General features: G+C 39.2%; 15 protein-coding genes and 1 long non-coding RNA gene across 19 annotated transcripts; 11 read left to right on the top strand and 5 right to left on the bottom strand.

The window, feature by feature from the left end:
- The first annotated feature begins 2,518 nt into the window (after positions 1-2,518).
- Positions 2,519-8,015, top strand: sqor (sulfide quinone oxidoreductase). The gene is made up of 10 exons (XM_018666327.2): positions 2,519-2,699; positions 3,375-3,579; positions 3,760-3,930; positions 4,076-4,129; positions 4,242-4,436; positions 4,536-4,745; positions 5,010-5,193; positions 6,338-6,405; positions 6,486-6,664; positions 6,755-8,015. Exons 2-10 carry the CDS (start codon positions 3,382-3,384, stop codon positions 6,810-6,812), a joined length of 1,317 nt encoding a protein of 438 aa, XP_018521843.1. The 5' UTR covers positions 2,519-2,699; positions 3,375-3,381; the 3' UTR covers positions 6,813-8,015.
- A 994-nt stretch (positions 8,016-9,009) lies between these two features.
- Positions 9,010-17,831, top strand: ctdspl2a (CTD (carboxy-terminal domain, RNA polymerase II, polypeptide A) small phosphatase like 2a). The gene is made up of 13 exons (XM_018666324.2): positions 9,010-9,294; positions 11,530-11,740; positions 12,030-12,165; positions 12,302-12,448; positions 12,573-12,800; positions 13,266-13,359; positions 13,902-14,013; positions 14,114-14,200; positions 14,297-14,359; positions 14,469-14,548; positions 15,256-15,382; positions 15,479-15,574; positions 16,580-17,831. The coding sequence occupies exons 2-13, from the start codon at positions 11,552-11,554 to the stop codon at positions 16,643-16,645; spliced, it is 1,425 nt and encodes a 474-aa protein (XP_018521840.1). The 5' UTR covers positions 9,010-9,294; positions 11,530-11,551; the 3' UTR covers positions 16,646-17,831.
- Positions 17,832-19,582: 1,751 nt separating this feature from the next.
- On the top strand, positions 19,583-21,558 carry si:ch73-330k17.3 (IGFBP domain-containing protein). The gene is made up of 4 exons (XM_018666303.2): positions 19,583-19,959; positions 20,830-20,917; positions 21,009-21,204; positions 21,316-21,558. Exons 1-4 carry the CDS (start codon positions 19,626-19,628, stop codon positions 21,373-21,375), a joined length of 678 nt encoding a protein of 225 aa, XP_018521819.1. The 5' UTR covers positions 19,583-19,625; the 3' UTR covers positions 21,376-21,558.
- A 1,921-nt stretch (positions 21,559-23,479) lies between these two features.
- Positions 23,480-27,757, bottom strand: parp16 (poly (ADP-ribose) polymerase family, member 16). Its single transcript, XM_018666384.2, has 7 exons — positions 27,642-27,757; positions 26,633-26,829; positions 25,613-25,750; positions 25,317-25,523; positions 25,040-25,211; positions 24,804-24,948; positions 23,480-24,448 (listed from the first exon to the last, which is right to left on the bottom strand). Exons 2-7 carry the CDS (start codon positions 26,819-26,821, stop codon positions 24,313-24,315), a joined length of 987 nt encoding a protein of 328 aa, XP_018521900.1. The 5' UTR covers positions 26,822-26,829; positions 27,642-27,757; the 3' UTR covers positions 23,480-24,312.
- scamp5a (secretory carrier membrane protein 5a) lies at positions 27,440-36,677 on the top strand. The gene is made up of 8 exons (XM_018666385.2): positions 27,440-27,572; positions 29,250-29,593; positions 30,436-30,516; positions 30,702-30,821; positions 31,788-31,944; positions 32,026-32,127; positions 32,954-33,071; positions 33,441-36,677. The coding sequence occupies exons 3-8, from the start codon at positions 30,510-30,512 to the stop codon at positions 33,627-33,629; spliced, it is 693 nt and encodes a 230-aa protein (XP_018521901.1). The 5' UTR covers positions 27,440-27,572; positions 29,250-29,593; positions 30,436-30,509; the 3' UTR covers positions 33,630-36,677.
- A 1,145-nt stretch (positions 36,678-37,822) lies between these two features.
- LOC108876703 (ubiquitin-conjugating enzyme E2 Q2) lies at positions 37,823-48,509 on the bottom strand. Of its 2 annotated transcripts, none has more exons than XM_018666382.2 (13): positions 48,243-48,509; positions 45,395-45,499; positions 43,935-44,057; positions 43,787-43,843; positions 43,529-43,681; positions 42,208-42,292; positions 42,046-42,106; positions 41,864-41,954; positions 41,711-41,769; positions 41,013-41,061; positions 40,799-40,894; positions 40,436-40,502; positions 37,823-40,344 (listed from the first exon to the last, which is right to left on the bottom strand). In XM_018666382.2, exons 1-13 carry the CDS (start codon positions 48,399-48,401, stop codon positions 40,313-40,315), a joined length of 1,137 nt encoding a protein of 378 aa, XP_018521898.1. In that variant the 5' UTR covers positions 48,402-48,509; the 3' UTR covers positions 37,823-40,312. The 2 variants fall into 2 exon arrangements, with proteins under 2 accessions (XP_018521898.1, XP_018521899.1); XM_018666383.2 differs by having other exon boundaries at positions 43,529-43,678.
- Positions 48,510-50,129: 1,620 nt separating this feature from the next.
- LOC108876738 (UDP-glucuronosyltransferase 2C1) lies at positions 50,130-54,374 on the top strand. Its single transcript, XM_051073286.1, has 2 exons — positions 50,130-50,296; positions 50,728-54,374. Exon 2 carries the CDS (start codon positions 50,747-50,749, stop codon positions 52,346-52,348), a length of 1,602 nt encoding a protein of 533 aa, XP_050929243.1. The 5' UTR covers positions 50,130-50,296; positions 50,728-50,746; the 3' UTR covers positions 52,349-54,374.
- A 5,790-nt stretch (positions 54,375-60,164) lies between these two features.
- Positions 60,165-75,052, top strand: nptna (neuroplastin a). Of its 2 annotated transcripts, none has more exons than XM_018666414.2 (8): positions 60,165-60,545; positions 68,536-68,704; positions 68,826-68,920; positions 69,905-70,038; positions 70,710-70,983; positions 72,771-72,780; positions 73,834-73,910; positions 74,058-75,052. In XM_018666414.2, exons 1-7 carry the CDS (start codon positions 60,455-60,457, stop codon positions 73,892-73,894), a joined length of 834 nt encoding a protein of 277 aa, XP_018521930.1. In that variant the 5' UTR covers positions 60,165-60,454; the 3' UTR covers positions 73,895-73,910; positions 74,058-75,052. The 2 variants fall into 2 exon arrangements, with proteins under 2 accessions (XP_018521930.1, XP_018521929.1); XM_018666413.2 differs by having other exon boundaries at positions 72,759-72,780.
- Positions 75,053-78,864: 3,812 nt separating this feature from the next.
- Positions 78,865-95,400, top strand: LOC108876720 (potassium/sodium hyperpolarization-activated cyclic nucleotide-gated channel 3). The gene is given in 9 exon segments (XM_018666411.2): positions 78,865-79,997; positions 83,833-84,256; positions 84,975-85,136; positions 86,057-86,275; positions 87,329-87,475; positions 88,080-88,320; positions 89,478-89,642; positions 90,558-92,068; positions 92,071-95,400. Coding segments are annotated over 9 exon segments (3,585 nt in total). The 5' UTR covers positions 78,865-79,338; the 3' UTR covers positions 92,128-95,400.
- On the bottom strand, positions 95,165-102,151 carry LOC108876721 (pyruvate kinase PKM-like). The gene is given in 12 exon segments (XM_018666412.2): positions 95,165-95,735; positions 95,863-96,044; positions 96,786-96,952; positions 97,653-97,736; positions 97,738-97,806; positions 97,914-98,064; positions 98,156-98,426; positions 98,521-98,707; positions 98,819-98,950; positions 100,311-100,402; positions 100,534-100,712; positions 102,042-102,151. Coding segments are annotated over 11 exon segments (1,593 nt in total). The 5' UTR covers positions 100,685-100,712; positions 102,042-102,151; the 3' UTR covers positions 95,165-95,628.
- Positions 102,152-106,704: 4,553 nt separating this feature from the next.
- On the top strand, positions 106,705-113,544 carry LOC108876651 (protein mono-ADP-ribosyltransferase PARP6). Its single transcript, XM_018666296.2, has 23 exons — positions 106,705-106,868; positions 106,973-107,051; positions 107,531-107,608; positions 107,997-108,097; positions 108,198-108,258; positions 109,040-109,130; positions 109,212-109,278; positions 109,398-109,547; positions 109,632-109,773; positions 109,971-110,102; positions 110,733-110,828; positions 110,921-111,013; positions 111,103-111,228; positions 111,332-111,397; positions 111,521-111,588; positions 111,705-111,753; positions 111,936-112,048; positions 112,142-112,214; positions 112,345-112,414; positions 112,549-112,628; positions 112,730-112,793; positions 112,882-112,966; positions 113,088-113,544. Exons 2-23 carry the CDS (start codon positions 107,022-107,024, stop codon positions 113,182-113,184), a joined length of 1,932 nt encoding a protein of 643 aa, XP_018521812.1. The 5' UTR covers positions 106,705-106,868; positions 106,973-107,021; the 3' UTR covers positions 113,185-113,544.
- A 1,206-nt stretch (positions 113,545-114,750) lies between these two features.
- Positions 114,751-116,320, top strand: LOC108876658 (ribonuclease P protein subunit p25-like protein). Its single transcript, XM_018666305.2, has one exon. It carries the CDS (start codon positions 115,169-115,171, stop codon positions 115,838-115,840), a length of 672 nt encoding a protein of 223 aa, XP_018521821.1. The 5' UTR covers positions 114,751-115,168; the 3' UTR covers positions 115,841-116,320.
- An 844-nt stretch (positions 116,321-117,164) lies between these two features.
- On the top strand, positions 117,165-120,553 carry LOC108876744 (cytochrome c oxidase subunit 5A, mitochondrial). Of its 2 annotated transcripts, none has more exons than XM_018666450.2 (5): positions 117,165-117,333; positions 118,167-118,283; positions 119,675-119,796; positions 119,915-120,024; positions 120,130-120,553. In XM_018666450.2, exons 1-5 carry the CDS (start codon positions 117,261-117,263, stop codon positions 120,173-120,175), a joined length of 468 nt encoding a protein of 155 aa, XP_018521966.1. In that variant the 5' UTR covers positions 117,165-117,260; the 3' UTR covers positions 120,176-120,553. The 2 variants fall into 2 exon arrangements, with proteins under 2 accessions (XP_018521966.1, XP_018521967.1); XM_018666451.2 differs by having other exon boundaries at positions 119,915-120,032.
- A 995-nt stretch (positions 120,554-121,548) lies between these two features.
- Positions 121,549-132,342, top strand: LOC108876748 (AT-rich interactive domain-containing protein 3B). Its single transcript, XM_018666459.2, has 9 exons — positions 121,549-121,823; positions 122,551-123,159; positions 127,387-127,461; positions 127,575-127,647; positions 128,961-129,144; positions 129,342-129,592; positions 129,821-130,090; positions 130,180-130,269; positions 130,780-132,342. The coding sequence occupies exons 1-9, from the start codon at positions 121,797-121,799 to the stop codon at positions 130,917-130,919; spliced, it is 1,719 nt and encodes a 572-aa protein (XP_018521975.1). The 5' UTR covers positions 121,549-121,796; the 3' UTR covers positions 130,920-132,342.
- Positions 132,343-136,515: 4,173 nt separating this feature from the next.
- LOC108876652 (uncharacterized) lies at positions 136,516-139,657 on the bottom strand. The gene is made up of 4 exons (XM_018666297.2): positions 139,476-139,657; positions 139,210-139,362; positions 138,276-138,336; positions 136,516-137,938 (listed from the first exon to the last, which is right to left on the bottom strand). Exons 2-4 carry the CDS (start codon positions 139,318-139,320, stop codon positions 137,715-137,717), a joined length of 396 nt encoding a protein of 131 aa, XP_018521813.2. The 5' UTR covers positions 139,321-139,362; positions 139,476-139,657; the 3' UTR covers positions 136,516-137,714.
- A 720-nt stretch (positions 139,658-140,377) lies between these two features.
- Positions 140,378-140,851, bottom strand: LOC127142862 (uncharacterized). Its single transcript, XR_007813948.1, has 3 exons — positions 140,776-140,851; positions 140,589-140,673; positions 140,378-140,459 (listed from the first exon to the last, which is right to left on the bottom strand). It is a non-coding gene; the product is annotated as an uncharacterized LOC127142862 (long non-coding RNA).
- Positions 140,852-141,269: the final 418 nt, after the last annotated feature.

The raw sequence follows: 141,269 nt of genomic DNA, 5'->3' as shown, positions 1-141,269 counted from the left end.
ACAAATCCAAATTTCACAAAAAGCTCTTAAGATCAGATGAAATACATTTGCATACTGGAAGTATCAATAACTAGGCACATTAATGATAAATATTATTGATTTATAATCATCAACTTGGATGCAACTTTGAAGCACTGCCTCAGTAACTATAACAGCTTTTGTCTACTATAATAACATATTAATCACTACATTGTGTATACAAGATTAGACTGGACATAAAGGGGCAAATACACTTTGTTGCTAATTTATCAGGTATTTGACAGAGAAAAAAATCCTGGAGATACTTTGTTAAGAGAACTGAGGCAATAAATAGATCTCTCTTAGTGTTATCTATTGGTGTTAATGATTAATCCTCCATAATGAGAAAATAATGTGCTGATATACAGTACTGTGCAGAAGTTTTAGGCACTCTAGATGTTTATACCCTTATCCTTCATCAGTACCATCAGGGAGGTGTCTAATCAGTCTCAGATCAATTCTGGAGTCAGTCTGAGATTACATGAAGAGACAGAGGACACTGAGACAGCCTGAGTCCACAGAAGAACTGAGGCAACTTCTCCAAGATGCTGGAAAAAAAACTAGCTAAGTACAGGTGTACTGGGGGTCATAAGAAATACTGATCTGATTTAGGTTTTTTTCTGTTTACTGCACTTCACATGAGGTTAATTGATAAATAAAAATGAATCATGGGATTATTTTTGACAGCATCCTCACTTTACCAGTAGTGCCTAAAACTGCCTAAAACATTTGCACAGTACTGTATTTTTTAATATATTCAAACATGTTAATGGATCTATTCCTGCACCAGAAGAAAATGTGCTGGTGTATGATTTATTCACAAATGCACACAGGTACAATTCAATATATTAGATGAATGTTGTTTAATGCAAATCTAATCTCCTGCTCTTCACACTTTACCCAGTACCATGCTGTGATTTGCCCTTGTCTGTATTTAAAAATATACATACGAACTGTTATGCAAACTTTGTAAGTTGATCCCCTGGCAACCACTCATTGAATTGCATATCTAAGATGGGGAAATAACAAAGGTCAGTACATTATACAGCACAACACAGTGCCAGTGCTGCTTGGAGTCTAGATATATGCTGATTCATTACAGGAAATTACAACAAATGCGTAATGGATTTTGAAGGCTTGACTGGGCTGGCTAGGTAGCATTAAAGGGACCTCTCTCTTTGTGTCAACTCATTCCCCCCAGTTAACACACAAACACATTAATCTCATACAAAGAGAAAAGATGTCATAATTAGCTGTCTCTCATAATTTCCTTCATGGAGCCTTGAATAATATAAAAAGTTGGCTGTAATGGTAATGGCCCTTTGTCCTCAGTCTCTGTCCATTCAGCTGAACGTGACCACAGCCTCTACCCTTGAAAGAGAGAAAAAAAAAAATGATGCCATGCCTGTTCCCAAAGCACCAATTGAAACTTGTCTGCACAACACATCTAGGTCTGGTGTTTCTTTACTGTGTCATACATAAACAGGTGTGCAGAGGGTGAGGATGAGCCTGTAGGGAATATAAACCCACCTGATGTCCTCATTACAAAGAGATTAAACTGGTTCCAAAGGACATGACTATTTATTCTTTATGGCACAGCTGCTCATTCTCCAATAACATTGCATTATGTGTGGGGAAACTGTAACACAAAGTAACACTTCTGTTTTACACCACAGGCCTATCTTAATGGAATTATCAAGACATTAGGCAACATATGGAAAACAAACTATAGGCCTCTTTGAACCAGTAAAACCAGTTTGATGAGAACAGTTTAGCAAAGTCATTATGATGAGAATATATTTTGTTGTTATTTATGTTAAGTTTTCTATATATGGAATGGGTAGGTGTGCAAACTCAAACGTCCAGCTTACAAGTTTTATCTTGGCTATGTAGGAATGTCTAGTAGGCACCATTTTTGTAACATAAATCTGTCATTTGTCACAAGTCATAAACATATATTGCACCCGTAGATAGTTGATGGTTTCAGTACAACCTACAACTTTCCTCGAAGATAAAACATCTGCTTTTGACGGACTTGCACTGATTTGTTATTTACATTAAGTGCTTCAAGTGCTGCATTCATGTAAGACTCGAGACTCGGAAAAAATCCTGATTGCCAATACTGCCTCAGCTCGTGTCACTACTGGCTAAGCTTGGAGATAAAGGGAAGCTACTACAAGTATTGAAGTATACTGTGTAAACATGCCTGGCAGTGCATTTCAGGACGTGTACGTGCTGACCTACAGAACACCCGACAGGGGGGACTCACATCCAAACATACCCACTCTAAAGTTCAAAGGTCACATGTCACACGTGGCTTGTCAACTTTCCAACAACCCAGCAGAACAGCCAATTCACCGTTATTACGTGAATTTTGCTATATGAAGTTTAAGGTAAAGCTGGAATGTCAGTAGGAAAGTGTCAGTTAAGGGCGAAGGCTTTTGATTGGTCGAAAATTTGAGGGGGGCGGGGCGAAGGTTCTAGAGAACAAGTAGGATCTGATACCAACTCCCTCGGCCGTCCATTGTAGGGTGCAACTGTAAGTTCGCGTCGGGTAGACGTTTCTTGGAGGCTGTTGCAGGTCTGCCTTCTCTTCCGACAGCAGGCAGATTGGATTTATTAGCCTGGGCCACCTCAGGATTTTATCTTAAAACGGACAGTTAAGAACAGCGCTGGTCCAGGTGAGTATCACATAGGTCTGTCTCTTTGGACGTTACAGTGCTAAACTGTACGTGATTATCGGGTCTGCGTCTGTACGGGAATGATTTTTGTGGAGGCGCAGTCAGTTTGTTACGCAGCATGCAGCAGAAATGGTTCAGCTCACATTAGGCTTCACAAAATCAGATGTTAACACCACAAATTAAAGTAACCCGTGCCATTGCGTGTTGGTTATAAAGCCTCCGTTAAACTAGGGATATAGACTGAGAAGTACATGTCAAAGTCCGAATCTCTCACTCAACTTAAAACAGGTAAAGGCATTTGTGATAAATGTTCATTAAACAACTTATTTAAAAATGAATTTGCTCCCGCAAATATGCTGTTGTATTTTTGTTAAGTCATATTATACGGGGTGGTCCCTTATTACAATAGCTGTGGTTGGCAAAACCACTATAAAACTCATGACCTCATTGTTTTTATTACAGAAAGGTAACTACATGTTAAAGTGGATGCGAAATTTTTTACATCTAATAGGCTGCCTCTTCAAAAAGTGATCTGACTTAGTTTGTCTATAATAGCGCGAAAAGGGAAAACTGGTTATTTCCTATTTTTCAAAATGTATATGTGGAGCAGCAACATGGGGAGTGCGGTTTGTTGACCGTTTCAATCCACAGACTGATTTGTTCTTTTTTGTTCAGAAACAGAATGGCTGCACTGCGTCGTCTGAGGCAGTGCCACTCCACAGGCATTGCTATCACTAATTTTCACACGAGCAGCCGTGCCTCTGCCAAGCAGCATTACAAAATGCTGGTGCTCGGAGGAGGAAGTGGGGGCATTTCAATGAGTGCACGAATGAAAAGGATGATGGGAGCTGAGAATGTCGCTGTTGTGGAGCCCAGTGAGGCAAGGATCCACTAGTTTATGATTATTATTTGCAATGCCTCCTTTTGTGTGTTCACACTGATGACCCAGACGAGACAATACTAACTGTAATTGATGAAAAGTGGTGGCTTTAATTCATTAATAGTACATAATAGTATTTCCTGTCATGTAAAGCTGGTGTTTCTTTTATATCTTTTTCAGATGCATTACTATCAGCCAATATGGACCCTAGTTGGTGCTGGTGCAAAAACTGTAGCCTCATCGGGTCGCCCCACTGCAAGTGTAATGCCCTCTGGAGTGAAGTGGGTGAAATCTAAAGTTCAGGAAATAAACCCAGACAAAAATACTGTTTGCACAGATGATGGGACCGAGGTATGTTTGCTTTAGGAAACAATTATCTGACCGTGTGTATTGAAGTTATAAAATAATGATTATCTACTGGCTTGTGCAGTGAATGGTAGTTTGTATATGAAACTGAAGCTGTGCATCTACTGTAGCCCTTTCTCTCTCACTACAGATCTCCTATGAGTACTTGATCGTGGCTCTTGGATTACAACTCCATTATGAGAGGGTGAATAATGCTTTGTTCTTTCAGCTCTACCTCTATCTAGAAAACTTTTGCAGTTGTATATTATTACAACAGCAGTTACATCCCAGGAAACATGCCCTCTTCTTGTATGTAGATCAAGGGACTGCCAGAGGGGTTTGAGCATCCAAAGATTGGGTCAAACTACTCAGTCCAAACCGTGGAGAAAACATGGAAAGCACTGCAGAACTTTAAAGAGGGTAACGCTGTGTTCACTTTCCCAAATACTCCTGTGAAATGTGCTGGAGCACCACAGAAGATCATGTACCTATCAGATGCCTTTCTCAGAAAGGTATTCAAACTTTGGGATGTAATGATAATTTAGTACATTTGAAGTTACAAAGGATGGTTTTCAGAATTTAACAAAGGTATGTTTATGTTTATACCCAAGACAGGAAAAAGGGCTAAAGCCAATGTAATATACAACACATCACTACCAGTGCTCTTTGGGATCAAGAAATATGCTGACACATTGTGGGATATTGTGAAACACCGTGACCTTCAAGTGAACCTGAGGCAGAACCTGATTGAAGTGCGGGCAGACAAGCAAGAGGCTGTGTTTGAAAATCTTGACAAACCAGGCGAAACCAAAGTGATCGAGGTAACTGTATTTATGTACAGCAGTGTGTTTTACATGTAGTATAGTAGTGCTCTCTACAATGGACAGGCTATGCTTTGTAATTTCCTTCCTGTTCATATCATGAAATAATGAGAGTGATAAGTTTTTTGTCTGTAGTGCCTGTATGGTATGAACAACCTAGTTTATCTACACATTTTTGTATCCATTTGCACCTAAATATATGACAAATTAGGAATGGAGACCAGAGTGAGTAGCCTTTCAACTTCTGCTGTTTTTCTTCATCAGTATGAGATGCTTCATGTCACACCACCAATGGGACCCAATTTGGTAATTAAAGGCAGTCCACTGGCCGATGAGGCTGGCTGGTTGGATGTCAACAAAGACAATCTCCAACATAAGAGGTATCCAAATGTGTTTGGGATTGGAGACTGTACCAACCTCCCCACAGCTAAAACGGGTGCTGCTGTTGGTAAGTGATTATTGTGTCATTAGTTTGAACATTGCGTCAGCACAATACTGGAAAGCACACTATTGCTTCAAACTATTCACTCAGTTTTATCTACTGTTAAGTGCTTGTTCTTTTTGTAATTTGAAAGGCAGTTTGTCCAGTATGTGTATTGCACAATAACCTGATTTCACAAGATAATAAAAACATACACCACGCCTTATAAAGCCTGTAATGTAGAGACGCTTCTCAGTAGTATCTGACAGGTTCTACCATTACCTCTGTTTACCTTTGTGTTTGGTTTGGATTATGCCATTACAGTTGACAAAGATCATTTAACCTCATCTGTTTGGCTAGTTTAAATTTCCTGTGTCAGTGCCATTTCCCCTCTCCAAACTGGAGTAAATGATGGGAGGTTCCTGGTGATTTGGCCTCAGTGATGATGTCAGGGGGTTGTAGAGCAATACTTATCACTTCCTGTACAACTGCAATCTGACTGCAGTAAAGACTTTAGCCTTATTACGCTTAGCATGTTTTCATTCAGTGTACTGTATGTATGGCAAGGTATGTCATGCTAAATGTGGCGATGACTACTGTTTTTTGTTGGTGATTTTAGCCTCATTAATTAGGGTAATAACTGAATTCCTGTCAGTCTCTCTGTACTTGAAGCATAAAGCTAACACAGTGGTTTAACATCTTAGTATGTTTAGATACTAACCATATGCATGTTACATTTTAACGGAAGCAAAAACATTTGACAGTACATCTGGTTCTGTGTAAGCACATTACCTTCCCTTGTTGTACTCCTTGAGTGAGCCCCTTAGAGATGTGATTTCTAATGTGCATCAGTATTATATATACATTTTTGCCTTCTCCTGAGGTCTGACTACACATTGTACAAATAGATTTGTTTTTAAGCATAACCCTCACTTATGTAGGTAACTTGGATAGATGCTAAAATCTGACTTTTTTCTAGCTCCACTAGAGAACATCAAACTTTGCATTATTTCCTACACTAGTGGTACCATTTCACAGGATTTCTTTCTGGTGTTGAACTTTCTTTCTTTCTGGTGCTGCTACCATGTCTGCCGATTTATATTTGTGTCAATTCCTTGAAAGAGAATGCAAACATTTATTGAAAAACTAAGCATTTGTTTTCTCATTTCAGCTGCACAGACTGCTATCTTGAACAGAACCATCAGCAAAGTACTGAAAAATGAGAAGCCAGATAAGATTGTAAGTGGCACATAAAACGTACCAATGTACCTCTGTTGCAAAATGTGCAAATACGTCACCAGTAAAATCCTTGTTTACAGTATGATGGCTACACTTCATGTCCGTTGGTCACAAGCTACAACACAGTCATTCTGGCAGAGTTTGACTACAACGGACAACCACTGGAAACGTTCCCCATCAACCAAGCCAAAGAAAGAAGGTTAATGTACCACATGAAAGCTGATGTAATGCCTCATCTCTATTGGCATGGGCTGCTCAGGTATGTATTTGCAGTAGTTAATTAAGAGCATGCTGATAGTTTGTAGTAATCATTCCACAACATTTACCACATCTGTTTCTTTTACTTCAGGGGCCTGTGGGGTGGACCAGGACCATACAGGAAACTCCTTCATCTTGGGATGAAATGAGACCTCACTATCAGTTTGCTTGTTAAGAGTTACATTTCCTACACTTTTAGGGAAAAAAGCACATGAAATGAATCATTCATAATTCATAATCACACATGTGGCGAGAGCAGTAATACCTATGGCCTGGACATCATGATTAAATTACAAGCTGGATCAAGTTTCAGTTAATATTTAAATATCAAGGTTATAGTAGCATGAAGTGCTGCATTTGATATTATAGTGGAATAAAATGACTCCTTGTAAAGAGAGTAAGTTATAGTAGTAAAAACTGAGAATTATTGCTAAACTTTTTGGTTCTTTTGGTGCATATTGAAAGTAATGTCTTGCTACTTACTCCAATCCTATAATCCAACCAGTAATTATATTTTATGGAAGCTGAACAAAATTTTGTTGAATATTCTTATTCCACACTGATTTGCAACCCCAGGTGTATCACTGCACTTTTGGAAGTCAGCACTTAGCCAAGCTGAAGTTTGCTGGACTCAGACTTGCTTTACTTTGCTTCTCTCAATAGAGCATACACTCCATGTGGCCCAGGCTCATCCAATGAACTGACCCTAAATGATTCTTCCTCTTTATGTTTATATATTCCCTGCATTAAATTGCAGCGTAAATGAGCAAAGCAAAATATTAATATTGATGTAGCAGAATATTGTAGGGATGCCCAACTCATTGTCTACCATAATGTTGTGAATATTGCGATGACAGTAGTCTCTACGTATGCAGATAATCTTGTTTCCAGATTGTGAAACCTGCTATCATGTGAGTAGTTTCTTGTCCTTTTATGATTTTAATAATCTTGAAGTCTGTTTCCAGCTTAAAAACCAAAAGCATCTAATCTGTGAAAACATCTTTTAAACAACCATTTGTGCTACTAAGCATTTTTAAGAGATGTTGTCTTTGGGAAAGTTTGACCATTAACTACCACAAGTGCTTTTTCTTACTTTGAAACATCAATGTCAGAAATAGTGTTTTGTAAACTTGTGATTATTTTTCTATAAGTGCTAAAGTGAATTATAAGCATTGGTGCTTATGCAGTCAGTGCTAATTTCATATATTTCATATATGTATCAAAAAAGATTCATTACACTTTAATCATTGAAATGAATGTGTACACTTATAAACCTGCTATAATAATGGTATTAAAGTAAAAACTGATATTGTTGATGAAAAATCATAAATATATGCTCATTATAGTTTCAACCTTGTTGGACTTGATGGTATTTTACAACAACAACCACATGTTGTTGAATGTTACATAAAGCTTTGCTTTGCTGTGATTTGTATGTAGTATTAGGGCTTTAGGGCACAATTAGCCATTTGTGTTCAACTCCATTTCTGCACAACTAAAGCAGAAAAGTGCTTGGGAAGTGAATGTCTTTGCATGTTCGAGGCCATTAACTACAGTTCTTTCAGTTTACATTACAGCTGGTTTTCTCATAGTTTTACCATTGTTTTTAAATTGACCTAATGCGTCTGCCCTGCCTTTGAGGGACCAAAATTCATCTGCAAAACAAAGTTCAAATTAAGTTACTCAGTATGGTATTTGCATGTTGTTTGTGAACAAACTGAACATTTAACCAGAGTGTCAGTATTTAGTATTCAGTACCTATGTTTACATGAGAGATGATTCATTATAGTACATTCCAAGCAGCTAGCTCATATTGATGTGTTATGAAAGTCACCTTGCAGAGCCTAAAACTTTTCCCCATGTTACTACTAATATATGACAGCAGACATGAACTCAAACTTTGCTTTATACAGCATGAAATAACCAAGTTCAGATTGTTCATGTCACTCTTATGTTGTTTGTACTGCCAGTTTGATTTACAAAAGTCCATGGTCACAGTGCTGTTCAGCTTAATGTCTAATCTAGAACTTTCCATGAGGGCTCACATCTCTTTCATCTGCCTCTGACCAGTAACTAAGCTGACTCAACATTTATAGTGATGCATTGTTGTTTGAAAGTTCTATGCAGGTGCATCCCACAGTGTAATGTTGTTAAAACCATGGCTGCAATATCCATTTACGTTGTAATTTAAAAAAGAACTTGTGATATTCTGTACACAGACTGGCATAAATTCAATGAAATGTAAAAAGGAATATAAGATCATGCACACAATTTGACAAAAATTTGCATCTTCTGTAGAGCTATCATGTAGTCACACAACAGTACCAGCAGGGATAAAGTGCGGTAGTGAGCCTCCAGCTGCACACACACATACACACACTAAAGCCATTTTCCTGTTGACTCCGCCACGTTGTTTCCCCTACGTGTGTCGCAGTCTCCTGCGCACCACCAACGTTATGTTTGTGATGAGGCGGGAAATGGCGTCCGTAGACATGGTTGATCTGTGACTACCGAGCGACAGACACCGCTGGCAGCAACAACCACGGCCCCACTTCTATCGGTGGGCCGCCACGGTCGCGGCCGAGAGCTGACAACGGTGCGGCAAGTTTTGAAGAGCTCCCTAGATCATCGGTAGGTAGCAAACAACGTCAACATGTAAACAACAAAAAGGTTTGTCCCTCTGCTGCTAGCTAGCGGCTAACGTTAGCCAGCGAAGGGGGCGTAGTCTAATGGCTGAAAATAGTTATGGAAGCGAACAAAATAGCCACAGCACAGCTAGCTGTTATGTATCCATATTCTTACCGAGGAATTAGTGGGTAGTTTGGTATGTTAACCACATGTATGTTAGCTGGGGACACATGCGAGACGTGCTGTGGGAAGTTAAATAAATAATGTCACAGCTTTGCTTTTGCTGCCATTGGCGTTTTTTGTTAGCCTGAAAGCTAACTGTAGCCGCTTGTGCTAACGTTAGCGCCTGAATACACTGACACCATCTGGTTTACGATTCGATTAATTCCAATTGACAGCAGATATAAGGGCCAGCTGTGGCCTCACAAACGCAGTCTTGTTCTAACACATGTGGGGCACCAGCCTCAGACCGGTGGTAGTTTTACGCTGGGGTTTTGACGCTAAATACCAGCAGCTGGCTAATGCTAGCGCTAGCTGACGTCGTTGGTGTTAATGCAGCCTGTCCGATGTTACATAACGATAGTCAGCGGTGCTGTGAGACTATCACATCCGAATTAACAACAGTTAGCCAGTAAATCCTCAGCATTATTGGCCAAGAATGAATACAGGGAGCGTTTGTTGTGAACACCAGCTCAGTTTGAACATAAGAAGGGCTTCAGATTTCTGATCAACACTAATGTTTATCACGTACACCGCCCACTACACTTACCGGTCTGTCTGACATTCATTTAATTTTGATGACAACTTATGCTTTCAACTTTATTATGATCCGGTTAAATGGCTGTGACAATCCAAGGGGAAACATTAGTTGATTATAACTGATTTGTCGATTCTCATATTCAGACTGTCTCCATTCACCAGTCTAACTGCGTTTATTGACAGTGTAGACATCACTGTGGTTACATATAGTAGATTGATTGTTGTCATCAATGTAATTAATATTTAAAGTCTTACACCAGACTAAAAAACATCATAAATTATGTGCTCCAATACAGTAACACACAGTGAAACACACATATACAGTGTAAAGTACTGTTCTTGGCCTATAAAGTGGCTGACAACATCAATAAGTATTATTTTTACCTAAAGAAGTAGAAACAGGAACTGAAAAGTTGCAAACATAAATAGATGATGACATGTTAAAACAGTACTGGTTTGGGAACATCTCTCTTTGCATACTTGAGCTCAAGAGCAGAACCCAAACTACACACTGACTCACTTACACTGTAAATGCTATCAAGAAACTGGTGTACAGTCTTGTCACAGATATTGTATGTTGGAGGTTATTTAGAAATGTAAGTTCCCTCACATAGTTCATCTGCCAGAGAGAAAGTCCATTTTTAAACTCTAAAATGCCCTGCTCAGTTCCTATCTTGGTTGCTATTTTTCATAACAAAATGTCAGGGACTGTTATCAAAAATGTATGTTAAAAAATTTATTCAGTCTGTATATTTCCATCAAAGTTTATAAACATCACTGTATCAGTATCAGTAAAAAATTAGTATCTCTCTGGCTGTACCTAAGAGCTATTTAGCTCCTAATGTAATCGCTTAAGTAAATTCTGTACACATGTAGGTGGAGTGGCTTTGTGTGAGCCTTTGAAGAAAAGTGTTTTCCGCTAAATTGCAAAAGACGTGTAGATTATAATGATAACCTTTGAAAGATTACACTGCAACAATGAAGCTTGCAGTGAGCACTTGATTGAGCAATGCTTGGCATAAAACCAATTAAATGACAGTTTCTTTTCATGCGTGCAGTAACTTGCATTTGTGACTCCTTTTACCCATCTGTAACTAATGAAATATGGAAAGATGGTCACATTTATTGACTTGATCTTTATTTTATAAGTGAATTTGACTTGAACTTGCGTGAAGTCTGCTGTCAAGTCTTACCTAACCCCTGTCACATTTTTCACTGTATCAATAATACAAACATACGCTCACTTTATTAGGTACACATGTACAGTCTGTTGCAACTCAGCCATACATTCTATTTTTACAATCTTTATAATGCTCAGTTTTTGTTGTTGTTAGAGCATCAAAAACTGTCATAAACCATTGAATGTCTCGTTACATTGGGAAAAACAAATTATTTTCTTTAATTATTAAATCAAAATTTCTCTTTCTCTCTCTCCCTCTCTCCCTCTCTGTATTTCTCTCTATTTTTTCCCCTTGTCAGATTTTCTATGTGACGGTGGAGCATGATGAGGCTGAGAGTGCGTAAAGCTCCTCAGCAGCCAAACTTAGGCCGTCGAACCCACCCATCCCAGGCCAAACGAAAACACTGTGAAGTGGAGCCAACCTCAGTGAGAGGTCGAGGCAGAATGCAGAAGAACGAAACCGGCCTGTTGTCCACGATAAAGAAATTTATCCGTGGAAATGCTGTCAAGGTAGGTGTAGATCAGGATTCACAGGTGCAGCTGTGCAGGTGGAAACACACATATATTTTTTTTGTAGAAAAAGGTGAGAGCGCCAGTTGCATTTTGTGCTGATAAAGTGAAACCGTGACTGTGTAATAGTGTTTTCAGACCCTTAACAGAAAGCCTCAACACAACCAACGTAATTTCCCACTCACCTTTATTTAAGTTAAGTTTCCCTGAATTCCCTCATTCAAGAGGTGAAATTAAATGAGAAAAGTTGTAACCCTGATTTTTCCTCTATCCTTTTTTCCCTCCACAGGTGGAGCAGGACATCCCTGCAAAGAGGAGTCGAATTGATTGTAATTCTGATAGTGATCTAATTACTTCAACACCACAGACTAGAGGCCTTTCCAACAAATCAGTCTCCAGAGTTTGCCGGAAAAGTCCAAACAAAGGTACTTAAGTCCATTTAAGAAGTGGGAGCAGCATAACAAGCATTACAAGTTGCATAGTTACAAAGGAAAAATTGAGAAAACTATACAAACATTTTGTTTTTAGAGTTGTTTTTAAAGATCTGTTTTCCTTTTTTAGACACCGTAAACTGCAACAGTAAGCCTATGAAACCAAACGGTAAACTAGACGCCCCTGTTGAGGCAGCGAGCAGCCCACCACGCACTACCCTGCTGGGGACCATCTTCTCTCCAGTCTTCAACTTTTTCTCACCAGCAACTAAAACTGGTAAAACAAAAGAACTCTTAGATACATATGTCTGAAAATATCTAACATTTAGGATTGATTCTAGGAAGTGACTAAAAGTCCACACTGTACTGACTACTCTCGTCCTTTTACTCTCTCTTTGAAGCCACTCCTGGTTCGGACTCTCCTGGCCAAGCGATGGAGGCAGAGGAAATCATGAAACAGCTGGACATTGAGCAGGCAGAAGAAATGCCAAGCAGCACTCTCACATCCACAGAGGGCATCACTCCGTGTCACACTGACCCAATGCTGCCACCAAGGCTCCAGATTACCTCCGATACAACCATAGAAGAAGGGGAGATTGTGACTGAAACAGACATGCCCCCATTAACAGGTATGAACACCCTCACGTTAAAGCATTATTTTATTATTTTAATTTTGTTAACATTGACATTTGGAACAGAGCCTTTATGAACACTATGTTGTCTGGTTCATTCCATGTGTTTAGATGAGGGCGGTAGTTAAAAATAAAAGATCTCTTATCAGCGTATTTACTCAGTATTTCAGTCAAGCAACCTTCAACAAACAACATTTCCCATAAGCGCTTGACGATTACAGATAATGAGAGACAGAGAAGAGTCTATGGGTGAGTTAGGTCTTGTAGATGTCTGTGTCTGAGAAAGTAGGAATGAAGCCTGAGGAAAGATAGATGGAATGAAAAGCTGAATGAGAGATTTCATTGAGTTACAGGAGCTAGTGTACCAGAGGTTAGCCTACATGTCGTCATGACTTTGGCTCTCCATTTCTTACTCAAGAACGTAATATTTTAATTAATTTCCCATCTTTCTGTCTTGACCAGCTCCTGGTTGTATGCCAGATGGCAGTTACCCACACGCATTACCCTCAGCTCCTGCAGAAACCTCATATGATGAGGACTGGGAAGTTTTTGATCCGTAAGTAGAGCAATGTTTTTCCGCAGCTTATGACAATGAAAGCCATTTATGCATGAAAAATAATAAAAATGGGCTATGAAGTAGGAATAACACATTCTGAATGGAGACATACGTGAGTCATTGTTATTCTGATCTTTGGGTTTAAGTTTAAACTGTGTGCTTCCTGACAACACACTGTGATCAGATGTACTGCCTGATTCCGCTTGAAATCACATCCAAGGTGACATTGCATATCAGTAAATGTGAGCAGTCTAGTGTCATGTGAAAGTTTCAACCACTAGATGGCAGCAAAAAGCAGTATTTTTAGCCCATGATCACTCAGTGACACTGAAACATATGTGAGAGGATAATATTACTTCTTCAGATCTATTCAGACCCCTGTAGAATTAAAATTGGATTAGACATTTTATTTCTCAATAGGTGACAAAAAGATGGTGTCCTTATTGTTTACACTTGTGCTAGATGACCAACTTTCTTCATTCTCAGAGTGTCTCTCCTCCTTGCTTAAACAAGGGGTCTTTTCATGTTTTCTCTGCCTCAAGGTACTTCTTCATCAAGCACGTGCCTCCACTGACAGAAGAGCAGTTAACGCGCAAACCAGCGTTACCTTTGAAAACACGCAGCACTCCAGAGTTTTCTCTCGTCTTAGATCTGGTATGCAGTGAATGGTTTCTTGTGCTGTATTGTATTTAAAAGCAAATTGACTTTGATGTGTGTCTCATACTGATTTTTTTTTCTCTTTTTCTGCTGTCAGGATGAAACACTGGTTCACTGTAGTTTGAATGAGCTAGAAGATGCAGCCCTGACATTCCCTGTGCTCTTTCAAGATGTTATATACCAGGTACTAACTGTTAAAGGTCATTCTTCACTTAAACGTTCTCTATTTTTTCTGCTGTTCTGATCAAATTTCTTTTGTTTGTCCTTTTCTAATCTGAAGGTGTATGTTCGCCTGAGGCCCTTTTTCCGTGAATTTCTTGAGCGCATGTCTCAAATGTATGAGGTGAGTTGTATCTCCATAATGAAAAAAACTGTAGACAGTATTTATTTAATCTGATCTGCTCTGAGTTCATCTATTACTCACTTATTATTGCTTTCCATTCAAATTTCAGATTATTCTCTTCACGGCTTCAAAGAAAGTCTATGCTGACAAGTTGCTCAACATCCTGGATCCGAAAAAACAGTTGGTCAGGTGAGTGAATACACAAAACTGAAGCAGCTCGTGTAGCAAATGATTTTGATGTATACTCTGGAAGTATTTATTTCATTTTAAGGTAAACATATGATGTTTGTCAGAAGAATAAAGAAGACTTTAATTTCCTTGTTTTCTTTTCCACCACCTTAAAATGCTTTGCTACCTGACACTAAAAAAAGACTTCCTTGTGGTGGTGTTCTGTAATGGATGCCAAGCATCAGTGAAACAAGCATCAACATATGTATTGATGTTTCTGTTTATCCTCCATACACACCCATTTCTCTTTCTGATCTGGTCTTCCACACATCTGATGTACATGTTGTTGAGATCTCTATCCATAAATATATTATGCAAAATAGTTTGGTTGGATGAAGAGTTCACTTCCTCTTCCTGCTGTGACACAAACACAAGAGCAGATTCATTAATCACCTGACTGGTAAATGCTTGCATTGTGACACTTAACTCACAGCCTGCTCTTGTTTCAACAAAATGTAGAATGTTTACATATTGTTTGTTTTTATTAAATATGTCATTTTGAAATCCCATACCCCACTACTTGCAAAGCTTATTACTTTCACCATAGGGGTTACATATAGTTCCCTAGTTTTTGTTTGTTAGGGGGTATGTTGTATCTTAGTAACTTAAAAAGATGGAAACACTGTATGTTTTAACTGAAAAATGTTCTCTCATCCTGTATTTTGCAGACATAGGCTATTTCGTGAGCACTGTGTGTGTGTTCAAGGAAACTATATTAAAGATCTAAACATTCTCGGACGGGATCTTTCCAAGACGATAATAATCGACAACTCACCACAAGCCTTTGCTTACCAGGTAAACACCGACAAGTAAATGAGTGTTAAGCAAAGGTTAGCAAACGTTAAGCAAACTGTCACAGTGATACTACAGCATAGATGTTGTCTTTTTCAGCTTTCCAATGGAATCCCTATAGAGAGCTGGTTTGTGGATAGAAATGACAATGAGCTTCTAAAGCTTGTTCCTTTCCTCGAGAAGCTCGTGGAGCTGGTATGTATTTTGTCCTGTGTCTTTTTAGATTTGCAGTAACGGCTTAACGTTGCCTGTGGTGTGTCATGACAATTCCACCTACTCCTCCCTGTAGAGAGTCTCAAGTTTGGATGCAGAGAGGCGCAGTTGCTCTGAATATTACAGATTCTCTAGCTGATAGGAGAGAAAAATATCATCAATGTTGAGCAGCTGTACTAGAATCTGTGTTACTCAATGACAATCTAAAAGATTAATGTGGATAAAGTCACAAGGTATAACTGTAGTACTGATGAAAGACATCATAGGAAAATGTTAAAATAATCCAAACAAAAAAAGATCATTGTAAAGTATTGAACCCTATCAGATATGTTGGAAGTTACAATAAGGATTTACAGGAGTAGTAGTATGATTTCAGGTCAAGTCAATCTGTGTTTCTTTTCTCTTTCTTCTTGATGAATGCCACAAATTCTCTTAAATCATTTGTACGTGCCACTTCTTTGATGAGACCTATTACCTGCTGCCTTTATGAAATATGTTTGGCACAATTCAGTTTCACATTCAACTATTTTTGTGAGCACACTGAATTGGAACAAGTCACTTAATAGCCACTTAATGAGCCTCTTCATGAAATGAGATCCTAATACATCACAGTGAACACATTTCCTTTTAGATTTCCTTTTAGGCTTGTGGGTTTCTTCTCAGGTTTCTGTTGGGAACTGTTGGTAAATACATTCAGTTTTATTGCAGGACTGTTGTTATGAGAGATCATTAGTTTAAGCTCCATGTCCCTGTCAGCTGAGTGTATCTAGTGGGTGGATTTCAGTGAGCAGAGACTTGACAGATAAAGTTCTGTTGAACTGATGAGATTAATGATATCAGTAGCTAATGTGTCACTGTAGGGACAGTCCACGCAGCTCACTTTTCACAGCCGGCTGTGCCTGTATGGCTGTCAAACTAGAGCATTGACACTGGATTATAAAGTCTGCTTGTTTTTGTATGATTTCATCTGTTCTCTCTCCATCGCAGAATGAAGATGTCAGACCGCACATCCGAGAACGGTTTCGTTTGCACGACCTCCTTCCTCCAGACTGAGGACCTCATGTTCGTCTTTCAATTCAAGATGGTATCAGCGCTGGGGGAGGGGGGGCCTCTTAGAAGGATATATTCAGTTATTCAGTGGATTTCTGTTTGCAAACAAAACATTGCCATTATTATCATTATTATTTTTTAAATCATGCAAAAAAATTGAAAGCTATGTTTGAGTCAAAAAGCCCTGGATGTTTTTATGCATACACACTCAAATCCGCCTCAGAACAAACAGACCTGCTCGCTGCAACAGGTTCTACTTTTACTTTTTGCTCGCTTCTTTTTAGCGCGACCTTGAAGACGGCCTCCTGGAAGGTATTTTGTCTCTTAGGAACCATTTTGGATTGACAAAACTGAATGTCATGCAGTGTTGGATTATATGGACCTTGTTGGCTTCAGCCTGACCTTGAACGGCCAGTCAAACCTGTATAATATTCACTCTATTTACTTGTAAATATATGTACATATTTTTTTTTTCTTCAAGGTTTTTAAGTCGTTTTATTTTCATTTCAGATTTTAGTACATATTCTTTGATTCGGTTTCTTTTATAAACCAACAAAATGTTAGTGTGTTTTTGTTTGAAGTTGTTGATAAACTGCTGCTTTTCTGTTGTATGCCTGCATTATTCCTGTGATGCTTTACTCCATTACATGCAGTTGTCTGTAATAAGGTGCAGTTTTAAAAATGTATCTTTGGGAGGAAAATGTTTCTGAAATAATATTTTAAAGATATGTAATGTAAGCTAGAATAGGGTCTCAACTGAATACAAAGCCATAATGGCGGAACAATAATTTTGGAGATTTGTATTTGAGAGTCCATTTCTGATTTCGATACCTTGATCGTCCTCTTTGATGATGGGTGGTGGGGGAGGTGGGGTGAAGGGGAGGGGTGGGTGGGTTCAGGCATCTTGCACTTTGACATCCAGCCCTTTGTAAGTTGATGTAAAATCTTGTCACTTTTTCTACACAGGTGTGTATCACCTCAATTTGTTATGTGGGGGAGAAAAAAAATGAAATTGTAGCACCAGCAAATTGCCAACATGTTTGCTTTTGAATCTTGTTTTCCAAGACGTCTTGTATGTGGGATCTTTATGATGTAGGAGTCACGAGTTTTATTGACTATTGAATGATCACTCCTGTTGTATTCAGTGTTACTCAATGGTTTCCTTGAAAATAAATACATTTTTATACGACTCAGAGCTTCCTCTTGGTGATTAAAATACGTAAACCTGGGTTTCCAATGCAGTGCTCTACTGGGTAACCTTGGGTCCAGACATTCATCTGGCACATACTACCCACTTATACATTGCTACAGACCAAGCACACACACCCCACCCTGCTCAGAAATGGATGGTCACACAAATTAATTTAAATGTTAGTCCAATCAAATTGTTTTAGAATGTGACAGTAATTGCTTGTGTAAATCCTCTGTGAGCAGGCCTCTCCTCACAGGAGCCTAATGGGCTGAGTTCAGTCATCAGGCAGATTCAGCTCACCTGGTCTGGCTGCACTATATAAACTGGCAGCCAGCCTGGAGCTGGATTGTTACAAATTGGAGGGTCATTTGGGATCAAAGCAACCATTCTGGGGTAAGATGAAGTCTAGTCTTTGTGGTAATTTGACCTGGTTTGGGTTTTTGCAATAGAGGTTCATTAACTAGTAAGCAGGCATTTGGTCTTTAGGTATGTAAAACTTGCAGATTGCCTAATTGTTTAAATGCATTTGGCAAGTATCATACATGAATTTAGTGTTTTAGTGTTATTATTTTGGCGAGAGCAATATCCTAGTCTTTTTGTCTGTCTCTTAGTTGAAATTTGGCATTGTGTTACTCAGTTATGTATTTTGGTATCCAGGTATCCGTATTTATTTATTTATGTATTTATTTATTTATTTTTTGCTCCAGAGTTTGTGTTGGAATCATGCATGAGGAGGTGGGTGTGTGACGAAAGAGCACCACACTTCTTAGGGGCTCCCTCGTCGGCCACCTTCATCTTCATCTGACTGCACCTCAGTGAGGAGGTTGCCTCTGGGCTCTCGCTCCTGCTGCTGCCTGGTCCCCCTTTTTGGGTTGGAAAGGCTCTCTATGAGTGACAGTGTTGGGCCTGAACATTGTTGTTGTTTCTGCGCTTACCATCCCTTCCTCCAGGAACAGTCTAAAGGGTTTGGGTTCTGTTGGCTTCAGCATCTTTTCAGGGAAGACTGCAGTGTCAGACTATTCCAGATGCACAGCTCTGCAGTCTCAGATTGACACTTCAACTTTTCAAATTCGACTGCATGCACTCTCAGCAGAGATCATAAATCACATCACATTTAGTGCACCATTTCTCTGTTATCATTCAAACTAATGAGCAGCTTTGTAGTTTTACATTTCCTAATACTGTAATGACAAAATAGGTGCTGTTCCTTAATGTGACCATGGGCCTAGTTTTATTAAATAAACTGAAATACAAATGAATGCTTTGTCTTGTCTGTTTGTTTTTAGAACGAAGCCAGATTTTTAAAAAGCATTTAAACTTTCAGTGTAACTTTGATCGATTGTGGCCATCTTATGTACACAACCTGCCAGTTTTATCCAGAGATATGAAACTAACGGGATGTCCTGATAACCTGTTGACGTCTTAATCCTTTTGTTCTTTCAAGAAATAGGTCATTACCTGATTGTAAGTGTGCACTGAATTACCCCCTTTCAGAAATCATGTGACTCTAAATACAAAGGGGGCCAGTCTTCATCAGACTTATCTAACAGTGTTCAGACAGAATTATTTCAAAACAAAATTACACTGATAGTGTGCTAGATAAGACATGGGGGATAATTAACTGTGTATTTAGACCAAATCCTCCCAATAACCCCCCCGTCCTCATCTATTGGCTGCTGGTGGGGGGTGGAGGTTGTGGCTCATAAACTACGAAGCTTTCCCGGGTGCTGACGAATATAAAAGGAGCTGACCAGTGCTCTCACTTCAGGATAACATTAGCTCTATCAAAGGATGTGGATACTCTTCTTTTTGAGTGCCTTGCTGGGGGTGTTGGGGTCAGAGGAAGCGCCCTCTGGAGCCGCTCAGCAGCAGCAACTTCAGGCCCTCCACTGCCCGCCCTGTGAGAGGATACACTGCTCCTCCCAACGGACGCTGAAGCTCCAGTGTAAAGGTGGTGTCACGACGGGTGTCTGTGGCTGCTGCCCTGTTTGCGCCAGGGCAGAGGGGGAGACCTGTGGAGGAACCTGGGACTATCTGGGCAAGTGTGATGAGGGACTGGTGTGTGTTTACCAGGACGCAGCAGCTGACAAACCAGACGAAGAGCGCAAAGGGATCTGTAAAGCTGGTGAGTGTATTAATTATGACCTGAATCAGTATCAAGCAGGTGCCATGAATGACTTTATATCATTAGTTTCACAGTGAGGCTTATCACATTTTTTTTAAAAAGATGTAGGCATGTCTGAATTTTGCATCACTAAAAGTCAATACACAACTAAGATACGTGTTGTGTATATAAATGATATAAATAATGTTACTTCAGTAACAGTACAGAAATATCAGAAATACACTCAAGAGTATCAAAGTAAAAGTATTAATCATGCAGCAGGCTTTCCTGTCAGTGTTATATATTTTTTTTTTTCCAAGAGTATTGTATTATTATTACTGATCAATTAAAAGATAATTTGCTTTTATTGTTGCAGCTAATCCAGGGGAAGTTTATTTTGCTGTGTAATCACATTAAATTTAAAAGTTTTGAGCTTTAAAGTAACTTGTAACCATTGCTGTGAAATAAATGTAGTGAAGTAAAAAGTACAATATTTCAAGTATAAAATGTCAGAAAATGGAAATATTCAAACATACCTTAAGTAGAGCACTTGAGTAAATAAACTTTGTTACATTTCACCACTGTAAGTCAGCGTGGTGTGAATGGCCAGTGTAGTAAATCTTGTTTATGAGCTGTGAAGACTGATAGTGTGGTCAAGGCTTCCTTTGAATCAAAGGTTTCTGCTAACAGTTGAGCCGTAATTACACCTCTTATCTCTCCATGATGAAAAGAGTTGTCACAGATATAGATACGGTATCAGACGTAGTATGAGATTAGAGATTTTCACACTTTGTTGCTGTTCAGGAACAGACGTAAATATTAAATTTAATGGACTGCAAGTTCTATGTCTCCTGTTTCTCGTTCAGTGTTAAAAATGTGTTTTTTGCGCAGTGATTGAACCACTGGATCCAGAGACCTGTCACCCAGACTGCACCCGTGAATACTGCCAGGCCAACCCCTCTGCAATCTGCTCTGCCAGGTGACTGAAAAAAACTTCACTCAACAAATCCTTCCTTTCTCTTCCCGTAATGTTTCATTTTTAACAGAAATGTGACTGACCTGCTCTGTAGGTTTGTGTCTCTGGAGAAAAAGGCATGCCAGGGCTCCTGCCACCACACCTCCTGTTTAAGCTGTCTGCTGCTCAAACCCCCATCATGTCCTCAGGCCTGCGCCTCCTCTGATTCTTCCTGTCTACTCCGCTTTGGGAGGTGTGTGCACAACCATCTGACGGCAGCCCACAGTCCTGTATGCCACAACAACCTGCAGGTAGGTGGCAGAAAAACACCTGAAAGCTACATCAAATAAAGATCTTATATTTCTTCAGCATAAAAAACGTCATCCATTAATCTGTCTGTGTGTGGTGTTTTTTCTCTGTAGAATAATCCTGAGGGGCATTTTGTGTGTTTGGTCCCAGCCTGTCAAAGCACACTGAAGTAATTCCTTATGTAAGGAGAAGAAATCCAGAGGAAATCTTCACTAGCTCGATGTAGCAAAATGGAAAAAGGCAGCTATCTCTGAACTTTGTGTGTCATGTTTTATATGCCATGTAAACCTGAATATAATGCTGTGAAATCAAATGTATGTTAAATCATGAGAAATAAAATCCTGTGTCATCTTGTAGTTGATTATATTTTTTTTTTTGGTGTGGATTCTCGTGATATTGTTTCTATCACCGATGGCTGGGCTGGATGAGGATGGGTGTATTCCAGGTTTTATGTTATGCTGTCATTTTATGTACATGGGTGAGGTGGGTTTTTCCAAATGTTTTCACATAATACTTAATGTTATGTGGCTGCGCTCCGCGTTTTACAAATTTGTCTGGGACAGAGAAGTTGAAGTTCAATAAAATCCAAGTGATCAGTACAAAAGCACCTTCTTTGAAAAACCAGTAAATATTTGAGAAGGAAAATTCTCCCTGTCATCAGGGATAAGTGACAAAAACACTCAAAAACAATCTGAAATTTATGAAATGTTTAAATTCATTAGTATAAATCATTACTCTGCATCTTAATCTCACAATGACCAACAGACATCAGTTAACAGGTGGTGGTAATTAATGAAACGCTAACACTTTGCACATGATATGTGTAGTGTCATATACAGTTTTTAGCTTCGTGGCCTTAGAGATGACAATGTTGGTCTGTCCATCATAGACTGTTCATAGACACTCATACCCCCTTTAGGATAAATCTGTTAATGACCAAATACTGTAGCTGCAAACCTGACTCAGCAAAGAATCACAGAGCCACTCACACAGCTTGTTTTTATTCTCTAGTCTTCTACAAAAACTCCCTTTATAGTGACTGTTGAACCATAGATGGGTGGACCCATTTGGACACCTACTCTGGAATAAGTAGAAACAATACAGAAGGTTTTCAAACTAACCTTGAGTCAGTAAAGTGGAATAATGCAGATACAACAATATAACACTGCCAGATCACTCTAACTCTGTCTCTTCTGTCTGAGCTGTTTCCATTCTCAGGAGGTTTTCTGGTTCACAGGAGAAGTGAGACTTCTCGAGTCCCCTCTCCCATCGCTGCCCCCCTGACAGTTGATGGTTATTGAATAACAGACAGTTTATGAGGCAGCAATAATGAAGTGTGTACAGAAAGGGAATAAAGTATGGACCAACAATGGGCAGTTTGTTCTGTGTCCTTCAAATGTGAGACATTTCTGTCGAAGAGAGGTCGTTTTATCTGAGGGATTTCGCAAGATAGAATCAGTTTTTATACTAAAACAAAGGCCTGCGTTTTCTTTCATCTTTTTTTTTTTTTACCTGTGACTCAGCTGCATCAGTCACTTAGTGCTACATCTAAATAATATCCGGTGTTTAATCAGACTAAAAAGGAGACTCTGCAGTTCCTTGTTCATCTAAATGAACAGGAGAGTGCCATGGGCGGTAAACATGAGCAAATAGATAAGAAACTGACTGTGCCGACAGTATTACACAAGCAGTTATTGGTAAAAAATGAAATCATTGGTCAATATATGGTTTACAAATAGTTTTCAAACCTGTCTAAAATATGCACTTTGGTTATATATGCCAGGGAATTTCTTTATAATGCTACAACTACTATAAAGTAACTTCAGAAATATCCAAATTTTCTTCCTTTTTTACATTTCTCATGCCTGCAACTGTGGATACACATCAGGTGTCTATTAGAACGACAAGATCTGTCACCAAAGAGGGCCGCCTCTGTTATCAATCCCATATATCCGTCTCTCTCTTTTTTTTCTTTACTGATAAAAAGAAAGGATAACAAAGCACTGTTTGTGTGCCAGCTGTAATAAATGTGCCCCTGTCAGACACAGCCAGTCCATGTTACAATCTGAATACAACACAAAACCCTGGAACAATAGAAAAGTACAAGAGATTATTATATAAGAGTGACCTTATTCCCAATATGTCTGAACAAACAGTACAGATGTTACAGGTGTGATGTGTAAAACAAGCTTTACAATCCTTTAAACCGCTACACTTTTTTAAAGATTTTTAAGTCAATTTTAGATCAAACTGACCTCAGTCACATCCCTGAAACACTTCAAACAAAAGTAATTTTATTAGTGTCAAAAATTGTAATAAACTTTAAGAACCTGCTGCCTTTAACATAATATACATCTTGATTCATTTACTGCTTTAAGATAAAAAAAACATATCTGAAATTATGAATAAGGTTATCAGTAGTTTCTCTGTGATCAATCATCATAATTGTCAGCAAAACCAAAATGGCCAGCGAACATTTTCCCTTCAGTGTGTTCAATACCTTAAAGTTACATTTAAGTGAGGTGCTATAAATGGTCCATATTTGTGTAATACAAAGTCATGCCATTAAAAATAAACATTTAAAGTGGAACAATATTGTTTCTGCCTAATCAACAGACTGTTAATTAGGGATATCAGTGAGTCAGTACAGTCAGTTAATGTGGACACTACAGACACTACATCGTCAGCAGTTATTTAATCAAGACGACTTCTGAATCTGCATCTTTTTCTTTTCCCATCTTTGGTTAATAAAACTGTCCGCACAGGACTAAAACCACACAGCAGCAGAGCTTATCTACAAAACTTAATCTTTACTAAACAGATTACAAATTACAGATGAAACATTGCATAACATTCTTAAAATGCAGAATGGTCTTATTACACATTTTATCAGAATTAAAACACAACAGCAGCAATGGGAATAGCTGCTGTTTGAAAATATATGTTATGTTGGACTAACAGTAATTAGAACTACTTATATAAATAAAGAAAAGAATGATTGTAGAGAGAAAACAGTATAAAGGTGCATCTTTGCTCAGGCCTCCAGTCAGTCTCTGATCAGGAAGGCACAGCGGATAATGAACATCCAGCCCGTCTGTCCCATTGTCTCGTCACCTGAATAGTCTGTTGCAAAAGGATACGAAGGTGGTGGAGTTAAAGGCACCGATGAATATGAGCAGCAGCAAGTAGAGACTCATCATGATGGCAAAATGGTGTCGGAGGAACCAAGAGGAGCTGCGGGAATGCCTGAGAAAGGGAAACACAAAAACAGCCTGGTTTTACAACTGCAGAAAAAATTACCTAAACAATATACTTATTTACTTTATGAAACCATTTTCAGAACAACAACAGGCCTTTTGATTATTGAACAATCATTTAAACCATCATTAAGCAAAAATACAAAAAAAATATTGATGCTTTTCTTCTCATACTTGATGCTAAACTGAATACTTTGGGGTTTTTAAATGTCACCTTGGGATGTGGGAAATTTTAACAGCCGTACACACACACGCGCGCACACACACACACACACACACACACACACACACACACACACACACACACACACACACACACACACACCATATATACTAATTCTGACCTGGACAGGTGCCTCCTCTGAGAGTAAACAAGCAGGTATTTGACTCGCAACAGTTGATTGTTGGTGACTACAAAGTACTTCTGTGGTACATCCCCTCCTTCACTGTTCTTTGCCCTTGAACGCTGTCGGTCAATGATTTCAGAATCTGAAATAGGAGGGTGGTTTTAACACACAGCAATCTAAACATATGGGATTCACATTCAGTGTATATCAAATACAGCACATGGGGTACACACCTTTTCTCTTGACCTGACACTTAACATCTGGGTGATCAATGACTTCACACAAGGCAACACAGCTGAGCAGTGGACCCAGCAGACTTTCTCTCCAGCTGCTGCTGTGTGGACTATACAGGACAGCCATGCTGAGGTCACTGGTGAGGTAGGTCCCCTCCCCAAACACTGAGTTCTGCACATGAAAAAAGATATAGATGGAAGTTTACAAGTCAGTCAGAAACAAGCATCTGATTTCCACTCAGTCTTTGAGCACATAGTTGAAGACGGCTGAATTGACCTTATTGAGGTGACAGTGCAGCCCGTTGTGAATGATTGAGTGAAAGTTCTCCAGGCGGCTCCCATGGAATGCATAGAAGATGTCACGTCCAGCCTTCGTCTTCTCAAACCTAGCGTTCATCTGGTCACAGTACTCCAGCTCAAAGAGGAAGTCTGGCACAGGTGCAGAAATCCCTTCATTTTCTGTCAGGCTACAGAGTTTGGCATACTGGTGGAGATTGAAGAAATGCACTGTAAACAAAACAGTAAGCACTTAAAGAAACTGTGGTTTATGTATTCATACGTGTAATGATGTACCTCATCTTTCTGCAGCGTCTTCACAGCAAAACTGTTTGAAGAGAGAATCCAGTGGGTGAGAGCCAGATGATGATCTCCCTCTCCAGGCCGCAGTCTCACCAGCTCTCTAACACCAGGCAAAGACTTCACATCTGCCAACTACAGAAAAAAATAACTGTTTTGTTGCTGGTGCCATTTTAGCCAAATCTTGCAAATGTAGATGTTATTATTGAGGTCATAGTTGAAGGTGTTATATACAAGTTGTCTCTAATTTCTGTCCTTCCTATTTACATACACAACAGCTCAGAATATTTGAAACATTTCTGAATATGATGTAGCCCATGACCTGAATGCTCAAGCACAAAACTGAATTGATGATGGTGTCAAAAAAACAAACATTATAGGCATTACAAAACTAGACTTTATGGGGGAACAGTTGTGTTGTCGCATAGGATGTTCCTAACAAACTGAACACTGAGTATATGTGAGTATAGGTGGCAGATTCACTTTCATTCCTCAGAAAAATTACAGCTTTGTTTTGATGAGCCTGATGCCTGCTTCTTATGACAACTGGTGAGTCCTTAAAGTGTCCTATCAAAGACATAAATTGTTGTTAAGTATTTGCCAAGACAAGATTACAAACCTTTATATGACTTCTAATCTGTGCTTAAAGTGTGTGTAGAGTTTTTTTTTTTTAAATTGCAAATAAACAGTTCTGTTTAATGTACTTTCAGTATTTCTCACCAATGTACATTGTTTATGTCTTTGACCCATTTACTTTCCTACTTAATCTACCCTTAAATCATTTGCAAATCCATTGTAATGTTTGGAATCAGCCTTTTAACACTGTCTTGGGTTTACTGACACACTGCCACCATTAACAGCACATTACTGCCACCAAGCGTATGTGTATCATGCCACCACCATGCACACAATTTTCACTTAGTATGGTTACTGCATTCTTATATCTAAAATTGTGGTGTTTAAAATGATGCATGCTCTTAAAAGTTAAGGAGAAATATCTGTCTCTATATCTCTTACCAGCTCCTCAAAGTCCTTATTGTCACCACTTATGTATCTAGGAGGGAAGGGTCTGAGCAAAGAGTCCCTCTTGTAGTTCTGTGCAGCAGCAACAAACAGACTGCAGCGGAGGTCTGCTGCTACTGGGTCTCTGTGCAGACAGGAGCACACCAGCTCTCTGACCGCCTCAGGTGGGAGCGGTGGCTGCATTCCCAGCACTGCAGACAGAGGTGATAAGATAAAACACGAGTGAGAACAGCCAAAAATTAAGTCAGGTGTTAACAGCTTGATAAACACCTCATGCAAATGTACAGTACTGTGCAGATTACTACAGTACTACAGATAAGGTAACAGGTTTTGTTTAAACTAATCTACCTTCACATTTCCTGTTTAGTCTAACAATGGTTTGGGAAATTAAACAAGGAAAACCCAGCAAATTGTTTGAGAAACTGGAATCATGAAATGTTTGACATCTTTGCATGAAAAATGAATTAAATGATTATCAGACTTGTTGCCATTAATTTTCTTTGTTTCAGCTAATTAAATATGTTATGACGTACTTTAATTTATCTCAACGCGTCATACTTTTAACCTGTTAATGTGTTGTACATTTATAAAGTGACTACAGCTGTTAGTCCAGTAAAAAGTGAAATATTTATCTCTGAGATGTTGTGGAGTAGAGGTATACTCTGGCATGAAAAGAAAATACTCAAGCAAAGTAAAACTACGTCAAATTTGTCCTTGACCACTGCACTCAAATAGCTGAATGTACTGAGTAAGACTCAAGCACAGGTATAGCTTTAGCTAACGTTAGTAATTTCTCTTTAAACTGTTAGCAAAGCAGGGTCGACGTTAGCTAACATTAGCTGAGCTACAACAAGTGCAGAGCTGACATATCTGTCGCCGGATAAAGTTGCCGATAACAAATACAGCAATATTGAACTACCGTGGGATTCTAAAGGTATTGTGAATATGCTCTAGGCCTGTTTCACCTGGCAGACGCTAGTTTTATATAATAATTTGCTGTTACCTTCCGTCTTGCTCAACTCATAACACCGCAGGAAGAGCTAGCGTTAGCTTTAGGCACTGCTGCGTTTAATTGCCGTAACAAATATCGGAAGTGTTCCTCTTTCGCGAATTGTCAAGATAAATTAGCAAATGGAAACGCGTGGGAGGAACCGTGTCAAGATAAAGGAAGAGAACAAGAGTAAAAACAACGTAACAAAAACGTCGATACATGTTTAGTGTTCAGTTTCTCCTTCTTAATATATCGTGTGCCTTAAAGCACCGACAATTTGTCATTTACAAGGAGACGTGAAAGCAGCATCCACCATACAGGACTGATGTTCGCAGAGCCATTTACACTGAGCTGCCAGTTTATTAGGTACACCTGAGTGGAACTAATCCAGTCTAAAACAACAGTTCTACAGTAAATCCTCCTTTCATAAAACTTACAGTGTTCCGTTTTTGTTTGTTGATTCAACTCTAATAATTTTGGAAGATGTAGTTGTACTGTTGAACTGTATTGCATCTCAGAGAGAAGTGTTCTTCTGACTGTTGTTGATTGATATCGGTGGAGTGGCAAAAATAATAGTTACACCTGACAGTATAAGGCAATACAGTTTCACAGCATTAACAAAAATACCACCCCTCCCGCCCCAACTGTTGACCGGAACCATAGACAGATTTAATCAGGTAGAGAGGCTCAAAAGTAAAATCCCCAAATGGTAAACTATGAAAGAAGGTTAAAATATGCATAAACCCATCATCATGTGAGCTTTTGTCTTTGTGGCAATTCAGTGTATCATCAGAGTGTAGGCTTTGTCATAAGTGTTGAGCACTCTGCTTCTCAGATAATCTGGTTTGACAATTGTTGACTGACTCAACTAAAAATATAGAAGAGAAGCATAATGCCGTGTGCTTGCTGGGGAGTCATTTGTAGTGAGGTAATAAATCTTTTTGAGTTAAATTTATTTATATCCTTTGAATTGGTTCCAAATGCTTTTTGTAATCTTTTTTATTAAATGCATTAAATGTCATTTGAATTGCCCTGTATATGACATATATAACAAACTTGTTTTAACTTGAATTTTTCATTTGGTCTGGAAAACAATTGAAAATGTGATGAATGTTCATGGGTCTTCAAGAGTCCTAAAAAGCTTTAAACTAAGTTTTTTTTTTTTTTTTTTTTTAAAGTGATTGAATGAATTTAGAAAAGTCTTTGTTAAATGATTCACCGATTATATTGTCGCCATATTGGTTATTTTTAGTTGGGAGGTGCTGAAAAATGTGATATGTTGGTAAAACACTTGGCAAATAAATAAAGGCCTTATCATCCCTGCTATTTTTTAAATCAGTATCTTTCATCATCCCAGTATGTTCATGAAACTGGTGTTAAATTTCATTTTATGTGGTATGAAAAAGCCTTAAAAAGTCTTCAATACTGAAGAAACGCAGACGTAACTCAACATTCTGTCAATTCGTTTTTACTTCCTGTATCACTGTGATATGTCTTTCATTTATCACATATCTTTGTAACGTGCTTTTTCTGTGATATTAGCATTACAGTAGTATATTTAATAGTAGCTAACAGGCAGCCAATCAGATCAGACTCTATGATGCCTCCTCTGATTTTCAGCACGATGGGCAGCATCACCAAAGGGCGGAGCTTGTTGAAATATTCCCGCTTTGTGATTGGTCAGTTCAGACCAGCAACAAATCCCGTGTTTTTTCCATCTCTGGGCCCTGGTCTTACCCAGGCGGGTACAACCAACGCAGGGGTATGTACGTAAAGAAAAGACCTTACGTCACGTGACCACCTCTTACTCCCAAACCCATCATTTGAGGAATATCGACACCTATTTGTCTAACCAAGCGCCAGATTTGTCTGTTTCCTCCAGTCTGTTTTAATGCAGATTAATCCATAGGATGGTCTTTAAACGAACGGAGGGATTCTAGCAACATTCTCGCACTAAACCGGAGGTAAGGCGTTTTAATCACTGCATTTTCATTCATTACACATCAAGTAGGGAAGGGGGAAGGGAAATGAGCGCATAAAGCAAAATATATTATCATCCTACTTGATTAAAACCTCGAGGTCTGGGCTTGACCCGTTCGGCGTCCGGATGAAGAAGAGGCACCGATGCACCGTGTCGCACAGGCTGAAGGACGCTTCTCCATCGTCTGTGATCACGATGCACTGTGTCCTACTGCAGCATCTCTGCCATAAGCCGTTAACATACATTTAAGACAATGTTAAGATCCAAATGCATGAAATCAACTGAGATCAGTCTGTTTTTTGTGGCTGAGATTGTTTTATTTTGTGGCAGAAAGATGTCCTTCAGAGCTATACTCCACATCCACCATCATTAGCATTGAAATGTGGTTTGAAAACATAGTCAGATAATGTAGAAAGTGGTTGATTATTTCCGCCTGGAAGTGATATGGCGCTAAACAAACAGTTCTAATATGTAACACATCTATTTTACGCCCATAGGTTATGAATACATTTTAGGGATCGCGACAAGGCCACACTATTTCCCCCCCTGCGCGCATTACATAGCTTCGATATGTGGTCAAGAAAACATGTTTATCACGTCGGCTTAATGAATGATGCTTCATGATGGGTGGATGCCCCCAAACGCCTGGGCACCACCTCTAATCAAATCATATGGGGATTCACAGTCCTTTATTGAAATTAAGTGTGTGCATGCTGATCCACAGGAAGGCCTATGGAGGATTGTGGCCTGTTGTCTACAAAGAAAGCAATGTGATAGAGTGAGTGAATGAGTTTGCACTTAATAAAACAGCTCTGTTGTTTGCAGTTTGGTTTTCAAGGAAGCTGATACTGAAGTCTGTGTGTCTGTTTGCAAGTGGAGGAAAATACTGAACAGTCATCATGGCAGGTGAGCTTTCCTTTCCATTCAAGCTACACTGCATGCATGTGATGTAGAGACTTGAGACAAATTTGGCTGCATAATCAACCTATTTACAAGGCTCATTTCTAATCCTCCATGCAGCTGTCTTGACTTGATTTCTTTATGAATTTGCTGTGTGGGCAGCTGTGTTGAACTGTGTCTTTGTATCCTAGAAAACAACTTCCCTCCCCTGCCCCGATTCATCCCCCTCAAGCCATGTTTTTACCAAGACTTCAATGAGATCCCAGACCAGCGTCGCACCATGTGCAAGAGGCTCTACTATCTATGGATCTGTGAGTGTAGCTGTGTTTTGACTGCTGGCTTGCAGTACCGTATAACTTATACATCTTTTACTACAGCAAGTTTCACGCATGTTGCTTGCATGATTGTATGGGCTGTTAACCTGTGTGCTGCTTCTGATCTCTCACGCCCTCTGACTTTGTTTTACCCTAAATATTATGAAAGTCAAACATCAGATACTTAGGTAAAGCCGTGAAACCAGAATGACTGGTCTGACAGCATGATGCAGAGCCGGATTAATCTATTTTTCCATTTTCTGAAGCATTTATGTAGAGCTTGAAATAATGTCTCTAAACCCATGTGAGCTATTTGCTCTGTGATTTGAGCAACAAAAGTTTCACAAATCCAAAATGAGCTACTATTTTGATAAGTGATTGATCATTTCAAGCAAAATGCCACATATTCTGTAGGTTTTGATCTGTTGGTGAGGCAAAACAAGACATATTTACAATTTACAGGGCTACTTGTGTCACTACATAGATCAAATGACTCCTCTATGAATCAAGAAAATAATCTGCAAATTAATTAGTTATGATCAATAGTAAAATATATATATGTAAATAAATAATCAATAGTTGGAGCCCTGGTGATAAGTGTAGATAGTAGTAATGTGCACAAATTATGATCTTCATGTGAGCATCATGGTATCTTTTTCATTACCACTCAGGTTCTGCCATTTGAAACCAAGCATGTAAGTCTGGTGAAAATGTAGATTAGTTTACACATAGTGTTTTTTCTTGTTGAGTAGAAATTGTGCACTGTGTGCTAAATTCATGTTAAATTGTTGTAGGTTGATATAGATTTGAACATGTTAGTGTTGAGTAGTTGCTGAGATTCATAGTGATTCAATCCTGCTGAATTATGAGTAATGCAGCTCGTGGGTTTTTGCTATAGAGATTTTTCGTCTTCTGTCTTTTCATGTTTTGGTCATCTTTGCTCCTGCTCTGTGATGCTGACAGTGAACAGCGCCACACTGGCTGTTAATCTGATTGGCTGTCTGGCGTGGATGTGTGGAGGCGGTGGAGCAACCAACTTCGGCATGGCCTTCCTGTGGCTCATCCTCTTCACCCCTTGCTCCTATGTGTGCTGGTTCAGGCCCATCTACAAGGCCTTCAAGTAAGATGATTCCACTCTGAGTGTACACAATGTTTTTCCTGAGTCACCTCATTTATGTTGCTGATTATTCCCTCTGTGCAGGACCGACAGCTCCTTCAACTTTATGGCTTTCTTCTTCGTCTTCATGGCCCAGGTGGTGATCAGTATTATCCAGACTGTTGGCATTCCAGGTTGGGGAGTGTGGTAAGAGATTTCAGTGGATTACTAAATCTAATACAGATATTTAATAGCATGAAGTGCAGATGCAGACAGGTGACGAAAGAAAAAGCAACATCAAGTGTCCCAGTAAGGTGCTGGGTCAGCACAAGCCTCCAGAACAGCTTCAGTGCCCCTTGGGGTAGTCTCTGCAGCTCCACTGGAGGAATAGACACCATTCTTTCTGATAATGGTGGTGAAAAGTGATGTATTACATGTTGGTCCAAAGTTTCTGTGAAGGCCATAGCTCATGATTTATCTCCATTTGTTGTGTTTATTCATCCATTTCTACAGATTTTATCTTTGCATATAAACTGTTAAAATGTATGCACAACACAGTTTTGGGTGTGAAAAATGTGAAGAGGTTAACCTAAAGCATTACTTTTGTGTCAGGTCAGTCTTTTCCATAAACACATGGAACAAGAACAAAACCTCTATATTGTAGAAATCATAAATATTAAGACCAGGTATCCAGACCAGGTTTTATTAAAACCTTTAAAATATCTCCCATATTGATTTAAATATGCAATAATTAGAATTCTTATATTAACAATAGATTAAATCAGTATGTATAATGTGAAAGGGGTTGCTGAGCGAAGTATCACCAAATTTATTTTGTGTAAGTGTGTAAAAAACAAAAAAACAAAACAAAACAAAAAACTATTTTGAGCAAGGTACAAGTTTAAACAGTGATTACTCATACTGTCAAGCAATGTTGCAAATGTAGGGCTACAGGAAAATGACCACTAATGCATCATGTATTCATGCTTTGTCATAAGTGTGTTAATGCTAACTCTTTTGTTTTTCTCCTCAGTGGCTGGCTGGCTACCATCACCTTCTTCAGCACCAACATTGGCTCAGCTGTGGTCATGCTGATTCCCACCATCATGTTTACTGCAGTGGCTGTTCTCTCCTTCATCGCCCTCTCAAAGGTGACTTATTAATTTCTACTTCTTCTCAGAAGAAAAACCAACACTAAACTAGTTTAGCTCCTTCCCCAGAAATAGAAATGAGTATTTTATTGTTTTCATTTGGTGGTTGACTGACATTTTAGGACCATAAAGTTGGAATAATTTTTTGAGACACATTCCTCTTTTTATTCCTGTTTATACACATCAGTAATCACCTTTGACCAGGTGCAATGATTACATACATACTCCCAGTTACCAATTTTGTCCCACTTGACATGAACGCAGCATAAGTAACGGATAATGACATCAGTCACCTCATTTTTCTTGAAACACAGTAATGATGGTAAGATTCCTTGTAAATTACAATTCTCATGCGCTGTCCGTTTTTAGGTTCATAACTTCTACCGTGGTAGTGGTGGCAGCCTGGGTAAGGCCCAGGAGGAGTGGGCCACCGGGGCCTGGAAGAACCCCCACGTGCAGCAGGCAGCTCAGCAGGCAGCCATGGGAGCTGCACAGGGAGCTATGCAGCAGAACCAGTACTCAGCAGCTCCCACCTACAACTACGACGACCCGATGTAGGACAGAGGCGGGGACCAGGCTGCCGAGTGGGAGAGATAAAAAAGGGATCAATTAAGAACACAATTCAGAATTAGGTGCCCTTCCTTATAATACTGTACAAGCTGAATTCAAACAGTACAATGTAGAGAAAAGTCATGTTTTTGGTTGAAATATACTTTTATTGAACTTTACACACGTGGGAGCTAATGATTTTACTCAGTTTAAATCAGCAGCCAGTTATTAAAAAGTTTGTTTTTTTAATCTCTTATACTGCTCAATTTTAGCTGGTCAATACATGTGTTGCTTTTCAATGGAGACACATAATATAGCTAAAACCAATCCCTTGAGCTTCATCAGTTTATTCAGGTAGATTAATCTGTGGTCAACACAGGGTGACTTCTCTGCCTCTGCCTGTGTCACACTTTTAAAACATGTTGTACTGACCATCAGTGTGTTTTAAGGTGCTGTAATGGCTGTATTGTTAGAGTGTTTACTTTCCTTTATCCTCGACTTTAAAAAGGTCACCAAACACTAGAACAGTTTGCCCCTCAGTTGATGTATGTCAAGAAAACTTTAGAGAACTATTTCTCAATAAAGGAATACTTTAACATTTAAGAATTACATTAGAAAATCAATCACTCTCATGTCTAAATGATGCATGCAACTCGCTAGCTTGGGTTAGCACAAGGACTTGTCCAAGGCTAACAAAACGTACAGCTCAAGCTACTAAGAACTAACATGCTGAAAGATTAATTTTGTTACATTTGAAAAGAGTCAGGCTAGATGTTTCCGGTCTTTGTGCTAAGCTAGCTCCTTATTTACCAGCCATGAGAGTGGCATTGATCTTCTCATGTAATGCCAAACTATTCATTTAACTTAAGGGTGCAGTTAAACCTTTAGGAATTTATTTAGGAGCATATTATCCTTTAATATCGGCCAAGAAATGAATCATCTTTCTCTTACTCTGTAATTAAACTTTTTTGTTGGAAAAAAGTTTAACTTAATTTCAAATTCAAATTTCAACAATATAATCAGAATTTGAAAATGTAATTTAAAATTTCTGGCACTATTTGCTGGAAGTAGTATCTAGCACAAACCACATTAGGCATGTGTATTCCTGACCGGATTTAAATTCCAGAGAAACCCTTTTACAGTTCATGTTTTGGTGACCTGATTGTTTTTCTTTTCTTTACTGATGATGATTAAATTTAATTCAACATGTTTTACATTCTCAGGAAAGTTATGATAGCTGGTTTTAAATTCTACCTGTAAAGCCCCTACAGTGTCAACGTCAGTGGGCTTTTGTCTCCTTTTATCACCACTATTTAACCATGTGGGGTGTTTGCTTTTTGTCGTTACATCCTGGTTATGTGTTGAGCAGGTCGATTTCAGTTATATTAATTATTATTACATGTTAAAGTGAAGCACATGCAGTATTTAAGATAGCGGTTCTTTGGATAAAACATTCCAAAATCAATGTTGTATAGGTTTAAAGTGACCGAAAACCAAAATGCTTGCAGGCTGGATCTTACAGTAAATATTACTAATCTTTGTTGTTGGTGGTCATAGCATTGTATGAAGTGATGGATGTTTCCCCCCTTTGGCAAATTCTTCCACTAAACCCTACATGTAAATGCTTAAATGGCTACATGTTTCTGAAGCTCTGGATTTCAGGCCTTAGTGTGTCATTTTGTGGCTGTTGGTGTTATTCCATGAGTAGGTGTAATATGATATTTATATAAAAGAAAATAGAATATAAAATTCAAGCCAATTATTTCTTTATGAAGTGAATTGAAAGAGAGAATATTTGTGCATAGCCCTCATGAGGCCTAACGTGTTCAGTCAGAGACAGTGTCAAGTTGATTTCAGTGAAAAGGTTTTTTTGCCTCATGTCACTTTGACTCTTCAAGATTCAGTAGATGGTTATTACAGTAATACAGTATTAGACTTGAAACAGATGTGAAGATACGTGTCTGAATGCTCGTTATTTCAAAACCTGTGAGTCGTCTCGTCTGATTGTGATGATGTGGTATTCAATAGGCTGTTTGTTGTTTTCCTTTTTAGTTGTTTTCTTTTTTGTACCAACCTTTACTTTTTTCTGTGTTTCGGATGATGTGTGGAGTGACTGTGACGCACATGTTCGTTGTGTCTTTCCATGGCTGTGGGTAACTGATTTTTTTTATTGAAATTTTTTGAAAATCTTAAGTAACGTTTGCACTGGGTTACCTGTTGACATCAGTGCAAACTTAATTCACAGTGAATCACAGTGGAGCAATACTAAAATAAATATATTAAACAGTAGAACCATTAGGATTAAGTGGGGTCCTGTTGTGCAGGCTTCAAATATAGACAGAAATATTAACAATCATAACAGAAAAGTGTTATGAATTGAAAAGTGGTCCTGTTTCCAAGCTGGAACACCACTAGTATAATTTTACAATCGCATAACATTTTCACCAGCAGATGCACATACAGTAGTTATAAAGTATAACCCTGTAAACTGTACCACTCACATGCTCATCTGTTAGTAAATGCACAAAGTTTCGCTGATCAGATCTATAAATTAAGTGTAAAGTTATGCACAAAGATGAACAAAGAAGCTACTTTTCTCCGCGGCAGTAGTAAGTTACCATGGTGAGTTTCAGATCAGTCCAGACTTTCTGCCACATGTACATACAACACAGTTAATGTGAAATTACAGCTGTATAGTTATCGTGTAGCAGGAACCTCAGTGCATTGGAGCTAATTCTCTACATCTCATGTCGCTGTATCAAAGCTTCTGAAAGCCATCTCCCATTAACTTCCCCATATCCCCACTTGTGCTGTACGTTGTTTGATATGTATTATCATGTACTATATCATAAGTAGATATAAATATATAATAACTTGAGGTGAGGTAAATATTTGCCATGGATAAACACATTCAGTAGGAACATGCTCTAATTAGGTGAATGAAACATCTGAGGAGGCTGTGTCTCCATGAGTGAAGTAAATGAGGAATACATTTTTGTGTATTACTTTTGTATTATTTGGTCTTACCCTAATAGATATTAAACAGTTCTTGTTGCATCTTGTTTTGTTATTTAATGAGTTTGCATATAAAGTCTTCTACACGAACCAGTCAGAATTTCTCCTACATAGATGTAGATGCAGAAAAGCCATGTTTTCAGATAACCTAAACGATTAGATTCTCCATAGTGGGATGAAAAAGTAGAGGAAAACACAAAAAAGCAAGTTTAAAACAAGAGGACATTTTTGAGCTTTCACAGATAGCTGCACAGAGCTAATGGTTAAACCCTCAAATCCAAAAAATGTTTCTAATCTTCATCTGCCCTCGAGCCAAATTTAAATTATGTGCCCTCAGTTAAAACTGATTGAAAATCCAATTTAGTGTCAGCTGCTCTGAGGAGAGTGGCTGCCTTGATGAATATTGATGCATTTTAAAGTGTTGAATTTCTCTTATGCAGCAGTTTCTTGCTGAAACTGAATTATCTCAACTCTTAACACCTGTAAATTATTTTGCTTTTGGGGACATAATGATTTGTGTTTTCAAAGTAAGAGGTAGCAAAACTCAGGAACCATTGTTGCATGTTATAGTTGGACTCCTGCTCATATGTATCAGCCCAGCAGGAGGTTTAAAGGTATCCAGAAATTAACTCCTAATTTAGAAGAACTGAGAGTTCAAGCAGAAATGAAACATTCTGCAGTTTATTGCAGATATATGGTGCATGAAAACCACACAACCTGCCTTATTCTTGTTTTAAGATAATGACTTTTGCCAATAATTCATGGATATTAGCTGAAGTTTAAGTTGAGCTTTTGTTTCAGGGAGATTCCTCCTACTGTTTTCCTCCTCTTAACTAGCACCAAATTACATGGTTATTTGGAAGAAACTATTGCAAATTATACAAAATTTAATAACTACACAAAATGTTTTATCTAAAACTGCACTGACAACCTGACTGGTAAGTCTTCAATGTACATGTGCAGGGCTGTAAGACACAAAGTAAGACCTATTCAACTGAAGGTGAAAATGTGCAATACATTACCCACTTTGAATAAAAATGCAAAATACATAATAAAATCGTTGTGAAAATTCTATCAGCAGTAAACAAAATGACTGGTCAACATCTGTATAGTACCAACATCAGCCCAAATATAATGGAGTTCCACTAAGTACCAGTAATAAAGAAGGGAAGTCCATAAAACAACAATAATCTTAAAATTCTTTATTCATAAACTTGATGCAAGTTTACAAATTACTGTACATGGTCAAAATTTCTTCAAATGGAAAAATGAAAAATAAAACCAGAGCGAGCCAACAGTGCCAGACTCCGTCATCTGTGCTTGTTGGTGCCAGAAAATGAATTGACAATTTGAGATAAATGAATCTTTTCAACACACAGTCCAGTTAGAGAAGCGTGCAAGTCTATTCACCACGGCATGACTATCAAACTCTTATCATCTCTCAATATTCCCCCTGACCAGAGTTTTGGCATTTTGGAGGCAGGAAATCACACAGGTGGGTAAAGGCTTTGCGGGGGAGGTTAAACTGAAAAATATTTTTTTTGGGTGCAACATTTCTGTGCTGTCAAACAACAGAGGCACTCCTTGTTGTTGATGCCTGATAACTCCTCACCCCTAAGATATACCAGATATGCAACAACAGGATGTGGAGCAGTGTGCTGAGAAAATGAAAAAAAAAAAAGTTTCCTGATTTGAAAATATTTAACTCAGAACATGCTCATTATTAAAACTGACCTCTTTATGTGCACTGTTGCTGTTTGTGCAAACACTTTTAAAATCAGGAATATTCAAAGATCACACACTGAAATCAAATCTATTTCAGTACTTTTAAAAAAATGAAGCAAAAGCTGACTTCAGGGGGTATGATGATGAGCCATTACATGGGCTGGTCACCATGCTCCTGTAGTCCTGTAATCTTTATCTAAATGTCCCTCCTCTAACATTGTTTGAATTAAACATATGACTCATATTATTGTAAAGCTGATCATTTTTTCTGTTTTTGACATCAGATCAGTTTGTGAGTGAGCCAATGTCAGCGCAACAGAGCGTTAATTAATCCAAGAAAATAACCCAAAACTCAACATGTACATGTACAGACTCCCCCTTCCTAAGGATTGTTTGTTACCTGAGTTGCCATTCAAACGTACTTTTGCAGACAGTGTTAACAAATAAACTGCAAAAGAGCAAACAGATTGATAGATACAGTGTGTGTGTCCTGTAGTATGGGGAACAGCAGTACTGATGGTGTACTACAGTATATTGCAAGGTCAAAGTTAAAATGTACACTTTCATACAGAGTTTCAGGTCAGCTCTTATCACACTACAAATGATCCTTCTTGTTACACACCAAAACACATCCGTGGTATACTGTGGCGGCAAAGGAAGCCCTGCTAATGATGGACGTTTAGCTGCTGACTTAGAAAACTGAGGCAGCAGAGAAGGGGATGAATCTAGCTGCAAGTAATGTTGTCTTAACTGGGCAGGGGCGAAACATTACAATCAATGTACGTCAGGAAAACATGACAAATTTGCTGCGAAACAACCCAACATCCTCCATTTACTCCCTCTGTATAGCCCATCCCAGCACAGTTCTGCTAAACAAAGGGGCTGTTATCATATTCAGATACAACAGCAGTTGAGACGAGGCCCCGGTAGAACATGCTGTTAACTCTGCAAACACGGGGCTTCATTTTCAGCAACAACTTAGCCATCAACATCTACAGCGGTAACCAAGAGAACGACCGAATAGCCAAACTGAGCACTTGGGGGGCCGGTGTGTTAACAGAAATAAGGCAACAACATTAGGTCTGTTAGAACTTTCAAAATGATGCCAAAATGCTCTTCTTATCGTCACCTGGTGAATATGTATCTATGTATCCTCGTTCCAAGATAATATAATATGCAGATTCTGAGATATTTCAAATCCATTGGCCCTGTCTTAATATCACCCACTGGTGGATTTGTTAAATGTCAACAGTTAACGCTTAGTTCGTCAAGACTGCAGCATTTTGGTTCTGCTCGGCCCAATATTCTTCACACCTTTTAAAAAGTAAGAGCTAAATGATACCAAGCGGTAGCCAGGTCATCTCAATTTAAAGATATGCTTCTAAAATATGAAAATTGGCTCATTTATTGTCTAGGATGCTCAAATAATAAAAACAATAGCCAAATAATATTTCTAAAACAATATTTGCATTTATGTACCACTTAATTTCCAAAAAAAAAAAAAAAACTTAAGTCAATAAAAACAGGTGCAGTGAGGTGCCACTTCAAGAGCTTCAGTATCAATCTTCTTTTAAAATTCCCATTTAAAGAGGTGTAACTGACTGTGAAGCCCAGTTTGTCAAAGCAGCGAAAGAAAAAGCATTTCCCCACATTTAAAAGGGAGAAAAGTTTTTTTTAAAAGACAAATGAGCATATTTAGAAAACAGGACTAGTGATACCCTCACATCATCCTCCTCACTAAAACACTGAGGGGAGAAGCAAAGTGACACCAGAATAAAGTCTTTTTCCTGGGGCGAGGGGGCGAAGGAATACTTGTCAGATGAGCCAACGAGATGGTTTCCGCGAGAAAGATGATATATTCCCAGTTAAGTCAGACAGGGAAAAAATATTCCAAAGAAAACAAGATACTTTGACCCAAAGACATGTTCCCTGTGCATAGTGGTAGAAGCTCCTTATCCATCCTCTTTAGGTGGTGTGTACCAGCCTGTAAGGACAGAGAGAGACACCCTGTTTGCCACTGGATACAGACCACGGTGCGTTGACTGAGCCACAATCATTCTGAAATATTTACATACCGTTCTTTTCATGAATCTGCACAAGGGATTTGTATGACTGTTGTGCTCTGGCAAGATTGTACTGGTTCTGAAAAACAAATAATGCTCTGTAAATTGTTTGCTATGCAGTAAGGAACTGTATAAATGATTATATAGATATCAGTGGTTTGCATCCTGCTGTGGACTGCATTACATTCCACACGTCTCTCTTCCCTAAACTGTAATCACAAAACTCGCCCCGCTTTCACGTGTAGCTGTTGAGAACAGCTGTGAACACTTTTGCCTTAGATGTGGTCTAACGACACGTTGTGCAGCCTCATTCATATTCAGTGTACTGTACTTGAGACCTGACAGACGTCAGGTCTCCTGAATGACGTCAGTTACCTTATTGGCTCCGAACTGCACCCTGGCTTTTCCTTTCACCAGAGTTGCATTTATCTGCATAATGACAGATTCTATGGAATAGGCACTGCTCCAGCCCTGAAATACGCACGCACACGCACACCACACACACACGCACAAAAACATGAATCCACTTCCTCTGTTATTTGAGTTGAGGAAAATGATCCCATAAGTTGTATCAAACTCATTTACACACCTGCTTTGTGAGAAGTTCCATGCACAAGGCCCCTCCTCCTAGAACATAACTGAAAAAAAGTATAAAAAAGTGTAAATTACACATTTTATTAAACATTTTTCTTTTATTAAACATCTACATTTGATCAAGAAAGTGTCCACTTGACTTTTTGCTAATTTGATGTGCTTCAAATTGATTTCACAATGTCTTTATTTGCTTTGTGGGAGAGAAAGTTTCTGATTTTGAGGCAATTTGAATATAGAAATTGTTTTGAATGCAACTTTTAGATGATGCTTCTATTTATTTTAGGTGACATAATTTGCTAGCCAGTCACAAGGAAACCACAACCGGCACTGCACAGTAGTAACAGAACTTAAAATAAAGTCCAGCCTGCGCCTGAGAACATACAGCAATTCATCAAAGGATCTGACATGAGCTTTGTAAGCAAGCAAAAGCACAGTATCAACACATCTGCAACAGCTGCAAACACAACTTGTGAAACATTTCATCCTGGCTAAAGCAAAAGGAGTTAGTACTCCACATCTGTGTTACTTCACAGTGGGACAAATTAATTTCGTGAGTTAGTCTCTCCCAAAAAAGTCCAAGATGCACGTAAAAATTGCGCATGCAACAAATGTGGACCAAGTCCCAGCGAGTGAACACTTTCTTTAGAGGATTTCATGTGCAAACTGGACAGGGGGAGATCACTGCACACTTACCCTCCAGACAGCACAGGTGAGACAACCCGTACAAACGGTGGGTCAAAAGGAAAATTATCCTGTCATATGGAAAAAGGAAAGGAAAAAATATTGAGTCTCGAGAAAACTCTCCCCCACAAAAAATCATATAACAAATATTATCACAACACTCACTTTATAAGAGAAATTGAGCAGAATGTAGTCCACTCCTTCCTTTTCTTTTAAGACCTGCAAGTCACTATGTAATGGACTATCTGGGTCTACCCTGTAACAAAGAATGACAGGTCAAATCTAACAAAACACACAATAACTAACAAGCTGAAAATTATTAATAGGAAGTGAATGTGAATACTTACGTCCTTAACTTGACATGCCATTCGTAAAGGCTGTCATTGACTAGTTCGACTGAATAAATACCTGTGAAGTAAACGACACAAACACAGAACTACTTCAATCTGCTGATGAAAAATTAAAACAATAAAGGACACCACTATAGAGAAATGTGCCCAAATAGTCACCTGTCTTGTAACTCTGTGATCTGTAGATCTCCCTGAGTTCCTTCATTAGGCGGTCTGAGGCTTGCACCGAGCCAGAGACTGCACCCTGCAACACAAATCACAAAGATACATCACGCTCAGATTAAAGACACCTGGACAAATAAGAAGATAGGGGTATAATGCAGAGTGAAGGTAAAAATCATACTCATTTCTGTCCATAAACAATGTTGCACTTGAACATTTTAAACACTTGAAAGAACAATCAACTCTCCTTGAGTGAATAAATGTGGGTTACTAACCTTTTAGAGAGAAACTTCTAATCATGAAATTTAAAATGCTGTTGCCCATGCAGTGATGATACCAGTGATTTTTACATGTTTTAAGATGTCTACCTTTGTAGGAATTGAACTATTTGAATTTTACATGTTCAAAAACTACAGCCTGACAGTGTGCTCAGAACAGAAGACTTCATGATTCCAGCTGGCATCTTCTCCACAACCAAAGAGGCTGCGTTCAGACTGAAAACACCACTGCGTTGCCAGTTGATGTTGGACTGTGGTGCTGCTAAAATTGAGAGCCAACTAAACTTTCTTTTTGCTGGGAAGCTGAGCGTTTTGTTTCCCTTGCTGGAACCCTCTGTGTTAAATGAACAATGATTCTGCGATTTGACACAGTGCTACTGTTGGTCTGAATATGTCCAACCTGACTGAAAAATGTAGTTTGTCAGATGGAATAAAAGTCAAGAGTTTATGTCCAGTGGATTTAGGTTTATCCTAAATATAGTAGGAACAGGGCTTGGTTACAAAATCCCACTTGGCAACACACCAGCATTAACAAATTGCTTACTAAGTCTTTTGTTTCTCATTGCCCTTTTTATTAGTAAAGAGCAATGACAAGAACATTTGACTCGTGAAGCAGGATTTTGACCAACATTTCATATATAATGCTGCTCATGTCAATTTCAAGTTGTAACATTATTAGGCCTGCCACTGATAAGTACAGTGTTGCATCTTTTTCAGCAAACAAAACATGATTAGAGATCTAAACTGACACTTTTGAATTTTAGTTATTGATAATTTCAGTTACCTGCAAATGTTGAATCTACTGAGATGTGATAGAGCTCTTGAAAGGACTTGGATTCAGTAAGTGGATTAAGAATCAATAAAATGCTACTGAACCCCAGTCTGACCCCGGAGACTTTTCGTGCTGAGTAATATGGAGGTTGCTGCCAAATGTTAACATTCAAGTGACAATTTAGAGGGATAAGCAGCTCCCCCACCTCTCCACTCTTTTATAGTCACCAGACTCAATAAAGAAGAACATGAATTGTTTGAGCACTTACATTCAAGTGATCCTGTCTCTGGTTTTTACGAATCTTCTCCAATATGGCCAAATTTTCTTTCTCTATCCCATCATCCTCTGACTTTTTCCCATCCACTGGCTCTTCTTCTTTCATGTCATAATGGTCCAGGTCTTGGTCCAGGTCAATGTCCTGCTGCCACAGTGTATTAATCATGTTTAGAAACAGGATGTAAAACAAATTTGATCACTAAGCTATAAATAATCAATCCACTGAACTGTCAGGAACATATATAGGCACCTCTCCCATTTCTTCCTCCTCCTCCTCTTCAGATGTCACCTCATCTGATGGTCCATGCTGTAGTGGGGAGAAAACAATATTGACAAACTTTAGAGGTTTCAAAGGGAACAAAGAGACACTGAATTTTAATCTTGTCTTCAGCACTTACCTTTCGCTCCTGGGTAATTGGACCAGCAGGTAGAGGCTGATCAAGCATTTCTACATCAGGATGTTGTGGCAGGTTGTAAAGCCGACAGAGATCACAAATGAGCCTCTTCAGCTGCTGAAGAAGCTGTGGGTGAAATCAGCAAGACAGAGCGTCAGTAATGAGAACCAACCTGCCAACAAACAATTCTTCAAAGTTTTCACTGCTTGAGCACTAAACATGCACTCAAGTATCCACTTTATTAGATACACCTGTTCAGTCATATGCAATCTAATACAACTGACTGTTCTGCCATAAAATCTCTCTCTACATACACACACACACACACACACACACACACACATATATATATATATATATATATATATATATATATAAAACTGAGCTCTTATTAAATTACATGTTTTTGCATTGGGGTCGTAAACAGTGACGGTGTTGTGCTCATATTCAGAGGTGTTTCTAATATTCTGCCTCCTAGGAGGACAAAAATATCCTCTCAGTATAATGTAATCCAATACAACACCACCATGAACATCAACAATAAACTCCAGGTCTATACAAAATATACTTTTTAATTCATGAACAAAAACATAGAAAAAAGTAAACAACTGTGGCATTTGACAAATATGTCAGCACCTCCCCTTGCCAACTGTTAAGCACGGGGGTGGAAATATTATTCTTTGCGGTTGTGTGACAGCCAACAGCACAGGAACTACTGCATACACAGAGGGAAGAATTGATTCTACTAAATATCACCAAGTTCTGGATGCAAATGTCCTGCACTCAGTCCAGGAACTGAAAGTGAAAAGAGGCTGGCATCTATAACAGGACAATGATCCAAAACAGACCTCAAAATCCACCATGAACTACTTCAAGAACCACAAGCTGAGACATTTGGTAAAGTCCTCACAATGCCCTGATTTGAACATGACAGAAAATCTGTGGGTAGATCTTAAACATGTTGTGTGTGCAGGACAGCTTAAAAATATCTCAGAACTTGAAGTGATCTGCAGGAAGAGTGGGTGAAAATTCGTTAGACAAGAATAGAAAGACTCTTAGCTGCAAAAAGTGCAACTGCAGTGCAAGCTGTGATCTCTGCCAAAGGGAGTGTTACTATGTATTTACTTAATAGGGTGCCCAAACTTTTGCACATTACTTCTCTATTTTTTAAGGTAATGAAATAAAAATAGCAGCCCATTATCATTTGAGGAAATGCTTTTTTCCCCATGTTTACTGCAGTGGTTGTGTTTACTTTATTTCACTTCAAAAAAAAAAAAAAAATCAGCAAACATGCAATATGTCGAGGTAACTGCCCAAACCTCTGCACACAGCTATAGATAATCATGGCTGTTGTATTAGACTGCATGCATACAAGTGTACCTGATTAAGGCATCACTCAGTGCTTGTGATGACTGAATTTTGTGCAAGCCTCTGTGAAGCTGGATTCACATCAGTCAACTTACCAATGTGCTGCCTTTTCTCACATCCTCTAAGCGCTCCAACACTTCAGCCAGACTAGGATCATCAGAGTCAACAAACCATATTGGGGGTGTTGAGGGATAGGACTCCTGCAACAGAGGCAACAACAGGATGTGGAAATTTAGCCAGTCATGCTTGTGTGTTAATGGCTCTATTGAATACAGATTGTGTATAAACACTTAACAGAGAACACCACTTTTTTATGAAACCAAAATGTTGCCCAGGGAAACCTCATCTACATAAAGAGTCAAAGTTTATTCCAAAGCTATAAATGATTTCAAACCAAATGTCTTAGCCCACACAGCCACCCACTAAACAAAGTGATTTGTCTACTGTCAGCTGCAGAGCTGCAAGACGATCTCCAGCACTGGCTGAGTGATGCTCTAAACCTTCAGTTAGACGTTAATACAGTTGTTAAATCATCTGTGGACCTTTGTCTTTACGTGACTGAGAATTCAAGAGACAGTTCTGATAAGCTTGCTTATCATCCAGGAGACTATGGTATAGTGGGGTAAAAACTATACCTGAACTGTTCTGCAGTCTAGCAAGCAGGCTCAAATAGTGAAAATCAGTTGTGTTTATGCTAATGTGTAATTTATTAGAAATAATTTCTAATAATAATAAGATCCTATGTCCAATTTCAAGAAGGGAAAATGCTGCACATATTCGTACAGTAATGGTGATGTTTAGGTGTAAAGTTACAAATGGGTTAGGGTAAGAATGTAGGAGTGCTTTATGCTGTGTTCATGTTACATGGGATGGATAATAGACATGGGAAAGATTCCCATTTGTGTGACTTGCAAACAAAGAAAGTACAACAACTCAAGATGGCTGTCTTATTATGGTGTTAGTCGTGAGGGTTAAAATACACTGACTTCTACAGTTTAGCTGTGTATCAATTAAATTTGAGTTTTCCGCTAAATGCCAGACCCTGGCTGACATGAGGCATCCCTGTTGGTTTACTTTTTAGATATTTTGTGTTATTTAGCACAAAGTTGGATCTATCAAATCCTTAAGAAATACTGGACTTTCAGCACTGCAACTAAGCTGACACTTTTTATGAGTAAGAAATTTGCAGAAATTAGCATTCAGGCAAACAGCTGCCCTTCAACATTTTACCTCTCATACTGCATACTTAAGATAAAATGATTACGTCGATTTATCATTTGTGCCATCTTTCAAGCAACAATGCCATAAATTTTCTTGTTCCTGCTCCTCCAGAGTCAGTCCAGTTTATAGACTATTATATTTCTGTACAGACTGAATATCTTTGGGATCTGGCTTGTTGGTCTGACAAAATAAGAAATCTGAAGACATCAGATTGGGCTTTGATGGGACTTTTTATTTCCTAACATTTTATGAACGAAACAAATAATCCAGACAATAATCAATAGATTAACCAACAAAGAAAACATGAATTAGTTGCAGGCCACATCTTTTTGGAATCTAGCACTAATCATCACAAAGCCAGATTCAAAGAAACTCTTATGAATAATGTCCCATATAACCTTATCTTCTTTGCAAGCACATTCCCACTGGGACAAATCAGTATTTCATCACAGATAGTTGAAGCTCTTCCTGTACCTGAACTTACTAAATTGTGTTTAACCAGTCAAGAGCCAGCAACTACACTTTCTTCTGTTAGTCTAGCGTGGGGGACAAATTAAAAACACCAGTCTTTTAATTACTCACTTATCATTTTCCAGTGATGCTGAATGCACTCTGTGGTTTCTTTTGACACTGGGGCTGACTCAAAGGGGCCGCACACTGACTCAGCTCGAGTCTCAACATGACATGGCTATCAAGACATTTTAACAAGCCTGTCTGTGTCCCCCCCAAAATTGAGCGTAAGTGGAAGTGCGTATGTGGATGTTTGTGCTTTGAGAGGAAAGGATGTGGTCTGAGTGTTGCTGAGGAGGTCTGTGCCATCTGAACCATAGAAATACGAGTACCATGATAAGAGTTAGCCCCAGTTGTTAGTGACACTATCTACATATATGTTTTGTATGTGTTTACGGATGATTTGAATGACTAATAATATTTATAAACCGATTCAAAAAGCTGGTATTGGGGTGTATTAAAAAATACAAGGCCCATCTGACGTTATCTACGTTAACAAGATATATTCAGCTCAACTTGCATTATTAACGGATTTAAAAGACACTAACTTAAGTACAATACTGTCTTCTCAATATCTCCATTATATCTTTTTCTACGTGTTTTGATGTCTTGATAAAGGAGACACAAACGTCGTCGCTTTAATCTAAGCCATTAAGTTCGCCAGAGGGATCCGTCTATTTACTGAAAAGGCAGAAAACACAGTGGCACAACATTCCATTAAACCGCCTCAGTCTAAGGTTAAAGATGCGAACGGGACATTCAGTGATTTGTCTGTGTTTGCTGAAAAATAGCCGGTTAATGAACAGCTGTAATATTGTGAAAGTTCCCATTTGTCTAAGCTAAATAACGTTAAAATTAAACAAGCTAGGGTTCAGTAGTTAGAAAGTTGGAAGCCGTAGTACTGCGAACTGTAACGCAGTTATTTTGGCTAACTAGACAAGCTAGCGTTACTTTCAGTTAAGAGGCTAGCAAAGGCTACCGCAACGTCGTTACTAATCGACGTTTTGTTGTCTTGATTTCAAAGTGGATTTAACACTGAGGTTGTGTTGTTTTATTTAATCCACAGGGTTGGTTTAATCTTGATTGCTGCACACTGTGTGAAAGTAAAAAGCGAACGCTTTATTCGTGGTTGATTTGTAAACACGGAACCTTCCGCAGAACGATTTGGTTTCAGTCGATAGTCAGTGGCTGGGTTAGCTGGCCTGGACTCACCGTGATGTTGCAGTGGATGATCAGCAGCTTCTCTCCTGTTACGTTGAATTGGCAACTGAGTTCATCGGGTTTCCAGTCTATTATTCTGAATCGTTCGTGGTTTGGGTCAAAGATTGACTCCAAAAACTTCAGTTCGGCCTTCAGCCCCGACACCGACATCTTCTACTCATCTCAAACCACCAGGCCGCTGGCAGAGGGGAAGTCGGGGCGGAATGCGACCGCGCAGTTGAGTCGGTCTACGGATCTCGCATGTTAGCGTGAGAACAACAACAAAGGGCTGGAGGGTTTGGCTTAGAGTGCACACTGACAGTAGTATTTGACAGTCATGACACTATACAACTTCAATTTAGTTTAATTTAGCCTCGTTTAATTTTTCTTGTACGTTATTATTACATGAGATGTTTTTATTTGATAGTTGTGCACACAAGCTTTCTTAAAGGAGCCCATAAAAACAAGTTGAAAACATCTCAATACATGGATATAATATAATAAATATACATTATATAAAAATATAAAAAGAAAGGTTGTGTTATCAATTAACCTATGGTCTCAGACCACCAGGGCCCCCCAAAGTGCTTTGATTAATTGCAGATTTTCTGAGGGGTAATTTACACCACAACATCTCAGTATCTGCATGATAACATAATCTTGTTGACCTATGTCAAAATCTAGTCTTAAAACCTTTTAAACCTTTAGTTTATAGAGTAGTCACAGGGTTTTTATTGCTAAATAAAGGTGTGTATTACCAAACTAACTGCCAGGATACAAAAAACCCTGACAGGTATATTCCAGTCAATAGGAGTGGCGATCCTTTGTTGCTGCCTTACACACCACCAGGCATAAAGGACAGTAAATAAGTAATAATCCAGTATAGGAGAACTGGTTGGTTTATGGGTCTCTGTGCTAAATATAATAAGGCTAGCATTTATAGAGTGCAATCTGTAGTTGATGGGACCTTGAGGCCTCCAAACAAATTAATCCACCCAGAAAAAAAACATTGTTTTAAGAATTGATTATTGGGCAAATTGTTCCATTGGCTAGAATGAATTCTTCTCTTTTAGCTCTCAGATTTAATAACGGCATAGCACAGTATAATGCGGTCCAACACAAACCTAAAATACCTTTGTTCAACCTAACCAGTTCAGATTGTTTTTGAGGCTGTGTCCTTCAGGTGTTGATTCTGCTCTATGGTAACAGGAATACCTTGAATACAGTTCAAACTACTGCCTCAAAAACCTGACTATATAGCTCCAAACTAATTGATCAAGGCTCTGCTTGTAGGTTGTAATGTTGCTTGAACTACTGCATCTTTGTTATCTTTACATCAAGGATCACAATGGATATAAGTCTTGGGCTTATTTATGTAATTCTTGGCATCTTTAGTTGTGTGTGATTCAGTGTTATTATCCATTTTACAATATCAAGTAAGTGAAAAAAAAAATGGTGCACATATTACAACAACAGCTATCTTCCTATTTTATGCAGGTACCGGATTAGAGTATTATGCAACAACATGTTTAAACCATCTTGTGTAATGAGTATTGGCTGGCTATAAAGGTGTGGACAAAGTCTCTAAACAGGATAATTATTTACAGTATAATTTGATGTTAGGTTAGGTTTTACCTGAGCAATGTGGTTTTTGTGATTATGTGCTTTTTGGAAAATTTAGTATTAACTGTATGGACCGGTTGATAGTCCTGTTCTATTTGGGTAAACAATAGTGACCCATTCAAAGTTGTGTGCACTGACTTGACACTAGATGGCACAACAGATAAATTTGTTCTGTTCACAACTGAACTCATGTTATGGCATTGCCATGAGCAACACACACTGCACGCCTTCTATTACAACATAGCTGTGTTTCATCGAACCCAGAAAGTGGAGTATATGTCATGTAACTCATTAACTCATGACTTTGAAGGGCAGACAAGGAGGCGCATTAAGCATACTTTCTCTCCAACTCTTCACAAAATCTGCTGTCTTACTGAATAACTCATATTGTACTGAGGTGACAATTTGAAGTTGGAGTGCTATTCTTGTACCAGTGGATCTGGGTAAGTGTTAATATTACTCATCAAGACTTCATTCAAAAAATAAGAAGCTCTCTTACATGTACACATTAACAAAAACAGCGTTTGGGGAACTCTTTTGTTTACATTTGGATCAGAGTGTGCCTAGTTAATATAATGTTTACGGTTCAGTGTCATTTCATCAATCGTGGAAGAAGTATTCAGATAGTCATGTAAAATTTTAATCTGCAAAGTAGTAACTATAACTTTCATATGATCTAGTAGAGTAAAAATGAACAATATTTGCCCCAGGAAACAAGTGGAATGTAATATAAAGTAGCAGTAAAGAACAAGTACCTCAAAATTGAGTAAATGTACTTAGTCATTTTTCACCACTGCATCATGTTGTAGTATGTCTGTAAACACAAAATGTGCAAACCAGAGAGGCAGTATTCTTTCATTGACTTGTTTTTAAGGTCTCTGGGAGAGGTCATCATGGCGGTGCCTCATTTGTCTCTACTCACCTTTGCTCTGCTGTTCATTCAACTATCCAGTTCATCTGGGGGCAAAATCCTTGTGTTCCCACTGGATGGAAGCCACTGGGTAAACATGAAAATACTTGTAGAGGAACTGCATGCCAAAGGACACAAGGTCACTGTGGTTCGAGCACCAGACAGCTGGTATATCAGTGAGAAGTCTCCTTTCTACACCTCTGTCACCCTTTCCAGCCCAGTTGGCTTTGAGGAAAACTTTGAAACCTTCTTGTCTCCACAGCTGGAGATCCGGGTTCAGGATAAGCCCTCATCTTTTTGGTCTCACGCCTGGAGTCGTTTTCAGATACAGCGGGTGCTTGTGAACCAGTTCTATCAGTTCCATAAGAGAATGAGTGAAATGGTTGTTCAGATGTTTGAAGATGAAAACCTGATGCGCTCCCTACATGATGCCAAATATGATGTGGTTTTGACCGACCCTGGCATCGGCGGAGGGGCCATACTGGCCCATCGGCTCCAAGTTCCTCTTGTTTTCAATGTCAGATGGACCATTCAAGGTGAAGCTCATCTTCTTATTGCTCCTTCACCTCTGGCATACATTCCTTTCACTGCAACAGAGTTGACAGATAGGATGACTTTCACTCAAAGAATCAAGAATGTTATAAGTTATACCATTGGGATGTACACACTGTCATACATGACAGAGCCTCACTACAAACCTGTGGTTAGAAGGTACTTTGGTCCTGATGTGGATTATTTAACGTTTTTCGTGGATGCTGATATATGGCTTATGAGAAATGATTTTGTCTTTGAATTTCCACGTCCTACAATGCCAAATATAGTCTACATGGGTGGATTTCAGTGCAAGCCCCCAAAGCCGCTGCCTGAGGACTTGGAGGAGTTCGTCCAGAGTTCTGGAGATCATGGGGTTATTGTGATGACCTTAGGAACTCTAGTTGGGAAGCTTCCTCAAGATATTGCGGAGGAGATTGCAGCAGCCTTTGCTCAGCTACCTCAGAAGGTTATATGGAGGTACATGGGACATAGGCCAGCCAGCTTGGGCAACAACACATTAATGGTCAGCTGGTTGCCACAGAACGACCTCTTGGGACATCCCAAAACTAGAGTATTTGTGACCCATGGAGGCACCAATGGGATTCAGGAGGCAATTTACCATGGGGTTCCTGTAGTTGGACTTCCCCTATTCTTTGATCAGCCTGATAACCTCTCCAGAATCAGAGCCAAGGGAGGAGCAGTGATTGTAGATATTGCCATGCTTGACAGGCACATCTTTGCAGATGCACTGATGACAGTTCTTTACAATTCCTCTTACAAGGAAAACATGCAGATGCTCTCGAGGCTGCACAGAGATCAGCCTATGAAACCACTGGACCAGGCAGTGTTTTGGATAGAATATGTTATAAGGCATAAAGGAGCCCGTCATCTGCAGACACATGCCAACAAGATGTCCTGGTTTGTTTACAACTCCATTGATGTTATTGCTGCTCTTGTGACCGTTGTTTTGCTTATAACATTCACCTGCATTTCAATTGTAAGATTACTGTGGAGAATGATTTTTGTTGGGAAAAGGGTTAAACAGGAGTAACATGAAATACAAGAGGCTGGTTTTCTGTGTGAAATTCAGACATTACCAGACATTAACAAAACATGTTGTTTTTTTTCCATCCCTTTTTGATTTCATTATTTTTTGGGGACTTCCTAAATGGGATGACCCATCAGTAGTTTTTTTTTTTTCAGTGTGAAAGATATTCACATTGCTACATCTGTCTTTGAAGAGACCTAAATGTCACTGTCTGCTAGCTTTGCACAGTTTTAGTATATTCATTGTAAAGATCAGAATACTTAAAAAAAAGTAATACTTTAATGTTTTACTGTTTTAGAAAAAAACAAGTGAAATTAAACTGGTTATAAGCAGGATTAAAAAACTGAATATTTCAGAAGGTTGTTATTATTTTTCTCTTGCTCTAGACATGGCAATGTTGGCATGTCATCATACTGTGTGAAGTTACCTGCATGTTACAGGTGAATATTATAAAAAATCACAGATGTATCATAGACAGGCAGGTTGATAGGATAAAACTTTCTTTTAATCTTAAAATGAACTACAAGAATGATGCTTATAATAATAATGCTTGCTGTATATTCAAAAAAGGTGCAGTACATGGCTGATAAAACAATACAGTGCAAGAAAATGTCATGAGACTGGTTGAGGAAGCCTTGACAGCTTTTGATTGAACAAGACTATATCAGACAATATCAAATAACTATAACCATAACACTACTTCTTGCTTGTTTTGTTGTAAAAAGCAGCTTAAATACTATATGTAATATATACAAAATATACATGATTTTGATGTATAGCAGTAAAAATAATTTCAATCTCATTCTTAACCATCAGCTGTGCATTATATATGACGATATATATTAATGAGTACAATTTACTTGATTATAAACATACAGGATGTCTTGCATATTGATTTATACCATAAATGATTATAAAACTAAACTTTTAACAAAAAATAATTCCAGAAGATTCTTGCCTTGGCCAGGCTGTACACAAGACTTCACTGCATTAACTTACATACGCTTCAAATTACACAGGAAAACATTTGATGCAGATCAAACAGCACATAGAAGTACAGTGCTAGATTTCCCCACCTAGACCTTTCAGCATACAATATCAGACAGCAGTATAACATGGTTTATAAGCATATTACTTTCTTTTATATTTCTTCTGGGCCTTTATGAATTAACGAAGTGGGATGGATGCAGCATCAGCAGCGTCTTCTTCGTTTTCACAGCTCTGGTTATTTTGCCCACAGTATCTTGTATATAAAATATGTGCAATGAGTAGCAGGACTAAAAATGTGACCACAGCATTTCCGAACCCCTAAAAAATGGACAGTCAAAACAGAAATGAGTAAGACACAGAATCTAAATGCTCATCAGCACTGTCATGTGGACATCTGTATTTTATGGGAAGCTGGTGCTCTCATCTACAAATTCAATTTCTGACACTTGCCAAAACAAAAGCCATCATTTTGTTCTTACCTGAGACAAGATATAAAACCTGTGTGAGCGATTCAGAAGTTCTTCTGAAGAATAAATTGTTGTGTTGGTTGGTTCACACCACTTCAGATAAGTTTTGTCAGCAGTTACAAATGTGCCTGGCCAGTCTGTCTTTGCGCAGACCATGTACTGGCCATTGAGCAACATAAGGGCCAACCACACTACAGGAGGCAGAAGGGCAACCAACATGCTTTTACCCACACTGTATCCATGAATCAAGAGCATCAGGAGAGAAGCAGTAACAGCAGGAATCAAGAAGAATGGAGCCACAAACACAGCATTCCATTTAGGATTACAAGGACAAGCAAATTCCACCTCCACAATCTTCTCCACAGCAGCCAGAAAGAAGCCAAAAACCACATTTGACACAACAGGGCGCTGTCCAAACTCATTCTTGAGTCTTGCAAGCAGCTCTTCCTCTGCTCCCATAACGATGATATGTAATCTATACAAAACAAATAATGCAGATAGAAATATAGAGAAAAGGTGCACATTTAGGAATGATTCAGGAATGTCAAATAAAACCGTTTTTTTTTTTTTTTTTAAATCAAAACTGAGCTTTGATGTAATAGCTGTACTTTTCAGGATACATTTGATAAGAACTGATGGAAAAGCTCTCAGCCTCCACTCTGCTGAGTTTTAATTGGTCTCTTCCTTTTCACCAAAAACACAGCTTCATAATATATTTAACTTTGAAATGTAAATATGACGGATTATTGAAATTTCTAAATAAAAAAAGCTTATGGTTTTTTACTTTGAAAAGAACATTTTCAGTTTTCATAAAATATAATAATGTTAATGTTAATATTTAGAACTTTTCATGCATTTATTAAATAGACAAGAACAAATCAGATAAACATTGATTATGTAAATCTGGTGTAAATTGATTTTAACATATTATAATTCAGTGTCTTAACAATTAGAAAATTTGATTTGAAGATTAAGTGTGCTATACACACTATGGCTGACCATATATCACATACTTTATCTTACTGTCTACGGCAAAAGAATTTAACACAACCTGAAATAAATCAACCATAACAGTAACCAGTTAGCATCTGTGTATTAAAGTCAGTCGTACCTACTTTGAAGTTGAAACAGAAAAATATCCTTCAATGTCCTTCAAATGAAAATCTTTCAACAGCTCTGCATTTGAAAATGTTTTTCTTCCTTCTAGACCCTTCCTGTTGTCATGTGGTTTAACTTTTCTTTTTTCTGTATAAATCTTCACCACTCGCTTTCCCTCAGTATATTGTATCTTCTTATTTATGTCAAGTAGTCCCTGTAAAAAGGATTCTCCCTATCATGGGCAAACAAAACAGTTCAATACTGGAACTTGACAAGCGATTTTACATTAAGAAACATCTGCACATTTATAGATGTCTGGTCTAAATGGAGGTTTCTTGTGGTTCAAAACTGAAAGTTCAGAGAAGTTCTTCTTACAGGGTTACGTGACAAAAATAAACCTGGTTTCTGACACCCTAAACTATGCTACATGAGAGTTTAACATGTAGACACATCCGGGGATGGTACATTATCTAGAACATATCCAGTATTGATTACCATACACAATATTTGTTTTTCTGTGTTTTATCTCCAATTCTTGTGATCATATACAATATCTCACAAAAGTGAGTACACTCCTCACATTTCAGCAGCCATTTTATTATATCTTCTCAAGGGACAATACTATAGAAATGAAACTTGGATATAATTTAGAGTAGTCACTGTACAGCTTGTATAGCAGTGTCACGTGTAAATATTTTGTGTGAGCACCATTGTTATCTAGCGCTGCCTTAATCCTCATGGAATTCACCAGAGCTGCACAGGTTGTTACTGGAATCCTCTTCCACTCCTCCATGATGACATCACAGAGCTGGTGGATGTTAGACACCTCGCACACCTCCACAACTTCTGGATATGACGCAGAGCATGATTACTCAACTTCTTTGGTCGACCCTGGCGAGGCCTGTTCAGAGTGGAATCTGTCTTGGAAAACCGCTGTATGACCTTGGCCACCGTGCTGTAGCTCAGTTTCAGGGTGTTACCAATCTTCTTATAGCCTCGGCCATCTTCATGGAGAGCAACAATTCTATTTCTCACATCCTCAGAGAGTTCTTTGCCGCGAGGTGCCATGTTGAACATCCAGTGGCCAGTATGAGAGAATTGTACCCAAAGCACCAAATTCAACAGCTCTAATCCATGATACACAAATTTGTATGGTCCAATCAAACAGGCAAAACATGAACATGATGAATAGGACGGTGGTGGCTTTGCATGTTTGAACGACATGTACAGGTATCACTAGGGGTGTACTCACTTGTGTTGCCAGCTATTTAGACAATAATGGCTGTGTGTTTAGTTATTTTCAGAGGACAGTAAATCTATACTGCTATACAAGCTGTACACTGACTAAAGTATACCCAAGTTTCATTTCTACAGTATTGTCCCTTGAGAAGATATAATAAAATGGTTGCTGAAATGTGAGGGGTGTACTCACTTTTGTGAGATATTGTACTAAAACCACTCCAGCTTCTGCTTTGAATGTTCTGTACATTTTTAACCGCAGATGTGCAATAAAAAGTGTGAAATTCAAGTCTGTTAGTCTTTGTCTGTTATCAGGTAAGCCAACAACAAACAGTCACCATTTTCAGTGCAGAAACAGTGAAATGAGTGAAATGAGGCTCAGTTGGCTTCAAGAAGCAGTTAACAATGAGGTTCACCGGTTTTTGCTCCTGTATTCTTTCATTAGCTTTCATTAGCATTAACTTCTACAAAATCAGACATGTCTTTGCAGAAAATGTGGATGTTCTCAATTATCTGTGTAATCTGTGTAACAGAGTGATGGAATTCCACTCTACTACTCTTCAATTTTCAAGATTCGATTTCCTTTTCCATCATTTAATACTGAAATCAATCTTTTTTTCCCCCTACAGATTAGGGTTTGTACAGTAGGTGGCAGCATAATGCTTTGTAGGGGGTTTGAGGAAATTGTTGGATTTGCACTTTAATATGAAAGCATATCTTAGTAAATATCAGCAGAAGCCACAAAGTGCTATTATATAGTTTACATGTTTACATGTCTGCAGGATGTGTGCTATTTCTTTTCCCCTTTGCCTCAGTCACATATCCATATTATATGGTGAACACTCATTGAATGAATTAGGAAGCTGGTGCCTAACAGCAGTATTCTTGGTGATTACAAAAGTAGGATAAAGAGGCAAAATAAATGAATTTTACATAAACAAATTAAAAAAAAATAAATTAACTATGAAAGAGCCCAAACACACCATCAGCTATCAGTGATATCGAAACTACAATGGGATTATTTGATTAGCTCTTTAACATGAAAAAAAATGTAAACTGCACATCTTAGTAAATACTAGCAGAAGAGACTAAGTGTGTCTGTAGGATGTCTATTAAAAGATAATCTTCCCCTTTCTCTTTCTCTAGCATGGCCACATAACCATATCTTACAGTGAACAGTGGTGAATCAGGACATTGATGACAAACTGGTATTCTTAGTGATTACGAAAGTGGAATAAAAAGGGCAAAACAAATAAATTTTATAGGCACAGGTAATAAAGAGAGAAACAAGTAAGCTTTATTCCAGAACTGAAAATACGGTGTGAGAGAAATTTATACACATATGACAAATAATCACACAAATGCAAGTGACTGGATGATAAAACAAGGGCACACAAAACATTTATGGAGACTGGTTACAGGAAACTTAATGTTGACAGTTTCTGCATTTTTAATTTGTTGTGAAAGCAGCTTCTTAGCAAAGCTGAGCTTCATTTTGAATCCTAAAAAGCTCAAAATATCTCCTCTTAATGAATAGCTACATGATGTAGTTCTCTTTTACCAGAACTTTACTCTAATTACACAATGTTTACAAGCACTATTCTCCACTTTCAAGTTTTAGCACAATATATAGCCTGTCATATATGATTTAGGTGGAATTAGACAGGCATGAGGGGCAAATAGTATAGACATTTTTTTTGCCACACATCAACGGCCCAGTTAACTGTTAGATGATAGTAGAGGGGTACAAGAATCTGGATCCTGAGTTTCCTTGATGGACACCAGAGGTTTTATCTGCTCTTTCCCAGGCTTCTTACTGTCCCATCCCTGAATGTTTAACATCAGCATGGAGATCAGGAATCCAGGAGCAATGAAAAATAACATAACAAATAGCCAATTCCATTTGGGATTACATAGACATGAAAAGTCCACCTCCACTAACTTCTCCAAGCAAACAAGGATGAGACTAAAAATTGTATTTGACACTAAAGGGCTCTTTTCAAGTTCACTCTTCAATCTAGAGATCAATGTGTTGTGTGCTGGCATCTTTAATCCTGTATGAATGAAAAAATAAAGAAAAAGGAGACAAAGTCCAAGACAAGGTGAAATCAGAAAAATAAAGACTTTTGAGATGCATCGTGTATTATTTAAAGTGGTATTGTGATCATTTCACTCAGCCCTACAATAATAATAATAACATGCATTATTTTCATCATTTAACATTATTATAGGGTGGATTTTGCTTTTGTTTAATCTGACAGTGAACACTGAATGACAGAACAAGTTCTAAGTTTTTTTACTTCCTTCTTACTCATGTACTGTAAAGCTTTTATCGGAAAAATTCATATGATTGGCATGAATTTAATTTGAAAATCGATAAAGAGGGTGCAGGTCATATTATCTTAACATCTTTTACCTAGGGAAAATAGGTTTTATAGGCTGATCTGACCTGATAATAATGCCCTGGACAAACAACAAACATAACATTTGTTTGCACTAAAGAGTCAATCAGCCATAACTGTCTGTCAGTACAATACAGCTAGTTCAAGGTTATACCTACCTTATTTATTTTTCTCTCTCTTATAAAATTCGTTCCAACTAGGAGACTTCAGGATCTTGGTGATGTTCTTTCTCAACTGCTCAGTTGAGTTTTGTGTGACAGGAAAAACCCTCTTGCTATTGTAAGAACTGAAGAACGAAAGTTCTTGTGACCACAGCTTGCTCAAATTTCCTGTACCGATAATTCAAGATAATTCTTTACAATGAATTCCACTTATGGAAAATATATTATGCAATATGTTTAATACTTTTAGTTATCTGTCAGGAAAACGCCTCCGGGGACTGTTTGCCCCCTCTGCCCCTTTAGCACATCCCAAAACTGGTAGTTAGGTAAAATAAGACTTAATTGATAATTTCTGTGAGAAAATCATTCTCTGCATTAGACCCACACTAAATGTTTATCAGCACTGGACAGATGACACCTGCACCAGTCTCAATAAATATACACTGATTCACTTACACTGATAATGATAACTCATACAGATTTGAAGATCAAAATTCTCATTTGTTAAACTTTGACCTCCAATTGTTATCTTTGTTTAGAATTGTGTTTGTCTTGTACAGTATTAAGACACTATAGTCACCATACTGCTGAATGATGTTGCTCAGTATTTCTAAACTGTCTATGTGAAGCAATGAAACCACATCCTGTTTTGCCGCAGAGTGGAGGTAAATTTCATTTGATCAATACTTATAACATGCATGTCCTCATGCATGAGCCTCACACTTTGTCGCTGTCATGTGAAAGTGCCAATCACAAGGTTTACAATATTTATTAATTGTATTTTTGCTTGTATTTTCCTGCATTATACAAAGTGCAGTGCTCACACAGTATTAGACCTACCCTGAAATTAGTAAAACAATTGGTGTGACAGCTGAAACGGACAAACAATATGGCTGTTATTGGTGTAAACACAACATAGATGTGTGGTAGATATAAGGAAATGAATTAGGCTAGTGTATGTGTGTGTGTGTGTAGGTGTGACTCCATAGTGTGAGCCTGCCTTTACCCTATGTTAGTTTGAAGAGAAATAGGATTAAAGATCTGCTTAAAGCCCATGCAAAGGCTGCTGAGGTCAGAGCTTAGTCAACCTGAGAAACTGGTTGACCCATGGCACAATTCAAGGCTTCGTTTATTAAGCACACACATTTGGAGAAACTTGTAGCAACGCCTGAGAAATACTCTTTTGTGATTGGCTGTCAAAGAAATTACTGCCCCATTAAGTCGCAGGTAACCATAGCAACACGAGTTACTTTACAATAACTCATTAACGTTAGCTAAACTAGTTTAACCATGGTTTAATTTGGCCACAAACATTTTTCACACATGGAACCTGCTCGTAAATGACTTTAATACATTTTTGAGATGAGAGTTCATTTGTTGTTCCTTTTAGATTTCTGATGCGCCTCGTGACAGGACGCTGTGTGATGTGTCTCCGCGTTCCTCCAAGATCTCGCGGGATTTTTGGGGATTAAACGGGTGGTTAAAACAAAGGTGGTTCCCTCGCTGCTGCACCGGGGCTGACGGCACGGAGCTGCTCAGGTAGCCAGCAGCGGTAGTACTGTGGGCTCCCGCTAGTCTACCTAGCGACACTTCCCCTCCTTTCTGCGTGACACACGGTTGGAGCGCGTGGAGGTGCGAGCCTCGGACGAATCCACCCCGCACCACAACCATCATCATCCTCATCATCATAATATTCCGCTCAGGTCACCTTAGCGCTCGACTACCGGCATTTTCCACCCCCCGTCTCCGAAGATGATACCTGGCAAACGAAGAGCCGCAGTCATGTCCTTCTCGGTGGCGATATTTGGAGCGTTGATGCTGCAGTCCGTGTCTTCCCAGAACGGTAGGAAATGAGCTCTCCTTAATAGAAAATACATAACGGTAATCCCACATCATGGCGAAAATGCGGTTTTTAGGGAGGGATGTCGCCTGCATTGGGCATTTAATGAAAGATTACAAGACGTTTCTGTCATTAGGAAGGCTGTCCAACACGAATGTCTCTCCAGCAGCCAAGTCTTATTAGATAATCCCTCAACGCTGCACTAAAAGAAACAGATATCAGTCAAGTGAAGAACTGTATTTTCTTTCTTTTTTTTGCTCTTCGAGCGCTGTAGGGTCAATAAATGATTAACATGCTCCAATCTGTTTTCGTTAGGCTGAAGTGGGCCACACGGAGGCCTGTGCGATGTCCCTAAAATGTCCTTTGAAGTGTAGGGCTGAATACAGAGTCGAAACATGAACAAGGACAAGTTCTGCTCTGTAGATTGTGGAGGGGATAAAAAAAAAGGTGGATAGGTAAATGGTGTCACACTGAAGTTCAAAAATGAGCACACACACACACACACACACACACAGACACACACACACACACACACACACACAGACAAATACAATCAACATGCTGTCACGCTTGGGTCTGCTCATATACGTAAGGATATGGCTCAGTAATTCAGGATTTAGTATCCAGCAGTATATCACTAACTCCTCTCCTGCAGGGTGAGATAATTCTCTGCATCAGTCCAGGTCCTGCTAACAGAGTGGGGGGAGAAAAAAGCATGTATGTAATTAGGTGTTGGACCTTTAGAAGTGCAGCTCTGTAAATAGCATCAGTCCATTTTGCTGCATGCTTCTATTTTTAGAGCAGAGATGCTGCATTGGGAACCATGGCTTTAATGTCCTCTTGCAACAGAGAATCTGTTAACTCTTCGCTGAGATGTGCTGCACTGCAGAATGGCATTGATTTCTCAGCACTCCTCTACTTGTCCAAATGACCCTCTTGCCTATAAAAAAAAATCATCCCCACCACACAGATCAGAGTGGTGTTAACCCCATCTCAGCAGAGTGTTTGTACCTGTGTATATGCTGTAAGTGTTGTTTGTGTCCCTTTGCAAGCGCTTGGAGTGAGAATTTATTCAGCTCTGGCCTTCCCTGGAGTTGACCATGTGTAGGAATGCATTACACCTCTCCTCCTATACTGCACACCCACTCGTAACATCTCCTCATCAATCAGCACTATAGTGGATAAAGCTCAGAAAGCTGGTTAAATGTAATGGCTTTTCATCTGATGCAAAGCTAAGAGATTGTGATCTTTTCAAGTCCAGCGAGGCTGGATGGTTCAGGAGACTACGATGTATGTATTGAATATTATTAGTTTATATTATACAATCAGTGTATGTCTTTGTTTTATGTAATTCTGTCCAGCTGAGTCTTGTAATGCAAGATATTAATGCACGCAGTTGCCAACCACATCACAGAAGCCATTTGTATCAGCTAATGGTGGTTCATATGTGAAGCTATTCCCGCTAAGGTTCTCTTGAGGATGTGAGTTTCATATAAAGTAGAATGGCTGTTACCAAGGCTGTTGAATACAACCACTCAAACCAGTTTTTTGTAATTTCTCACGCACAAGCCACAAAAACCACAAATAACAAAGGTCTCAGTTAATGAGTGGTTAAACTCAAATGGTGATTTTTGTTGTTTTAGTGATGAACATTAGTGCACAAAGCTATAGTGCGTTCAGTTCATGATTTAAACTTGATTAGTATGATATAGAAGGCTGTGGATGGAAAAGTACAAATAAAGGTTTTACGATGTAGTCTGCTGTTAGACGAGTAAAACATGTTAGTGTGTTTAAACAACAAACAAATTTTAAACAACTAATCAACATAGTGCCAATCCACTAAAGTATACAACACATCTTACACTTGAAATTAAAAGGCCCTATCTGTGCAGTTTGCAGGAGGACTACAAATGTCAATTATATTCATTATTAATGAATCTGATAATTAGTTCCCCAGTTTGTTGATTAAGTGTTTGGTCAACACAGTGTCAGAAAATTGCTTTTAAAGAAGCCCATCAGAATTCCTTAAAGCCCAAGGTGACATCCTCATGTTGGTTATTTTGTTTTGAAAACCAAAAGATACTCAGTTTAGCTTCACATAATACAAAGAAAAACATGAGATCATTATGAGCCAGCAGCTTGAATGCTTAGTATTTTTGCCTCAGAGAGTTGAATTGATTCTGAAAATGGATGACTGATTAGGTGATTAATCGACTAATGTTTCAGCTTTTATCCAGTGTTCTGCCATATTAATATCAAAGACATTCATTCTGTTATAAAAGTAGTGATTTTCTTTATGTCTCAGCTCTGGTCAATTAGAAACACAGTTTATTTAAATTTGATTCAAGAGGCTATTTTTAAAGCACATAAGGGTGAGCCTGCACCAGAGTATATAGAATATTCATTTTGTATCCAATTCATTGGTTTAAAAGGATTCATCACAAGATGCAGAGAAAATATCTGAAAGGAAAGACTCATGACTCTTCAAGGCCGTCTATTGTCAGGTTGTGTGGTTTCACTAATGAACCAGAAATTAGCATCCATTTAGACCCCAAGTATTCTAGTTATTCTATTAAAAAGTGGAGTGATAAGGTTAATAACTTACAGTTTTATTTTCTGATTGAAGCACCACATTAACCTCTTTCTCAGTCTTCAGTGACTATGTACTGACAGGATGTGTCTGAACAGCAGATTTTGACTGGTCCTCTCTAAAACATCCCAGTGACTGGAGAGAAGTATTATGCATTCAACCTTATAAAAAATGGTGCCGTGACACAATGACATAGATTTTATTTACACAGGACTTTCTGTTTTGCTAAATAGAGTATGTGACTCTAGAAGGCTTTTTTATAAAAAATAACACCTTTACATTTGAGGCGACTGGTCGATAGTTAGCTGCTATTTTGATTCATGTAAATCATCAAGATTATTTGTCAAGTGTAATCTCCAACCATTAATATTAGCTCTAGAGACAATTAAAATTTAAAGGTAATTGGAAGCAAATTGCTTTTACTTGTGTACAGGCAATGTTTCATTAAAAAAAAAAAAAGACAAAAGAAAACAAAAAATAAGAGGTAGTTTCCCTAAAATGAAATGTTGTTTGACCAGGACAAAAAAAGCAATTTAAGGTGTCACACTGGTTCTTTGATAATTTGTGATAAGCAATAGTGACTATACATTTTGGAGACTATTAATAATAAAAAAAAGATTAGATGAATTGATAAAATAATTGTTAGTTGATCAAGAATATGTAGAAAATTTTATATTAATCTGAATAATCTCAACTGATCATTAAACAAAAATGGAAAAGCACAATGCAGCCTAATTTTTCTAAATGGAGCAGGAGTGATCAGTTGACTGGTTAGTTGAAAGAAGATTAATCTACAACTGTATCTCAGATGTGAGGATGTGCTGCTTTTCTTGGACTAAATATAGTTAAGTAAATTATTGGGTTTTGGAATCATGGTAGTGACGTCACCTTGTGCTCTAGGATCCTGTGAGAGGTCTTTCCACTGTTTTCTGATGATTCCTAAACCAAACACTTAATCAATTAATTAAGAAAAAGCAGTGAGGATAATCACTAATGAAAATAATTGTTAGTTGCAGGCCTAGTTCTAAGATTACACATACATGGGAGACACATGTAACCACATGCCAGAACTAGGCTAACATCAGCTTGACACGAGTGACGTCACTCAGACATGTGTGGGACAGTGGCGTGCAGGGACAGTGTCAGCGGCTCAGCACTTTTTGACACATCTAGACTATCCGAGGTGACAGGATTTGTCTCTCAGCAGTTCTATGTTAAGAGCTCAGTTGGTGTTTGTTTTAGTTTTCAGCCCCAGTCATGTTATTTACTGCTTATATACGCAGGAATCTGTTCAGAACTTAATGAACCATCCGTGGGTGTAGTGACTTGAAACCAAGGTCCCATATTACAGGGGCCAAGATCTAAGACTTTAGCCTTCAAAAATTACTCATAGGTCTTCAAAAATCATCAGGAAGAGTCAGAGGTCAAGGTAACAGTGTTTTTATTTCCGGCAAAAAAAAACAAAAAAACCTGAGAGCAGTTCTCAGCACAGTCAAGCTACATGAGAAGGGCTCTGAAGAACAATAGTGTCCCTCTTCTCAGGGCTGTGGTTTTCCACGCCTGTTTGATCATTTCATTGGCTTGCAACATTACACCATTAGAACGCTGTTTAAGCTTATAGGCCATCCATTGTCATCTTATCAAATTACACCATTAGTTCTTCCCCAAAAAGTTACTGTTACTGGGCAGTGTCTTGGGCCTGTCTAGACATGTTCAGGCCCTCAGGAATGCTTAGGCATGATTTTCCATTACAGGCCCTCATGATTTTCCACAATTACTTATTTGTCTGTTACTGTTACTGTGAACTTTCCACCCCCTGCACCATTCACCCTCATATCTCAATTTTCCTTTAAAGGCATTATATGTCTTCTTCACACACACATATGCTCATCTCACACATGACGTACTTTGCATGCAGTGGACACTACCAACTATTTCATATGGTGACCTTTGACACACATCATCATTATTCTTTCTCTGAATCATCTAGTGAGTGTTCATATCATTTTCATATTCTCAATACTATTCATCAGCTTGCAGCTTTGCTTATTTGTTAGAGGCTAACTTCAATAAACCTCTAAACATCATCATACTTTTGGCACATCACATCGACTGAAAAATTATACCACACGGGCTGTACAGCAGGGTTAGGATGTCAGCTAGAGGAAAAAAAAAAAAACAAAAAATGTGATTGTCTGTCTTGTGATGATCTGCCTGGTCTGGTTGGCTGTCTCTTCCTCTTCCTACTTTGTTGCCGTAGAGTGCTTCTATGGAAACGGAGGGGGTCTATCACCGTGCGCCCACACGCTCCCCAGAGACCCAGAGCTGCAGCTTCTATAAATCTCCTCGCAATCTCATGTGCTTTCTCCACGGCGCCTATAGACCACGCTTATGACTACAACCCCCCTTCCTCCTCCTCTTCTTTCTGAGCAGCCATGATCAATTGTTTCAATTTTATTTAATTTGCTTCTGGGAGGGAGACATTTCAGTCCAGCAGAATTAAGAGTATGTACAGTTTTCCCGTTATCCGTGTCTCCATTGTTGAATAATGGTATAAACAATGATCGTTGTACAGATGAGATTTACTGGAAATAATGACAAGGTCACTTGGAGGACTTTTGGATGTGAGCACTGTTTGAGCCAGGCACAGATTTATAAGATGTTATTAATTGGACAAAACCAAGTGAGAGCAACCGTGCAGGGACATCCCAGCAGAATTGAATTAAAGCTTCCCAGGAATAGCAGTAATAAGGGCTTAGGTAGATCTGAGGTCATCTTTCTATTTGCCAGCCAAAATATTGATGTGACCCCCTGCTGACAATAGTTTAAATGTTGGATTTATTGTATATAAGACCTGAAGCAATTAGTAGATTAATCAATTAGTTGATTGACAGAATATAAATCTCCTTTTTTAAAAACCAGAATATCTCTAGTAGTTTTGTTTATTCCTTTTTTCTGAGTCTTCTGTGATAGGTTTGCTGCTCAGCCCAGAGAAAGCAATTTCAATGAGAGCAGTCAATGAACTGATTAGTTGATCAACAGAAAATTAATCAGCAACTATATTGTGATCATTTGTTAATCAGAGGACAAATATTACCTGGTTTTAACTTCTCGAATATGAGGTTTTCCATATGTGAAACATAGGTAAAATATTGTAAATGCCATTTTATAGATGAAATGATTAATTGATTAATCAAGAAAGTAAGTCATATGTTGAAAACAACCATTAGTTGCAGCCTTACTCTACTCATTTTTTTCCTTTCTTTTTTACTCCAGTTAATGTGTGTTTTCATTTTTCTGTTTTAATATGATTTGTCTGTCAGTGTCTTTTTGATTATTTCACATGATCTTAATTTTCTTTCTGTTCCTTTTAATTTACTCTGATGTTTTCTTTCCTTTCCATCCTACACCTGTTTTTCTTTTTTTGGGCCTACCTCTGGACGCGTTGCCCTCCCTAAACCTCCACCACCAGCGGGTTTTGTGAAATCACCTCTCTCTGAGACTAAGCTCACAGGCGACGCCTTTGAGCTGTACTGTGATGTGGTGGGAAACCCCACCCCAGAGATCCAGTGGTGGTACTCTGAGATCAACCGAGCCGATTCCTTCAGGCAGCTGTGGGACGGCGCCCGTAAGCGGCGAGTGTCCATCAGCACGGCCTATGGCGCCAACGCCGTGAGCGTGTTGGGCATCTCTCGTCTAACGCTGGATGATTCTGGGACCTATGAATGCAGAGCCAGCAATGACCCGCGACGAAACGACCTGCACCAAAATCCAGCCACCACCTGGATCCGTGCTCAGGCCACTATAACGGTGCTGCAGAGTGAGTGGTCAGTGTAGAGGAAACATCCCCCTCCTCCGTTAGCAACCAAATTTAACAGTTCCTGTGTGATTCAGCCTCCATCTAACCTCTCCAGAGGACTGCTAGCTTCCTCCGTAGGTGCCATCCTCCCCTACAGATCTGGAAAATGAAGAGAAACACCATCAACTTGTCCTCACATTATCTTTTACAAGCAGAGTTGAGTAGTATTTTACATTGTGCTCATCCCTTAGTCCAGTACATCCTTCAGCCTGTAGAGCCCAGTTCTCCTTCATTTCCTTTCTACTTCATTTTTCTCTCCTTTTAGCTCTCATTGTTTTGTTTCCCCCTGTATTTTATTTCAGTTTTTCTCTTGATTATTTTTTTTTTTTTGTCACTGACCATGTTCATGTATCACTGTGTATCAATAAGTACCAAAAGCTGGTCATATTAATAATCTTGTTTATTCTTTGATCATATAGTTCCAGATTCAGAATCACAATTTTTAAACAATTTAAGGTGATTTTATGTCATCAAAAGGTTATGTTTAGACAACATTTACCAGTTGTTAGGTACAAACCGTGATGTTAAAACAACACTGAGCTGTACTGTATATCTGTGCTATTAGTGTTTAAAATCAGGGTTTCAGCTTGTGACTGCTCAGATTGAGAACTTCACCAGTGTCTACATGTCCAAACAAGATGTAGATAATCAGGATTAAGCAGAATACAAACTGTTCAATTAAGGTAATCATTGCTTAAAAGCTAATCCAAGCAAGGTTTTTCCACAGGTTGCATTTCAACCAGTTACAAATACATGTAGCTGTAGAGGTTTTTTAAGGGACTCCTTCAGAGCTACTTATTCTTAGCTCTGAGCCATTGGATGGACTATGATATAGTGTCAGCTCCACTGTCTCCTAACATGAGCAACTATTTTATAAAATCTGAATCAACTGAGGTAGACTTAGCTGCACTATTAAATTACTTGAATTTCTTGTGATCTCAGCAGGAATGTGCTTCATGAAAAAGAAAAAAATCACTGGTCTACCTGATAAGGTAAAATTACTGATCAGAGACAGAAAGCATCAAAGAGAGCTGATTTTAGCTGTCATTTATGTGGTGGGTGGTGAGGGCTGTAGCACATTCAAAACACTTGCAGTGGAGACGACGTAGTTGCAGGATTCATCCAGAACTGAGCTTTAATATTCATTTAAACTGCAGATAGTATGAATGATTGGATGCTTTCTACTAAAATGCACCTTGGGAGTTGTAGTTGACACCTCTATTTACATTTTAATGAACACAGGCTTGTAACTTTTTTAAGTTTTATTAAAGAATTGGATATTTGTTCATCTGTAGTACTGATAAACTAGTCGTGAACGTTTCATTTCCATCTGAATGAATTTCTGTTTCAGGAACCCTGAAATGACCAAAATAATTCCTCCCACTTTACAACACTTTTCCTGTTCTGTATCGTATAAAGTGTGTTTGGCTGTGGTGTCTGTCTGAACCCTTTGTGCGTTGTTGTTTACATCTTCCAACACACCCCTGCCCACGAGTCCTGGCGAGCATCGCTTCTGTCATAGCTGATCTGTGTCTCTTTCACAGAGCCGTCAATTGCCGCCTCTGAACACGCCACGCTTCCTGTGGAAGGCGACGTTCTCACACTGCAGTGCAACCTGACCACCCACCACGATATCCACAAGGAGAGCTACTGGATGAAGAATGGGGAGCTGATCCCAGACACACGCAATGAAAATAAGAACACTGAATACAGGTAGGAGTTGAAAACTGGCAAAATCTTATGCAACTTGTGTGTGTGCTTTTGTGTGAGTTCTCAGTATTTGAGTTTTATCAGCCTGGTGTGGGTTCATGTGAGGTGTATTTCTGCTCTGCAGGCTGAACAAACCAAGGGGAGACGATGCTGGAGTGTACATGTGTGTCTACACCTTTGATCTGGCTCCTTCGGCCAACGCCACCATTGAAGTTAAATGTAGGTGTTGATTTGTGAGCTACAGGCGTCTTTGTTAGTTTTAAGGCCACATTAGAGATGTCACCAATAAAAATGGCCCGAGTGGCCTTGAGCGCTAGCAGCCCTGTCATGTGAGGACCTGTGATTTCAAACGGCTCTGCTGGCTGCTCAGGGGCAGCCAGCGCCCTTGACACCTCCATCTAACCAATGCCCAGCTCAGTGGCAGCAGATGGTGTCTTGTTTGTCTGATGGCTAGGGATTAGGTCTCAACAGTAAAATCTGGTCAGCCTTTTCTGCTGTCACACACGCATGGCTGTGGAAGCAAATTGGATTTTTGGACAGTTGACTTTTATTTTATGGAGAATTTATATTCATCCAGGCAGAAAAATGATTTACAGTCAGGCAGATTTATAATATGTAGAATACATTGAATAATATAGACAGTGTAATCTTATTCTGGTTCACTTGCTCCTGATAGATTCAGTGAAATGTTGTGAATGAAATTTTTGATGTTCAGATTACTCCTCTGTTCACACAGATGTTCGTCTGATCATAAAAGACTGGACTAGTAAAAATACACAACATCCTGTGTATGTTTAATTATTTTATTGGTGTGAGTTCAATTCTTTTTTCTTGCTCCACAATGTTGATTGATGATTTGCTGAATTATTTCCGTCCCACAGCTGTTTTAATACAAATTAAATTTTCTTTTATCCCAAGTGCTTTGTGCATCGTATTTAGAAAGTACTTAATAACAAAATAATTGTTATTGTTTGAGCTGACCACTGTAAAGCACCCATTCAGTGACTGAAAATGTTTATTTAGGTATAATTATTTTCCATTAGCGTTGTCTACTTCACTGATGCTAAAAATATAGATGCAGTAGTTGTAGTGCAAATTATCAATCCATTCATTGTTTTCATGCACATCACCTGACTACACCATAATTTATAAATTGGTGCACTCATTAATATAACAAAGAGTCTTTGATATTTTCTGTTTTAGCTGCTCCTGAGATTATAGGCCACAAGCGTAGTGAGAATAAGAATGAGGGCCAGACTGCTATACTCTACTGTAAGTCTGTGGGCTATCCTCATCCTGTCTGGACCTGGCGGAAGTTTGAGAACGGCGTTTTTAGGGTATGTGACACAAATATGCATTATATATTAATAGATTTCTATGAGTGTTAATAATTTGTGAAATCCACAGGTGCTGTAGTTTGTTTCATTGGGAAGCAGTAACATCTAGTGCACATACCTGCACCACCAAAACTATGTATTTACTATTATTCTGACTTGTTTTGACAAATGTAAGCATAATGACACATTATAAGAAACAATATAAAAAGACAACAGTATCTGGTATGTAACTGGTTATTATGGCATGTAAACTTAATCCAAGTTTAGTTTCCTTGTACCTGTATCCACTACTCATCTACTAACAGAATATAAATATGCACACCCATGAAGCAAATTGACAATGTCAAATTGACAATTATGTCAAAGGAAAAATCTATTAGTATTAGTATTATTCATCATTTTCATAATAATGTATAGTGATGATGATTATTTTTATTCATACAATACCTTTCAAAAGAAAGGTACCAGGTGCTTTAAATGGGTAAATGGAATAGAATACCCAACAATACAATAAAATAAATAAAGTGGATAAAACATATGGGAACTGGAAAAATAGCACTTAAAGATCTGACGCTCATAGAGGAGCAGCATTTCAGAGATAAAAAGTGAAATAATAAAATAAATAGAAAAATAAATAAAATAAAAACATCTCTGTCCTTTTCCTTCGATAGGAAATTGACAACTCGACTGGACGCTTTTTCATCAGCAGCAGAGACAACTACACTGAGCTCCACATCCTCAACCTGGACATTAGTTTAGATCCAGGCGAGTACCACTGCAATGCCACCAACATAATCGGCAGCCGTGACGAGAAGATTGTGCTGAGGGTCCGCAGCCACTTGGCCCCCTTATGGCCTCTGCTGGGGGTTTTGGCCGAGATCATTATCCTGGTCATCATCATCGTTGTTTATGAGAAGCGTAAGAAGCCAGAGGATTTACAGGACGGTGAGTCACCAGCGATGGTGCTTTGGATTATTTTATTATCCCCCCTGTTTTTTTAAATATATCTGAGCAGAAACAGATTTTACTGTGAAGTATTGACATGGATTTCTGCTGTGAATTCTCTCTACATCCTCATGGAGAGTGATTGTTGGGCAATGAGGTGCACTTTGTTTTTAGTGTCTTCTCCAGTCATTCCTTCACCAGAGACATCAACAGTATCGCCTGACTCTGTGCTGTGCCTGCATTCACAGCATTCAATAATTCAGTCTGGCATAGTTGACCCAATAGGCAGACACTGTTGCAAGAGGTCGCACCTTGTCAGGACAATTTCATCCATTTAATATTCATGAGAAATATGATACTGCAGTGTCGCGGAGGTGGACAGTTTCAATTATTAACAGCTTTCCAGGGACCTTGTGCTGTCCCCGAGCTGCTGCAAGCTTAACCACGACAACATCATTTAGCTACACAACCTGCCTGTGCCATCCTGGTATTTTCTAATACTACTGAGTACTTCATTTTCAAGAGACTAGCTATATCATAAATAATGCATTAATGGTATTTGGGTGACCTTTATTCTCTCAAACAGAATTTTGATGTTGGCACATGCTGATTAGACGCAACGTGCAGTGAATGACTGACAGATCCCAGTGACTCTCTCACTGTACAGAAATATATGGCCATTACGGTTCATTACATGGTCAGAAACGGGCTGCTGCAGAATTTGTAGTGTTTAAGTCACCTTGAGAGTTTCAGAAAATGGATGTAGATTGCGTGACTCAGACTTTCTTTCTTTCTTTCTTTCTTTCTTGCTTGAAATGTAATTAATATTTTACTTGCATTTCTATAAATCCGGTTAGCTTTGGCTTCTGAATACTTTAACAGATTGTTGTAATATCTCCCATCCTCCCCTTCTTCCAAATTGCATAACCTAAACCATGTTTGTGGTAAGTGTGAGACTTTGCATGCCTCATGAATTTCAATAAGCATTCAGCCTCATCTTTTTCCAGTTCACAGCACAGTACACAGTTGTGCTAAGCCTCCTCTGTCTTCAGCATTAGTGTTAAACACAGTTTAAATTTTTCCTTTTGAAAGATTTTATTTTTTACAAACAGTAACTCCATATTTTTTGCATCAAACTCATAATTACTACAGCAGTGAAATGAAATGGCATGCGAGTCACTGTAAAGAACTGAAACTATTGTGTGTTCATCAGTCATTTCTACTGTGACTGTTTCACACTGCTTTGATGAATGATTACCTGCAGTAGAGGACTGACTGGTGCTGCTTCTTACTAACCACTTTGAGTGAAATGATGTTCTTTGTAAGTGCTGCTTGTCTGTGCATGACAACAGTATTTCTTTTTTTTAATTAGAATTTTGCCTGTATGTAATTGTTCTCACCTGCTCATGCGTTTCAGTGTGGTGCTGTGCTGGATTTTAACTGCATTCTGTGTGTTTGTCAATGACCTCATGGGGTGGTTTTCCTGCGGCATGACAGCGTTTATTGTTTACTGTTTTTGTTACTTCATCTCGACTGCGTTTTCATTCCATAACACAGTCTGTACGTACAGTACAGCTGGAACATAGAAATCCTCAAAAGGCTCAGGACAAAATGCAGTATGTGTTAGTCACAGCTACTGATGCATCTTTCTGTTCCAAAAAAACAAAACAAAACAACAACAACACACAAAAAACACTTCATCAGCGTGTGCTGCTTCCTTGCAATTATTTTCTTTTTTGGTCTTCACTTCTCCATATTTTCCCTTTTTGCCTCAGATGATGACCCAGCTGGACCAGTGTAAGTATAAACCTTTTACCTCCACTGCCTTTATCTCTTTTCAGCCTGGTGCAGTATTGTGTATTTTGTCATAGCTCACCATTATGTATCTACTCCTGACTTGTCTGTAGAGCTCAGAGTACAGTACACCCCGAATCTGGGTCACAAGTAACTTGGAGCATCATGTGATGTCACTTTGCTGCATTCAAATAAAAAATTTAAAAGTCAGTCAAGGACGCCTTTGCTGTCACTGACAGGTTATTGTCCTGATTAGTAAAGCCATGATGCTCTAAGACTTAAAAAGGCAACACTTTGCTTTAAGTCTTTTATAATCAGTATGTAAATATTTATTCAGCGGTTCACAAATATTTCATAACTATGTTGTAGTTGTAAGGAGATAAGAGCTTATGTATGTATTTGCTAAACAATTATAACTCCTCCTGTGGGCATCCATAAAGCAGTTTGTGTATAAATAGATGATGAAGACAATATCATATGTCTTCACAGGAGAAGCTAAAATTGTTGATGAAAAAATGTTTGTGTATCTGTATATAACTACATTACATAATGTGTTTGTATACTGTATATAAAGCAAAGTGTTATAGCAGTAATATAGTAGAGTATAGTAGTAATGATAGGAATTGTTTAAAAATATAACTTGACCTAGGTCTGGTCTGCTGTAGAGTTTTCTTGTAATCAGCTGTTGTTGCTATTGTACACTACAGTTGTAACAAAGTATTATTTTCATCACTAATTAAAGGGTTACTCAACTAATAATTCTGATAACATTGTCAGGGTTATTTTATTCACACAAAAGATATTGCACTGTGTAGTATAACTACTACAGTACTGGACTGTTCCTTTAATCTAAACTGAACTAGTACTTGGTCTATAAAATGTCAGACATTGTGCTAAATTCCCATCATAAGCGTCCAAAAGATTTATTCCGCTTAACAACCAAAAGCATGTTATTTATAATGATGTGAACTTTTTGTGTCTTTTTTTTATTTTTTTTACCTACACATGTTTTCATTTGAAGTGTCAACTGATTTTGTTGTTTGCTTCCTGCTAAAGGAAAACCAATTCAACCAACAACCACAAAGATAAGAACCTCCGCCAGAGGAATACAAACTGAGCAGCCCGTCTGCTGAGTAAGTATTGAATTATTAAGAGGAAGCCTGATGATAAATATGTTTTATATGCCTGTACCTACAAATGAAATTACATATGAAATTATCACTGATATCAAAAGAGGACTATTGCGAGACTGGGCTAACGGATTTTCTTTTTAATTGCAGGTTTCATTACACATGTATTGACCATATGAAGGTAAACAAGAAGGGAATCCATACCAGTTGTTAATAGGATGTATCTGCCATTAAAGTATGGTTGTGGAGGAGTTAAATGAGGCATGCCTTATGATTTTGTTGTGTGAGGTCAGGAGGTACTCAAAGCATTATGGAATTGCTAACATTATAACCATTGTTGCTGCATGCGGTTGTTGACGTTTATGATTTTTCCTTCTTACCCACTAATTTTACATTTTTACTACTTCTAAAATAATGCATGCAAGCTGTTGACCTTCTGTTTGACACAGAAATGGCTTTTTTTTTTTTTTTTGGGTTTTTTTCTCTGAGAGTGGCTTCATGTAGATAATCTGTACTGTGTGTTATAGAGGAAAAACAAAACACGACAATGTAAAAGAAAATACCACCATAATCTGGTATGACAGTTATGTACAGTTTTATCATTCCACTGCATACCATTTTCTAAGTTTTATCATTTTATCAGAAAATATCTATTACATTTTAAGGGCTTTGCAATGTCCCTCTAACTTTGGTTAAGGTTTACTTTACTGTATGTATGTACTGTATGTATTAAATCACTATAACTATATATCAGATCACCATTAATATAAAGATTATTCATATTATATGATGCACTTAAATGTTGAGGATAATGAAAAACTGTATAAATCTACTTTAGGTAAACTGTACTAATCATTCTAAAATATTGTTTTATAATTATGTGTATTGTACAGCATGGCTATTATCCTATGCAATTATTATCCATATCAATATATTGAAAATCATTGCAGCTTTTGATTTCTCTGTGACAAAGCTTTAAACTAGTAGGATCACCATAGAGTGTTGATGGCATACTACACAGCTGCATGAATTCTCTACAGCTGGCGTGGGAGGTGGTGAAAGAAGGCCCACGTCAGGACTGACACATGTGAAGCAATCCCAAGATCCCGAGTCATTTTTAAGAATAAATATCTCGAAAAAGAAAATGTGTCTGTCAAGTTGGTTCTTCTGTAAATGATTCACACATGCAGTTCCATTGGGATGAAGACAAGCAAAAGCATGTGGGTAACGGCACCATCTAGTGAGATTTTGAGTGACTCACAGTAGAAACATGAGTTAAAACTGATTAATTACTTTTCAATGAAATTGACTCAGTTGTCATAACTTAATCTGTGATTCATTACAAACAAGAGAGTTCTGCTGACCTGTGTTTGTCTGATTCACGTATAAATTGTTTATCACTTGCAGAGGCATTAATATTGGGATCAGCTGATTAAAATATCTGATTCACATATACTGCCCAGCATGTATTTCAATATGGTTCAAATTTACAATGCATCAGAAATCCTTCTTCCTTTTTCCTTAGATGTCAGATGGTCTCCTCTCTCTCTCTCCCCCTGGTCAGAAGAAAAAAATACAAACTTATGATAGAGATAGCTTTGTCATTCAGACACCTCCTGATATTAGTGAAGACATCATCTCCAATTTATTCATGGCGACTGATTTATTTCTTTTTGGAAGTTAAAATATTTTTGAACATTTGTACCAAGCAGTGACAGCATTATTACTTACTATGTGCAGTTTTACCTCCACATTTGAAATGCCTGTTTTTATTTAAGGTTAGAGGTTTTAAATCATTTACATTTTCAACATTGATGTCGTAGTTAGTGGTGGTGTACTGGACTGCATTATATTGAAATTTAACACTGAGATTCCTACCCCCTCATGTTTGTGAAAGGGGTGAGCAAAACATTAGTGACACCTCTCGATATAATTCAGTCCAGTTCGACACCGCTGCAAACTACAACCTCAATAATAAATGTCAATCACAAATCAAAAATTGAACATTATGATCTCTGTTAGTTGAGCTGTTGCATTGGATTGCATTAGATCTCACAGGTGTAGCCACTGAGTATTTTTTTATATTTTTGCCTGAGTTATTTTTGAGCAGCAGTTGGCAGCACATTCAACACATTGTGGTGGAAATTGCAAAAAAAAAAAAAAAAAAAAAAAAAATTGCAGTAGCACAGCAAAGGGGGGCGCTATTTTTATTGTGCCGGCTGGCTGGCAGCACCAGTTTCAGGTCTCACTGATGGGCAACATTACTATAACTATTACCAGCTGGAGAATAATGAAATGCTATAATGTGTTTTCATACCTTTTAAACTGGTTGGGTAATTGTCTTGACCCGATTCCCAAGATGCAATGCAGTGTCCTGGATTAATATGTCAGTGGCATTCAAATAAAAAAAAAAAACCAGTCCATTCTAGAGCAAAGAGACATCTGTGACTCTGTGAACCCTAAAATAAAAAACAAAAAAAGAAAACCACTGGAAAAGAGGGAACACAACATCTGACAAAAATGATTTGTAGTTCTGTCTGTTTGGATTAATCCCTCGTGCAGGTAGTAAGATGTCAAGTGAAGTTTAAATCAGTCTGATGGACTAGTTCTAAAGCAGGCCAGTGGATTGTATTTAATAACAAATCCAGAGGGTTCTTCAACTTTAATGGAAAGATTTATAGTGTCCTTTTTTTTTATTATTCACACTGTGGCCTTCTTTTGGATTAGTTCTGTGATAAGTGGAGTGACATTATATGAATGTGGTGCAATATAGTGATCAGGATTTGATGGTAGTTAGTAAATTATAAATTAAAATTATACATTTAATAACTTAAATATGTAATGATTCAATGGCAGTTATTAAATTATTATATATGTTGCTCAACAAAAAAGTCCACGGTATATTTCATATATGATATCATTAATGTATGACTAATATTATGTGATTATTATCCCATGAGGGCATTTTAATCATTCTAGCTACACATTAAGTTCATAACAACAATAACATTTCACATGTGAAGCCCCATGTAACAAAGATAGCATATGTAACAGTTTCAAAAATAAATATTTTAGTATCACGGTCAGGGAAAGAGTATGGTGCGACTTCCACCTGTGATCACATGTGACTTTGGTGTAAGGGGATACACCAGAATTCAAAACAATTACTGAACATTAGAGAAAGTGAAGTGGATGCATCTCTCAGTGTCAGACAGTACTGCCCTGAAGTTGCCTTGAGAAAGAAGTGCGGGCTTAACATCAGTAATAAAATCACTGGAGCTTAACATGAGGCCATTTTCTCTCCGTTAAATTCAGCCAAACCCACATACACAGTCCATCTCCATCAAAGTTGCAGGGGACATGAATAAGAAGAGAGTTGATCCTACAAGGTTCTGCTGCCTGCAAACACAAGGCAGAGTGATGACTGTGATGACTGAGTGTACTAAATAAGGCACAGAGTGTGAAATCCTAATCTGGGCAGTTCATGATAAGGAGACTCCAAACTTGAAGTGCTGACGCCAAGACACAGATTGTTTTGGGCAATATGCAGAGATACTGTTAAACAGTGTTACTGATGGAGAGAGCCACAAATAACAAGCAGTGATAAAGCAAACAGGATAACCTGCAGACAGAAACATTGAATTTTTTAATGAAATGCCATCTTACATTTCCATGTTATGTGACCATTGATGGGAGTAATGTAAGTGAAAGAAGGGTAGTTTCTGTTGCATACAATAGCAGACATACACTGTATCTAGTACTTTTTGTATACAGTGTATGGCAGCAGAATATCAGCATTGTGGGAAGTCTTGAGCTCTGATACTGACCTTTATCTCTCTCTCATTTTGGCAGAAATGAAACGTTCACTTCTCCCTGACACTTGGCGTCATGCCATACAAAAATTGCTTTATGGTTTAAATCAGTTCAGTGAAGCTCACATTGGATCATACAACCGTAATGCATCCAGCTGTCAACAACTTTTAGTCAAATTAATTTGCCACGTTCTGGTCTGTGCCAGGAAAGTATTTCATCACTTTTCTATATGATGGAAAATGTCTCCTTCGGGGCATAAAAATGAATCACTGCAGACACTGAGAGTATGAATGCATCAGCTATGGAAATAGGCAGCTGAACAGGTTAAAGCTCAATGTAATATTTTTGTTTTAAGTACTAAAGGTTCAGCAAATTCACCATTAACAAGGAAAGTACTGAGAATTATGCACAGTGACTTCTTTCAACTGCTCAATCTGATTTGTCTGTCCATATTAGCCCTGATGTTGTATATATGCTGTCTTGATAGATTAGGCATCACTGCTAAATCTTCCAGATTTGTTTGTTTTAATTTGTTCTTTTAAAAATGATATTGCAGTTGAGTGAACTGCTGTATTGACCTGTAATGTAATTGATTCTATGAAACTGATATCTTTACAGACTGTAAATGCATGCCCTTACTTGATTTGAAGCAATCAATGAGCTGTCATAAGACTTTAGTGCATGTCCATTTTGTGTAGCTGAGAACACCAGGATGGACAGAAGTCTTCAGCAGCTTGTGACAATTATTCTGAGTCTACATATCCACACTTCCATTATGCAGATATCTAAAATACCGTTCATCAGGCTACAGGTGTAAGCTTCAAACAAAGTTTCCAGTGTCTAGATTTCAGCATAAATTGTCTGCTGATTATGACTTAGTATATGAGTATTGTCTCTTCACTGTGCAGACCCGCCAAACAACATGTTTGCACAATGATGCATAAAGACCAGACTGTGACATCCCGTCGTTTTCTCTCAACTATAGCGAACTATAAACTCCAAGGCTGGGTCGCATCCTTGAATCATCCCCCCTCCAGTTGTCCTGACTGGGCGGGGTGAGCGCATGTTCCATCCTGGCTCCTATGGCAACCCGATAGATTAGCTCCATCAATATTCACGTTATTAGAAAGGCGGGAGGCTGATGGATCAGTGATGTCAGCGCTCTTTGAACGCCGGTGCCAGCTGCGTGCATGTGTGTCATCACCTTGCACTGACAGAGAGCTCCGATATTTTGGGGAGGTGGAGATCATGCTTTGTCATTGAGGAGCTCAGCAGCAGCAGCAGCGGCATTCTCCCACTCCGGCACGTCCGACGCTCAGCATGCTGCATCCTGATGCGCTCTCGTCTGCACGCTGTGGGGTTACCTGGATTAACATGCGTTTCCCGTTTACCGCTTTTACATGACCGTCGGATTGAAGCGGCCACGTATCGTTGACGCATCTCAATGTTTGAACCGGGGGAGAGAGGCACGTCCCAAGTGTCAAATAAGAAACGACCTGTCCTGCGGATGCGCCGTCACTGTTTTGCCTCCAGTGGCACCCCAAGTGTATGAGATTCATGATTTATCCCTCTGTTTTCACGGGCTACCCTTAGAGCGCATTTCTTCTTCCTCATTAAAATGGAAAGATTCCAGTCTTCCATGCGCAAACGGCTCTACAGCTTGCCGCAAAACATTGGGCAAAAACCATTTGTGTTTGACGAAGGAGACAGCGGCGACAAGGACACTAAGAGGAAAAGTATTCGGCTAAAACATTTGTCCTCTCCGTCTCCTGCAAGCAGTTGCAAGAGCATTGAGGAGGCCAGGAGCGAAGACTTGGAGAGGGACGTTACTGTGAAGACCAACTTGAACGGGGACTGTCGCTTATTCAGGGGCAGCATCTCTTCTATCACCGGGCGTTATCCTCCCGGGTCAGATCCAGCGGAACAGCGGCGCCTCATCCCCGAGGCTGACGCCGGTGTCAGCGAGAGTTTCCCCGGTGAGCACAGCCCCGGGGCCCAGCAGCGGGCAACGGGCGGTGTGAGTGGCGCAGTCGGGCAAGGGTCCGTGTTCGACCAGTCAAGTTTCATCAAGTTGGAGGGCACGGAACAAATAATAGTACCTGAAGATGACCGGCTGTACCAAGCCGGCTTCATGCACCGGCAGTTTGGGGCGATGCTCCAACCGGGTGTCAACAAGTTCTCCCTGCGGATGTTGGGGAGTGAGAGGGCCGTGGAGCATGAGAGGGAACGAGTAAAGTCTGCTGGCTTCTGGATAATCCACCCTTACAGTGATTTTAGGTAATTTCTGTGCAAAAAAACTTTATTTACAAGCAGCGATGTCTTACAAAAAAGTGCTGCAGTGACTCTGTCACAGGCTTGTCAGGCCTATAAATGTAGAAAAACTCTTAAAATGTTGAAATAGCCTGATCATGATGAAGTTACTATATAAACTCAACACCACAGAATAGACACTCACTAATTCCCTATACACCAGGAGTGTTTTTTCTGTGATGATATTATGATAATCAGGAGTGTGAGCCTGTGCAGAATAGGTGTATCATAGGCTGAATGTGCCTCAGTAATCCGTACACACCTTGAATAGATAAATGGCTTCATTTCTGTAAACAGTTCTTTTCTAAAGACTTAACTACACATACTGCACAGGCCATGCTTACAGGGAATTTGCTATATCATATAGGAGTTGGTTGGCATACAAAATCCTCTTATAAGCACAGTGACAGCCAAATTATATCATACATATGTAGGATATAAGTCCCTCTTTTGTTTGGCCAAGAGAAGTGTGTGTGTGTGTGTGTGTATTTGATTCCATCCAGAATAAGCTATATGGTTATTTAACTTGCCTGTTGTGTGTACAGTTTTCTCTATCGCACCAAAGTAAGCCAACCTGTAATTCCCTAATTTACTGGCCATGCTGCGCCACACGTATATGCATGCACGTTTTACATTTCATTGCATGCTGCATACCAAACCAGCATTCTGATCATCACTGCCATCAAGGGATTTTCATGACATTTAACCTTGAGGCTTGCTGTCATCATATTTTCACTGGCCAGTTGTATGCCGATGTGTGTCACTGCAGTTTTTTTCCACTCATCTGAATTACACTTTTTTATCATTTAGCGAGGGCAATGGATTACAGAGAGTGCAGCAGGAGCTTGGAAATGGGGTAATCAAAATAGGGTAACATGACCATTCAAGATATTAGAAGCACACATCAGTGGAGATTATTACAGCACAATTAGTCTAATGGAGCAGAGATGGTGTGGACGGGGAGGGGACACGCCACAAAACACTGAATACAGAGAGGGAGAGAGAGAGAGAGAGACAGAAAGAGAGATTGAAATGAAAATTATGTTGTGAGGAATCAGGACGCCCAGCTGTTAACTCTGTGTATGAGGTATGAGGTGTCATTACTCCATGCTTGGTTTTGGTCACACTTGGGGCAAGAGCGAGGTTGTGGTGACTGGTGTTGTCCTGTTAAGGTGAAGGTTTTATCTTGCAGATCCTGTTTTACTGTCCAGGTGTAAAAAATTTACCCCAGTAAAGATCATTTAGGTCTTTTTGACTTATGAGACACTGTAGCATCCAGCACTGTGAACAATCAACTGATATCTGGAGCAGTTGTGGGCCGACATACAGTGTTTCCATGACCACTGTTCATCAGCCCAGCACAGTGTAACTCATGTATCCTCACCTTGAATCTTTTTTATAAACACAGTCTCTCAGTAATAAGTAACTGCTGCCTTTTATTAAAGCTTTCTCTGGCTACAGCAGCCGACATACTGAACTGGCACGCTGTGTAAATATGGTTAATATGATTGCTGGTGGGCCTGAGCCACAGTACAGGTGTGTGTTAAGCCACTGAGCTGCATGCAGGCTGTTGTGCTTCAGCTGCGCTCTGGCAGCAAGAGATAAGTATCTCTAGTACAAATGTGATCCCTTTTTCAGCTGTCCTGATTGATCTAAGCTTCTTTCACCATTTTAAGCCTTTTTGTGTTCACTTTGCTTGTAACTCCCCTCTCTTTGTGCTCTCATGCTCTTTAACGTAGTTGCACTCTGACCCAAATAGTGCAAGATTCCTCTCTGGACCAGTAGAGGTCCAGAGAACCCACAACTGTCAGCTTTATTTTTGATGGTAACACCAGATTACACCAGTAAGTTGTCTGCTGTTCTTTGTTGGGCTGAATCCTGCGTGCACAGTCAGCTGATGAGCAAACAGGATGGTCTGCAGGGGACAGCCAGCAGTAATGCACTGTCCCCTGCAGACTTTTTTTTTTTCTTTTTTGGTCCAGCTGTTCCATGGTTCTGCAGCAGCACACAGTGACGTGTGCAGAGCAGTAATGCTAACTACTCAACATCTGGCTGATGGGAGCTGACTTCTGGAGATGACATGGATTCCCAGGAGATAACGGTGGATTTAGCCAGAGAGGGGAAGTGCAATTAGGACCAGTGTGTCACCGCAGAGACAACAGGCAGATGAAGAGAGCAATGCAAATGCTTTGTTTGGCAGAGAACAACAGAAAGCTGATTAGAACAAATGGCCACCCCTGCCCTCAGAGGTTCCCTCTTTTTGTGATGTTCTCCTGTGAAGGTTGGGTGCAAGCAGCTCGGATAGGTAGAACAGTTTTAGCTTGTGTGGCTCTCAGATGGAGTTGTGTGCAGCAACCTTAGACATCATCAGCACGTTTGATCAAATACTACACCCTTTTCTCATAGATCATTAGGCATATCTAGCATACGCAATTATACATGTTGCAGGTGCTTTTAAAACCCAGCATTGTCTCTGATTTATGTTCTCCTCTCCTGAAAGTATCAAGCGTTACACAGTATAGGATGGTTACTGTCTTTTGTCTCACTTGCTACAAGTACCCTGAAGTGGTGTAATGCACACATAATCCCCCACCCGCACCACCCACCCTCCTCCTTGCAGTTTGTGCCGGCCCTGTAGGTGTGTCGGGCTCCTGTTGGATCGATTGGTGGTTAATTAGATCTCTAAAATGGATCCGTCATGCAATCACACGCATGCATGCTTTCTCAGCTCACATACGCATAAACGCTCAAGCTGGTAATTGGTAAACAAACGCTCTCTATATCTTGGCTGGTCTCTGTGTGGCTGAGCTGTACATTACTCTACTGTATGTTTCCTGTGAAACTGTGAAGTGTTTGCTAAGTAAAATATTAACAATTCAGCCTGTGGAATTGACAGTATGATGATGTGTTTATATTCTAGCTGACTATTTGATATGTACATAAACCTATAAGATTTGAGGGAAAATAATCTGAAATGTGTTTGGATGACTGTACTGTTGTTGGTTACTGTAAACACAGCTAAAAGCAGCCCTTTTTTTCATGCAATTATAGATGGAATTGAACACACTGCTGCTGATACTTGAGGATTTAGTTAGTTATGAAAATCAATATTTCCTCATGAGCAATTCAGATGAATTCCAATAACCCATTTTCCTCCCAGTCCCTGTGGCCAGAAGCCCAATATTGAACTGAAGTAGTGAACCACTCCTGAATCAGCCCATGTCTTGCTTTGTTAATGTTTATGCTCGAGCAGATTGTTTGCATTGTTTCTGATCGTTTGAACACAAATCTCCTGGATTTTGAGCTCTGGTGAGCGACTGCAATTTGCACAGGGATTCATTTCTGTTTGAAGTTGCTACCCATCCAGAATTGCTTTGAATATGCAGCACATACTCAATATAGACACAGAAACAGAAAGTAGTGTCTATTCATAATCTGGTCTGGTTTCAGGTTTTTACAATTTGACTTAAAGATAACAGACCAGGAAGTTCAAATGTTTGGCATTTCTGCTTGAAAATTAATTGAAATTATTAACTGATGGTTTGGGGATCATCTCCTCTCCACAGTCAGATATCTACTAAAGGCATAAAAATGTCCCAAAAAATCCACTTAAAATCTAAGTTCATTAATGCATGCAGTGTCCTGGAGGTCAATAATACATACTGACATTAATATTCGGTTCAGTTATTCTGTCAAAGGTACGAGAGCTTATGTTTATGATGATTTCTCTCTGTCTGGCCTAGATGACTTTGGCCTGCTGTTATCTAGAAATGTGAGTTATGTTAGCCACTGTGTGTTTCAGATTCTACTGGGATCTGACCATGCTGCTGCTCATGGTGGGGAACCTCATCATCATCCCCGTGGGTATCACCTTCTTCAAGGACGAGCACACGCCGCCCTGGATCGTCTTCAACGTGGTGTCGGACACCTTCTTCCTCATGGACTTGGTCCTCAATTTTCGCACAGGCATCGTGAAGGAGGACAACACAGAGATCATCCTGGACCCGCAGCAAATCAAGATCAAGTACCTGAAGAGCTGGTTTGTGGTGGACTTCATCTCCTCCATACCCGTGGACTACATTTTTCTCATTGTAGAGACGCGCATCGACTCGGACTTTTACAAGACGGCCCGGGCCCTGAGGATTGTCCGCTTCACCAAGATCCTCAGTCTGCTGCGGCTGCTGCGTCTTTCCAGACTTATCCGCTACATCCATCAGTGGGAAGAGGTAGATCCTGCAAGGATAAGCTTGGATCTTCATATAAGACTACACACTAGCTACTAGCACACATCTGGTTGGATATTTGGGTTGTCTTTTTGATGCTCTGAAAATAGAGCTGTAACAATTGGTCAGCAACAATGGTGATAGTTGTTTTATTATTAAATTATTTTAAAGAAAAAATGTGAATATTTAATATCTTTTACATTAGTAAGTTGAATATAATGAACATGAATATAATCATTAGTTGGAGCCTCACTCTAAAATGCTGCTATGACTGAAGAGCTAAACATAGTGATATTTCTCTTACACTATCAGATTTCTCATACCTTGTACATATGATGCCATTTTTTTGTAAACACTAATGTCTAATTTCCTACAGCTACAGCTAATTTGCTGGTTCTCCACTGAGGCTCCCACATTCTCAACTTATAGACATCACAGATATTTTCCCACATTTTCTTATTATTATAATTCCAACTGAGGCTGCATTCCCCATAGGCTATTAATGTTGCTTGCAGATGGTTACACAACACAGAAACGGCTTCTGGTAGTCTATAGAAGATTAAGAACACTATGGCCCTGTGTCCATCGGCCCACACAGCACCTACTGTATATCTCAAATCCTCTGATAGCATGAGAGAGAATTGAAATTTTCTAGATTTATTTACAATGAGATGTGTGTTGTGTTTTTGACTTGCATTAATGCTGATAATCTGTGTCGCAGGTTTTCCATATGACCTACGATCTGGCCAGTGCCATGGTTCGCATCATGAACCTGATTGGCATGATGCTGCTGCTGTGTCACTGGGACGGCTGTCTGCAGTTCCTGGTACCCATGCTGCAGGACTTCCCTCCTGACTGCTGGGTCACTAGAAACAAGATGGTGGTAAGTGGATTATTTATGAGTCAGACAGCATCCAAATGTGTTCCTATTAAAAGCCCTAAAAAACATTTTTTCTGTAGCCTTCTTACTGTGACTGATGGGGTTCTACATGCACACAGAAATTTTGCTTCTTGTAGGACTTATCAACAGTTGAATCTAAATCTGACAATGGTTGGTTGTTTGGTCACCTTCACTCAAAACAAATTAAATTACAGCCATGCAGGCTTGATAAAACAGACTTCCAAACTATAACTTTGGTTGGTGCTTATTTAGTTGTTGAAAATGTACACGTACAGAGAGCTGCAACAATTACTCAATTAATCAGTTAGATGGTCAAAAGAAAATTTATCAGGAACTATTTTAAATATTAATTATTGTTTCAGTAATAATTTAAACAAAAATCCCAAATATTCCCAGGTAACCGCCTCTCAAATGTACAGGTCTTAACCTTTTCTTTGTTATTTATGACAAATAAAATTAACTGAATATCTTTTGACTTTGGTTAGTTGTTCAAATAAAACAAGCTATTTGAATACATCACCTTAAGCTGTAGGAGATTTGCTGACATTTTAAAGCCAAATAATTAATGGCTTAGTCGAGAAAGTAACAGCAGATTAATCCATAATGAAAATAATTGTTAGTTGCAGCCCTTATAATATTCAAATATTCACCGATAAGGTTTATAAGTATTAACTACTTATGTGGAAAAAAAATCACCCAGGACAGTAATGCAAGTGCATACGTCTGCATGCATGTTGTAAGGTGATGTGCTATGACAGCCTCAGCTCCTTAGTCGGGTGCTTCTGAACCAGCAAAAATCATCTGTTGATCTTAAACTCTGAGGAGACTCACACAGACATGCTGCTGCATTAATGTTGTGGATGTTGGTAAACTTTCTCTCTCCTCCTCCACGTCCCTTACAGAATGACACGTGGGGTCAGCAGTACTCCTACGCCCTGTTCAAAGCCATGAGTCATATGCTGTGCATCGGGTATGGTCTGTACCCCCCTATCGGCATGGCTGACGTGTGGCTCACCATCCTCAGCATGATTGTGGGCGCTACCTGCTTTGCCATGTTTGTGGGGCATGCGACTGCACTCATTCAGTCTCTGGACTCCTCTAGGAGGCAGTACCAGGAAAAGGTGGGTGGTCTCTCCCCGCATGGTTGATATTTGTCATAGAGAAATCTGCTTTCTTCATGTCTAAGTGGTGGAATGATACTTAATACTTCTATTCCATTACATTTAAGAAGAAAATATTATTTAATGTTTTTAGCTACTTTCTATATTATATTATTATACTTTTTATACACAGAACATAGGATCAGTGTAGAAAATGTAATGTATTGTTATAGATTAAACTACCCCACAGTATGTAAAGTAGTTAAAATCGACTCCACCTTTACAAAGTACAATAGTACATAAGATGAAGACATGATTTTTATTTGTAATGTATTTTTCCTTTGTGGTATTGCTTCTGGTATTACTTCTGAATATTTCTTGTAGAAAAAGCATTTTATCCAGGAGTGATTTGAAAACTAAATCCACCTTTTTGTTTTTTTAAAAACTGTTTTTGCCCACACGTTTAAAGGTGACATAAATATTTACAGTACACAGTAACCAAAGGTTTGCTTTATGTTTAAGTGTGAAAATGCCCATCAGAGGGAGACTATTAATAAAACGGAAAGTATAGAGCAACAGAGAAAATCGATTTAAGATGTTTCACCTACTGTTGTGCATTTTTACATAGAAAATGCAGATGAACATTGGAAATGGCTAAATCCAGGCAATAAAAACAAAAGCGCAGGAGATAACATATAGGTTGGCTAAACACTGACCATTTCTGGTGCTTTGCTGGTAGAGTACATGGCTGAAGGACACAGTAGTTAATGTTATTAGCTGCAGCCTGCAGAGCACAACTGTATTTGTCAGATGGGGCAGAGGCACAATATTGCACTGTGGGCAGGTTTCACAGATGGCCTGACAGTTGACTGTTAACATAATGAGACACATTATAGTCCACCTCTGAGCCAACACATCAATCAGTTTAATATATTCATTTTGACATGACTTTGCATGTTGTCTTAACACAAATACAGTTACATTACATTCACATATTTTTTTGTGGAAGTTGTTCGCTGAAATAATTTTATTAATTTGATGATTTTGATCATTTGACTTGTGTTGTTGTTACAGTATAAACAAGTGGAACAGTACATGTCCTTCCACAAGCTCCCAGCCGACATGCGTCAGAGGATCCATGACTACTATGAACACCGTTATCAGGGCAAGATGTTCGATGAGGAAAGCATTTTGGAGGAGCTGAATGAACCGCTGCGAGAGGTTAGACTTCATCCACGCTGATGTTGTTGTCTTTATGATGATGCTGCGTCGTGATGTTGGCATCATAGCCAAGTAAAACACACAACACGTAATAGAAAACTGAGAATTTATAATTGTTTACAAATACTCTGCATTAATAAATGCTCCAAAATGTCCTTATATCTGCTTTAAGTGGCATTATATTGTGTTAAATCTGTTTATTAAATGTATATATTGTACTGATAAATGCTAAACAGTGGGAGATAAAGTGAAACATTGCCCAAAAATGCCCCCCAAAATTATTTATTTATATATTTTCAAAGGTTTTATGGTTCTCAATGGCAAATATGTGAATTAATGAAGTGAGCATCCTTGCTCTAAATTGTTTATACTTAATTATTTATGTAATCTAATATGGCTCTCTTACTTTGCACGATAATGTTAATAGTCATGTAATCTGATTAGTAATGGCTGGAGACTGTGTGAGGCCAGAGAACCTCATTAACAAAGCACTAAGCCTTTAACCACCCTGCTTTTATAGTGATTGAAATGTACACACATTGTAACACCAACATTTTTGTCATGTGGCTAAATTCTGAAACACTTTTGTCTGTGTCTTCTGCAGGAGATCATCAACTTCAACTGTCGGAAACTGGTGGCCTCCATGCCTCTGTTCGCCAATGCTGATCCAAACTTTGTGACCTCCATGCTGACCAAATTGCGCTTCGAGGTCTTCCAGCCAGGAGACTACATCATCAGAGAGGGAACCATCGGCAAGAAGATGTATTTCATCCAGCATGGTGTCGTCAGCGTCCTGACGAAGAGCAGCAAAGACACCAAACTGTCTGATGGCTCTTATTTTGGAGGTAATATCCTCACACAACCTGATGTGTGTACTGCATGCTAAGATGTTCTGTAGCTTGCAGTGGGCCAGTTTGAATGTATGTGAAGGAGTGGTGATAGTATGATTTGTTTTGATTTATTTTGCGCAGGCACTCAGCAGATTAACTTTGCAGACTATTACAGCTGGGAAAAACTGTCCACATCATCTCCTTAAAAGGGCTTGGGACTAAGAGGAGCAAAGCTTTGTGATCTTTGATTCCATCTCTGGGGTTTTCCCCTTTGTTAACATCATATTTAAAGCTGAAATCCAGAGCTTTCTATTTGCTGTAGCCTTTGCTGCGTCGTCTCAACCTGTCAATGTTGATATCCAGCTGTGTGAAATGTCATTAACTAGGAAACATAAATAAATAATTTACTTCACTTAATTTACTTTACTCACATTCTCAGTCTGAAGACGTGTGACCCAGCAAACCATGTTGGATTATTTATTCTAACCATATGTCAGTGTTTAACCGTACAGCATGTATTTCATGTTCAAGGATGATATGGTAATCACAAAACTTTATATATTTTAGCTTAAAGCTGCTAAGCGCAGCTAAAGACACATACAGATGAGAAAATAGTAAATGAGGACAGAAAGTTTGTGTCTAAAACCAAATGAATATGTCAGAAATCCCATGTTGTCATGTGTGATAAATAGATTAAATTGATAAACAGGACACAGGAGAGAGAGAGCGTGTGAGTCTGTGTGTTTGTGTCTATATCCTCAATATGTCTGTCCTGAAAAATATGTCTACTTTTTTTTTTTTTTTAAATGGCGCATTATTTTATTTTTCTGATCTGGCACGACAGATTAGGTCAGGACAAACTGTAAGCTGCAGAAATTGCATTAAGTGCTCCATCTGTGGGGTTCAGAGGCATCAGTCTTTTCATGTTTTATCGTCTCACTGTGATAATACTATTTTTGCCTTTCCTTTTGTGAATGGATCTAAAAGATATGATTTCTGCAGTAATGTATCACACAACTTGTGTGAGAAAAGGGGAAAACAGTCATCTAACACTTTGTATTAATGACCCAAAAATATTAATATTAATGTCTGCCTTGGACTCACCAGGAAGTCTTTTAAAGAAATGATACAAATAATTGAACTTTTGTTTTTTTTTCTTTCCTCCCCTGCAGAGATTTGCCTGTTGACCCGCGGCAGGAGAACAGCCAGCGTGCGAGCAGATAACTACTGTCGGCTGTATTCTCTGTCAGTAGACAACTTCAATGAGGTGCTGGAGGAGTATCCCATGATGAGGAGAGCCTTTGAGACTGTGGCTCTTGACCGCCTGGACCGAATCGGTTTGTTCTTTGCCAAAAGATAGAACATGTATACTGGAACCAATTTCATGTTTTCCAGTTAAATATTATCTATTATTATTCTTTCTCTCATGCAGTGGTGGAAGACGTGCAAAAGTACCAATATAAACAATAAAAAAAATGTTCCCTGGTAGTAATACAGTATTACATTATTAGATTATTAATCATGATGCATCAGTTTGTAAATAGCATTTTAGTGGTTTAGGTGAAGCTAGTTTTAACAAAGTAAGATAGTCCTGTCCAGAGGTTCCCAAAATAAATCTGAGGGGTTGTGAAATTATTAATGAAGGTTGGATTAGATATTTTGGATTACTTAGATCATATATTTGAATTATTTTAACTCTTTGAACCTTAAACATTTCTAAATAAAATTGTGAATTTTAGTGGGGGAAATGTCTCTTTGGTGTAACTTCTAACAACTCATAGACATGTGACAGCAGGCCTCAACCAGACATTGCTTTTGTTGGGTCACAAGACAAAAACACTGGGAACCACTGTTTTAATCTCAACCATTGTGTTGTATAGTGTTGTGGAGTAAGTGGAATAAGTTCCTCTGAATCATAGTGCAGCTGAAATATAAAGTAGCATGAAATGGAAATACTCAAGTAAAGCACCAGCACCTCAAAGCTGTATATAAGTACAAAACCTGAAAAAATACACTTTGTTACTTTGCACCACTGTATTCTTCACATGATGTGTTAACTGCAGGTCCACTTTCAATGATACCAAGTATATGTTCAATGTTCACCAGACTTGTCAGCCATCTGGTTTTCTGAGTGTTGTGCAGACTTGCAGCTTTATCTATTAGAACAGTCTTTGTTTTTATCAGTTCTATTTTTGGTGAGGGAATGTGCATCAGTAAGATGTAACATGGCCTTATTTCTCCTCTCTCAACAGGTAAGAGGAACTCTGTTCTTCAGCATAAAGTCCAGCATCACCAAAGTTCTGGCACACTAAACCTCCAAGAGAGTGAGATCATCCAAAGAATAGTGCAGCATGATCGTGACATGGCCCAATGCACACAGCTGATCCAGACCAGCACTGCACAGAGCCTAAACCCTCCTCCTGCTCCCCCATCACCCACCCCGGTCATCTGGGCCCCATTGGTTCAGGCCCCGCTCCAGGCTGCTGCAGCCACCACCCCTCTGGCCCTGGCCTTAGCCCACCACTCCCAGCTTCCCCCCATCCTCTTCCACCACCCTTTGGCCACAGGCTCTGGTTCTCTGAAGGACAACACCAGCCATTCAAAGAGAGTCCACATTGGAGCAAACACCTCCAGCAGCTGTGGTTCAGGGCCCGGTTCTCCCGCCAGCTCCACCAAATTCCGTTCTGGGCTTGAGACCCCCACGCTGGCGTCCCTCAGGACACAGCATCTCTCCACCATTCCTGTGTCGCCCACACTGATGTCCCAGCCAATCTTCACCAGCAGCCTGCAGCCCCTCACCCCTCTGTCCACACACCAGCCCCCACCCCATCCTCCTCACTCCGGCATGGCCTCAGTCTTCCCCATCAGCCAGGCCACCGTGTCCTATACCTGCTCCGCTCAGCTCCACTCCCAGCCCTTCCATGGTGCTATGACCACCCCACCCCACCCGATAGGCTTACTGCAGCAGGGGGCGCCGGGGAGACTAGCAGTGAGATTCCCAGCCCCCTCCGCCTCCACCATAAGCCCCCTGATCTCTAGCTCAGTCGGCCCCATACTAAGCCACCTGCAGCAGACCTCGCATGCCACCCTGCAGCAGATGGGGTCCAGTCATGACAGAGTGGGCAGGACATCCAGTGGTCCGAACCTCCCACATTTTCCCTTCATCACCAGCACCCAATCCTCCAGTGGATTTATGCAGCCGATGTCTGCGGTCGGAGCTGGAGCCGCTGCCTCTCTGGCCCAGCACAGCCTGGCAGGCCTCCAGTCTGTTTTCCTTCCCCAGGTTCTCCCTGAGCACTCGGCCCTCGCCTCCCTGGCCCAGTATGGCTCAGCAGAGGCCTCGCCCTGCTACACGCCTCCGGTCCACAGTCCCAGCATACAAAGCCCTGTGAAGGGAAGGACAGTTTACCACAGTGAGCTCCCCAGCACCACAAGTTCTCACAACCCTCTAACTCTTCAGACCTCATGCCCTGCCAGGGTGGCCTGTACCCTCAAAGAGAGTGCCGAATCCTCGGTGGATCTCTTTACCCAGGAAATAAAGACTATCTCAGGCTCTCACAGCTCTATACACCAGGAAAGGCCTTTGGCCATGAGCGGCTCCTCAGAGGCGGGAGCAGCGGGGGTATCGAGCCCCTTCTCCTCCCCCATGGCTGTCAGTAAACCCTACACTCCGATCCCGGGTCAAGCCACTCCTGTCAGTCGGACACATTCAGGGCCTGAACCTCAGAACCAATCCGTCGGTGTTCACTCTCCCATTGCTAGATCCCCGCTAAGATGTTAGAGACCGAACACAAACAGTCCAAACTTCCCTCCAACTTGTGAGGTTCAGACACACCCTCCTTTAATGCCTGAACAAAAGGGAGATCTCCTCCTTCCTGGCATTGTTTTAACCACTACTTTGTCAAATTTTGAAGTAGGAGGGTGTGTTATTCTTATCAGATTGGAGATCAGTAGTTTAATTTTTAATCAGAGTGAATGGATCATGGATAATAATGGACAATGATGGATATTTTTTTTTCTACAGGATATTGGTTCTTTGAATATAGTAATAAATAAATGATGGATATATATAGCACCTCATGAAAATATCAATTGTTCTATGTATTATATTATAACCACACTCTGTGATTTGTTATAAGTATTTTGTTTAAAACCCCATTGTCCAGGCAATTTTGTGTAACCTTTTAGTGACAACCGTTTAGTTGGAATTTTGTCCACAACTGTATCCGGTTATGATTGAAACCAAAAATTATTGTCCTTTTTTAAAATCCTTTCCCACTACTGAGTGTGTCGTGTGAATGCAAAGTTACCCCTTAAGAGATTTGAGGAGAGACAGACTGTGCACTTTGCTCGTTTCAGAGAACTTCACGTAACTTTAAAGGTTTGACGATGGCATGTCTTCCAAGATAGCGTTTCAGCAATATTGCACACCCAAATGGGTCACACAAATCAGATCACTTTCAAAAACACTGAAGTAATGAATGTAACGTAATGTTTGTCTGAGAGGGAGAAGTGGGATGCATTTTGAATGTGTTGAACAGGATGACAATGATGCTTACATTTTCTTTCTCCTTTTTTTTTGGAGAATAACCAGTTTCAGAGACAACATACACGTTTTCCGTTCTGTCCCTCCACAGCTGCTCCGGCATGTGGTGAGTCGCACAACTGATGCCAACTCATTTCAGTCTGACAATAACTTTGGTACAGAACATACACCTGAGCCAAGGTTTGTGTGCCACTAGCATAGTATGCAATAATCTGTGTGTTTTTTTTATAGGTATACAAAGGTACTGTGAATTGAAGCACTTGATGAGTGAGATTCTGTTTTTAATTAGAACAGATTAAAACAAGGAATTTAAATATTTTCCAAAAAGCAATTGTGGATAATCAAACATCCTGAAACCAGCGATGCACTAAGATTGATGTGAATGTTTCTTGCACCAGTCAAAGGGCTAAAAGCAGTTACTTGGGCAAATGGTTAATAAGAAACCCTGATGGGTCATATTGCTGCATATTTACCTCTTTCATTGTACATTATTTGATTGTAAAAATTTGACATCTGTTGTTGTACAATTGCTGCTTTGTGATGCTATGCTGAATCAATAAGACATGTATCACTGACTGCTTTTTTAAAAACCAGACTCTTGAATCCTTCTACTTGTTAATAATAAGTTCATGTGTTTAGATGATATTTCTCTCTTTCTCTCTCTGGACCTGTGGCCGGTGATGAACTGTAAGCAGCCAGCCGGTCAGCAGGTTGAACCGTTGGAGAGTCCTGTCCAGTGGCTTTAGCTGCCTGGTTACTGACCTGGAGGTCTGCTGTGACTCTGACCACCCCCCTCTCCCTCCCCTGAGGGAGGAGAGATACTATCAGTCACTAGCCAGTCACTGCCAATGGGCTCGATCAATCCCTCATTACTATTCTCCCCCAACCCTGCATCACCACACCACCTGCCATGGGCATCAGCTCGGACTGAGTGCGGTCAACTTAAAGGTGTGTATAAGAGAGGGAGTGTCAGTCATTCATCTATTTATATATTTATTTCTCATTTTGCTGCCTTTTAACCACCAAATCTGATGATTCCATCACCCATGTATGTTAGGTATATTTTATTTTAGCTATTGAATTCAGTGCAATAAAATGACATATGGTCAATGATGCTCATCCTAGCTGTTGATTTCTTTTTTAGAGGAGAGCATGGCATGAAGGAGAATCTGATAAAAACGCTGCAGAAGTTTCAGACTTTAAGCCGGATTATAAATTGAGAACTGCCTGGTGTCGTTCGGTGCCAACATTCAAAATAGCCAGGATTATAATCTGTCAGATATTTGAGTCGTCAACACAAAGAAAATTATCTGCCATGTTCATGGAGTGATAACTGCTGGATTAGAGAATAAATATAGATATTTAATTCGGGGCTACTGCAGGGTTTGATTGAAATGAGCTTTTTTTCTATCAGATGAAGTTTCCAGGTCCATCCAAAGCAGATAAAACTTGTATTATTCATATGTCATTCAGGACAAACGGTGGACAGACCTGATGTTCTCTGTCCTGTGTTAACTCCACCAGATGAGCTAGTTTTTTGAAGATTTTATTATTATATAATAGCCTGATGTAATTTTTTCCAGTGAGGTGTTGCAGCTTTTAACTAAATCCAAAATTAAGCACTACACATCTACAATACTGAGGGATTAAAAGTGATGAAAGATTGGATGTCTGATTTTCATAGCGATGCACGGTGTTCAGTATTTAATTTGATAATGTGGTAAGAAATTATATAAATGGATAAATATGAATAAAGTAAATATAAACAAAATATCTAATATGACCATGAAAATGCAAAATAATCAATTTTTAAAGCTCATTATCACAAAATTGTACTTTTCTTGCTTCTTTTCGCTGCTACAGTTTGTTTATTATTTCCAATAATTTTTAGTTTTTTCAAAATGTCCTTTCTCCAAAATGTAAAGAGCAGAGCCAGTGATGTGATTGACTTCCAATATGAGCAGTTATACCAACTTTGTGAAAATCTGCATTTTTGAGTAGACTAAACTTAGTTCCGTTCAATGATCTTGTTAAGTGTTGGAACGCTCAGACCCTGAACCCTGACACATTTTTTGTTGGCGCTTAATTTCTCTTTTGTGTGGATGTACACCAACTTGTATTCAGATGGGATAGTCAAATAATGTAGTAGACTAAAAAAGTTATTTTACTTAAAATGAAGTAAAAGCTTGAGAACAGCATAAATATAATGATACTCAAGTTCGATACAAGTAGCTAAAAATTGTACTCAAGCCAAGTACTTGAGTAAATGTATTCAGTTACTTTCCACCACTGAACAGAGGAGAAAAACACAGCTGACCCAGTAATTCCTTTTAATGGATGGATGCCAGATCGATTCACAATGATACATTGTACTAACTGTCAGTTCTGCATAAAACACAGGGGAAGACAGCACACATCTGCAACTGTTCATGGTACCTGGACAATAAAAGAACCAAAAACTAAGGAAATGACAATAAGTGCGCTGCACATAGACAAACACTCACTTCCACTGTGTTCACCAACAGAGTTTCCACTAAAAGGTTTTAAGTTCAGTCTCTGGCAGCGGGATTTAGACAATAAATTGCACATATGGATAGGACAGGAATCATGGAGATACTGTGTGAACGACTCCATCAAAAGTCCTTTGAAGGAGTGGCCTGGTTTTGACTTTCTGTTGGTTACAAAGACCAACAGACGTGAAAAGTCCGACACAGGGGTGGGAGGTGGGTTACAGGAGAGGGGAGGGGGAGTGGTTATCTACTGTCCCTTGATGAAGTTCAAGGCACCAGCACAATTCTCATGGTGTTGGTGTAGCCGGAGCCTGGGCGCCAGCCGGTCACAACAATGGCAACATCACCAGACTTGAAGAATTTGCGGTGCTTGCCTAAGGATAGAGAAAAACAGCCATTGAGGGAGATGAACAAAATGTTCACATACCTGTTGGCTTTTGACTCCTTCCAAACAATTTTATTACACTGCTGAAAGTTTCAACAAAACACAAAAATACTCACCAACTTCCAGGGCAAAGTTCACACGCAGGTCAACGTCCTCAGCCCAGACGTCGTTGGCAGGCTTGGTGTAGAGAACGGGGTAGACACCGCGGTACAGGTGAGCCTGGCGGGCGGTCTGGCCACAGCGGGTCACGGCAATGATAGGGGCACGGGGCCTGTACCTTGACAGCATGTGAGCGGACCTGCAGGAACAGGTACAAAATTTAAAAACAATGTCAAACTGAAATTAGAAATATTTCAACAATAACACTGGCCTGAATGATGCTAAAGCTATGCTTTAGTCTCCATCAACTCCTGAGGGAAATGTCTGGCTCTTAAGCTGCTAAATGCTTCACTATGTTCACCAGCTAGTTGCTACTTGTCTGTTAGCTGTAGCTGTGCAGGTAGTGTAGAGTGGGTTGCTAAAGAGTGAGCTGAAAGATGCTATAAAGCTCCATAGACTTGAGGGGAACGGTAGAGTCAGGAGATAAACTGTGTGGGTTCATCATCAGAGACCCCTTTCACACACAAGTAGTCATGTGATCCATTGTTCACACACAAACATTAATTATAACTTTTTTGATTATGCCATTATCTTTATGAAATCCACCCTGCTGACAGTGGTATGTCTTCTGTATCATGTGGTGTGAAGACGAACGCCCAAATGGAGAGGAATGAACAGGGAGTTAAAATTAACTCGTAAAATGTCAGGGTTCAAATCTCAAAAGGTCACAAGTGGAGCACAGATTGTGAGTGCAGTGAAGGCTGGCACACTTCATATGAGCCGTGGGCTTGTGTTACGGAGAGAGTGGAGGCGGAGGGATAGAAGAATATTATAATGCAGCAGTCTCTTTGTTTGCAGTGGGCGCTGTGGAGGATATTATGACTCAGAGCTCCACAGAGGAGATTTACACGAGGAGGTGGACTTGCTCTTGAATTCTCACCTGCCAGACTTCGTGAGCACAATGATGGCGCTGGCGCAGCACTTGAAGGAAGCCTCCACGGTACCAATGGCGACAGTCTCTGTGGGGTCACGGGTCAGATGAGAGTTGCGACGCAGCTCTTCAAACATCTGCCTGTGGAACATGGCTGCCTCGGCTTCACGGGCAATCTGAACATGTGAAGAAAAGAATAATATTACAGTAGTGTCAGGCTGCAGTCACATAGCTAGTTTTAACTGCAGAAGTTACTCTGCATTTAAAAAGACAAAACAAAGGTCTGTTATCTTCAATGCAGAGGTCTTCATACCTGAAGGTACACCGAGACATGCAGCTAAACAACAGCGGCGGCCATGATGTCCAGGGACTGTTGCTGTGCACTGCAGATCCTCAGACACATGCTAACTGAGTAATATGATAACACAGTTAAAGCATAATGCAAGAGACAAGGAGAGATGTTGTTTGGTAGCAGATGGATGGAGGGAGGGACAGGCTGCAACAGGGATACACAAAGCAAGTTGAACAAATACCAAACAAGCTGTTAGTAAAAACCAAGCTGATGCCATCTGATGTATTTAAAATGTGGAAGATGTTACTCACAGCACAAAACAAACATTATCTTCAGTAGAAGTATTCCCGTCTTTCATACTGCAAGTATCTCACAGTCTTATGTTAAATTTTTGATCTTGTGAACTTGGGTGGCATTTGTCATTAAAAACATGGCTGTGTGGCAGACAACAAAAGATTCCCAAGAGCACATGAATGCACCAGTATCTAAAACATGCTGAAACACTGGTATTGACCTTCAACACTGCTGTGATTCCTTTGTCGTGCACCAGTACAGTAAACACAGACCAGAAGGTGTGCTCTTACCATGTGCTGTGTGCGCACGGCCTCCAGGGGGTAGTCTCCCTTGGCGGTCTCACCACTCAGCATGATGCAGTCATTGCCATCCAGCTACAGCATTGGCAACATCACTGGCCTCAGCGCGGGTAGGGCGAGGTTTCTTGGTCATGCTTTCCAGCATCTATGGGAAAAAACATTACATGTCATATATGTGTATATGCACACTTTGATGAACTTTTCTTTTTAAACAGAGTGATTCTGTGTTCTCTGTGGTATGGTGTCACAGACCTGTGTGGCACAGATGATGGGCTTGCCGATCCTGTTGCACCTGCCAGTCATCATCTTCTGGGCGATGAAGACCTTCTCTGTTGGGATTTCAATACCCAGGTCTCCACGGGCAACCATGATGCCATCGCTGGCCTCCAGGATCTCATCAAATCTATAGGACAAAAAGACAAAAGACTCTTCAACAATTATCTAACGGTTCAGATCTGCGCAGAATCAGCTGTGACCGCTGATCATCCACCAACCTGCGCACACCCTCGTGGTTCTCCAGCTTGCTGATGATCTTGATGTCCTTGCCCTTCTCGCCCAGAACTTTCCTGACAGCCTGAACGTCAGCAGCCTTACGGATGAAGGAGGCAAAGACCATGTCAACGCCCTGCTCCACGCCAAACTGTAGGTCCTGAATGTCCTTCTCAGACACAGCAGGGAGATCAACAGCAGCTCCGGGCAGGTTGACACCCTTCTTGCTGCCTAGCATACCGCCATTCTCAATCTCACACATCAGGTAGTCGTTTCCTTGGGACGCACGAAACATAGAGAAAATTAATTTCCACAGTAGGCAGAAAATAAAAAGAAGAAAATGGAACAAACATGGTTATTGTGTGCTTACCGATTTCTTTGACCCTGAGGGAAATCAGACCATCATCAACGTAGACGTGGCTTCCAGTCTGGACAACCTTGGTGATGTTCTTATAGTCGAGCCACAGAACTTTCTCGTCACATTTTTCCTTGTACTGGTCGTCGAGTGTGAGCTTGATGGTTTCACCCTTCTTCAGCTCAACCTCAGCGGTGCCACTCTAAACAAGACCAGGCAAAAGTTTGGCAATCACTGCAGGAAAACCTTTATACAAGTATTTGTGCAATAAAGATGTTCCCCTCTGAGCCTCTGTGATTTGCTGAGAACTCACTCCCTTGATAAGTCCGGTCCTGATTTCTGGTCCCTTGGTGTCCAGAGCGATGGCCACTGGTCTGTAGTCGACAGATCCTGGTCCAAAGCTCTCAGTTGCATCACGGACATTCTTGATGGTCTCAGCATGGTACTATATGATGTGCAACGTTAAAAAAATATTGAAAAATGATTACACAAGTGAATTGTAATGGCTGATTATTACAAGGCTGAGTTAATGTTTTCATTTAGGTGTCAAATTCCTAAAAAGTGAACGAAGTTTGTACAACAGCAGGTGGGTAAACTTTGTCACGCAGTCCCACAGGCGGCATGGCGCTGGTTACATAACTATGTGTAGTCTGTCTTGAATGACAACTGCAACACATTTTTAGGACATGACATTGTTCCGTTTCATTGTACATAAATAGCTGCACACAGGCTGATCAGGTATACTTTCCAAAAACATTTGAGTTGTAGCCTTAACAACGGGATGTTTGACAAATTAAATGAAATACCTAATTTCCTACTTAATGTGATCAACATGTACAAATGTTACATTGTCTGTATACAGCTATGGATGAAGATAACATAGTCTAGTCTAAGCACTACTGTCTTCAGTTAATAATGAATGCCTCACTGTGGCATCTCTACTTGACTTCTGCTTGTACTGTTGCTACAAGCCTGACTCTCAGAGAGGACCTATTTATAGCTGTACTGACAACTGACGCACCAATGAGACAGAGGTCAAATTTATTTTGCCCTTCTCATATGTCTACTTTGTTGTGATTTTCTGGAGTTATAATTATCATTTTTGTGCATGTGTGTGTTTCTGAAAACCTGGCTAAAATGTGGACTTTTTTATTTTTTTTTATTTAGCATTGCTGACCTATCACACCCCTCCACAAAAGTCATTCTGAGAGTTGAGTTACATTTGGAAAAAAATCATTGCAGTTAACCTTTAAAGATCCAAATATCAACCATGGGTGCTCATGCTACAGCCGGTGATAGATTTGATGGCTCGTCCACTCAGGTGACAGTGAAAAAGGTAAAGAGGCATGACTTTTAAAGGCGAGGGGTCAGTCGTATAAGATCGGCCAAAGACTTGGCCTTGATCACAGCTGGCTCGCCAAATCACAAGCTACAACACAGAGCCGGCACTGAAGGGGAAAGTACAGGCTCATAGATCAAATTACAGGCACAGACAGTTACCAGGCCACAAGTGTAATGTCACACTGCTGCAGCTGTAAAGGGTAAATCCACACTGAATCAGCCACAGAGGGCAAAGATACTGCTGCTGCAGTGCTCCACCTAAGTTCAAACTCTCAAGCATGTTGCACTAGTAGACATGCCTTAATGATGTCATGGCAGGTGTTTCGCCTTTGACATCTAGCCATAAATCACCTGCTGTAACAACACTATTTGGGATTGTGGGACAAGAAGTGCAACAGCCTAGGAGGTTTAAAGGAAAGATTTGGAGATGCAAATAGAAAAACGAAAGCAGGCACTTCACTCACTTCATGTGTGCCATGAGAGAAGTTCATTCTTGCAACGTTCATCCCAGCCTTGATCATTTCCTTGGCCATGTCCACCGACCGGGAGGCAGGTCCTGCATCGAAACAGGTGAATGAGACACAGGGCTGCTAAACATAGATGTTTCAGACCTAGACTCATCAAGATAGTCATTGGATGATTTGTGCACTGTGAAATAAATCAATGGGCTTTGGCAAAGTGGCTGACCAATTGTGCAGACGATGCCAGTGTTGCGAGACACAGCAGGTTCCGAGTCAATATCCAGCAGACACATGTGCTCAAGGAGGGTGTCCGCCATGGCAGCATGCATCTGCTGGCTGTGGATGATGGAAGAGCCCGTATCCTTTGACTTAGACATGACTGGATCCGTGTCTGCAGGAAAAGTCCTGGCAAGACAAAGAGGGAAACAAGAGAGGTGATTGATTTGTACCTAACAGCTCTACCTGTGACATTTCACATCGGTTATAGAGAAGGTTTTTTCATGAATCACAGACAGAAAATAGTCCTGGTGAATTCTCTGACACTATGAGGGAAGAATCTAGTAATTATCTCAGTGGAAAAGTAAACACTTACAATAAGGGATGACCTCTACATGAAATAATTTTAAGTCTACCAGGGAAGAGTGTGTGTGCAGGCTGACCGGACAGCCTGTGCAAAAAGTAACAACAGCAACACTATGTGCCTGCCTGTTTGCCCTCTCCCACATTCCAGCAGGAGTTTATGTGCAGCTGAAGAAGAGGAGCTGATCACTTCTGACAGAGGCTGAAGGTGATTCACACACAAACAAAGAATAACTCCACGAGGAAACAGAAACACATCATTTATGCTGCTTTCAGTGAAAAGCTTGCTGAGAATCCAAACAATGCACATTAAAAGGACAAAGCAGAGTTGTCAGGATTCAACTTACTGTACTGCCACTGCTCTGTGTGTGTGTGTGTGTGTGTGTGTGTGTGTGTGTGTGTTTGTTTGTGTGGGCTCAGACACCATTCCAGCCTTTAGTATTCACCTAAAATAACATGGTCAGCTGTGTGAGTATTTATGGACTGTAGAGACATATCACGGAAAAAAGAAATATTGTGTTGAAAAATGAGAAAAACCACCATAATTCAATGATAAAGGCTTGATAAAACGTTATTCATAATTATTCTAACAGGGAACTACAAAAAATTATCACTGATGACTGAGTTACAGGTCAGACATGAAACTACTATTTGTTTCATTAAAAATAAAACGTCTAATTATTATCTGCCTAATTATCAGTTTCTGAGGACATAGATTGTTAATATTCAGAGAAAATAAGATTAAACTTTATTTATACCAAGGAGCATTACAGCAGCAGGGGAAACAGAGCAGCAGGGATAGAGAGCAACAGGATAAAGATAAGTATGAAGAATATGTACAAAGAACAAGTAAATCAAAGTTAGAAAGTTACACACACTGCTTTACTCTAGACCAGTGTGCATGAATAATTTCAGTTTCATGATATTCCAGATCAAAATAACATGGTAGCTACAGTATATTTGAAAAATATTTGGGCTATATATTTGTAGTCTATTTCTTCAAAGAGGAATGAATCAGTCAATGATCAATGAATAAATATAATTTTAAAAATAATTAGGAAATAATATGAATGTAATGATTTCAACAAATGACTCAGAAATGATCTCCTCTCCCCTCTCTCTGTCATTTAGCAGAATCTACATGCAGTTACTCACCGACTGGGAGAACTTTGCAAAGACCAATGCGCCACTGGTTTCGCTGGAGCGGCAGGATTTATTCCCCTCACTGACCGGGACTACTTTCCTGTGTGACCCACACCCGTTCACACCAGGATATAGGGCGCGACAGTTAAGGCAATATTTTAAATTGGTACATGAGTTCAGTATACATTTTGTACATGTAAATGACTTATTTTTAAACATAAATGTCAAACTCAACACCAAATTCCTACATAAAAGCACAGAAGTTTATTTAGGGAGGGAATACAGCGCAGGTACAAGTGTTGTTCGTCTGACCTTTCAAAAAAACTCTCCGCTTGTACTGACACATGAGCCCATCAGTTTGGACTAGAGACACCTTAAATTATAGACGACAGTTACTCGATATTGATTTGTTAATATCTGATAAAAGTAATAAATATAAAGAAAATATAGACATGTATTTAAAGAAAACAAAACAAAGCAAACAAACAAACAAAAAACCCACCATGACCTTTTGATTGTAATTTGAGCTACTGAAGTATTAATTCTTCCCCAGTCTCTTATGTTCTTTTATGACTATTGTTGTATGTTATTCTCTTTTTATTTACCTTATTCAGTTTAATAGTCTTACTTGTATTATATTGGCTATTTGTGAGGACCACCATTTATTTCATATTATGACCTCTGACCTTTGACCCCAACCTTTACTCTGTCTATGCTTATCTATGTACAGTTATTACACTAACCTATTGCCCTAATGTTTCTTCCTCTAAGCACATATACTCTTATTCTATTAGCTTTCTTTTAACAAGTATACTGGCAAAGTCTAATCAGTCTGATATTTTTCACTTTTCCATGCCTGTGAGTACATTGAAGACAGAAATAGCGTGCACACACACACACACACACACACACACACACACACACACACACACACACACACACACACACACAATCACTTGGCGCCTTTATGTTTTACACATTCTAATTAACTGTCATGCAAAAGACAATAAGAAGTTCTGGAGAACTTTTGTCCAGATGCTCCATTGTTCCAGATGCAGATTCACCTGGTCACAACTATATCAATACTTTGTCTTCTTCTTTTCCTAAACTATTTTATTATTTATTGTTTATATAATTTATGTATTCCATCATCATTTATGGGTTCTCTCATTTTCAAGCTGATAAATCATCACCTTTACTTTATGCTGTTAGCCTCATGCATACCATAATATTAGTTGCTTATGAACTCAGCAGGGGTGGTCGTATCATGCTGCATTCTTGCTGCATGATACAGTATGACATTCCAAATGCATTCACTTAAGAACTTCATATACACTAATGGTGTTTCAGAATTAGAAGAAATGTGCAGCCAAGCAGGAAATTACACACAGCGGAGGATATGACAGCTGATCAGTGAAAAGTAACAGTAGATGCTTGCAGAGATGCAAACTTCATGTCAGTCTGCTTACATATTACACAGATGCACAAACACATGCAACACATGCACTCAATCTGGTATAGTAACACATGACACACTTTTACCAAAAATAGAGTACAGTAGATACACTATAGATATGCAGTCCCTTCATATATCTGGTTGTCATTCCATCAAGGTATGGTACATGTATATATAGTAGAACCATGCTGGGGTCCATGTAGCATGATGAACACATGAGGAACACACTGTATCATACCTTATAACTAGATCCACCCAGTGCCATGCTCACCATATGTCTGCACTCTCCACAATACAGTTAAAATGTGCTGTCTCAGCCCTGCTTAGTGATACAATAATTTTATCTATTGATTGGGGTCCGCCATTAAAAAAAAAGAGAGGGAGGGAGATTAAAATTCTTTTTCATTATTTTTACATTCCTTAAGTTTTAGCTGTCATATTAATTCTGATCATTTTAAAAAAAAAAAGACTAAAATTTTGTATATATTTAATGCTCATCTACTGAGCATAAAAAGCTCTGTGCTATAAGAGCGGAGCTTGAGTCTCAATTTGCTGACTAAATAACATTATAGTAAACCTGAAAGCCCTGAAAGTTATAAATCAACAAACAATTTGTAATAAATAGGGAGAATGTCTGTAAATATTTAATACCCTGCAAGGCCATTTAACAGGGTGCTGTGATCCTTAAAGAGGTGGAAATCTGACTCCAAACTGACTTTCAACCTCCTCCTGTACATGTAAGGGCAAATGTACAACCTAAAGTGCAAAAGCTGGCTTGAAACCTTTGGAGCAACTGGCTGCAGAGAAATGCTTACAGTATTGACTTCCTGTCTAAAGAAGAGCTAAAGCATGAAAATCAGATTTAAAAATTACTGTCTCTTGTCTCCTGATGGTTTAAACGTAGTGCACCACAGATGTTTATTCATTATGTAGTTTTTTATATGTTCATAGTGATTGGACTATTGGACTATTTTTGGAGCTGCATGTTTGGTTCACATTAATAATTATTTGCTTGTACAATCTGTATTCAACATATGTAATATCATGTTGGGAAGAGGCTTTATGAGGTTTTCAGTAAGGCAAATCTCAGGACACCCCTGATTACAGGTAGCCATATGGTACACCTGTTGGTAATGAGTTGACTGACTGTTGAAAAGCTGAAACGGATCTAACCATGAAAATGACTACTACACACCAAAGGAAGGTATAGCTGTTAAGATATTTGACCATTTAAACTAATTAGAAGAAAACTATCTCATTGATTTGGGCATGCAAACCCTTTTTATGCTTTGGAAAATGATATATAATTAAATGGTTAAGGATGTTAGTTCACCTGTTCACCTTTCAAGTGTAAGCACATGGTTTTGAAACATTCAGATCATCACAGTATCATAGCAATGTGTATGAATTCTTAAATTATCTTAAATATTGTACAACTGTAAAACTCATGTCACATAACTTTAACAAAAGTACTTCTCCTATAACATTTATCTACTTCTGCATGCTTTAATTGTGCATTTGCAAAAGAAGAGGAGGAGCTATTCTGCCCTAAAAAACTATGACAAATTGTGAATGGTGATTTAAAGAATTGAATTTGTGAAGTTTAATTGGTAGTAACATTTAAAAGTCATTGTTTCATTTTTGTTTGTTGAGTGCAAAAACAGTAGACAGCTGGTATTTATACTATCAGTATATTCCTTGTTAGTGTAAACTGGGACCCCATTCTCTCTTTCTCTCTCTCCCTCTACAACAGCTCTCTCTTGTGGATGATTGGTAGAATTGTCCTGAACTCTTCTTTGCTGGGTGGCTTTGACACTGAGCTTCATCACTTAAACTGTATTTATTTATTGAACATTATATATTAGTACTCTCTATTTAGAACATATCTCATCTGTTTCAATAGGACATCAACCAACCAGGTTTCTTGATACTCAGCTCCACACAACACACTGTTGATATTCACCTTAACAGAATATAAAAGAGGAAAATGACTATTTAGAGACAGTTGTGTTTGTATATGGTTTTACACAATTTATGTATCTCTGTTAGTACTATTTTATGTATATTTACTTGTTGAGTTTTGTTTATTTATACAAAGGCCCAGCTATGGATGGGCATAGCAAAATAGCTTATGTTATAAATGCTGTGGTATGACAGGATCAATAAACATATTTATTTCAGTTTTCAACTTGATTTATCCTTAATGTTGAATGTTTGCTCTCCACAACAGCTACAGCAGATATTGTGCAGAGCTGGTTGCTGTGGAAATCTGATCTTAGTTGTGAACCTGTTGTTCATTTATCCTGCTGGCCTGACAGAAAAAGCCTGGAAGTTATGATATAACAGTAGGTGTATAGAATGAGAAGGAGGTGGACACAATAACACCAAAACTATATGGTATAATACAAAATAAACCAAAAGCCCTGCAACAGATACAACCTCTGTGAGACTCATAATGCTGTGCTGATACTGTGTCTGAGATGTGCTGACTCACCTCAGAAGAAATGCTGTTTGCTTAGTATTTGATCACTTTATATTCTTAGTTGTTCACAGCCATCCCCAACAATGGCAGTGTACAGTATAAAGTATTAAAGCATTCATGATATTGTGCCCACCCACTATATATAAACATAGCCACCTAACAAACAACCACTCATGTCTAAGTGGATTACTCTGAGAAAAGCACTTGTGGGGAGAAGACTTGCACAGATGTATGCAGTCCTAGAAGTGTCTAATCTGGCCAGACTGCAGAGCAGCAGGCGGCTGCTAACAAGGGTAACTGCCGATTAAGGTCAGACTGCAGCACAGCAGACAGACAGGAAGACTAATAAATGCCAAACATCAGCCAAATCACCATGCTTCAAATCTGCCACCAGAGGATCTTTGTTCTCATCACAGACTCAAAACCGATTCATGAACCTGACTTTTCAAGAGGCTGGAGGAAGATATGATACATGATTTGTTTTGTTTTCCTACCCTGCTGCTTTACTGAGGGATAGAAGTGTTGTAATGGATGGCATTCATATCACACAAATAAGACAAAGATACTCCAAGTGTGCAATAACAATCCTAGAGGTGCAGGTCTCGTCCTCAGACTCTCCTCTATCTGGTCCAGGTTCAGCTGATCAGGCTGTTGGGATCAGCAGCCAATCATGTGACGCTGAAGTCAGAGACTGAACATGTGGGACTTCCTGCTGTTCAGAACTAGAGGGGGAGAGGACAGCCAAACACAGACAGCCAGTCGAGCTATCAGAGAGAAATATTCATTTGTTTTGGTTATTTCAGGGTCACATATGGACTAAGGAGATATTTGATTGTTTTTCTACTGTATTGAATGGCTTTCTCAAATGGAATATGTGACATGTTTCTCTCATTTAGGAAAGGTAAGAACTTAACTTTGTGCTTTTTCATTAACACCTCATTATCAATATATTCTTGTGTCCATTGCAGGGGTAACTGAACTAATTAAGTTGCATATGTTTTCCAGTTTTCTGTTTCCATCAGTCACAGTTGAGTGAGCAGGCTGTTGATTGTTAATGAAGAAATGCCAAAGAACTGAACGCATGGTGAGTCTATAAGTCCTCAGTTTCCCTCCCTTTTTTATATGTTGTATTCTTATATCACAGAGTCTGGATTCATTAAGAGTTCTTATTAAAACTGAAATTATTGGTTGCTTAATTGATTGGTGAGTCATGAGAAAATAGTTTTTGATGGTGGATCAGTGGTTTATTTATTTAGTAAAGACAACTTCCATTCTGGTTACAAAGGGGAATATTTTTTGGTTTTCCTCATCTTTTGTGCTATTAAATTGATTTATTAATCGGAAACATATTTTGCAGATTGATTTTGATGCACCAAGGTGATTATATCATATTGAATGTTGCACATATGCTCATTGTCTACAGTACATGTAGTGTTATACCCTCTCAGTGACCTGCAGTCTCAGCAGTGGTTAGTTTCCTTTGTTTGGGTTGGCAGAAGAAACAAAGTAGCTATGTAAGTAAGAGGATCTTTTGACTGACGGCTTTACCCATTAAACCAACAGGAGACAGAGTGCCAACAGTGGACAGACGACCAAACTGATGAGGACAGTGACACAGAGGAGATCCTGTGTGGAATACATGTAAATGTAGCTTTCAGTATCCTCATAGTGGAGCAAATATTATTGTAGCATAATTCTGATAATTATGAAACACCTTATGTATAGAAAATTAGCTTGAGAAATAGTTGCATGCAAAGTTAGAATTGAAAAGCACAAATACTGGAATGGAAATGACACACTTAGATTTGCATATCCTCTAGTAAAGCTTGCTTATAAATGCTAAATAGGAGGCAATAAGATAAAATGTTACACACATTTCATATCTTAAGAAACTTCTTTTCATGACAGGAAAAATAGTCTCCTTCTCAGCTATTGTTTAATAACTCTGTGAGTGGTTTAATCCTCCAGCCCCCTGTGGTGCTGAGCTGTTTGGACCATAAGGTAAATGTGTAAGTGTTTGTCTTGGCAGGAGAGCTGTGCCACTGACCTGTATCACGGTCACCACCCCCAGCTGGAAACAGACATCGAGGCAGTCAGGACTTTGTATTCAGACTCTACTGTCTCTGTCAGGTAGATGTCTGAACATCTCCTCTTATTCATGGCATTAAAATGAAAGGATCCCTGCTCATTTTCTGCATTGTAAAATTTTATCTCCCTTTTCTTCTACTAGGGAGTATGGGTCAATCGATGATGTGGACGTTGACTTAAACATTAATGCTGACTTTCTGGATGTAAGTTAGCTTGACTTTACTGTTCCTACTTGCAGTCAAAAATTTACTTGTAAGGGACCTGTATATCTTGGCAGCATCTGGATAAGAATTATTTCTGCATAACCCTATTCACAAAAATAAAAATAAAATTTCTACATCTTGTGAAAATATAACAGACAAAAGCTCTAATAGGTCAAAAATATACATACTGCACAGTTAGGATTTGGTTGCACATCCCTTAGGCCTTTTCCCCTCTGTCAGCTGCCTCATCAACCACAACCAGCTTCAACCAAATTTGTTGGTTGTCTTGCATTGATCAGACCATTCCAAAAACCTTAATTTTAGCTTGGTTTTACCATCCCTGAACCATTTTCCGATATGTGCTCTGGATTATCATTCTGTTGGAGCACCGAGCTATATCCAAGATTTAACTTTCTAGATGATGATAATCTTCATTATTCTGTCCACTTTGTGTAATGCACCAGTTCCAGAGCCCCAGATCATGATACCATCACCACTGTGCTTGACAGCAGGCTCAGTGTTCTTAAGGATTAAAAGTCTCACCTCTCTTCCTCCAAACATACTGTACTTCTTATCATTATGGACAGAGGACTTCTAACAAATGTATTATGGAAACAAAACTTATTTTAAATTTCCAAATTGCCAATGAAGTGTTCCTGACAACAGTATATACACTTTTGACAGTTTGACAGACAGTACAGTTAAATTACTGACACATTTTCTGTCATGACATCTGGGCCTGTTTTTAATATGATAATGATGTTTGTGTGTGTGTCCACAGGAAGAGGTGGCCATGGCCTGGAGGATTAATCCATCAGAGCCCATCGTTATCCGTCTGCACTTTTCTCTCTCTCAGTATCTGGATGGACCTGGTGAGTATCAACCATACTGCTACTAAATAACTATGCAGTAAATCAGTGTGACAGCTGACTAAATGATGTTTCTCACTGCAGCACCTTCAGTTGAAGTGTTTCAGCCAAACAACACAGATCATTTCAGTCTTGGGAAGCAACTCAAGAAGTGAGTGTTTATATTAGAATGATGAGATTACTCAGCACAGTGTTGTACGTTGTTAGCCCTTTATTGCCCATCTACTGATTGCATATTGACTAGCTCTTCTAAATCTGTCTGTTCTCCAGTATTCTCACAGTCTTCATCTCTCGGGAGTGGAAACACCTGACAAACGAGAAAATTGTAGTCCAACAGAAGAGCAGACACAGCTGGTTCAGGCCAAGTGGAACCATGAAGAAATTTCGTGCAAGACTCAGCATCTGGTTACCACTGTCAAAGTATGTGATTATTTCATTTATTCAGCTTTTTTGTGACTGAATCTGTTCTTGACTATCTGATAACTTCTCCCCCGCTATGAGCAGGTCAAATGAGCTCCAGGAACAAACTATGAGAGAAAGGATCATTTTACCAGCAATGAGACTGAACCGTTTCACAAATCACACAACCTCCTACGCCATCAAGAATCCCACAGGAGAGCTCTTCACCTACACACCCAGTGGAAAGGTGAAAACTCCTTCTTTAGCTTCACTGAAGATAATTCAAAAATACATTTCTGTGATCTGTGATTTCACTGCCATTTCTTCACTGAAATATTTTATGGCAGCTGCTGCTGTGTTTGCAACATTCTTCCCAACTTATTAACTTTGCTCCTTCATACATTATGTTAAAAGTATTAAATAAAAAGTATGTGTCTTCCACAGAGGGTGGTGGTGTCAGCAGTCAAGTCATCTGCGCAGCTTAGCACCAAACAGCTGATGGAGCTGCTTTTCTCCTCTCAGGCCATTGGGCACTGTAAGACCACCCCAACTCTACAGCATGGCTTCTTAGTGCAGGTAAAGCCTTGTCCTGATATGAGTAACTATACATCTTATCATTAATAATGTTAGCAAGGTAGAATAGGTTTGTAAAGAGAGGTATTAATTTAACTGTATGTCTATTATTGAGGTTGTACTTTACAGTGGTGGTGTGTTATATTGAGTGGTGTTTACAAATGTTAAAAAAACCTTTAAGCTATTCAAATTTTAGTTTTAGTGTTAATTGTTTTGCAGATAGAGAGGCAGAATGCAAGCAATATTTATCAGCTGTGGTAGAATTAACTGAGATGTTTATGAATAATTGCTGAAATACTGTTTAAATTGCTTTTGTAATAACTCAAAACGGTAGCTGTAACCTTTGATAGCAGGCTGTCCAGTCAGGAAGATTGTGGTGGCTCGGTGTTTGAGATATGCATATTGTAAACTGTGCTTGGTGGAATTTCTTATTCAGAGAAGAGACTAACTGTGACCTTGTCCTCGTTGCAGTTTAGTATAATAGGCTGTTGGGGGAAAGAATGGATAAGTAGATTTTATGATGTTCGTCACGTGTGGAGTCTGTTTTCTGGGCTCAGAATAATTACATTTATTTACAGTCAATGGAAAGTGTGTTTTTTAATTCACCACCATGTTTTTCACTGTTGTACACAGATAATGAGGTATGCTGAGCAGAGAATACCCACGCTGAATGAATACTGTGTGGTCTGTGATGAGCGACATGTATTTCAAAATGGCCCTATGTTAAAGGTACACATCTACGAAGACATTAGCTGGAGCGTTAACGGCTGATCTACTGAGGAAAAACTTAAAATGCAAATGACTGTTTTGTGTGTTTGTAGCCAGCAGTTTGCACCAGGGAGCTATGTGTGTTTTCTTTTTATATGCTGGGGGTTATGTCTGGAGCTACAGAGGAGGTTGCCACTGGTGCAGAGGTTGGTAATAAACACATGCAGACTTTAATATAAGGTATGTGTGATCATAGTGTAAGATTTATGTATTCCAATAATCTCTGTTCTTGTAGGTGATTGACCTGTTGGTGGCCATGTGCAGAGCTGCTCTTCAGTCTTCACGCAAGGGCATCATATTTGAACCATACCCTTCTGTTGTTGATCCATACAACCCCAAATCGCTGGCCTTTAGTCCTAAGGTATGAGCTGAACCAATCTAACTTATTGCTGCTTTGCTTAATTTGAAATAGACTGTTTAGTCATTTTATAAATACTGAAACATTCATAATAATTTTTTGGCAGAGAAAGAGCTACGATAGACTGCAAAAAGCACTGGACAGTGTCTTGTTAATCAGGAGGATGGCACAGGTGACTGATACTGAAGTAAATCCAACGTTTGTGACACCATTTACACAATTTACATCTGATCCTCCTTGTCAGAGAATAATTTCAAAACTGTTAAATGTCTTCCTGACATTAACTCATTTCCAGGGTCCATATTCTGAGATAAGGAAGCAGATGGACAAGATAGATCCCCTCGCTTATCCCTTACTACAATGGTGAGTGACACAATCTATACTTACATTTCATTCATATTATTATTCTGTTAAACATGTAATCATGTCAGAATGTTCATTAGATTCATATCCAGGTGTGTTTGTATGTTTGACAACAGGATTTTAGCAAGCAACAGATCACACATTGTCAAGCTTCCACTGAACAGGGTATCGATAGAGCAGTTTACTGTTAGAATCTGACATCTTAACACAGTAGCTGCAAGTTCCACAGAAGTCGTAGTTAATAATTAGCAACCAAATATCAGATCATGTACTGTGTTTTATACTTAATATAAATTTTATTCTGTTGTTGCTCTCCCTGATGTTTCTATCCAATGCTGTCACAATAGCAACTGAAGTTCATGCACACCCCTCATCAGTTCCTGTTGATCAGCAGCCCTCCATCCAAAGAGGCTCGTTTCCAAACTGCCAGGAAACTTTATGGCAGCACCTTTGCTTTTCAGTGAGTAAAATCGAAGCTGTGGTACTCATATAAAATCTTGCAGAATATGATCCTTGCTTTGAATGCTCAGTTCTTATTCTCTTGTCTTTCCAGTGGTTCCCACATTGAAAACTGGCACTCTATTTTAAGAAACGGGCTGGTTAATGCCTCATACACAAAATTACAGGTAGAGTATAAAGTCTATGAATCTCACAGAGGAAATTTTAAAGTATTAAATGGACATTTTGATCTTTCAAACTTATTCAACACCATGCTGGGGTACTCAGTAGCTAAAATCTGACATTTTTCTTTTTAAGCTTCATGGAGCTGCATATGGGAAAGGAATCTATTTGAGCCCTATGTCAAGCATATCTTTTGGGTATTCTGGTAAGAATGCACACTTTAATGTTGCCCCTAATAGTATGCATATAAAACTACCTTATCTCTCTGCAGATTTCCATTGCTTATTGATTATGCATGTTGAAAGATGTTTTTAAAACATATCATTCCTCTTTGTTCAGAGATGGGTAAAGGTCAACACCAAATAACCACCAGAGAAGAACTCATGAGGAAATACAACCGAATAAACAAAATCAAGCAGGTAGATTATCAGTCACATTGTTCAGGCTCTGCCTACATGCACTTTCTACCAGGACATCTTGTGTTTTTTACATCTCATGTTATATTCTCATCTTGTTTTAGGAACAGCCAGGGCAACCAAGATTTCTGCAGAGCAGGAACCTAAACTGCATTGCGCTCTGTGAAGGTATGAGATAACACAGGACCTTGATTAGATAATATAAGGTGTGATTTTGTGATATTATTTTATAAAATGTGTCTGTACGTCTTAACAGTCATAACTTCAAAAGACCTTCAAAAACATGGGAACATTTGGGTGTGCCCGATATCTGACCACGTGTGCACACGTTTCCTCTTTGTGTGAGTAAAATAAAAAGCAGCGAGAAGTCACTGTTTAAAAACCTTTCTGCTTCTCAGTGCAATCAGAAATCTCCAGACTATAATTCAGATTTCTGAAACAGTGCACTTTTGTCTTTCTTAGGTATGAAAATGGGCAGGTAGGAGATGTCAACATCAACACTCAGGAAGCCAGGATCCACAGAGAAATCCTTCAAGTAATTGCTTCAAAGCCATGCTAAGAAATTAAACAAAACATGGGCTGTGAGCAGATCTTAGTTTGTTCATGGCTAAACTTATTATATTTGTTTTTATGGATTTGACAAGTAGATATAAAACAAAGAGCTTTCTGAATAAGACATTCATTCTTTTATCATCTGTACTTATATAAAATGGTAGAAACTGGTTGTCATGCACCTGTCAAAGTTTATTTGCCTTATATCTTAATTTATAGTTTGATATACTTTAAATCCATGTCTATCGTCTGTGTCATAAGTCTGTGCTGTAAGCACATATTTTGTACATTTTTATAACCACAGATTTTTAAAATAAAGATTTAAAATATTCATTTATTTTGTTTTCCCTTTACTTGTTAATGCAGATTTCCCTCAACTCATAGGCCCAATTTGTTACTTGTCATTTGTGTAATACGTGTGTTGTACCACAAGATGGAAGTGTAATCAATAACAGGTTCCTCTGTGGATCATCTCATCACTAATACAGAGCCAATGAAACCTCATAACTGTTACAGATGTTTAGATTAGATAACATTATACATTCAAAACTAGGATGTTGAACTTGTGTCATGTCCTTCTTTCAGTAAAAACAACACCAGACAACAACAACAACACAACACGTGTCAGAGGAGTCACACAAAAATAGTCATGTGTTTTATACTAAAGAAAAAAGCTCACACAAAGAGTTTTTGTGGGACATGCACGGACTCCAGGGAACTACAGTAAAAACCCAGACATTTCTCATGATGGAAATATATTCGCTGACAGACAATTAATTGACATTTAATTGACATTTATGGCCAGGGGATTATTTTCCTGGGAACCAGCTGCAATTTGCATGTGGATATCAGCAGTAGGAAGAATCTAATCTTTGTTCGAGTCAGTGAATAACAAGGGTTGCATACAATCCTTTGAGGCAGAAATGCACCATTATAACAGTGAACTGGTTCCATATGTGCCCCACAGCTGCCTCTCGACTTCCTCCCGCAGCTCAGCTCCTCTAAAGAAAGCAACTATGACAACGCCTCTGTTTGCATCTGGATAGAGATCATCTTTTGCAAGTTCTGGTTTTTACAGTTTTATGCAAGTTTGGCATAAAAAGTAGCAGCTCCAGGGTATGATTGTCCTCATAAATGTCATTGATTCAAATTATGTTGCAAGGATTTTCTGGGTCAACCCAGCAGGCGATGGACTGAGGGGAGGAGAACTGTGAAGTTACTGTAATAGCCCAAAGGAAGACATTTCTCAAGGACCATATGGCTCTCTGATGATAGTGCAGAAGGAAAGTTGTCTCAAAAAACATGACATACTGTATGTTGCTATAACTATTGCAACAATTTTTATTTATCTTTACACCAGTGAGATTGTAGGTTGGTGTAATATCTACAAGAACACAATTAAGAATGTCAGAATGGGACAATCAAGGCCAATTGGTTAAAACAAAGAATTGTTTCAGCTACATGCCCTGTTAAATCTCATTAACTCGTGTTTATTCATCCATATAATTCAAGCAACCACACGGACAAATAAAACCTCCAAGCCTTTGAGGGTTTAACAAAAGCTTCCCCAACAAACTAGAATGTGACAGACATCATTAAATGCTGCATGTGCCTTTAAGAGCACTATGTCCCACTCTACATGTCTCTCTCTGAGCCTCATATGTGTTTGTTGGCATCAGCTGTCCTCAGTGCTGAATAGAGCAAGGACATCTTTTCCTTCACTTCAATGGGATTAGAGGAAGAAATGGCCTCTTCATTCTGCTGGCTGTCATCTCAGTGCTCCGAAGACAATGTGGAAATGCAGTATGGATGGAGGGCAGAAAGAAGATCGAGATAAGTCACAAGTTTGGATTACAAAGCTGCTCAATTTCTAGTTTCTTGTACAAATGAATAAGAAATATGCTTCAGATCTCAAGGGAGTTATGCAAATAATCCAAGGCTGCGGGCTCAGAAACAGCATCCTGCACTGTTATTTTGTTGCTGTCTAAGCAATGACTGAACCCAGGGGTCAGATGATGAGTTCAAATACTGCACACGGCATAGTAATGGAACCACAGTCTGCTTCATCCAACCCCTCTGTCCCATATTCGTCTGTGTCTTCAAAACTTGGCCAAAGCGAATTCAGGAGAATCAGCTGCACAGAGGACAGCAGCCCCTATCCGATCCCTGGTCTAGCAGCAGACATTCTGCACATGCGAGTGAAAGGAGGAAGCAAAATCCGCAATTTACTGCGGTTTGTAACCGCTCGGATGCAAGGTGAGGGAAGGGATGGCAATGGGACATTACTGAGACAAGTGGTCTTCACTGGCTCGGGTAGGGGAGTCACCAAGACCATCACATGTGTGGAGATCCTAAAACGTAAAGTGGGAGGACTGCACCAGGTGTCCAAACTCTACTACAAGATAGTGAATGAGGTTTGGGAGAGTCTACAACAGGGAGCACCAGGTACAACCATGCAAAAGACAGTTCCTGCCATCTGTATCCTGCTCTCTAAAGATCCTCTGGATCCCCAGGAGCCTGGATACCAACCACCGCAATCCTTCAATGTTTCCACAGACGACACGGAGAGACGCAGAGCTCTTCTCAGGCCAGCTCATAGGCCCTCTTCACAGCACACAGCCAAGAGACTCTGTCTGGATGACTGGACTGTATGTTCCCCCTGAACATCCAGAGTCTGACTCTATTTTGTAAAATATGAGAGAAATAACATTTGTTAGACTTGATCAGAGGCTTATTTTATCATGTCTTTTTAGCAGCATCAATTTTGCCTAAAAATAAGAAACACCTCAGAATTAAGCTTGTATATTTTAAAGTTAATATAGGTTACTCTGCCTCCAATGACAAAAACAAAGACATTCTCTCAATTTATAATCCACAATACTGGATTAGAATGCAGCTTCACTGCAAATTTGAAAAGGTCATGATACTCTGAATGATCTTTAGAAATATATGTGCATGTTGAAATTTCAATCTGTCTTTTGCAAACACTTTGTAACTTAGCTATGAAAAGTAACATACTGAAATGTGATTAAATTATAATTAGCAGCAATGTAAATAGTCTTGGTAGTTATGTGTTAGTTACATCTGATCATATTCTTATACATAATGTTAACAAAATACAATAAAAGCACATAGGGTTGGTCAAAGTCATTGCAAATATTAACAGCAAGGTTTGCATCAGTTATCTTTATTGTGTTTTCTACTTTTGGAGGGAATTCATCTACACAATAACATATCATAAGAAAATTGTGATAATTGTTGGAATTGGTTAATTGTGGACTTTATTGATTGATTGCTAGTTGATATAGGAACTAGCATGTCTGGCACCTATTAGTGGGGTCATAGGTGAGGGAAGGCAAAGCTCTACTTGTGCAGCACATTTTCATACACGGGGTAATTCAAAGCAATGTCACAGTGACATTAACTGTATTTTATACCATTATAGCATGGTGTTTTCTTGCACATGCACTGTATCTTAAAGTTGTTGCTGTTATGATAACAGCGACCCCAAATATACAGATTCATATGTTCAGTGATATGAAGAACAAGGAGCAACAGATGGTCTCAACCTCACAGACTCAGCCTGGGATTACATGAAAAGACAGAGGACACTGAGATAGATTAAACCCACAGAGGAACAGTGGAAGTTCTTTAAGATGCTTAGAACAACCTACCTACCGAATAACGTATATAATAATATATAACTTATATAATAATAATTAAAAAAAAACTGTGGTATGTGTACCTGAGAGATTTGGTGCTGTTTACTCCACATACTGATTTGATTCAGGGTATTTCTGTTTACTGCACTTTGTATGACGTTAACTGATAAATAGTAAGTATTTGAGCTATTATTTTTTAGATCCTTTGTACAGTGCTTTGAATAAAAAATGTATGGCACTTTTTTTCTATTATGTCTAGGTCAAAGTCAAAGCCAGCAGGTCAACAATGCAGGAAAACTATCAATGAGCTGCAGTTCGCACATGCGCGGTAGGGGATAGCGTACGTGACGAGCCAAGCTAGTTAGCGTTAGCTTCCTCCTGCCACAACCTTACCGGTTCGTGTAGCTGGTAGTCCCGCATCATGTTCAGAGCTGCCGTCCGACTCTCTGTCTCCGGTGTCCGGAGTTTAACCCGTACGCAGCCAAGGTGCCAAGGTATGAGCCGATTCTTCTATCGCCTCTGAATGTTATTTTGTAATTTGGTAGCGTGTGAAACAGTCTGGGAGGACGTTCAAACGGAAATCAAGCGTGGCTGTCAGCACAGCTGATGTTAGCTTAGCCGGTGTAACTATCACGTATAACTTCACACCGTACTGTTAATGTGTTCATGTTTCCGGTAAATTATGTTGACTTTAGTTAATGAAGGCCATTCCCCTCATCATTTGACTGTGTGCTGTTCTAAAATTGCCGCGGTGTTCAGCTCAGTGGTGTCTGTGTCCTTGCCATGACCCAGTTGTAAGGCTCAAACTCGGGCCCTGTGGTTGTGCTGCCTATGCTAATTGCTAACTTGCTAACCAGGTCAGTTGACTGTGGTTGTGTTCAGTTAGTCGCCGAGTTAATGTTGTCTTGGTTTGGTGCAGACAATAACAACCAGGAAACACACTTTAATCTGATGCTTTAGTGATGTTTTAGCAAAAGCTCTGCTACATTAGCTTGATCTGCGAGAAAAGCTAAATTTAACATTAAGGACTATTACAGTGAATTATTAACTTTTTATTTGATTTCCAAATCTTTTAATATATTATAAGCACCACAGTACAGATAAATGTCCTTTCTTTTACGTGTGTTCAGCCTGGCAGGTGCGGTCGTATGAGGACATTGGCAAAAATCCAGCTGCATAACATTACTAGACAGCATTTGTCCTTCTCCCACTTCACTCAGTGTAGATATCCTTGACTGCACCCATTTTGCCCTCCTGAACCACCTGACACTAGATGCCACTGTTTTATTGACAGATTTCTTAACTAGGAACTGTTTTCATCCTGCAGCTCTTTTGGCCTCAAGGTGTTATTCACATGGGAAGCAAGAGACAGATGAGGAGTTCGATGCCCGCTGGGTCACCTATTTCAACAAGCCAGACATTGACGCATGGGAGCTGAGAAAAGGTATGTTCATGGAGAGGTAGTGACACTAAATCATCTGTGGCTGACTATATAGTTTTCAATAGTTACTGCAAAGTTTAGAATAAAAGAGTTGTTTTCAAAAGTTTTGGCAACACAACAGTACTTCTGAGTCAACAAAGAGTTGTTTACCAGGAGAGATTTGTTCTGAGTTGAGTTGTTGGTTTCTTAAATACTAATGTTAATTCATTACCTGAGATTACCTGAGTACAAATACCAAAATACAGACTCTTTGATACCCATCCATGGTCAGTAGACTTGGTTGGTGGATTTCTACCAGTTTGATTGGTCATGGCAAGTGTGCCAATGCAGACGTCTCTGGCAAAAAAATAACAAGGAACCTGGCAAACTTTTGCCACAGTGCAACACCTCATCATCCAGTAAGGTACCGGTCATTCAAGTGCTCAGTTGCTTTATGCTGTGATAAATTTCCAGAGGAATTAAGTCCTCATCTTTTTGACATTGGAGAAGCCATCAAGTGCCTAAATCTGTTACTCAAACTGCATTTCTTGAATCATATTTCATCCTCTCACTGGCACCTGAAGCATGACATACTTTTAACACAGACCTGTTTTTCAGACAGAACGCTCCTTTTGAGAAAAAAAACACAATGGAAGAGGGTTTTTTTGCAGAACAGGACTGGAAAGGCTTTTTGTCAGGTTAAAAAATGGAATGACCAGAAACTTGAGGAAATGGCTCCTTGTGGTTTAACCTTACATTGCAATGTAAGCAGGAAGTTGTTTTTCAAAGTAGTGGTGCAGATGTGATTGCTTTACAGTCATAAAGCAGTCACATTGCTTTATGTATTGAGACCATATTAAAGGATTCATCCATATATTCCTTTTTGTCAGCAAATCCCATGAAATCACCAAAAAAACAAAACAAAAAAATTAGTCTCATTACTCTCAGTGCTTTCTGACTGGCTGTCAGCCTCAAGCCCACTGGCCCCTACTGACTACGTGATGAATATCAATTTTCATTTTTTTAAAACAGACAAAGTAAGTTTTTAAAACAGCAAGGTTCAGTCATTTTTTCTGCAAACCTTACTCCAATAAAATGTGATATTACTGGGGACTTCATTTTTTTCAGCTGTGGATTAGCACAATTTTGATGTGCCGGTATTTTTAGTTGCAGGATGGTGTGTGTGGGATCAACTTAAAATAAACTACAGTGCCCATCATGATGTAGAGGCATGTCACTCAGTAACTGTGTTTCTCATTTATAGAGATATATGGTTATTCACATAGGAATAATATAGGATATCGTAAGCCTTATCCTTTGAACAACAGATGGAATAAAAGAACTGTGGTTTATAGCAAAAGTGTTGATTTCTGTCTCTGTTGTCCAATTTAAAAAGTGTTAATTCTGTCTTTCAGGGATGAACACACTGATTGGTTATGATCTGGTACCTGAGCCAAAGATTCTTGAGGCAGCACTGAGAGCCTGTCGGAGGTTAGATGACTTGGCCAGCGCTATCCGAATTTTGGAAGCTGTGAAGGTGAGAGAAAAGCTTCCATACTGGGTAATAGTTCAGGGAATATTGCCAACCAGCATCTTCCCAGTTGGGGGTCAGAATTTAATGATTAACAGGGTTTTACCACTGGTTATTTCCTCAGCACAAAGCCGGACCTCATAAAGAGATCTACCCATACGTGATCCAGGAGCTGCGGCCAATATTAGATGAGCTTGGCATCTCCACACCTGAAGAGCTCGGCATTGACAAACTGTAAATGAGTGGGTATTAAAAGTCTCTGAATAGATGTGAGTTTTTTTTCCCTCCCATGTTTGCCATAAGATGGCAGTCTAACAGAAGTTTTTGTTTTTTTTTCAGATATCAAATGTTGGATATCCCCAGTACACAGAACCCTTGTACTTAAATGTTTGCCTCATATAATACGTGTGATATTTAATTTGGCCTTTATTATGTTCTTGCTTGTAAAATATTGATGAACATAATAAAGGAAAATGTATCTTTATTGAGTGTCACAGGTATTATTGGATATTTAAAATAGTTTGAGTGCATATTGAAGCAAGTACGTCTTTTCAGGTTGCTTTAAAAGAGAGAGAGCATCACTTTACAGTGCATGTTGTCAGAGTCTGTCTAGACATTCTTGTGAGAGTCACATTTTGCCCCCAGGGAGCAGCGTTTTCACATGAATGTAAAAATCATTCTACTGTATTCAGTCTATATTGCATCTGTTTTCATTTCAGGGACTATTTACATGCTAATTAAATAAACTTGTTCAAATGGCAAACGGTGTAATGTTATTATCAACACATAACTGGAATATTGTTGGAACAGCCATTTATGAAATTGTTTTCAAAAACCAAGTGCTTCCTATTACTTACGTACTTTTGGTTCAGAGTTTTGCAGTATCATGAATTTTTAAATGAGTGTAACATGCTAATATTTTTAGTTGTATCTACCTGCTTTTCTCAAGGGTATTAGAAGGCAATGCCAACAGCCCTATAATATACATCTAAGCTGTGATTGTATCATTTCAGAGTATTTAGATTTTAAAAAAAAACAAAATGTCTTTTTTGCCTTACTCTTGGCCAATATCAAAACTTAAGAGCAGTGGAGGTGTCGACAGCAACCACCGTGGGCTTTATATGGAGGGGTGGGAAGAATTAAATTCATTGATTTCCAAGCAAGCACTGTTACTATATGTAGTAGAGGCACATTAGATGTTCATCAAGGTCCCTGTATTTCAATTAAAGTTGATTAAACCTATTTCTACTGTTCCCCTTCATCCACAGTCCTAATCACATACACATTCATTCACAATAACAGCTGTGCTGAACTGCTGGTACTGTGGTACCTTGAGTGTAGAAATAAATTGTGTACCCTGTGGGGAAATCACTGTAAGTAGATAAAATATATGGCCTTAGTTAGCCTCAGGCCAATTGCGTTTTATTTGAACACTGAAGTGCACTTTCCTTTCAGATTATTTAAATCTAGTCCAAAGAAAATAAGAGAACAGTGACAAATGAACCATGACTTTACAGTCAGTGGACGTAGAGGTGAGATCCATCTGCAGTGTATGAATGAAGCAGCCTCAGGCTGAGATTTACGTTAGTGTATTTTTAGCAGAGGTCGTGTTACCTCAGTAAACACAAATGTGTAGAATAATGGCAGTGGTTTCAGCTTTAGGGTGGGATTTCTTTGTGAAGTGGGCGGGTAGTCCTGCAGAGATGTAGGCATGAAAACCCACTTTACGAGCTTTACGCACGGGGCGGGCCTTTCATTCATCCAAGTTGGGGGTGTAGGCCACTCAGTCACATACAATCAAAGATGTTTGAGTTTCCATGCGCAGTGACTAGGGAGGTAAACCGCAGAGCATTACTACCCCTCCTCCAGCCCCAGGCGCTCGGGCCTCCACACTTTAGGGGTTTAATCAGAAGAATCTTTTTTTCTGTCTAAATAGAAACTGGTCATGCGATGCGATTTGTTTCTGCCGGACGACAGAAGAAAAAACTAGATAAGACCTGTTGACGATGATGGATTACTCAAAGGCGCAATTGGTGAGTGTCGACGACTGTTGGGTGACGCTACGCTCACACTCGTGTTTGTTACAGTAACAAAGCAAATGACGATTATTGTAGTCATTATTATAGAACATTTTCTCCCTTGCCGTGAAGTTTTCTTCGTATTTGTTGATGCGGTTGACCGATTTTTCATTTATATCGATGCAGGCCTTTTGTTTGCATTTATCCGCACTTTAAAATAAAGTTTTTCATTAATAAGACCGAAGAATCGATTTGTGTCGTAAGACCTTCTTTCTTTCTTTCTTTCTTTCTTTCTTTCTTTCTTTTTTCATTTAAGCGGCTTTTCATAAAGTGGGGACACAGAAAATCTCAACGAGAAACATTTGTTTCCTGCTACTAATTTACTCTCAACTAAACCAGTGCGTTTTCTGTTAATAATTGTTTTTAGCCGTCAAGCTTTGTTTCACTTTAATCCACCATTAATGTTCTCTCTGAGGCTGGAAGAGCCTCTCTTAGACAAAGTTTCACATTAACTTAAACATTTATTTGCCTCCAAAACAAGTATGTGTAATCGTATTCAAACAACACTATGGTAAAAGTTAATTTTCCCCCTTTGTCCTTTTTGTACTTCTTGGATCCATTATAATTAACATGAGATCATTTGCTGCAACATATGAAAACAAAAACACTTCATCACACTGGGAACAATGATATGTGACATTTTCTCAAAGAAATTCTTCCTGATGAATTTTTTTTTTCATAGTCAAGCTTATCCGAGGAGGGCAGTTCGGCTGGGTGTCCTCAGTCCAGTCCTGCTGGAGTGAAGCTGGAGGCGATGATGGAGCAGCTGCAGAGACAACAAGGAGCCAAACTGGAGATGAACCTGCAGGAGAAACATCTCCTTCAAGCTCAGTTCCTGTTCGCTCAGCACGCTGCTGCTGCTGCAGCCAGAGCCTCGGGCTCCAGGCTAGACTCTGCATTATTTGGCAAAGCAGATGGAAGGACTTATCAAGAAGCCCAACAAGCTTTGAACAGCCATCTCAGCAGAATGGATCCAGATGAAGAGGATGAAGACACAGACGAGGAGGAGGATGAACGAGAGATGGCGGAAGTAGATGAAGAAGAGGAGGAGGAAGAGGAGAATGGGCCTCATCAGCAGGCGAAGAAGGCCAGACTCCAGCAGGTTCCTGGCTTCCCCTTCCCTCCTTACTCCACACCTCAATCAACTGCTGCGAAGCAAATGTCTGAATCTCCACCTCCAGCAATAAAACAGGAGCAGGAGGAGAAGGACCTGCCATCTCCCGCAGGCCCTCACGCCTTCACATCACCCAATGGTTTCACCGACTGGGGCTATGATGAGTCATTTAAACAAGTAAGTCATCTTAGATTTGAGTACCAAAATAAAGGGTTGTATTGTATTTCTTTAAGAGTGAATTTAGATTATTTTCTTTCATAAATTACAGAAGCACCAAATCCATTTTTATCTCTCCATCCACTCTTGGACATATTGTCATGTCAGTTTTGAAGTAGCCAGAGCCCAATTTCATCTTTACAGAGAGAAGATGAACCTCTGTGACTCTCCACATTAGTTTGCATGTGTTCTGTCTCTTATTATTAATCGTTGACTTCTTCCTGCTGAGAGTCAGGTTCACAGCTGCTCGCTCTGCCTGCTGTTTTCTCACATGTGGAGGAAGGAGCATATCCCCTTGGCAAGATGCCCAAACTTGATAGTGTTTAATTACTGGCCAGGCCAGCGTTCTCTCCTTCTGCCATAGTTCACTTCATGTCTCATATGTTTGAAAACACATTCCCGCCGCTGGCTGGACCTAATTGGTCTTGGCTGTGGTCCAGTTCTAATTGTTCAAAGTAGCTGGTTTAGACTTGACAGAGATGGAGTTAGAATGAGAGCCGAGGATTAATTAAATGGTCTCAAGTGTGTATTTATGGACATGGGTGGCCGAGCGGGTTAAGTGTAAGGAATTGTGGGTTATGGTGGAGGATTTTTTCCCCGTTGTATCAGCCATGTCTCCTTTAAACATGTAAAAAAAAAAAACTGTACTAAACATGAGATCTGAAGCCAGTATTTATGAGCATGTTTTCCAGCAGATATGTTTAACTACTTAAAGCAAACAGAGGGTCTCCTCATGGATTTTCTTCTTCTTTATGGGGATATAGTCTGGTTGGTTCTTCTGTGTGCAAGTTCCCTTGAAAAGGCCCCACTTCAATACAATACATTATGATTAATGAGGCCTGTGGGCAGAGGGGCGGCTGGGTTAGTGCCTCACAGCATACTAGCAAGTAACTACCCATGAGCTTTACTTACAGGAGTTTCAGTGGAGCAAAATGGGCTTTTGCTAGTTGTTATCTAGAGTTTACACATCTGTTGTTCATGATTTAGAGATATTTTATTTTCTTCTTTTTTCTTTCTTTCCCTCTTTTGGCTGATTTTGGGCTTAAAACATAAATGTAATTGCTGTTACTTTTTATAAATCCAAAGTTTTGTGGTTGTTAGCCTCTTTTAAAACCTCAGCAAGGCCAGAAAACTCACTGCTGATGTAGCTGTAGCTCAGCAGATAGCTTTGCATAATTTAACTGTCGCTTGGCAACACTAAACAGCAGGTTAATTCAGCTGCTAGTGATCAATACATTATACGGCTACTGCAGTGGGACTGTATAGCAGGCTGAACCTTGAATGCAAGGAAAACATTTCAACAAGAACAATAATGAGATGTGTGACTTTAATTTTTACCTCTGGACATTATCTTTGTCTTTAGTTCTGTTTGTCCAAATCACCAGAAACTGCTCAGATGTTATTTTAAGTAATTAATCATCTGAATGAATGGCAGGAAATGCCTCTGCTGTGACCGGTATGTGTCAGGATTTATGAACATCTCCATTTGTAGTCAGATTATCTTTGGATGCTGTTGGTATTTTACTCAATCCTGTTAACCGCTACACCAAAGTTAGATTTGAAAGCTGATGGGGTTTCTTTATCATTGCTAACTAGGGAACATTATTGGATCATTATCATCGAGCCTAGAAAGCTTTACTAAAATCTGTAGCCTATAACCAGACAACAGATTAAACATGTAATTTACCTACCCCTGTGATTAATGGTTGTATTCTTTAAGATTAATTTCAAAACTGGGCTCCTTTTCAGTCTTGTGAGTTAATTGGTAGCTGGATAAAACAGTTGTGATGTTTTTCTCATGTCCTTCTTTCTTTCTTTGAATTGTCTCCTGCCTCCCAACTTATTTTACCATCTCTTTCATTCACTGTGTCAACCAGGCATCTGTGGTTATTAGTGGACATGTTGTATAAGCCTCACCATGCTGGACAGCCATTGTTCAGTCCTTGTGTGCGGTCTCACTGTAAAAGCCCTTAAATGTCGCATGGGCGGGGACAAAGAGCCAAATGTTCGCTTTCAGTCTCAGCTCCCAGCACAGCAAGAGGCCAGATAAATGATCTTGACTTGTTCGGGTGACTAAAGACCCAATGATTTGATTTGGATTAAAAATTTGGTCCCCCCTGCTGTTACATTGAAATTTGGAAAGGGATAGGTTTTCACTCGCGCTGCAGGAACAGTTGAATGATTTTAATGAAGCTCATTATAAGAGGTAGATTCCGGTCAGTGTTAGTGTAATGGGACATTTAAAACAAAGTGCAATTTGTTGGTATTCTTTTTATCTTGAGTGGTTGAACAGATACACTTTTACATAGCTACTTTTGTGTGGTAATACAAATTAACTTGATAATTTGTAATTTAAATACATAGAATCATATAAAAACCAGCCCTTTTTAAAGACACAAAAGAAACCTTTTCCTGACCTACATACTGAATACTATCAGGATTCCCAGGGCTGGATGTGTGAAAGCTCTGTGAGCAATTAACTGAAAGCTCTTTGTTAGTAGATCCACAGTAGGTCTCACTTGCTCATCAATAAGGGGGGAAGGGTTTTATTTCCACTTGATGGTGAAAGGACTGGGATGTTTATCTACCTTCAAGTCAATGGGCTTTTGGGAGTAGAAGTCCTTTTTTAGAAATTGCAAGCTGAAGCTGTTAGATGTGTCAACAGCTCTGCCACCACTGGGACAGAGTTTTGTGTGTAAAGTGGATACATACTGTTTAACCAGTTTAACAAAAAAAAAAAAAGCAGCAGAAACCGAGAGAAGTAAAGGATGAATGGTTATATTAAATAGCTAAAGAAGAATGGATGAATGGTTGTAATACTGCAAAAAGTGAAGAAGCTAATTAGTTCGCTAAAAATTATGGATAAATGGTTGTAAAAAAAGCGATAAGTGATTTGCTCAGGTAATGGATAAACAAGATAAACAGTGGATATGGATAAAAGGTAGAAAGAGATCATGTAGGCTTAAAAGTAATGGATAATGGGTAAAATGTCCAGCTTCTGTCACTACATGTGTTTGTAGTACACATGCAAGTAGTACACTAACCTAAAAATTGAGCGTTAAACTGGATAAAAGATTACTAGAATACCCAGTCATTAGTGTAAAATCAGATTGATAGGCCTGTGGGGGCACATTTGACAAACAATGGCTGGGAACCACTTTACAGTTTCATGAAGCTGTGTGTGTCAGCATTTGCAGTTTGAATTGTGTTTTCACTATAAACATGGACAGTTACAGCTGCACTGGGAGCTAACAGATTATTGGTTCCCATGTATTTTATAACTCTAAAACAGATTTTTTTTTTTTTTTAATTTGTAGACAAAGACCGTATCAGGCTGTCATTGCCAAACATTTAGTGAATGTGATCATGTGTTTACAGTACAAGATGATACATTTAAAGGCCAGTGAAGTGAGATTGTTATGAGGGAAAACAAAGAGACGAAAAACAGTCCATTATTTTGATTGACCACAAGCATGATAATTGAAGCATTTGATCCTGTCAAAAGCTAAAACATGTTTTGTTGTCTGAAATACACATGCTTGTTTTAATATAAAACATGTCCTGTTAAAACATGCGCTGAATGACATATAAGCAATGCCCTTCATACACCTACATTAAGCAAACCAGTCTAGTTAATCCAAGAAGAAAACAAACATTTCATAAACTGCGACTAGATCAACAATAGTCCTGAGATAAATTAATTCTAATGTCAGTGTTGAATACAGATAGAAGAGATAGTAGAAAAACACATTATCCACTCAGTGTAATTGTAATGACAGACCATTTTCTACCAGTCATGTTTAATTTTCAAACTTGCATCATCATCTAACTCTTCGTGTGCGTCATTGGGACAATAACCTCTCAGCAGGCTTTTCCACACAGTTGCACACACCCTGCCCTCCACTCACATTTTTAACCTTTAACTGTCATGTAAAGGGGGGGAGGTGAGGGAGGAATAACATGTCACATTAAGCTATAATAAGCATGGGGCCTTTCATTAATTTCTGTTTTACTGTGCCCAGCTGTTTACTGTAGGACAGTGTGATAGTAGTGGTTTCAGAGCTGGGAAAAGGCTGGTTTGTACACAGGAGATGGGTAAACACAAAGTCCAGAGTCCTCGAGGAAAATGTGACAAATAAAAAGAGAAGTGTTAAATAGAAATGTTTCTCTCTGTGGATGTATTAACAGAGAGGAAGTGCCATCTGGGCTGAGGAGAATGATGGAGGAAAAGTAAGAGGGGAACCATCCAGGGACTTTGCCAAGGTCAGTAGATTTGGTAGATGGATGTAAACAAGAAAATGTCTAAAATAATCACAGGGTAACACTTGACTAGCTTGTTGCTGATGTGTGTTTTTTATTCGTTTTTTTATTTGCAGCTTTATGAACTGGATAATGACCCACAACGGAAGGAGTTTCTTGATGAACTCTTTGTCTTTATGCAGAAACGAGGTGAGACTCTTTATTGATTTCATACATTCTCATTTTGTTTTGCTTGTGGCCTTAGGGAGCTCTTATTAATGCTCTTTTCCAAAGTTTTAAGTCCATGTCTTTGTGGACAAAGTTTACTGATCTTTTGGATGAGCTGAAAAGATGTTGCCCTCAAGTCTAACTGACGTCTAGAATAAAATTAATTTTATATGAAAGTCTAGTCTAAGTCTGTGAATTGCAATCAACAGTGGTCAACCAACATTTGGTTTTAGAAACCTCAAAAAATCAAGTGACTGAGAAAAATTAGAAATTCGAATATTAAAAAAATATTTCAGATTAGAATTTGAAAAAATTGAACATTAAAATACCAGATAATATAGATTAAAACTGGCTTCACAGATTCAAATCTTACATGATGTTGCAAGGGACAATTAATTCTAATTAGTTAATTAATCTAATTCTAATTCTATTATCCTTTTTACATAAAAGCAAAATAGTCTTTTTGGGTCATAATGGCACGTTACCAAACTTCAACCTCAGCTCATGATAATTTTTAATAGTATTAAAGGTGCTATAAGATACATTACACTCAGATATTAATGAGAGGATTTGGTAATTAACTAATCGATTTCTGAATCTTATAAAAACACAGAAATGTGACATTTTAAAACATTAACCACATTTAACAAAAATAATTTGGTTGGCTTTTATTAAAGAAATATGCTGTCTTTCAAACAATATTCTGTTTTAATAGCCTTTATTCTATATACTATGGGTGTTTGGTATTGCCAAGTCTGTAAACAAACGGCTCACTTCAGCTTTGACGTAAACACGTAAACAAATCCCAGTCAAACAAAAGTAGATGCAGCAGGACACCGTCAGTAATCTTTACTCATGTGGGCAAAGGTCATGACCATGGCAAAATGTGCGTGTCTGTGGCATGTGTTTATCTTAAGCACAAAGTAATCTTATTTCTACAACTGCTTTTCAGCCTTCTGCATTAATTGGCTTTTCTCCAAATTGGGATTAGAAGGGTTAGCTGTCAACCTGGTGATTGGCAGACATCGCTTGCCATATAATCACCCCTCCCCCTGCGTTCAAATCAATGCAGCAACAAAGCTGCTGTTGTGGAATTATCCCAACCCCCCTCCATCTGAAATAAGATTCATTAGAGTCGTCTACGCACACCGATTATACATGCTAAGACATATTATCTAACATTAACCTCAGGCCCTCAGGTGGGGAGATCAGAATATGCCCTACACTTCCTCCTTGTGCCTGTACTTAATGGTGCTTGACATTCATTCATTTTATGTACTCTCCCATTTCTTCAGGAACTCCTGTGAACCGCATCCCCATCATGGCAAAGCAGGTGCTGGACCTGTACAAGCTATATAAGCTGGTCACAGAGAAAGGAGGCCTGGTGGAGGTTATTAACAGGAAGATCTGGAGGGAGATCACCAAAGGTCTCAACCTCCCCACGTCGATCACCAGCGCAGCCTTCACCCTACGCACCCAGTAGGTGTCTCTCTGATTCGCAGTAGAAAAACTCAGGATGTTGTGACTTTGAGACACGATCAGAGTTTGAATTAATGGAATAACTGTCTTTGTCGTTCTTCCAACTTTATAGAATTTCTGAAGTATTAAGAGCATTAAGTCTGTATATGTAGTTTAAATAGGATCCATTAAATGTTAAAATCTTAATCACTTGTTAGGTATATGAAGTATCTGTACCCGTTTGAGTGTGAGAAGAAGGGACTGAGCTCTCCTGGTGAGCTGCAGGCTGCCATCGACAGTAACCGCAGAGAGGGTCGGCGTCCCAGCTACACCAGCAGCTTGTACCGCTACTCTCCCTCCCCGAGCTCTGCTCCACACGCCCTCCTCTCTTCTCCCACGATGCAAACCCCCTCAGCCGCACACAATGGCCTGAATACATCCGCTAGTCCAAATCTGAAGAGAAACACAGGTATGATGTTACTTTGAGTGAGTGTTGTTGTTGATTTGATATCTGTTATTCTGAAACTACAAACATACTTGATCTCTATTTAACAGAATGATAATGAAATTGATATTTAAGTAGTAATGCAGGTTACATAGCCAGGATTATTTTCAGGTATATTGTGAACTGCTGCAATTTTATCTAAAACAGCAATTACATTAAAATTGATTTTCACCTTCACTTTTGTCCAATCAGATGAGACCTCCACCCCTGTAATACCCAGCCGGCTGCCCATGGCTCTGGCACTGGGGCAGCAGCAGCAACTGGCACAAGCTGCCACATTAGAGCATCTCAGAGAGAGGCTGGAGCGAGGGGCAGGAGGAGCTGCAGCTGACCCTCCAGAGAAGAAAATGATGCGGCTGGCGGAGGAGCAGCAGCGTCTCATGCAGCAGGCCCTCCAGCAAAACCTCCTGGCCATGGCCTCCCACTTCAACCCAACGAACCTCAAGCTTAACAATGGACATGGTGAGTTACCATGACTTTACAGATGTTATCATGACTAAACATTATCATAAGAAAGTCCATTAACTGGAGTCTTTGTTGTTCCCTCACAGAGACCAAACAAGATTTGTCTCTGAGTATCTCCACTAATGGGGCAGCAAGTATCAGTGTATCAGTGGAGGTCAATGGGACTATTTACTCAGGTAAGTCATTCAGTTTTAAAGGGAAACATGGTTTTGCCCTCCCTTTAAATCCCAAAGACGAAAAGAAGCGGATATGTATTTCTATAAATATTTTCATTTGTTTATATTAAAACAGTAAATTATGTCATTTAAAATGTCATTTTGTATTTTATATAATCTTTTGAGTCCATTTTATTGCACAGTATTTTTTGAAAAATATGCACATTTTTCAATGCTGTCAGACTTTTTCTTGCTGTTAATTTAATAAGCACTAAAATGTCAGTTTACTGTCTGACACTGCTCAAAAGAATAGGTCAGTAGTGGTGCTGGTAGTCAGATTTTTTTTACCTTCAGGCAGAACCAGGTTGGCTGTTCTCTGCTTGTTTCCAGTCTTTCTGATAAGCTAATCGTCTACTGGCTCCAGCTTTATGTGTAGTGTAAAGGAAAATATAACAAGGCAATCATACAAAATGTTTTTTTTCATAGCTGCTGTTTTTATTTCTAATCCTTTTTCTGATCTCTGCACTGTAGGAACGCTGTTTGCCCAGAAGCCAGCTGCTCCTGTGGCGTCACAGGCTGTAACTCTGGCGGGAACAAGTGGTTTCAGTGCCCTCTCCTCCTCACACAGTCCTTCATCTTCATCTTCCACCTCCTCAAAGGGACCGAATTAAGGTTCACTGGCTCTTAAATCTGGTCTGGGCAAAATAATTACACAGTATTCCTCTCTCAGACAAGAACTATATGAACTTTAGGGAAAATCAGCTGCAGCACATGAAGCAATTCCATTTTTTTCTTTTTTTTCTTTTATTTTTTGTAGCATTGTTTTTCCAGTATTTCAACAGCGTAATGTGCTTTAAATGATTCATGTCAAGACAATATTGATGTTTGACCTCAAAGGCTTCCAAACTGACTATAATGTAGATTCTGGTCACAGTTTACCTTAGTGCCTGTCTAGTGAAGCTTTTTTCAGATGTAGTGACATTCATGTGTAGCAAAGGGCTTTACAAAGTTTGTCCAGAAGTGTCTTTATAGCAGAAAAATGCACAATGACAACCAATCCCAAGCTCTTTTGGGTGTCACTTACATTTATAGTTAATTATCAAACAGTTCTATAGCTGCCCTTTTTCCATAGTTGTCAGTAGAACAGTGTGTTTGCCAAAGTGCAGCTAATGAGGACCAAAGAGTCGTAACTCAGTGTCGTAGCTCCTGTCTGTAACAGTTTTGCTGAAGCCATTTTTTTTATCCCTATCGGTAAAAATGTGGTTAAATTTGAGTGAAAGCTTATTGTTTATACCTTTCATCGCAGCTTTCAGAAATGATGTACATCATCAGTTTTCAGAAGTTGTGTCTCCTGAAGAATCAAATAGAATTTAAAAGAAATTGGTTGGAAGTTGGTTGGATTTGTTTTATGTTTTGTGCTGTTTTATTTTATTTTTTTTCTATTTGATTTTTTTTTTTTATTTAATCATTTGATGCAGCCTGAAAAGTGCAAACATTTATTTTATGTCAGCTGTGAATCAAAGGCATAATTTGATAGACATAGTTTCTGCTGGGATCTTATGCTATATGTAAGAAAGAAGTGATACAACATTTACCTCATTTGACTTCCCGTGTTGGTAAGTTTCTCTGGAATTTCTTCTGGACTCAGGAATGTTCTCTGGACTCATCACTGTTATACTCTATCTCATAATATATTGCTGTGTTGTTTGTATAAAGGCAGAGAATGTATTGTTAATGACCTCAAGCTTTTGACAAGTGAACACTGAAACAGTGCTACCTCACTCCTCTAGAGAAATATGCAATACTTGCAATGCAGCGTGTGTTGTTTCAGCCATCTGATGAAATATACTGCATGTGGACAATCAAGTAGACATATCATTGCAAACAAATGTCACTGTGAACTTGACATCTGTAAAAAATCAAGGTTAATGTTTAACTCTGTTTTGGTCTTTGATTAACATATTTCTCAGACGTGGCCATGAGGAATAAAGCAATCGTGTGTGCTGTAGAAAGACTATTCTGTGATTGTGAACATTTCGGAAATTCATGGAAAGATCATAATAATTTGCTACTGGAGCTACTAAAGTTTTTCATGTGGCATGTGTACAGTAGTGATCATTTTACTTTCTAAATTTGTGTCTTAGTATATTAGCGTAACACTCACAGGCACCATTGTTTTGCATTATGAGAATGAATTAATTAATACCTATGCGTTTTACATAGGTAAAATGTGCAGGACTATTTCTTGAAAGGGAGTATTTTTATATTGCAGTATTGCTACTTCTATTTAAGAATCTTAATATTTCCTCCACCACTGAAAAGTATACACTAGAATGAAAAGAATACATAAGTTAGTGGCCAGATGGGGGTGGTATTTCCTCCCCTGTACAAGAAACACACCATTTCAAGTTCAGAGAGTATTATACATCTACAAACATGTACATTTCTCAGTATTTCCAGTTGATCATCACTTTGACGTCTCTGTTCTCGGTCTCTTAAATTTAGAACCTGAACCAAAGAACACTTTAAAAAATGAACTTTTAACGAAATTCCTGCCATGCATTTTACTGTCAATCAAGCTTTATAATTGCTGCATTGGTGATAAACCAAATGTTGAGCTCTCATCATATTGATGAGATATTGATTGATTTATCAAATTAAAATCAAGTAAACATAGTGTATGTGGAGTAGGAAGTGCAGATATGGTCGGTATTGAGAGTTAATTCCTGAACTATGATGTGCAGAAGACCTATGAGAGAGGCTATACTAATGGAGATAAGAGCTCACGGGTCAGAGGATGAGGGTGGGGGATGGGTTGCAGGATTTACTGTTGGGATAGTTATTTTATTGTGACACCGCTGGACTGGCATCTGGAGCAGCGTGGAAGAAAGATGCTACAGGCACAACAGAGAGGTATTATGAGATGGATATCTCCGCCCACGGTCCCCGCCCGCCAGGGAGGAATAATACCCGTCAAGTCACTCTGCAGATGAGGATCACTGTCCTGGGATGAAGACTGGAATATACTGTGTGTAGAAAGTTAGGGCAACAGGATGACTTTTCTGTTTTGAACAGGGAAATAGAGCTGTTAAAGACTACTAACTTGTGGAAGGAGGTTCATCCTAAATGAAAGATATTTTGATGGATTCTGGGGACATCATGTAATGTGCAGGCACTGTTGCTTATTTTGTTGCTCATACTTGAAATTTCTAAATACTGAAGATGTTTTAACGGGATACAGATGTTTTTGTGCCTTTGTGACTTTGGCATTCCAAAACAATGGCTTTGATTGATCCTCTGAAGCAGTAATACACAAGGAGATATCTCCAAGACTGACAGACACAATGTGTTTTCGTCAGTCAAGCAAATGATCCTCTTTACTGGGACCTCTGCACTTCTGTGGATATCTCTTTAGGAAAGCCTTCTACAGACTCTCAGCTCTCTGTTGGCACCATGCCTTACCATGATGACGAGTACCCAGGTCAGCCTCTCTGGCAGTCTGTGCTGCTCTTCTGCTGTAAGGGTATGATTGAGGGCATCATGGTCATACTCTTCTTCTGGCTTCTGGTGCAGGTCCTCTTCACCAAACAACTAGAAGGTATGGTCTTAAAAGATCGGTAAAATAGTCAGTGTATTGTGTTGTGTAATCCAGGGGTTACATGATGGTAAATTACAAGCATTTCTGACTGGCCTTATTCTCTCTTATGTCTGCAGTTCACCTTCAAATCCTTCTTTTGGTTGGACTGATCATCTTTTGTCTCAGTTTAATCCTGGGATGTATTCTGTGCTGGAGGAAAAGTCAGATTTGCACAATGAAGGACAAAGATCCTGTGATGTCAGCGCCGGCTCCTTCTGACCCTGTGTCCTATCCCCAGGGTCCACCTTCCTCAGCAGCAACAACAGCATCCAGGCAGCAATACGAAGAGCTGGATGGAGATATGCTGGAGTATCCCTCCACATTCACTAGCCCTGCCCCTTCGCAGGGTGAATTTACCTCTCTGCCATTTTCAAATCGAGCTCAGGCTGCCTCTGAACAGAAGGAGCAGCCAAAATCTTATTTTTCCTTGCGCCGACTCAGCACACCGCCACTAACGTCACCCCTTTATAAACCCATAGATCCCAGCCATGCTTCCCTGCCTTCATTTCCCAAACTGGGGCTATTATCCAAAACATGTAAGGCTTTGCAGAGACGCTGTACCGTCTCTGGGGATAGCATATCTTATAGTGAACACAGCAGGCTCACCAGCCCCGGTGCTGTCTCTCCTTCTATGCCTGAAGAACCAATCCCACTAGCTCCACTGAGCTATGGCTCCAGTGCCAGCTGTAAACAGTCAATATTACCAAAACCCTGCCTCCATTTCACTATGGCCTTCTCTCCAGAGCAGCAAACCCTGGCAGTCACTGTCCTAAGCCTCAGTGGGACGCCTCACAGACTGGAGGATGTGTCTGTGCTGGGCAGCCTGCCTCCTCTGTACCCCTGTCCCATACAAGCATCTGTCCAGAGCAGCCTGAGCCCTGAGCCATACAGCCTGGTGCTGCTTTTGAAGGTGAGCTCTGTGACTGAGCTCCAAAGGTGCACTCTCAGAATGGCTGTATACACCCGGGAACCACACAGCCTGAAAGGCACCACGCTGGGTGAACTGGAGGCTGAATGTGAAGGAAAAGACTGGGGATCAGGGCGTCCATTTCACTTCACAAAAGTACTTAACTCAAGCAAGTGGAAACTAAAAAAGGTAGACGTGTACTGAAATAATATCTGTGAGCACTTTATGTTACTTAAGCTTGGGCTTGAATGAACATTCAAGTTCTCAGTTCAAATTCTATATAGAGACACACAGTGAATCTGTGGATTTTGGGGGCCCCTGTAGGCCTGGGAGACCCAATGCAGTTGCCTGTTGTGACTGGTTGGTGATCCAGCTTTGCAGGGAGTTTACCAGTTGAAATGATCTGTTGTATCATGTTTTTTGTTCTGCTGTGTAATAGACAAGTAAGCTTAATGTCTGTGGTCGGTATTGTTAGAACCTGTTCTTTTTCTTAGGGATTTTTTGCGGTTGTAATGTGCTACAAAGCAAAAGCCTCACACTGCATTTCCTCCTAACTGAGGTTCCTTCTCTGCAATTTGAACTTTTGCCCTCTGACAGCAGAGTTTGATCTCCCATGATGCATCGATGTGTAAGGGGCTTAGCTGTCCTCCGCAGATCTTCATTTTGCTTCAGTATCAGACTGTTGCCCACCGCATCAAAACAACGCTTCTCAGAGCAGATAACCTGGACAAACTCATTCACACGTTGGATGCGCCAGGTAAAACTTGCATTTGTTGTGGCTTGAATTTGACAAAATGTGTATTTGACTTAGAGATCACATGGGGACATCATGCATAGAGGTATTATCTAAGCATGCATGGGCAGAACTAACTTTTGCCTTTCAGGGGCAGAGGTAAAGTAATTCCCTATGTTTGCTTTTAATGTTTAGGGGATTAGATGATGTCTTACAGGACCCGAATGCAGCAGGAGATCATCCCTTTTTTTTTAATGACATTGTGGTTTAATCCTTCACTATTCACAATCCTCAGGAAAATGTTCCAATCTCCTCTCCGTCTCTGATCTGACAGATCTAATCTTTGTTTGCATTGGTCTGTCTAGGCATTGTTTTTATTGCAGACAAGCACATCCTGTATACAGAGCCATTAGATTTTATGGTATCCGTTTCATGTGCAGTATGTCACATAAGATAATCTCTTTTTGGTTTACATTAAGCTCAGAAAGTATTTGTTCATGAATATTTATACAACGGGACAGCATTACCATGGTTAAAGATACAAAAAATATTTATTTTATGCATTCTACATGTTCTACATCCATGTTTTTGCTTGACCATACCTAATACTGTATTTACAGGAGAATTTTGTAATTATTATCCAATGACTGGAAAGTGTATAGAAATATTCTTGTGTGATGTGATTTTCCACCTTTTGATAAGTTTGTATTAGATCTAAATACAGAACTAAACTAATACTACAGAGACTGACAGTAAACATATGTGCTAGTAAATGACTGTGTTTGGCAGCTGCTAACACTGCCAAAAACACAGGACATTATCAAAATTTAGATAAACATTATTATTGCCTTTAGGGTATGTCAGCACAAGTAGGGACTACATTTGAGCTAAACACCTGTTATTGATTTATAGATAATGACAAAATCATTTTTTCATGGGTAATTTTTATTTAACAGTAGATATTTTTCTCACGTAATCTGTATACAGAATACCAGCTACTGATCAATCTGCATCACAAGGGAACTGTGATCAGCAGCAGAGAAAGTAAAGGAGGGCCCTATACTGTGTGGAATTCATCATTCCTGTTTGACCTTCCTCCAGGAGACATCAGCCAGCTGCCTCTCATGCTTGAGTTCATAATCATGCAGGTAAAGATCGCTGTGGGAACTCACAATTATAGAATAAAATGTAGTTTGTGATTAACCACCCTGTGAATTGCATATTCTGCCCCTTTTTTGTGACAGAATCAGGCCCATTCAGGAGGTAAAGTCCTTGGTCGAGTCCTCATTGGTGCAGAGGCTGCAGATGCAGGACGTGCTCACTGGAGGGACATGTGCAGCTTACAGGTGGAGCAAGCACGCTGGCACAATGTTCAACCAGAATCAACATGTGCTTAAAAAAACGTGTTTTGTGACCAGTGGACCTAACACACAGTGTCAACTCTTTGGCATAACATGCTCACAGCTGATGTTGTTTCTAAGCACCAAGCAATAACATCTTTAAACATGGCCTTATTTCAGTGTATCAGTCCGTGAATTCTCCTATGGGACAGTACTGTAAGTGCACAACATAACTTGTTGGAATAACACAGTGTAAGCTCAGAGTTGTAGAATAATGTATTTTGAAAATGCTGGAGGGTTACATCAAAAAAACTAAGCAAAAACATTAATTATTGAACTGAGAAATATGGTCTGTATCTAAAAATACATAAGTTATTCTAGTGTTCACTAAAATACACTTTGTCATTTATTTAATGTGTGAGTAACATGTAATACAAACAAATATGTACATCTGTAATTTCACAGTTCTTTTGAGACATGTTTGAAATATGTTGTTGGCTGAAGGATTTTCTGAATGTAAAAATGATGCGAGGACCCATATCATGTCATATAAATAAAATACACTTTTGCCTGAGGTAGCCTGGTGGCTTTTATTAACAGCACTGCCAGAGGTACAAATGTTCAAATTGTAGCTGTAGTGCTTTATTTGCCATCACTTATTGCAGATTTTTGTTGATTTTAGTTCTGAAAACATCCCAATTATAGAGGTTAATTAATCCTTACATTTCCGTTGAGTAACAAAACATACAGCATAAGCTACACTCTACAAAGCCAGCTGGTGCAGCACCCTGTAATTACCTGTCTATACAGACTTGTATGTAGGCTAGCCTAACCCAATGCAAGTCTTCACTAAACACTAAATTTGTCTTCTCCCTCTTCCTCATCTTCATCAGGGCTACAGATATGGACAAGCTTAGCGAGGAATATTCCATCAGGATAGAGGGAAGGTAACCTCCTCTGCAGGTCACACTCATCTGAACAGTGAGCTAGGTTCGGCACATCATCCAAAGACTTGTCTGATACTTCTTCCTCTGCAACATGAAGATCCTGGACTGGCTGCTTGAACCTTATGGCTTAATCAAAAGAAATAAGGGTAACATAATTTAAACAAAATCCATATTTCCAAATATAAAATCTAATTAGTATTCTACACATGCAGAATGTAGGTAGCAAAGGCAAATAAAAAAGGCAAATTAATTAAAAGCAAGGACTTATCCACCAATGAAGATTATCAGTATTGCTTTATCAAATAACATGACTCCATATTTGTTAGTTCATTGAGTAATAGTCTGTATATGTTCCTGTTTGAGAAACAGAAGAATCCTGTAGTGTCTCCCAACTACAAACACAACACAGATTATAGCATACACATCTACACTACTGATTATACTGATTCATGCACATTTTCACCTTGCAGCAGATTTTCATTTTTTGCCTTCTGATTGCTGATTTCTGCACTCAGAGCTGACATCTGGCAGAGGAGAGAATGTTTCAGATGTCTTTTTATTTTAGTTGAATGCCTCCAAATGTATATTTTCAAAATCTATCTCAAAACACAAAAAAGTAGATATCTATCATTAAAGACTCTTTTTACACCCTGTAGTTTTTTTAAGACAAAATTTGAAGTTTATCAAAATGTTTTAATGTAATTTCAAATGTAAAAGGTACATTTATTTGTGTATAATACATCTCTTTTTCATGTCTGGATGTTACAGACTCCCTCTCTGTTATCATACAGTGGAAGCCATGGGGTTTTAGTATATGACAGTGATCTACTGTAAGTCTTGCCCATCCTCTTATGGTTTAGTCAGATGTGTTCTAGTTGAGCGGTTCACTCCTCAGTTTCAAATCCGATTATTTACCGAGTAGAAAGAGTCATATGTGAGATTATAGCTGAACTGCGTTTCACATGGCGTTAAAATGGTTATGCAGCCAGGCTCATAGTCCTCCCTGTGTACTGTATGCTCTTTGATTAATGCAGAAGCTGGGATTAGTGTTGTCTGCACATATGTGAGTGAGTGTATATGTAATGAATTGATGTGGGCGTAGCTTTGTTAATTTCATGATATCACTTGTGTGCCACAATTATACCATTAATGATATTAATTTGCATCAGTCGCAGATGCCTCTACATCATTTATGAAACATACTAGCACAAATATGGAGGGCCTTTTGACTGGTGTGTTGGCTGGAGGTTTATGTTGTTATGTTTTAGTCATTTAGCTGGCAGTCTTGACATACGGACAAACTGGACACGTGTGTATACACTGCCTATGAAGGGAGATTCTTCATGGCTTTTTGACTTGGTAACACTTCCACTTTCCGTAATTTAGGCACAACTGACCTGGTGTCCCTGACTGTGGAGGTTTTCCTCAGCACGAGCCTCTCCTGCTGGTTCTCCCTCTTTTCCTCCTGGCAGGTCACTGCCCTCCTCATCCTCCTCGAACACTGGCATCAAACCTGAGCTCTGCTGCCAGCCCCACCTGTCCACTGCAGGCTGAATGAGAAGCAACACACAACTTGAGTTCTTTCTGCAAATGTTCATGGCTGTCAGTGTTATCCATCTCATTGTTTCTGTATGTTGATTCTTATATTCTTTTCAATTCTTACCCTTACAACTTTAGATGTTGGAGTCCAGTCTTGAGGTGAGGAGGTTCCAATTTGAGCAGCTGTTGATGTGTTGTCAACTTTTCCCACCTCCTTTTCCTCCCGCTCCTTGAACAAACTCTTTAACTACACATATGGTAAGATACAGTATATTCTTATTATGACTTTTGTTGTCATTTTAAACAAGACAAAAGCTGGCCACACTAGCAGCCCTATGAGCAGGATGTACTCAAGCACAGTGGTTCTTTGAGCTAAATGCTAATGTTAGTATGCTAAAATGCTCACAATGACAATGCCAACATGAAAATGTTTGGAATGTGATATCTACCTTTGACACCATTAGTTTAGCCTAGCATTTACTTATTAGAAGAGATGAAAGTTGTATTCACTAAAGTCAGTAGGATTCATGCTCTGGGGACCATGAATGTCTGTATAAAATTTTATGTGCAGTCCATCTAATGGTTGTTGCCTGACAGACTGACACTGGCATCCAGTGCCGTGCTGTTGGATAAAGAAAGTGAACTGAAATCATGTTGATACAGTATATACCTGCTCAGTGACCATTCTCCTCTGCTGGGCTGTCTCTAGATTAACTGGACAGACAGTTTGATCCTTAATGCCTTCAACAGGTGGTTTTTCATCTTTAACCTGCAGACAAGGCAACTGTTATTAATTATATTCATCACCACTGCAGGAGGCCATCTTTGGAGCCTTTTATGAACATTACCAGGTAAAGCTGCTTTAGTGTTTGAAGCTTCTGGACTGCAAGCATTTTCTCTTGCTGCAGCTGGTTCGCCCTCCTCCTGCTCTCTGAAAACATAAGGAGGAAGACGTTTTGGAGCTGAACCAATGAGGAAAATACAATATCATCATCAGCATTTTCAAAAGCAGGCTAATACCTTCAAGCTGGGCCCTTAGTGACTCAGTGGTTGAGACATTTGCATGGGCCTCGCCATCATGACTGTCTTCAGAGGTCTTTTTCATGAGCTTTCATGAGGAAAAGAGATGATAAAAAGAGAGGATATGTGCTCTCTCAACATACCTGCTGGTCCACATGTGGTTAAACATGGATGTGTGTGTTTGATTCACAGTTTGATCATGTTGTAGTGACTGTACCTGGAGCTCCAGAGCAGAAACCTTGATTTGAGCCTCAGTTATTTCCATCTCTCTCAGCCTTTCTAGACTCTTTAAAGCATCATCCCTAACACAGTGTGGATGAAAACTTGTTACATACTCAATTGGTCATTCATCCATTTAAAACTTCTTAAAGTTCATTTCAAAAAGTTAAAAGAAAGAAGCTTACTTTTCCCTCAGTTCCTTCTCTCTTTGTGCCAGTTTTTCGTTCAGCCTTTGAACCTCACTGCTTTGTATACACACCTATATCATTAAAGTTAAGTGTTAATATTGTATGCAGAAAATATTTACTCTAAATACATGTTTACACAAAAAATACATGAATGTGAATTTCATCTTCACTGCACATTTTTTTCCTTGAATGTTAAGTGTTGAAAATGAATTTCATTGTTACCTGAGGGGATTTGTTTTGGCTGCTGTGGGAGTCTGATGGCAACTCCCATGACAAAGAGGATTCTGATAAGCTGATAAACAGATAAGAGACAGAACACAGAATTTCATTTTGAGCATTTGCTGACAGTGCATTTTGAAAATGAAAATCTCATCAAAATCCACTCACTCAGCCATTGTCTCTTTGTCCTGAGTCTGCAGTACTGCGCTACCTGTAAACATAGGGGTACAACAGTTTAGCGCCCTCTTATGTTCAAAAAAATAAAATGATGC

Source organism: Lates calcarifer, linkage group LG10 (assembly GCF_001640805.2).
Source record: "Lates calcarifer isolate ASB-BC8 linkage group LG10, TLL_Latcal_v3, whole genome shotgun sequence".
Classification (NCBI taxonomy): Eukaryota; Metazoa; Chordata; class Actinopteri; family Centropomidae; genus Lates; species Lates calcarifer.
Note: the sequence above shows the minus strand (reverse complement) of the source record. Positions and strands in the feature narration are given on the sequence as shown.

Coding starts and splice junctions, on each gene's coding strand:
- ctdspl2a (XM_018666324.2), top strand. CDS start 11,552: ATGATGAGGCTGAGAGTGCGTAAAGCTCCTCAGCAGCCAAACTTAGGC. Junction 14,014..14,113: donor TTTCTCTCGTCTTAGATCTG/GTATGCAGTGAA, acceptor TTCTGCTGTCAG/GATGAAACACTGGTTCACTG. Junction 15,575..16,579: donor TCGAGAAGCTCGTGGAGCTG/GTATGTATTTTG, acceptor TCTCCATCGCAG/AATGAAGATGTCAGACCGCA.
- LOC108876744 (XM_018666450.2), top strand. CDS start 117,261: ATGTTCAGAGCTGCCGTCCGACTCTCTGTCTCCGGTGTCCGGAGTTTA. Junction 119,797..119,914: donor GAATTTTGGAAGCTGTGAAG/GTGAGAGAAAAG, acceptor TTATTTCCTCAG/CACAAAGCCGGACCTCATAA. Junction 120,025..120,129: donor GAGCTCGGCATTGACAAACT/GTAAATGAGTGG, acceptor TTTTTTTTTCAG/ATATCAAATGTTGGATATCC.
- LOC108876748 (XM_018666459.2), top strand. CDS start 121,797: ATGATGGATTACTCAAAGGCGCAATTG. Junction 123,160..127,386: donor ATGATGAGTCATTTAAACAA/GTAAGTCATCTT, acceptor ATGTATTAACAG/AGAGGAAGTGCCATCTGGGC. Junction 130,091..130,179: donor CAAGCTTAACAATGGACATG/GTGAGTTACCAT, acceptor GTTCCCTCACAG/AGACCAAACAAGATTTGTCT.
- sqor (XM_018666327.2), top strand. CDS start 3,382: ATGGCTGCACTGCGTCGTCTGAGGCAGTGCCACTCCACAGGCATTGCT. Junction 3,931..4,075: donor GCACAGATGATGGGACCGAG/GTATGTTTGCTT, acceptor CTCTCACTACAG/ATCTCCTATGAGTACTTGAT. Junction 4,746..5,009: donor GCGAAACCAAAGTGATCGAG/GTAACTGTATTT, acceptor TTTCTTCATCAG/TATGAGATGCTTCATGTCAC.
- LOC108876703 (XM_018666382.2), bottom strand. CDS start 48,401: ATGTCGGTGTCGGGGCTGAAGGCCGAACTGAAGTTTTTGGAGTCAATC. Junction 42,107..42,207: donor ATCACAGAGTTACAAGACAG/GTGACTATTTGG, acceptor TTTACTTCACAG/GTATTTATTCAGTCGAACTA. Junction 41,062..41,710: donor TCACCTGTGCTGTCTGGAGG/GTAAGTGTGCAG, acceptor ACTTTTTTTCAG/TTATGTTCTAGGAGGAGGGG.
- si:ch73-330k17.3 (XM_018666303.2), top strand. CDS start 19,626: ATGTGGATACTCTTCTTTTTGAGTGCCTTGCTGGGGGTGTTGGGGTCA. Junction 20,918..21,008: donor TCTGCAATCTGCTCTGCCAG/GTGACTGAAAAA, acceptor CCTGCTCTGTAG/GTTTGTGTCTCTGGAGAAAA. Junction 21,205..21,315: donor TATGCCACAACAACCTGCAG/GTAGGTGGCAGA, acceptor TTTTCTCTGTAG/AATAATCCTGAGGGGCATTT.
- LOC108876658 (XM_018666305.2), top strand. CDS start 115,169: ATGACTGAACCCAGGGGTCAGATGATGAGTTCAAATACTGCACACGGC.
- LOC108876652 (XM_018666297.2), bottom strand. CDS start 139,320: ATGCCAGTGTTCGAGGAGGATGAGGAGGGCAGTGACCTGCCAGGAGGA. Junction 138,337..139,209: donor TCCACAGTCAGGGACACCAG/GTCAGTTGTGCC, acceptor CTCCTCTGCCAG/ATGTCAGCTCTGAGTGCAGA. Junction 137,939..138,275: donor AAATGAAAATCTGCTGCAAG/GTGAAAATGTGC, acceptor CTTTTGATTAAG/CCATAAGGTTCAAGCAGCCA.
- LOC108876738 (XM_051073286.1), top strand. CDS start 50,747: ATGGCGGTGCCTCATTTGTCTCTACTCACCTTTGCTCTGCTGTTCATT.
- scamp5a (XM_018666385.2), top strand. Junction 32,128..32,953: donor ATTCCAGGTTGGGGAGTGTG/GTAAGAGATTTC, acceptor TTTTCTCCTCAG/TGGCTGGCTGGCTACCATCA. Junction 33,072..33,440: donor CCTTCATCGCCCTCTCAAAG/GTGACTTATTAA, acceptor GTCCGTTTTTAG/GTTCATAACTTCTACCGTGG.
- parp16 (XM_018666384.2), bottom strand. CDS start 26,821: ATGCAGCCACCGCTCCCACCTGAGGCGGTCAGAGAGCTGGTGTGCTCC. Junction 25,524..25,612: donor AGACGCTGCAGAAAGATGAG/GTACATCATTAC, acceptor AATCTCCACCAG/TATGCCAAACTCTGTAGCCT. Junction 24,449..24,803: donor CAGAGGAGGCACCTGTCCAG/GTCAGAATTAGT, acceptor TCCCTTTCTCAG/GCATTCCCGCAGCTCCTCTT.
- LOC108876651 (XM_018666296.2), top strand. CDS start 107,022: ATGAAGAAATGCCAAAGAACTGAACGCATG. Junction 110,103..110,732: donor AGCATGGCTTCTTAGTGCAG/GTAAAGCCTTGT, acceptor TGTTGTACACAG/ATAATGAGGTATGCTGAGCA. Junction 112,415..112,548: donor CATATCTTTTGGGTATTCTG/GTAAGAATGCAC, acceptor CTCTTTGTTCAG/AGATGGGTAAAGGTCAACAC.
- nptna (XM_018666413.2), top strand. CDS start 60,455: ATGATACCTGGCAAACGAAGAGCCGCAGTCATGTCCTTCTCGGTGGCG. Junction 68,705..68,825: donor AATAAGAACACTGAATACAG/GTAGGAGTTGAA, acceptor TCTGCTCTGCAG/GCTGAACAAACCAAGGGGAG. Junction 68,921..69,904: donor CGCCACCATTGAAGTTAAAT/GTAGGTGTTGAT, acceptor TTTCTGTTTTAG/CTGCTCCTGAGATTATAGGC.